Below are 138,071 nucleotides of genomic sequence, written 5' to 3'. Positions count from 1 at the left end.
GCAATTCCAGGTGATCCTAACAATTCTATGTGATCCCACCTGCTTCCCGGCCATTCCTCTGGGATTCCAGGTGATCCCGGCAATTCCAGGTGATCCCAGCAATTCCAGGTGATCCCAGCTGCCTCCCAGCCATTCCTCCGGCAATTCCAGGTGATCCCAGCTGCCTCCCAGCCATTCCTCTGGGAATTCCAGGTGATCCCGGGAATTCCAGGTGATCCCAGTTTTCCTGGCAGCATCCCGGCTGCTTCCCGGCCATTCCTCCGGGAATTCCAGGTGATCCCAGCAATTCCAGGTGATCCCAGCAATTCCAGGTGATCCCAGCTGCTTCCCTGCCATTCATCTGGATTTCCAGGTGATCCCAGCAATTCCAGGTGATCCCAGCTGCTTCCTGGCCATTCTTCCAGGAATTCCAAGTGATCCTGGCAATTCCAGGTGATCACGGCAATTCCAGGTTATCCCAGCAATTCCAGGTGATCCCAGCTGCCTCCCGGCCATTACTCCGGGAATTACAGGTGATCCCGACAATTCCAGGTGATCACAGGAATTCCAGTGATCCCGGGTGCTTCCCGACCATTCCTCTGGGAATTCCAGGTGATCCCGGGAATTCCAGGTGATCCCAGTTTTCCTGGCAGCATCCCGGCTGCTTCCCGGCCATTTCTCCGGGAATTCCAGGTGATCCCAGCAATTCCAGGTGATCCCAGCTGCTTCCCAGCCATTACTCCGGGAATTCCAGGTGATCCCAGCTACTTCCTGGCCATTCCTCCAGGAATTCCAGGTGGTCCCGACAATTCCAGGTGAACCTGGCAATTCTAGGTGATCCCAGTTTTCCTGGCAGCATCCTGGCTGCTTCCTGGCCATTTCTCTGGGATTTCCAGGTGATCCCAGCAATTCCCGGCCATTCCTCTGGCAATTCCAGGTGATCCCAGTTTTCCTGGAGGTCACCCTGGCTGCATCCCAACTGCTTTCCATTCCACCAGAATGGAATTTCAGACGACCCCTGGCTGCATCCCAGCTGCTTCCCTGCCATTGCTCCAGGAATTCCAGGTAATCCCAATTTTTGTGGATGTCACCCTGGCTGCTTCCCTGCTGCCCCACACATCCCAGGAATTCCAGGGATCCCAGTTTTTGTGGAGGTCAGGAGAGCGGGGCAATGTCCCAGGGCAGGGAGTGAGCACCAAACCCTTTCCCATTTCCCTCTTGTTCTCCCCTTCCTTCTGAAGAGATTTCATTTTTACCAAACTCAACATTGTCCACAGGGGCCTGAATTCCCTGGATTCCCTGTGCAGCCAGAGACTTTTCCAGGGGGAAATTCCAACACCCCCAACTGAGGCTGCTCATGGCATCACCCAGGAAGGAGGCTGTTAAAAAATGGGAATAAAAGGGAGAAAATGGAGAGTGGAAAAAAAAGGGAGAAAAACCCTCTCAGCTGTTTTTCCAGGAGTGAGGGCTGTGTGCTCCACAGGGAAGATCCTCAGGGAAAGATGCAGATGCAAGGAGGGATGATGGGGATGCTGAGGGGGCAGGAGAGGCTTGACCCTGCTATTTTTACTCTCCTTAAACAACCGTGTCAGCCTTGGAGGCGGCGTGGAAAACAGGGAAAAGCTCTGGAATGGCCCCTCCTGGATCCACCCCAGGCCCTGGGGGTGCTGCTGGCGCTGGCGTGTCCCTTTTTGGGCAGCACAAACTGGTGGGATGGCTGGAGAAGGGCAAATATTCCCAGCTGGAAAATGAGGTGGGTGGCTCCTGCCAAGCCCCAGGAGCAGATTTGCCGTGTCCAGCCCCGGCTTCCTGCTCGGGCCGGGTTTGTTGCTTCACTCGGTGACATTTAAACGCCGAAAATCGGGGTGGGAATCAGGGAAGTGCTCGCTGGTGGTGCTGAGGGGGCGGCTCTGAAGCTCCCCAGGCTGGGGGGACCAGGGGATGCTGAGCTCAGGCACAGGGGGAGAAGGGGCTGCAGAGCTGGGCTGGGGGTGGGTGATGACCTCAGAGCCTCCTGTTCCACACAAATCCACCAAAACACCAAAAAATGGCAAATGATAAATAACTCTGCAGTGAGCGAGCCCAGGACTCCGAGCTCTGATCCTCCAGAGCATCCTTCCCCCTCCCTGCGCCACGCCAGGAGTTCCAGCAAAGCTTTTGGTGGCTCCTGCAATTCCTGTCACCTCTTGGGGCTCCGGGATGACACAACCCGGAGCAGAATGGGGTAAAATCGGTGAATATCCAGCAAAAATACCAGAGGCAGGCTGTGCCCCCATTTCTGTGCAGCAGGAGCTGCAGGGACACAATTTTGGCTCTTTCAGCCCAAAGGAGATGTTGGATTTTTGGAAGGATTCCTCTGAGTGACAACACTTTGCCACCAGCGCTGAGCCCAGTTCCAGAGGCGGACAAAATCCAGAGGAGATCTGGTGTGTGGGAAATGGATTTGTAGAGAAAGGCTTGACAGAAGGCTCACATGGCCTTTGTACGCAAAATTTGAGATGAGAAACCCTCTCAGTTCCCCCATTCCTAAGTCAAAAAAAAAAAAAAATTCCAACATTGGTGGAAAGCAAACCCAGCTCAAGTTCCTCGTACACAGGGCTGGGCACAGTTCTGGGGTCAGGAACGGGGATGGAGGCCTGGGGACGTGGCCCTGCTGATCAGGGTTGTGCTTTTGCAGCTAAAATCAGGGGTTTCTGTTGTGGCCGTGACGTGCCCACCCCCCTGGGGGTCCCTGGATGTCATTCCCAGGGGAAATGCGGATTTTCTGGCCGTCATTTTGGCAACCCACGTGGTAGGATAAATGTGTATATATAGCAAAATACATATTTGGTATGATATAGAAAAAATATATAATAATAATAATAATATATAAGAAATAATAGATTTACAATAATAATGATATAGAGAGTAGATATAGAGATATAGAGAGATATAGAGAGAGATTCAGATATAGAGATATAGATAGAGATAGAGATAGAGATAGAGATAGAGATAGAAATATAGATAGAAATATAGATAGATATAGATATATAGATATAGATATAGATATAGATATAGATATAGATATATAGATATAGATAGATAGAGATATAGATAGATATATAGATAGATATATAGATAGAGATATAGATAGAAATAGATATAGATATAGATATAGATATAGATATAGATATAGAGATATAGAGAGTAAAATCCTCCAGGATTCCAGGTGATCCCGGCAATTCCAGGTGATCCCAGCTGTTTCCCGGCCATTCCTCCAGCAATTCCAGGTGATCCCAGCTGCTTCCCGGCCATTCATCTGGAATTTTATTGAGCAGCCTTTGTTTTATTGAGCAGCCTAACGAGTAGCTGAGGCTACAACTCCATTTCTCCTCTCGTTTCACTTTCCCCCCCCGTGCTCTTGACCTGCCCTAACCCCAAACACCAAAAATAACAAAAAAAAAAAAAAAAAAAAAAAAAATTCAGTTTCTCTGGGCAGCCCGGGGCTCCTGACCCTCCCAGGGAGGAATTTCTTCCCAATATTCATCTAACGCTGCCCTCAGGCACGTTACAGCTGCTGGCACGGGGAAGGAAGGGCTCGGGGATGCAATAAAAGCTGCGTTTGCAGCAGGCAGCGCTCCCTGCAGGAAGCCGAGCCGTGCGGGGATGGAGCTCGCGGCGCTGGGTGGGATCACGAAATCCCACCCTGCAAATCCCTCCAGAACCAAACAGTTCATTCATCCACTCCTTTTTTCATTCTCGGATCCTTTTCTATTCTGATGACATTATTTGTTATTTGTTTATTACGATTATTAATACATTTATTATTAATATGATTCATTTATTTAAACTACATTTCAAATAAAATTAATGGATAATAAAATACAATCAAATTTATTATTGCTGTTATATAATTATTATTGTTATTGTTTTGATGATGACATCTTATTTTTTATTCTTCAGACATTGCTTCCTTATTTGATATTATTATTTACCGTTATTATTGTTTATTATTAAACAACATTCAATAGAAACTTATTTATTATTTAATAAATTTATATTAAATAAATTATGTATTAATTACTATTTATATTAAATTTATTCATTTATTATTTAATAAAAACATATTATTTATTAATAATAAATTTATTATTACTATTTACTACTATTACTAAAATTACTATATAGTATTATTGCTATACTATTTAGTATTACTACTACCCTAGTTAATATTATTGCTATTTATTACTATTACTAAAATTATTATTTTAGTAATAGTAATAGTAATAGTAATAGTAATAGTAAATAGTAATATCCTAGTTAATATTATTGCTATTTATTACTATTACTAAAATTATTATTACTATTTATTATTATTAACATGATTAATTTATTTCAATTAGATTTCAAATAAAAGAAATAATTAATAATTTATTAAATTTATTATTATTTAATAATATAATTCAATAATAAATTTAATAATAAATTATATTATATTATTTAATAATATAATTTAATAATAAATGTATTATTTAATATAATAATAAAAACGACACATTGTTTTTTATTCTTCAAACATTACTTCCTTATTTGCTATTATTATTATTTCAAATAATAAACTTATTAATAATAGCAATCATATGATTAATTTATTCAAGCTATATTTCGTATAAAATTATAAATAATACATTATTAATGACGTGTATTATTATTGTTTTTTCCGACGAGGACACGCCATTATTATGAATGATCACAGCAGAGATAATTATTGCCATTATTATGGATAATTAGGGACCGAGATCTACGAGCCCGGGAGGAGCCGGGAGGAGCGCGGGGCTGGGCGCTGCTGCCATCTGCAGGCGAGGGATCCCCGGGAGGGATCCCCGGGAGGGATCGGCTGGGATGGATCAGCTGGGATGAATCCCTGGGAGGGATCCACCGGCAGGGATCCCTGGGATGGATCTGTTGGGATGGATCCGTTGGGATGGACCCCGGGATGGATCCGCCGGGAGGGATCCCTGGGATGGATCAGCTGGGATTAACCCCTGGGATGGATCTGCCGGGAGGGACCCCTGGGATGGATCCACTGGGATTAACCCCTGGGAGGGATCCGCCAGGAGGGATCAGCTGGGAGGGATCAGCCAGGAGGGACACCTGGGATGGATCCACTGGGATGGATCCCTGGGAGGGATCAGCCGGGATGGATCAGCTGGGAGGGATCCCTGGGATGGATCCATTGGGATGGACCCCAGGATGGATCAGCTGGGAGGGATCGGCTGGGATGGATCCGCCGGGATGGATCCGTATGATGGATCTGCCGGGAGGGATCCCTGGCATGGATCAGCTGGGATGGATCCACCGGGAGGGAACCCTGGGATGGATCCGTTGGGATGGATCCACCGGGATGGATCAGCTGGGATGGATTTGCTGGGATGCATTTGCTGGGATGGATCCATTGGTATGGATCCCTGGCATGGATTTGCTGGGATGGATCCATTGGGATGGATTTGCTGGGATGGATTTGCTGGGATGGATCAGCTGGGATTGATTTGCTGGGATGGATCCCTGTGGTGCTGCTGAGGGATGGATCAGCCGGGATGGATCAGCTGGGATGGATCCACTGGGACGGATCCGTTGGGATGGATCCGCGTGATGGATCCATGTGATGGATCCCTGGGATGGATCAGCTGGGATGGATCTGTTGGGATGGACCCTGGGATGGATCCACCAGGAGGGATCCGCCGGGAGGGACCCCTGGGATGGATCCATTGGGATGGATCGACCGGGATGGATCAGCTGGGATGGATCAGCTGGGATGGATTTGCTGGGATGGATCAGCTGGGATGGATCCCTGTGATGGATTTGCTGGGATGGATCCCTTGGTGCTGCTGAGGGAGATCTCCGGAACTGGTGGGACTGGGAAAGAGCGGCCGGGGCAGGGTTTGGGATCCGGGAGCACCCGGGAGAAAAAATCCCACTGTTCAAGGCCATTATCCCAAACCCAGCAGCCTCCCGGTCGTCCCAGTAACAGTGTTGTTTATTTTATATATTGTTATTATATATTGTTAATTAATTTATTTATTTAGCTATTAATTTTTGTGGGTTTTTATTTATTTAATTAATTTTATTAGTTTTATTTTTTCTAGATGTTGTTATTATGTATTGTTTATTTATTTCTTATTTTGAGGGTTTATTTATTTATTTTATTTATTTTATTTATTTATTTGTTCTACATATTGTTATTATGTGTTATTTATTTATGGGTTTGTGGAGTTTTTGTTTATTTATTAAATTTTAATTATTTTATTTATTCTGTATATTGTTATCATATATTGCTTATTTATATAATTATGGTTTTGAGTGTTTTGTTTGTTAATTTAATTCTATTAATTTTATTTATTCTATACATTGTTATTATATATTGCTTATTTATGATTTATCAATGCATTTATTTTACTTTGTTTATTTATTTTTATGCATTTTATTGTATATATTGCTGTAATGATATCTTATCTATTAAAATATTAAAATATTTGTGTTAGATACTATTATTAAATCATTTTAGAGCTATTTAATGTGTGTATGTAATATAAATATTCCAACAGGTAACACCCAGTGCCGCAGGTCAGTGATTGTCCCCCTGAGCTGAGGCTCCTCCAGCCCTGGGGCACTTTTGGGTTCCTCACAAGGACCTGGAGGGGCTGGAGCGTGGCCAGGGAAGGGAATGGGGTTGGGAACGGGGCTGGAGAATCCTGAGGGAGCTGGGAAGGGGCTGAGCCTGGAGAAAAGGGGGATCAGGGGGAACTTGTGGCTCTGCACAGCTCCTGCCAGGAGGGGACAGCCGGGGGGATTTGGGATCTTATCCCAGGGAACAGGGACAGGAGGAGAGGGAACGGCCTCGAGTTGCACCGGAGAAAGTTTAGGTTGGACATTGGGAAAATTCCTTCCTGGAAAGGGGTGTCCGGCCCCGGCAGGGGTGGAGCCCCCATCCCTGGAGGGGTTTAACTCCCTGGGGAGGTGGCACCTGGGGACACGGGGCAGGGGTGGCCTTGGCAGAGCTGGGAATGCTCGGACTGGATGCTCTTAAGAGGATTTTCCAACCGAAACCAGAGAGTGATTTTCCGATACTGTGATTAATGACTGATACAAACACTAATTTTCTGATACTGTGATTAACTCTGGGGTGAAACAGGAGCAGAAAATCCACCCTCGAGCTGCGTGCAAAGGGCTCTGCGTGAATCCTGGGATTCAGCTGGGGCTGGAATGAGAAATCTCCATTTCCTGACCAAAGCGTTCCAGTGCACAGCTGGGCAGACCATGCCAGCCCTCCCTGCCAGCCTGGCACAGGGAATTCCCCAGGGAATTGCCACAGGGGACCCTCAGGGCTTCCTGCACCACTCAGGCAATAGCTGCACTTTCAATGCATCCGCATTGAAATTCCTTTAAAAATGGGAATCCCTGGAAGAGCTGAACAACCCATCTGAGCCTGCAAACCTTCCTCGCCCTCGTGAGGAGGGAGAAATAGATGGGGCCAGGAAAGTGGGGGATTCCAGGAGTTTGCAGCAATTTTTTTTGGTGCCTCTTCCTTATTTTCTGTTTAGGGCTCTGGTAAATGCATTAATTGCTCAAATAGTACCCAAAAAGTGAATGGATAGCCTGCTAAAAGTAGTAATAATAACAATAAGAGTAAGAATAAGAGTAAGAGTAAGAATAAGAATAAGAATAAGAATAAGAATGAGAATAAGAATAAGAATAAGAATAAGAATAGAATAAGAATAAGAAAAGAATAAGAATGAGAATGAGAATAAGAATGAGAATGAGAATAAGAATAAGAATAAGAATAAGAATAAGAATAAGAATAAGAAAAGAATAAGAATGAGAATGAGAATGAGAATAAGAATGAGAATGAGAATGAGAATAAGAATAAGAATAAGAATAAGAATAAGAATAAGAATAAGAATAAGAATAAGAATAAGAATAAGAATAAGAATAAGAATAGAAGAAAGTGAAGAAGTTAACAGAAGAAGGAGAAGGAGGAGGAAAAGAAGAAGAGGAGGAAAAGAAGATTCAAAGAAAAAGTGGAAGGAGGAGGAAAAGAGGAAGAAGAAGAGGAAGGAAGAAGAAAAGGAAGAAAGAGAGAAAAGGAGGAAAAGAAAAGGGAGAAGAAGAAGTGTCATGAACTCCTGTGCCGAAAAACCTCTGGAAAACCCAGATCCGACCTGCCAGGGAAGAAAGAAGAGATGTCTCTTCTCAGCTCCTTGGGTACTCCTGCTACCCTCCACACACCTGATCAGGCTCTGGATTTCTATGGTTTACCCCCATTCTTCAAACTGGGATCAATGTGGGGCTCGGGGGATGGAGCTGCAAAACCAGAGGGGCTGCGGGAGGCTGACGCCGCTCTGGGTGCCTCCAGAGCCTGGTTTTTAGGTGACAAACGCCTGGCGCCCTGAGGCACCTCAGGCTCTGCATCCCAGCCCCTGCAGGGATGCTGGGCCGGGTCCCGGGGCTGGGAGCTCCCGGGGAGCAGCAGGAATTCCCCTGGAGCCTGCACCCAGCTTCCTTTTCCACACAAAGGCCTGGCTTGTGAAGTGCCAGCAAAGCTTAGAGCTGTCCCTGTCCTTGGAAAAAAAAACCGAACAAACAAACAAACAAAAAAAACAAAAAAAAACCCCCAAAAAACCAACAACAACAACAAAAAAAAGCTGATTAATGGTCTGAGAAACCTTCCCTCAGCACCACGAGACTCCGTTAAACTGGGAAGGGTTGTTGATGGAAACTGGGCGGGGTTTTGGCGGTTTTTTTTTTTTTTTTTTGGTGGATCAGAGCCCCTGGAAAACTCGGAATTGGGATTTCTCAGAGGAAAACTCGGAACTGGAGAGGTCTGGGCTGAGCTGTGGTGACTCCACAAACCCCGGGCTGTGAGAGTTCACGGGATCTTTCTGGCATCATCCTCGGCCTGGGGACGCCTGGAAAAGCTGGAAAATGGGGAACGCTTGGGAAGCCACATCGGGATGGAGCTGGGAAGAACAAAATCCCTGTGAGTCACCCCCGCCTTCCTTTCTCCCCTTCCTCCTGGTTTGTTTTCCTTCCCTTATTTAGTCTGTCCTGGGTGATCATTTATTTCCTGCAGTTTGTTCCAGGCTGGATTTGCGAGCTGTTTGCAAGGGATTTCCTTCCCTGACACTTCCACCTCTCCCCAAACCGACCCCTCGGGTCACTTTTCCAGGGTCTCCCGCTCCAAGCTGGTTCATTTTGTCGGGTTTTCCATCAGTTTCCAACGCGTTCCTGTGAGCTCTGCGCGCGGACTTTCCTGGGAAGATGGATTTCCCACAACTGTTTGGTGTCCTGGGGCTCCAGAGGGTGGGATTTGGGGCGAGGGGCAGAACTGAGGGGGCTCCCAATCCGGAATATTTCCAGGAGCTGGGAGCTGAGCGCCTGGAGCAGCATTCTGAGCCTGTGTTTGCTCAAGCACTTACATTTGTTTGCAGAGATTATTTTCATTTCTGCTCCGGGCCCTGGGCAGACACACAAAAGGGTCCCCCCAGAGCCCCCCCTGCACCCCAGAGCTGCTCTGGGGTCGGCACAGGGAGAGGGGATAATGCTGAGATATGGATTGGGGCTGGACCAGCTCCTGGAGTAAGAGAAATTCCCTAAAACCACACATCTGAGCCCCCCTCTTTCCAAGGGGCACAAACCGAGGCGACTTCGGGTGTTTCCAGCCTGGGAGGAGTCGGGGCTGGGGTGAGGGGTGTGAGGAGCTTTCCTTGTCCGCAGCTCCGGAATTCCCCTCTCCCAGGGACTGCAGGGACGCTGCAGGGGTGGGGGCAGGTGGGTGCCCCCCACTGCTGGGGCTCCGGGATTTATTGCACTGCTGAGACGCTCCAGGAGCGTCAAAACGCTTCTGGTTAAGAGGCTTTTATTCCCTTTTCATTCCCTTTTTTATTCCCTTTTTATTCCCCTTCCTTTTTTTTTTTTTTTTTTTTTTTTTTTTTTTTTTTTTTTTGTTAAAAAGATGAATAAAAATGTCTGACTATGCTGCAGGTTCGGGCTGGTTTTGTTTCTTCTTTTATTTTAACTTTTTCTTTTTCTTTCCCCTTCAGCAGCTCTGCCAGAGGCAGGCAGATCCTGACGTGTCCGAGGCCAGGTGGGACAGGGCTTGGAGCAACCTGATCCATGGAAATTGTCCCTGCCCGTGGCAGGGGGTGGTCCCTTCCCACCCGAACCATTCCGGGATTTTAGCATAACGCGTGTAATAACACAAACATCCTAACGGGTAACAGGAAAAGCGCCCGGAATATGAAAATTATCCCTGCATTTACGAATTACACCGCCTGCGTCCCTACCTGCCCCGAGGGAGGGCGCGATGTACGCGCAGCACCTGCCGAAGGGAACGGCGGGGGCGACCCGGGGCGTGTCCTGGGCGTGTCCCGGGCGTGTCCTGGGCGTGTCCTGGGCGTGTCCCGCCGCGCTCCGCCCCCCACGCGCGGAGGGCGCCGCCGTTCCCGCTCGGTGCGGCCGAGCGGAGCCGCCGCGATGTCCGGCCCGGCGCAGGAGCCCGACAGGTGAGCGGGGCCGGGCTCCCTGCGCCCCCCGTGTCCCCCCCGTGTCCCCCCCGTGTCCCCCCCGTGTCCCCCGCCATCCCCCCGCCATCCCCCCGCCGCACCCCGCGGGGGCCGCGCCGCGTCCCCCGCCACCCTCGCCGCTCCTGTCGCCTCCCGCTGTCCCCGTGCACCCCCCCGCTGTCCCCTCGATGTCCCCAAGCCCGTCCCGCTGTCCCCATGCCCCCCCCCAACCCCGCCCCTCGCATCCTCCCATCCCCCACCCCACCTGCATCTCCCGCATCCTCCCGCTCCTCCATCCCCCCCCCCCCCCCTATTCCCGGTCACCGGGCCCGGAGGGTCCCTGCCGTGCCCAAAACCCCTCCCGGCTCTCTCCGGGTTGTCCCGGCCCGGCCGCGCATCCGCCGCCGCGGACAAAGCGCCGCTGCCGCTCCGCCCCCGCGCTGCCCCCGCGCTGCCCCCGCCTCCCCCGGTGCTGCCGGAACCCCCGGCGAGGCTCGTGTTTATCTCGCCGTGCCTTTATCGCGCCCGGGGAGCCCCTCTGGCTCCGCCCGTTCGCTGGCCGCGCTCATGGTTACGGTTGTGAGCGGCACCGTGCCCGCCCGGTTGAATTTTTTTTTTTTGTTTTGTTTTGTTTTTTTTCTTTTCTTTCTTCTCCCTCCCCGCCCCTTTCCTGCGCCGTGTGCCAGCGCGGGAGGAGGGAAATGCAGCTGGAGGGGTTCGAGGGAAGCGCTCCCGATTTAGCAAGCCAGCACTTGGTGGAAGGGTTGAGGGGTTGCACAAACTCGGCTGCCGGCCCTGGAGAGCATCCAGGCTTCATCCAAATCCTCCAGATAAATAAATTTACTCTTTTTTTTTTTTTTTTTTTTTTTTTTTTTTTTTTTTCTCCAAGATACAGTTTGGAAGAGCAAACTGTTGTGTAATTTCTTGTGGGGGGAAAAGCTTTCCCACTTCTTCCTGCCCTTGACCCAGAAACTTCTGCAGCCCCTTTGCTGTGCTTTGCCAGGATCAGCCAGCTGGCATCGCTTCCCTGAGCTCCTCAGGAATCCTCACTCATAGATTTTCCTGCCTCTGCCATTCCCATCTCTTTATTTCTTTTCCAATTCTGTGGCTGAGTGCCCCAGTGTGGCGCCCCTGGTGATGCCCACTCCTTCCAGGTGTGCTCCAGGAGCTCCCAGGGTGGCCAAAATCAGCCCCCAGAGCTGAGCAGCTCCCACACCTCGGCTCCACCATCCCCAGCACCTCTGGGATTGATTGCACTGTGACCTTCACTCCTCCAAAAAAAAGGGCTGGATGCTGCTTCCCTGCCTGCTCCTCCAGCTGCCCTTGGCAAGGTGGAAGTTCTGGGATGTTTCCTGGTGCCACCCCAGTGCAGCAGAGCTGGATGTCACCTGCTGGATTATGGTGCCTGCACCCAGGGCCATTCCCTTCCTCAGGGCAGCTTTTCTTTGCTGGATCTGCCTGGCAGATGCCGCGGGGCTCCTGGAAAAGCTTCCCAAACAGGATTTTAACCTGTCAATGATACACACAGCAGGTTTCCCCTTTCCAGGGCCGGCTGGAGGTTGGTGTGGGCTTGCCACAGATGGGTCTGCTGGAGGGCAGAGCTTATCTGGGTCTCCTGCCTGCCTGCACATTGGTTGGACTGCTCCCAAATCCAACGGGCGCCTGGCACGGGCTCCTGGTGCTTGGCAGAAAGGGCTGGAAGCAGGAGCTGGTGCCAGTGGGAATTGTCCAGCAGAGCCAGGTGTCCCCAGAGGGACAGGAGGGAGCCAGGAGGGAGCCAAGGGCAGGGGGGATGCTGCAGGAGGTTGAATCCCCAGCCCCCATGCCAAGGCAGCTCCCAGGTTCCCGGGCCTGGGAGCGATGCCAGGGGAGGGAGTTGGGAATGCTGCCCCTGAGGAGGCGTGGGAAAGGGCTGGCAGAGTTCTCACATGTGCCTGCTTTTGTCTTCCAGTGGGGCAGAGTCGCTCTCCTCGGATGAAAAAGGTACAGGGAATTTTGGGAAAATTGGGGATGGGAATTTTGAAACTGGCTTTAAAAACCAGTACCAGAAAAAGTACGCTGATTTTGGCAAGTGCCCGTCCTTTGGAATGGGAATTCTAAAACTGGCTTTAAAAAGCAATTGAAAAGGTACAGGGATTTTGGGAAGTGCCCATCCTTTGAAATGGGAATTCTATAAAGGGCTTTAAAAACTAATTGAAAAGGTACAGGGATTTTGGGAAATGCCCGTGTTTGGGAATGGGAATGGGAATTCCAAAATTGGCTTTAAAACCTTGGTGTCAACCCTCTGTTTAGGGGTTACATTGGTTTTTATGCTGGGTTTTAAAATGCCTGTTCTTTTGTTCTTTATTCCCTTTCTCTGTGTACAAAATTGGCAAGAGAAGAGTTAAATCCTTCTCAGACTTTTGCTCCCTGCCTTTCTCTTGCAGAGGTGACACCCAATGGCATGGAGGGATCGGGATCGGGATCGGGATCGGGATCGGCCGAGGAGCGCCAGGAGGGTGAGCCCACCATGGCTCAGGGATTTCCTCACTCCTGGGGTGGTGGGCCTGGTCCTGCATCCCAAATTTCACCCCAGCCACATCCCGAAACACATCCCAGTGCTGGTTTCTCTTCAAGTGATGTTTGTAAGAATAATTAATTAGATTGGTGCCTCCACACGAGTCACATCTGGTGGGACACACGGCTCCCACCAAGGCTGCCCCCACCTGCCTTGGAAAACCATAATTTAACTGGGATGTGCCACGGGTGGAGCTCCAAAATTATCCCAGGTTGTATAAAACGTGAGAATTCAATATTCTGGGCACCCTTCTGGGTGACCCCAGAGTCTCCCCTGGTGTTGGATTTGATGCTCTGATGTTTTTCTCTGCCTCAGTATTTATTTTTTTTTTTCTGGTCCATTATCTAATCTGCTGCCTGGCCTGATGGGTCCAAACCTCTGGGTGGATCCTGGACTCACATTCCACCTGTGCCTGTTTTTAAGGAGAAGCCAGCTCCGAGGAGAGCTCCAGCAGCAGCTCAGAAGAGGAGTCAGGTGAGCAGGACATTGTGATTTATTTACCTGTAATCCCTTTTTTAAAACTGATGTTCAGTTTAAACCAGCTGCTTCTCCTGGGTATAACCTCACAGTTATTAGGGAATGCTAACTCTGATTGCTTTCCCAATAAAATTTTGGGAGCCAGTGATTTTCTGTCAAAGGGCAGCAGCTCGGAAGAGGAGTCAGGCGAGCAGAACATTATGATTTATTTATCTGTTTGCTTTTTTAAAACTGATGTTCAGTTTAAACCAGCTGCTTCTCCTGGGTAGAATCTCACAGTTATTGGGGAATGATAGCTCTGATTGCTTTCCCAGTAAATTTTTTGGGATCCAGTGATTTCCTGTCACTGATCAAAGGGCAGCAGCTCGTGCTGCTTCCACCCTGCAGGCGCAGCACCCCAGACACAATACCCACGGATATTTTTACACCACAGCAGTTGTCCAAACACCAGGAGGCCATAGATTTCCTCAAAAGTTGGCAACAGAACTGGCCAAACAGGATGGACAGGAAAATAATAAAAGGAAGTGTTTGCTGTTGGTGGGTTTGTGCTTCCATGGGATTTGCTGCCGGCGGTTATCCTGGGTTTATGGAACGCTGATAATTTAACAATCCCAGTGTTTTTCCTGGGCAGAGGCAGAGGATGGGGGGGAGGAAGGCTGGGTGAAGTGTGGTTTGCTGTCCCTGTTTTCCCCCTGCTCAGGAGGGGATGAACAATGCCCGAGGGGGGATGTGGGATGGCAGGGAGGGTGCCGGGCTGGCCCAGCCACCAGCTCCGTGTCTTTTGGGAAAAAGCAGCTGCTGGAGAGCATCCCTGGGAGATGAGGGGTGGAGTTGCCACGTGCAGGGAGTGCTCCTGGTGCTGCTCCAGCCCTGCCCAGCTGGGGGCTGGGACAGCAGGGCTGGGGCACACAGCCAGTGCTGGCTGCTGCCTTCCCTGCCTCTCCCAGCCCGCGGGGGCTCCAGGACAGCCTGGGACAGCCTCCAGGATCCCTTTTTCCTGGGAGAGGGCTGGGATGGGGAAAGCAGCTGATCCTGGCAGCTCTGCCACTCCCCTGCTCCCAAATCCACCCCTCAGGACACAGCCTTTGGCCTGAAGTGTCAGCTCTGCTGGAATTCCATCCTGTTGCATTCAGCCACGAGAATCCAGGCACTTTAAAATCATTTTAGGGACAAACAATGTGGTGTTTTTTTGGGAAAGCTGTTCCCAGTTTCCATGGCAGGGGCTGAACTCTGACCTTGGTACCATCCCAGGATAAATCTATTTTTTATCCCTGTGAAAATTCCCAGGAGTTTGGGCAATTTAGGAGCTTTTTGGCAAATTTGTATCCTGATGTTCAGCTTCACCCCCAGGCTGTGCAAAGCCTGCAGGGACTCTCAGGAATGTTCTCCTTAGGTGGATTTAGGCAAATAAAATTGTGGGGTTGTCCTGGGTGAATGTGGGAGCAGAAACCCCTGGACATTGAGATATTTCCTCCAAACTCCTTTTTCCTAGATGAAGAACAGGAGGAGAAGGAATCCCCACCTTACTGCAATGAGTCAGGTAGGAACAGATCTCCTGAGGGCTTTTTTTTTTTATTCCTGGCTGTTTAATTGCTTGGCTTTTCATGAGCTCATCTTCCTCTTTTCCCACTAGGAGGGAGCTGCTTGCCACCCTGTGAGCACTGCAGGAATGAAAATGTAGGTTTGTGGGGAAAAACAACACCCACTTATTTTGCATGAGATCATTTGCAAACTTGTAGTTCTACTCTCTCCTCACCTTTTTAAAGATAATTTTTTAAAAAATCTGTTTCCAGGACCAGAAGGAGCAGGTGACCCCCAGGAGACTTGCTGGAGGACAATTTATGTATGAATTTTTTTTAATGTCATGGGTTTGAGTTTACATTGTTCTCATCAGGGTGCTTCAGTCTTTGGTTGAAGTGGGCAAACGGCTCATTTGCTGCACAAATACATTTGGATTTATACTGGAAGGTGCACCCAAATCCTTAAAAATCACGGTTTAGAGCCTCTGCTGCCTCCAGATCGTGGTCCAAGACAACTCCTGGGAGGGTTTTTCAGGATGCTGCCTCGCCTTGCTGCAGTAATGACCAGCAGGCTCCTTTCGATGTGCTTGTTCCAGCCTGGAGGCACTCGAGGCATCCTGCCCCGCTTCTCCCTCCCCTTCAGCCCTGCATTTTCCCTGGGATGCAGCACTGTCCTCCCTCAGTCTGCCCTGGGATGGTCCCTGGGGGGTGTCCACGGGGGCCTGGCTGTTCTCTGCCGGGTGTTGATGTTATCCACGGGAAACGCTGGACACGACACCGAGCCCCTCATGCGACAGCAGCTCCTGGCACTGGAAGCTCCGTGCAAAACGCTCCTCTCCAGCTGTTTTGCACGGGCTGGGCGGGCCCTGGCTCATTTTTAACAGCCCAGTGACAGCTCCAAGGCAGCCGTGGGCCGGGCTGAGGCGGGAGGGAGCCCCTGGCTGACCCCTGCGGGCTTTGCCCGAGTGCCCGTGTCTCTTGCAGGGTGCAGCTGGATGCAGAGGGCTCCTACCAGTGCAGCGCCACGGGGCTGATCTTCGAGGTGACGGGGGCAGCCGGGATCACGTATTCCCTGCTCTCCTGGAGCAAGTACGCGCGGCTGGTGCAGAAGCCCTGGATCGTGGGCGGGCCCCTGTTCGACGTGCGCTGCTCGGCGCCCGCCGCGCTGCTCTCCATCCACTTCCCGCACTGCCTCTGCCTGGGCGGTGAGTGGGGCCCGGGGGGGGGCAGCTGCTTGGTCCTTGTCAAAGGACAAACTGTTATAATAATAATAATAATAATAATAATAATAATAATAATAATAATAATAATAATAATTATTATTATTATTATTATTATTATTATTAAAACACCCATAATAATTATTATTATAATATATATTATTATTATATATAATATATAATTATATTATATATAATAATATATATAATATATATATTATTATTATATAATTATATAATAATGATTATTATTTTGAAAGGACAAATTATTATTATTATTATTATTATTATTATTATTATTATTATTATTATTATTATTGAAACACCCATAATAATTATTATTATCAGTATTATATATTATTATATATATAATATATAATTATATTATATATAAAAATATATTATATATATATATATAATTATATAATTATATAATAATGATTATTATTTTGAAAGGACAAATTATTATTATTATTATTATTATTATTATTATTATTGAAACACCCATAATAATTATTATTATCATTATTATATATTATTATATATATATAATATATAATTATATTATATATAAAAATATATTATATATATATATATAATTATATAATTATATAATAATGATTATTATTTTGAAAGGACAAATTATTATTATTATTATTATTATTATTATTATTATTATTATTATTATTATTGTTGTTGAAACACCCATAATAATTATTATTATTATAATATATATTATTATATATATATAATATATATAATTATATTATATATAATAATATATATAATTATTATATAATTATTATATAATTATATAATAATAATTATTATTTTGAAAGGACAAATTATTATTATTATTATTATTATTATTATCATCATCATTCGTAGTAGGAGTAGTAGTAGTATGGTCATTGTCATTGTCATTATTATTAGATTTCTTAATTACTAATTATTATTTTTTAATTTTATTTCATAAATACATTATTTATCTATTTATCTATTTATTTTATATATATTTATTGTTATATATAACTATTTATATATTTTATATATTTATATATTTATTTATATATTTATATATTTACACATTTAAATATATTTTATAATTATTATAATATATTATATAATTATATTATATAATTATATATATTAATTTTTATTATTTATTAACAATTATTATTTATTATTAAATTTATTGCTATATAATAATTATATAGGAATAGTATTATAAATATCATTGCATAATAATTGTTTATTATAATTCTTATATAATATAATTATTATATAAGAATTTATTATAATATAATTATTATATAAGCATGTTATATAATAATATGTATAATTATATAATTGTTAGTATATATTATAACAATTATTATATTATCTAATATGATAAATATTCTATAATTATTATTTTGCAATTATTATAATATAATAATTATATATTACTATAATAGAATAATGTTAATAATAATTATTATTATTATATGTAATTATTATAGTTCCCCTCCCTCCGAATTATTGTTAAGGGGCTCTTAGGCAAAGATGTGGGAGTAGGAATAACAGTTCTTTATTAGGAAAATGATAATAAAAAATAAATAGACAGTCATTGTTGAGGGAGAAATGGAACTAAAAATAAGTTTCAAAAGGTGGCCTTACAAATAACACTGAATGCTTTGGAGAAATAGAACTGTGGAAGATACATTGTAGTCAAACCCACAAGAAGTAATTTTAAATTATTAGCCTTAAAACATTTACACTATAGTGCCACAAAAGCTAATAAACCAAAATGTCGGAACCCAAGGTGTCCCTCAGACACTCTTGGATGTTCTGGGCCCAGGGCAGAAGCCTCTGAGACCCTGGCAGGCGGCCAGGGACCCCTGTGGTCTTGAGCTTGACCCATGGAACAATTTACCAACCTTGCAGGAAGAACAAGAAATCACAAAAGTTTAGATATTATAATAGAAGTAGTCACAAGGTGAAAGGTAGGATTTTTGAGTGCTGTACAGGGGGGTTTTAGGCCTTGTACAGGGGGGTCTGAGGTTTGTACATGGGGGTCAGAGGTTTTAAGATGGAGGGATTTGGGCGTGCCCTGTCCTCCTTCTTTCTTCTTCCTATTCTCCATGTTCTTGGTGATGTTGGCACTCACAGATTGGTTTAGAGTAGAAAGTCACTGTTTAACATAGGTAGTAGGCATTGGGAAAAAACTATAAACACCTAATACGTAATGTGTGATATAAAAGATGGCACCCTCCCTTCGGGGAGGAGAGAGGGGGACAGCCAGAGACGGGGACAGACAGAGACAGGGACAGACAGAGTCAGGGACAATGTCAGGGAGTCTGTGTGCCTTGAGATAACGTGCAATAAACTGCCTTGAGACCGGACGACTGAAGACTACTGAGTCTTTCTTTGAAGGCACGGGTTGGAGGAGAGACTTTACCACCATCCGGAGTCACCCAAATCCGGGGAAGACTCCGGCACCAAAAAACACTTATTAAAAAATAATTAACTTCCAATCATAATAACGTAAATTATAACATCTATATTATCTCACCCTTCACATAAAACTAAAAATAAACGTTTTTAAAGCACCTCTCCATTACCCCATCTCTAAATCAAAAAATAACTTAATCCAACAGTAAAAAAAAAAAAAATAAACTTAATCCAACAGCAGCACTGGCAGAGTCAGAGCAGGCCCTGGCAGGCTGTGGGTCAGGGTGTGGCAGCAGTGCCATTCCATGGGGGCTCAGCCCTCCTGCAGTGCCAGCTGTGCTTCTGCTGGAGCAGGATCCTGGACAAGGCTGGAGTTTTCCTCTGGAGCTCCAGGGCTGCTGGAGATGGGCCTGGGCTCCCTCTGGGAATGCAGTGGGGCAGAAAGCTGCTCCTCTGGGAATGCAGTGGGGCAGAAAGCTGCTCCTCTGGGAATGCAGTGGGGCAGAAAGCTGCTCCTCTGGGAATGCAGTGGGGCAGAAAGCTGCTCCTCTGGGAATGCAGTGGGGCAGAAAGCTGCTCCTCTGGGAATGCAGTGGGGCAGAAAGCTGCTCCTCTGGGAATGCCCTGGGCAAAGGCTGCTGTGGTGTTCCCAAAGTCAGATTGGATCCAGGTAGGAATGCTTGGCTCCTCCCCTGGGCGCAGCATCTCCCCATGGGATGATGGAATTTTCTCAGCCATGCAGGGACACTCACTGGCCATGAGCAGAAGATAATTAATAATTAATAGCCCATTAACAGGATATATCTCCTGGAGGGAAGATTAAAAATGGGAGAGATAAAGAAAAGTGCCCCAAGAGCAGCAGAGAACTGCCCCAGCTCTGACAGAACACACAGCCCCACTGACATCTTTCTACCCAAGACAGGGTCTCTTGCAGAGTTATCTCAGTGTAAAACAGCTCCTGGGGAATTCCTGATTATTTGGGAGGAATTCAAACGAAACTGAGGCTCAAAATTCTGCCTCTGGGCTTGTACAGATGATGGTTTCTGGAGTTTGCTGCTTTTCGGTAGCCACTACTAATATTAATGCTTATATTCTAATTATAACCCCAAATTCTGAACCTCCTGGCTTCAGAAATACAATACATTGCATTATACACAGCAATTCCACTCCTTTTGATGAATTTAGGGTAACTGCAGTCTTTACAAGTTTGCCTTTGTGTCAAGGCATTGAAACTGAAAATTTGTCTCTGGCGGCAAAGATGGGGATAGAGCACAGACACCCGGGCACAGCTTGAGCCGGGGACGCGTGGGGACGTCCTGGCAGCGCTGAGCCCGGGCTGTCCCCACAGATCACGAGGCTGGCGTGGCCTTCAAGGTGCTGCACATCAAGGGCGGCGGCGCGGCCATCGAGCCCTCGGCCGAGTTCTCGGCGTCGCACGTCAAGTGGGTGGTGAGCTCCCTGTCCCCCGTGGGGCCCCTGATCCACAGCCACCAGCCCCTGCAGTACCACGGGGCTGTCATCCTCTACAAGGCCATCGACGAGCACCCCTCCCTGTCCTTCTGGGTCTACCTGGCCACCAACAACGACTCCTTCATCAAGGTACGGCTCGGGCTGGGAGCTGCCCGTGGGCTGGGTGGGTGAGGAATCCTGGTTCCGTGGTTTGGGCGGGAAGGGGACTTAAATTCCATCTCATCCCAGCCCTGGATGGGCAGGGACACCTCCCACTGCCCCAGGCTGCTCCAATTCCCAGTGTCCAACCTGGCCTTGGGCACTGCCAGGGATCCAGGGGCAGCCACAGCTGCTCTGGGAATTCCATCCCAACCCAGGGACAATTCCTAAATCCCAACATCCCATCTAAACCTCCAGTCTTTAAATTTTAAGTCATTCCCCCTTTCTTCTGTCACTGCTTCCCTTGTAAATTGTCTCTCTCGGAGCTTTTCTGCTTCCATTCTTTACCTGAGTCACTTCTCCCGGGTAACAGGAGGAAACAGCCTCAGGTTGTGCCAGAGAAGGTTTAGGTTGGCTATTAGGGAAGATTCCTTCAGGAGAAGGGTGGCCAAGCATTGGAACAGGCTGCCCAGGGCAGTGCTGGAGTCCCCAGTGAAAATCTGGGGATTTGGGAAAGCAGCTGACAATGGATTCATCCACCAACTCTCCTGCTGGCAAGGGTCACGTCAGAAATACCCTGTGGGGAGAGCAGAGCGTGTCTGCAGAGGAAAGAGAGGCCTTGGGACTAAGCCTGGGTTAAATTCCAGCTTTAGAAAATCCCTTGCCGTGCCCTGCAGTGGGTTGTAATTAGGAAATTGGGTTTGTGGGATCATTCAGGAGCTCTGGCAGGAGCAGGACTTTAATTCACCCTGTTACAGTGGGGACAGGGACAAAAACCTTCCTTTTATTCAGCTTGCAAACTCCCTTACGTCATTTCACCTCCGTGGCAGAACAGCTGGAGAGGTTTAGTGATGCTTTCTGAGTGTGGTGGTTATTCCTCAGCTTTCTGGGAAGTTTGTGGAACAGATCATGGCTGTTCTCTAAAGCTGGGGCCAGAGAACAGCCCAAGGAGCCACCTGAACACAGGTTTTAGATGTTAAATCCTTCACTGACACGAGTAACATTGAAATATTAAGCTTGAAATTGTATTTTTAAATTTTAGGATATCTCAAAGACTGTAAAACACTCGAAAAGGAAATTTGTTCAAATTGAAAAGCCCCCTGTGTGCCAAAAATTGCTGCAGGAAGGAAAGAAGTACAGGCTGATCTGTGAGCCAGAAGCTGAAATAACTCCTGAGGTGAGTCCCTCACACAGCCCTCACTTCCTGCACTGCAGCTTCTCCAGAGATGTGCCACAAAAAGGAACCATTTGCCTCTTAGAGCCCTAAAATTCTGGGATGAAATCCTGATGCTGAAGTCAACAGCAAAACTCTGAGGAAATTGGAGTTTGGTTCGGATCTCTGCCAACAGCCAGTTGCCTTCTCTTCCGTTTATTTCAGGTGAATATTTATGTTTGTTTTATACTTCTGTTGTGCAGGAGATTGAATTTGTTGACGGGTCACTGTTGAAGCTGAAGAGTTACTTTGAGGTGTATTTGGAGAAGCCTGATGACTTCACCTTGTCCCTGGTGGAGCAGGACTCGGATGAGACCGTCTGGAAAGCCAGGCTGAGAGAGAGTGAGTCCTGGGCCCTGAGGGAATGGCCTGGGGTGGGAGCACCTCAAAGCCCATCCACTTCCACCCCAGGGACACCTTCCACCATCCCAGGCTGCTCCAAGCCCCAGCTGGAGCCTCCAGCCTGGCTTTGGACACTTGGCCACAGCTGCTCTGGGAATCCCATCCCAGCCCCTCCCCACCCTCACAGGGAATTCCTTCCCAAAATCCCACCCATCCCTGCCCTCTGGCAGTGGGAGCCATTCCCTGTGTCCTGTCCCTCTGTGCCTTGTCCCCAGTCCCTCTCCAGCTCTCCTGCAGCTCCTTCAGGCCCTGGAAGGCCCCAGTGAGGTCACCCCAAAGCTTTTCCTCTCCAGGCTGAACAATCCCAGCTCTCCCAGCAGAGCTCCTCCATCCCTCTGCTCATGGGATGGTTTCATTTGGAACTTAAAGACCATTTAGTTCCAACCCTCCTGCACATTATCCCATGTTATAATATATTATTCCATATATTATCCAGAGAATTGTATAATATAATTTAAAAATTGCATGTTATTGCATTAAAGCTTGCAATCTCTCTTGCCTGTTTGGTTGTTTTTTACATTGTTTGTTTGGGCCTGCTGCAGCACATGGATTAAAAGGGGGGAAATCTCCTTCTGTCGAACCTGAGGGGTTGGAGTCCACTCCTTTGTGGGTTCCAGCTTTGTGCCTGGGAATTCTTGGAGCTGGGAATTCCTGGCTGACATTTCCCTGCTCTGCCCTTTCCCAGGGGATTGGATCCATTATGACCTGAACAAGAACGAGCAGAAGAGGAGCACAGGCAGTGAGTGACTCTGCAGGTGGCTGGGGTGGGACCCTCGTGCCCCTCTCTGGCCCTGGCCACAGGGGACAGCAGTGACAGCAGTGACAGCAGTGACAGCACCTCTGCTCCCTTCCCAGGTGTGAAGAAGAGGAAGCCAGCCCTCGACATCCTGGAGGAAGAGGGGCTCCACAGCAAAAAGCAAAAAACTGGCAGCGCTGCAGGTGGGGCCTGGCTGGGAAAGGACCCGGGTGGGATTTGGTGTCCCGGGATTGGAGCTGAGCTCGCTTTTCCAAAGGTTTTTCCCTGTGGAATGGTCTTGGGGAAGAGCAGCTGGAAAGGTTTCTGGGGGAAAAGGTGCTTGGCAGTGGCTGGACATGAGCCAGGGGTGGCCAAGGAGGTCCCAGGGCTGTGATTGTCCCCTGAGCTGGCACTGCTGAGGCTCCTCCAGCCCTGGGGCAATTTTAGGTTCCTCACAAGGACCTGGAGGGGCTGGAGCGTGTCCAGGGAAGGGAATGGGGTTGGGAACGGGGCTGGAGAATCCTGAGGGAGCTGGGAAGGGGCTGAGCCTGGAGAAAAGGGGGATCAGGGGGAACTTGTGGCTCTGCACAGCTCCTGCCAGGAGGGGACAGCCGGGGGGGATTTGGGATCTTATCCAGGGACAGGAGGAGAGGGAATGGCCTCAGGCTGGGCCAGGGCAGGCTCAGGGTGGGTTTTGGGGAAAATCCAATGTTTTTCAGATGGAATGGGAACAAAAAGCTTAACGGACCAACAGCTGCTGGTGATTGCCAAGCTCCTGGACCGGAGCTGGAGGGAAATGGCCATCGAGTGTCTCCAGATAGAGATGAAGGACATCGATGACATCCGGGCCATGGAGGAGGACGTGACCATGCAGAAGCTCCTGGTGCTGAGGAAGTGGAGAGAGAGGGAGCAGGGCCATGGCACTGCAGAGGCTTTGCAGAGGAGCCTGGGGGAAAAAGCCACCTACGAGATCCTGCAGGCGCTGCAAGGTATCAGCTCCCGGGGCCTGAGCCCGTCCTGACCCAGCTGGGGTTGGGAATTCCACCAGGGAATTCACCAAATCACCGCTGCAGCGTTTGTTAGGGAGGTCAGAGTTGTCTCCTTTCCACTGCCAGCAGTGACTTTCTTCTTTGTGGTGTTTTTATCCTTCAGGGATGGGTACAAAATGAATATTTTTGCCCCGAGTGTGGAGAGCTCTCCCAGCGTGACCTGGGTGTCCAAAGCAGTTCTTGGGGTTTCCTGGAAGTCCTAAGAGGAGCTGTTTGGGTCTCTCTTTCAGGAGTGGCTAATTAATGGTTAATTAACACCTTCCCTGGTGGAGGACTTGGTGGTTCCATCCCGTGTGGGGATGGATTTCCCAAGGGAGCTCCCTCTCCTTTCCGTGGAGTTCTTATGTTCAGTTCACCTTCTGCAAATCCAAGTCATTCAAGGAGCTGGGAATTATCCCTGCCCATGGCAGGGATAATTGGAATTAAATTACCTTTAAGGTCCTTTCCAACCCAGACCATTCCATAATTTTATAAGCTCAGCCAGCCAAGGGGAATTGTCCTCAAAAATTGATTTTTTTTTTTTTTTTCTGCAACGTGGAGTTCCTTATGTTCAGTTCACCTTCTGCAAATCCAAGTTATTCAAGGAGCTGGGAATTATTCAAGGGATACTTGGAATTATTCAAGGGATACTTGGAATTAAATGACCTTTAAGGGCCTTTCCAACCCAGACCATTCCATAATTTTATGAGCTCAGCCAGCCAAGGGGAATTGTCCTCAAAAATCGATTTTTTTTTTTTTTTTTTTGCAACAGCAAAACTTTGTTCTTTCTCAGTTCCTTAACTTGGAACAAAAGGAAGTGGCCTGGGGTGGTGCCAGGGGAGGTTTGGATTGGATACTGGGAACATTCCTTCATGGAAAGGCCTGGCACAGGCACCACCCTGGAGGGATTTATCAGAGGTGTGGATGTGGCACTGTGGAGCTGTGGTGGCCTTGGCAGTGCTGGGGAATGGTTGGACTGGATGATCTTGGAGGCCTTTTCCAACCTAATTCCATGATTAATTCTCCCTGGAAAAGAACCTGGCTGGAAAAGGTGGAGAGCTCTCCCTCACGGACCCTGTGCCACAGCCTCGTGCTGCCTCAGGGCTTCCATCCATTCATTTTTTTCAACTTGAAATATTTTAAAATCCAAATTCTCTCGGTTTGAGTCTTGCAGGAGCTTCCAGAGATCCCAGAGAGTCCAGGTGTGTTTTTCCTTTCCCTCAGGTTTCTTGGCTCAGAGCTGAGCCAGCTGGAAGGAGGAGGAGGAGGAGGAGGTGGGAGCTTCCCAGTCCAACCATTCTGCTCCCCTGGGATCCTGCTGGGACTCAGGAATGTTCCTGGAGGGAAGTTCAGGCAGGATCCTCCAGAGAAACGTGAATGGAATTTGGTGTGGACAGGAGCCACTTCCAAGACCTTCAGGAGAGGTGGATCCTGGAATTCAGGGAAAGCCACTCCAGGAGGACACAAACACTGGAAGAAACCACTTGATCTTTTTCATCTCCTGGAAAAGATTTTTATTTCCATCAGGGAAAAACCAGGGAGAAGAATTCCCCTGGAAACTTTCATCCCCTTCCAAAAAAAAACCACTGAACTGCCAGAATCGTGAGGTGCATTGGATTTCTCATGGATCAGGGAAGAATAATCCTAAACTTGTACCAAATTCCTTTGCTTAATCACTGTATACATGGAATTATTGTACAGATCCTCTACATCCAGTCCTTGTTAAGCTAAGGTTCTGCTTCCTGAAATTCCCAAAGATGGGAACACCACTATGAACTCCAGGCAGCTCCAGGAATTTCCCCATGGAATTTCTTCTCCCCTCTTTTCTGTGTAGCTTGTCTCCATTTTTTACGTTGTATAATTCTTTTTTTTTTTTTTTTGTATGAGAAACTTTTTATACTTCTTTTTATTTTTTTTACGTGATTTATTCAAATTTGGATAGAATTTAGGTGCTTAAAATGTGAGGAGCCGAAATCCTTGTGCTGCAGGATTGGGAAAAAACTGGGAAAAATGAAATTTGCAGAAGAGAGGAGTGACCAGATCCAGGACTGTCTTGTTTTCAAGACTGTGGGATACCTGGGATGATCTTCCTCTGTCGATGTTTGGGAAAGGAAAACATACTTTTGAAAAATAAGGATTAAACAGGAAAAATTTCCATGAGTTCCATCTGAATTTTGATTTTTTTGCTTTAGTTGGATGAAGTGTTGGGAAGTTGTTGATTTCCTGGGAAGAGGAGGAGGATGGAAGTTGTTCCTCAGCCTCTGGAAAAGCCACCAAAGGCATCGAAATCCCAAAATCTCCCATCCCATTCCAACCCCTGCCAGGGGCAGGGACACCTTCCCTATCCCAGGTTTTCCCAAGAGGGAAATTTGGATTTTGAAACCCACCAATTACAGGGAGGTGCCTTCCCATGCCAGCAACATCCAAAGTATTTCACAGGATTCACGGTGGATCCCAAGGGACAAAAAAAATCACCATGGTTTGGAAGGAAACCTTGATTTTATTAGGCAATAAATAGAATAAATAGGGAATATCATAAATAAATCAGGGAATATCATCGTAAATGAAGGAATAGCATCATAAATAAATCAGGGATTATAATTATAAATAAATCAAGGATTATAATCATAAATAATGAAATAGAATGGAATCTCAAATCAAGGAATATCATCATAAATCAGGGAATAGAATGGAATCTCAAATCAAGGAATGTCACCATAAATCAGGGAATAAAATGGAATATCATAAATAAATAATGAAATAGAATGGAATCTCAAATCAAGGAATATCATCATAAATCAGGGAATAGAATGGAATCTCAAATCAAGGAATGTCACCATAAATCAAGGACTAGAATGGATTATCATAAATAAACCATGGAATATCATCATAAATAAATCAAGGAATATCATCATCATAAATCAGGGAATAGAATGGAATTCCATAAATAAATAATGAAATAGAATGGAATCTCAAATAAATCAAGGAATGTCACCATAAATCAGGGAATAGAATGGAATTCCATAAATAAATAATGAAATAGAATGGAATCTCAAATAAATCAAGGAATATCATCATAAATCAGGGAATAGAATGGAATATCATAAATAAACCATGGAATAGAATGGAATCTCAAATCAAGGATTATCATCATAAATCAGGGAATAGAATGGAATATCATAAATAAACCATGGAACAGAATATCCTGAGTTGGAAGGGATGCCCAGGAAAAGGAATTGCCATAGACAGCTCTCAGTTCCTGAGAAATCAGCAGAATAAACGCGGATAAATCAGAGTTGGGAACGTTTTGGTGCTCAGATGTAGATAAATCCCAAAACCCCGGGAATTCACCAGGCTTTAAAAGGCACAGCTCCCTGAAAACAGCCCGTGGGGATCCCGTGGGGATCCCGGTGGGTGTTTTCCTCCGGGATCTCCCGGGGCTCGGGCGGATTCCCGGGGTTCAGGGGGAGCTGAGGAAGCTCAGCATCCTGCAGATGGTGACGCTGCGGATGCGCAGAGCGTGCAGGACCCCGCAGAGCCGCAGCCGCTCCGGGAATGGCGCCGATCCCAATGATCCCGATGGTCCCGATGGTCCCGATGGTCCCAATCCCGATGATCCCAATGGTCCCGATCCCGATGATCCCAATCCCGATGGTCCCGATGGTCCCGATCCCGATGATCCCAATCCCGATGATCCCGATGGTCCTGATCCCGATGGTCTCGATGGTCCCGATCCTGATGGTCCCAATCCCGATGATCCCAATCGCAATGATCCCAATCCCGATGATCCCAATGATCCCAATCCCGATGGTCCCGATCCCGATGATCCTGATGGTCCCGATCCCGATGGTCCCAATTGTCCCGATCCCGATGATCCCAATCCTGATGATCCCAATGATCCCAATCCCGATGGTCCTGATGGTCCCGATCCCAGCGGCGCCTCCGGATCCTGCCCGGCGCTGCTGCCCAGGGCCTGCACGGGGTTAGAAAACGGCTCAAGCCAAAAAATTCCGGGGATTTTCACCCCCTCAGGGATGAACGGCGAGACTGGGGAGTAAGGATGGGTCAAGGGGAAGATTTGGGGTGTTTATCATTAATAGGGGAAAATTTGGGATGTTTAATTTATCGTTAATAGGGGAAAATTTGGGGTGTTTAATTTATCATTAATAGGGGAAAATTTGGGATGTCTATCATTAATAGGGGAAAAATTGGAGGTGTTTAATTTATCGTTAATAGGAGAAAAAATTGGGATGTTTAGTTTATCATCAATAGGGGAAAAATTTGGGATGTTTATCATTAATAGGGGAAAATTTGGGGTGTTTAATTTATCATTAATAGGGGAAAATTTGGGGTATTTAGTTTATCATTAATAGGGGAAAAAATTGGGATGTTTATCATTAATATTTGGGGTGTTTAATTTATCATTAATAGGAGAAAATTTGGGATGCTTAATTTATCATTAATAGGGGGAAAAATTGGGATGTTTAGTTTATCATTAATAGGGGAAAAATTTGGGGTGTTTAATTTATCATTAATAGGGGAAATTTTTGGGGTGTTTAGTTTATCATTAATAGGGGAAAAATTTGGGATGTTTATCATTAAGAGGGAAAAAATTTGGGATATTTAAATTATCATTAATAGACTGAGGGAGAAAATTGGGATATTCAATTTGTCATAAATAGAGGGGAAAATTTGGGATATTTATCATGAATAGACTGAGGGAAGAATTTGGGATATTTAAATTATTGTGAATAGAGTGAGAGAAAAATTTGGGATATTTAATTGATCATCAATAGAGTGAGGGAAAAAATGGAAATATTGAATTTGTCATTAATAGGGTATATTTGGAAGTATTTAATTGTATCAAGAATAGACTGAGAAAGAAAATTGAAATATTTACCTTGAATAGGGAAATTTTGGAAATATTTAATGATTGCATTAAGAGACTGAGGATAAAGTATTTAATGTTATCATTAATAAGGTAAATTTGTAAATATTTCATTTATCATGAAATAAATGAAACATGAAATAAATTTTGAAATATTTAATTTATCGGGAATAGATTGAAGGTAAAATATGAAATATTTAATTTAATTCATAAGGTAAATTTATAAATATTTAATGACTGCATGAATAGACTGAGGGTAAAATTTGAAATCATTATGTCATTAAGAAGGTAAATTTATAAATATTTAATGGTTGCATGAATAGACTGAGGGTAAAATTTGAAATATTCAATGATAGCATGAATAGGGTACATTTTGAAATATTTCTTTTACCCTGAATCACGTGAGGGTAAAACTGGAAATATTGAATTGATCATTAATAAGGTAAATTTTGAAATATTTCACGCTTGCATTAATAGACCGCAGATAAAAATTTGAAATATTGAATCTTATCATTAATAAGCTAAAATTTCAAATATTTCCTGATTGCCTTTATAGACTGAGGCTAAAATTTGATTTATCGACCTTTAATCCATCCTGTGGCTCACCAGGTCTGTTGGATTTCAATGTTTGGGAGGAGAAATTGAGTTTTTTCCTGGCAGTTTGCTGAATTTTGGGGGCGGTGGGGGGCAGGAATCCTCACCTCCATCATCCCATCCAGAGCTGCCAGCAGCTGGGGGTCGGGCAGGCTCCTCAGCCCTGCCCTGTAGGCTCTCACATCCTCAGAGATGCCCTGCAGGCATTTCCCCTTTTGGGAAAAAAAAAAAAAAAAGAATTGTCAGGAAATGTGGGAATCTGCCGCTCCTTTAAACATACAACGAGAAAAAGAATTTTTTTTTTTTTTTTTGGGGCGGAAATTTCTATTTACCTCATCAAAAGTTGATTTTTCCAGGGCTGGGCAATTTCCAGGCTGCGAATTGAACAAGAAATAAGATTTGTGATTTGGTGGGAGTGTGGATGAAGCATTCCATGAAACCAGGAGGTAAAATTTAAATTTTAATCGGCGATTCCTCTGTGTTTTACCCCGGGATGCTCAGCTGTGCAGGCCCTGAGGGTGTTGGTCTGGTTCTCAGTGATGTCCTGCAGATCCACCTCCTCGAGGGTGCATTCGAACCCCAGGCTGTTGGATTCCTGCGGTGAAAAGGGAAGGAAAAAAGGGTCCTTGGCAGCTCCCTGGGGCAGTTTCTGTATTTTATATTCAATTTTATACATTTATCTGTAAATAGACACAACTGGATACAATTTCATGTATCGGTGCTCGGGTGAGCCCCAGGAGCGAGGCTCTGTGAGGAATGTGGTTAAATAGGAAATACAGGAAAGAGTTTGGGGGCCACCAATGACGTCCTGGGGCCACCACTGATGTCCTGGGGCCACCTGGGGCCACCACTGACATCCTGGGGCCACCATTGATGTCCTGGGGCCACCACTGACGTCCTGGGGCCACCATTGATGTCCTGGGGCCACCACTCATGTCCTGGGGCCACCACTGACGTCCTGGGGCCACCACTGATGTCCTGGGGCCACCTGGGGCCACCACTGACGTCCTGGGGCCACCACTGATGTGCTGAGGCCACCACTGACGTCCTGGGGACCATCACTGATATTTGGGGACCATCACTGATATTTGGGGACATCCCTGCCCTCCTGGGACCATCTCTGCCATCCGGGGGACCAAAACTGCTCCAGCATTTCCCGGTTTGGTGTCACCAAAGTCCCATCCCCGCCCTCCTGGGTGCCACCACTGGCTCCTCACTGGCCTTTGGGCACCTTTGCCACCTCTCTGGGTGCCGCCACTGCTCCATCCCTGCCTGGTTTGGGACCACCCCTGCTCCATCCCCGCTCTCCCGGGTGCCACCCCTGCTCCATCCCCGCTCTCCCGGGTGCCACCCCTGCCCCATCCCCGCTCTCCCGGGTGCCACCCCTGTTCCATCCCTGTTCTCCCGGGTGCCACCCCTGCCCCATCCCCGCCCCCCACATCCTCCCGGTCCCGTCCCGTTCCCCGCTCACCTTCAGCCGCTGCGGGGAGGCGTTGGCGGCCTCCAGCAGCTCCCGGGAGCGCCTGAGGCACTGGGCGGGGGGGGTGGCAGCGGCGGGGCGGAGAGGGCAGTGCCCGGACAGCTCTGGGCAGTGCCCGGACAGCGCTGGGCAGTGCCAGGACAGGGCTGGGCAGTGTCCGGACAGGGCTGGGCAGTGCCTGGACAGGGCTGGGCAGTGCCTGGACAGGAGTGGGCAGTGTCCGGACAGGGCTGGGCAGTGCCCGGACAGCGCTGGGCAGTGCCCGGACAGGGGTGGGCAGTGCCTGGACAGGAGTGGGCAGTGTCCGGACGGGGCTGGGCAGTGTCCGGACAGGGGTGGGCAGTGTCCGGACAGGAGTGGGCAGTGTCCGGACAGGGCTGGGCAGTGTCCGGACAGCGCTGGGCAGTGCCCGGGCCGGGGGCAGCAGCAGCAGCGCCAGCCACAGCAATGCTCGGCCGTGGCCGCCAGGCGGCGCTGCCCGCCCGCTCCCGGTGCCGTTCCCGGTGCTGTTCCCGAGGTTCCCGGTGCCGTTCCTGGTGCCGTTCCCGGTGCCATTCCCGAGGTTCCCGGTGCCGTTCCCTGTGCCGTTCCCGGTGCCATTCCCGAGGTTCCCGGTGCCGTTCCCGGTGCCGTTCCCGGCGCCGTTCCCGGCGCCGTTCCCGGTGCCGTTCCCGGTGCTGCCGCTCCGCTCCATCTCGCTGCCGTCGGTCCCCGCCGGGGCCAGCTCTTATAGAGCGGCCGCAGCAGCGGGACTTCCCCCCGCGCCGGTCGCGCTCATCCCGAGAGCGGCGGGGCCGGGAATCCCGCGGGGGCTGGGACGGGCCGGGGATGCCGCGGGCCGGGCGCAGCTGGAGCTCCTTCCTCGGGCTCTGCACAAAGCGCTTCCCGAAAGGCGGGACCGGTCGGGCTCAGCGCGAGGCGCGTGGATAAACTTCCCTGGAATCACAGCATCGTGGCACGCTCCGGGATGGAGGGACCTTGAAGAGCCTCTCATTCCAATGGCAGGGATTCATCTGTGCCAGCCTGGCCTCGGGCATTGCCAGGGATCCAGGGGCAGCCAGAGCTGCTCTGGGAATTCCATTCCAGGGCTTCCCCTTCCTCCCAGCCAGGAATTCCTGCCCGATATCCCACCCAAACCTCCTCCTGTCTCCGTCTGAAGCCCTTCCCTCTCTGTTCTGTCACTCCATCCCTTGGAAATCGTCCCTCTCCAGCTTTCCCATTTCTGTTCTTTATCCTGCTCTCCTCTCAAGGAAGGAGTGACAAAAGAGGAGGAAAGAGCCTCAGGTTTCACCAGAGGAGGTTCATGCTGGATATCAGGGAATGTTCCTTCATGGAAGGGTTGGAAGGGGCTGCCCAGGGCAGTCCCCATCCCTGGAGGGATTTAAAGCCCTGGGGAGGTGGCACTTGGGGACAGGGCTCAGGGCTGGCTTGGCAGTGCTGGGGATGGTTGGACTGAATGAACTTTGAGATATTTTCCAGCCCAAACCACTCCGTGATTCTCTGATTCCCTAATGACAAACTCTCACTGATGAATGTTTGTGAAAACCTGCCTGAATGTTTGACTTTGCTGAGATACTTGGAATAATCAACAAATATTTAAATATCAGCTCCTTTCTATCGTGGCCATTCTCAGCTGCCCCAAAAGGCTGCAGAAAACTTCTCTGTGCATTGGGACTGCCATGAAGTCACTGGGATTTTTGCTGTCAAACTGGAAGGGAGCAGGATGAATCAAGAGTTTTATATTGCATTTTCAGGTTCTTTGTATTTTCACTGTTTCCTATAAGAAGCCTGTGGCGTGTCCTGAGACTTCTTTTTGCCCCAACACCAGCAGTGCCTCATTTTCCAATTTCTCTCTGTGTTTTCCACTCCTGCCCCGTCACTTCACTGTGGGCTGTGGTTTCCAGCTCGTGGAGGAGCCGCCGCTTCCGAGAGCCAAAAGTGAAAGAGAATTTTGGGATGTGCAGCAGGGCTGTTCCTGAAAGGCACCACTTTGGCTTTCCAGGTTTCTCAGTCCCTGCTCCCAGCAGGACACGAGGTTTCCCAGCAGGATCAGAGCTGGGCTGGGATTTGGGTTTCATTTTTGGCTAAATTGGGATAGATCCTAATGCTATCCCATAGATCTCTCCCAGAATCCTTGCTGGGGCTGCCCCTGGACCCCTGGCAGTGTCCAAGGCCAGGCTGGATGGCTTTGGAACACCCTGGGACAGCGGGAGGTGTCCCTGCCCATGGCAGAATGGGATTTCAGGTCCTTTCCAACCCAAACCATTCCAGGATTCTGGGATTTTAATTCTGGTGAGGGGAGTTTTTTGTTTCCAATGAAAGAAGAAATCCATCTTCTCCTCCTTCACCTCAAAGCATCCTCAGGCTTAGCCTGAATGAAAAATCTTGATAATTAATATTTATAGTAATCGTATTAGAGCAAAATGATGTGTTTTCTACTTTATAATATATTTAAATAAGAATTACTCCTTGAGCAAGTGCAGTCCCAGAGGAATGGGAAGCAATGCTGAAATGGAATGGGAATAATTAAAGAGCTGTGATGTTCCTTTGTGTTTCTTGCATGGAATCATAAAATCGTGGCATTTTTTAGGTTGAAAGGGACATTAAAGCTCATCCAGTTCCACCTTCCACTGTCCCAGGTTGCTCCAAGCCCCAATGTCCAGCCTGGCCTTGGGCAATTCCAGGGATCCAGGAGCAGCCACAGCTTCTCTGGACACCTGTGCCAGGGCCTGCCCAATATAATAAATATAATAAATATAACAAATATAAATATTGTAGATATATAGATAATAAATATTTATATATATATATATAATTTACAACTGTTAAGTTAGCAGCTGTATGATTTTTCCACAAGAAAATATAATTCCACTGTATTTCAACCAGAAATCACTTTTGTTGGAATTATCCTCCAGAGAAAAGGATCCTTCTGGGTCTCTATAAAATTAGATTTGATCTAATGCAGTCAAAATTCGGGGAATCCCTGCTGCGGGCTCTGCCCCCGCCCAGATCAATACCCAAAAATCCTGCCTGAGAAAGAAAGGGAAAGCACAGATCAGAAAGAAACCCGGCGAGAAAAGCCCCAAAGCCCCAGCCCTGGGCTCAGTTTGGTTTTGAGGCCTGGAGAGTTGAGAGATGAGAAATGGGATCAGCTCCAGCCTCGCTCTTCTGGGAGGTTCCTGGAAATGTCCTGGCTTTTTGTTTCACCCGTGGCTTCTCTCCCCTCCAACAAACAGAAATTCAATTTTTGGCTTCATTTTGGCCAAGGGACCAAAGGTTTCCAGGTAAGAATCGTGGGCATCCCCCCTGTGCTTTGAGGGAAATGAGGTTTAGGGATGTTTCCTGCCAGCTGTGGGATGTTGTTTCCCCTGGAATTTCAAATGAGAAGGATTTTCCTCAGGAACAGGCTCCAAAGCCTTTGGGAAGGTCACGGAGTGACATCCCCAGGGGGAAGGATTTGTTCTTTGTGGGGCAGCCCTATTGCCAGCTGTTGGAATTAGCAATCGTTTCATATCTCTAATTAAGCAATAATTACAGAGATATAGAAATTAAAGCTGCAGGGTGATTAAATCCCACCCAGGCTGACGGTCAGCTGTAGACAGAGATCACTGCTCCATTAAAAATGGGAAAATAGCTCATGGAAGGGGATTTCTGGATGCAAAAAACAGAAGGGATTTGGTTCTATTTGCCACTCACAGAACTCGTGGAATATTGAATCATTTATTTGCCTCTGGATCATTTTTTTGGGAAGATCCAAGTTCAGATTTATCATTAGAAGAGCCTCAGTGACAGAAGCTGTTTCGAATTTGGGTCGGGAACTGATGGCTCCATAAAATAGGGGAAAAAAGGTTCAGAAACTTTCCTGGTGTTTTGGTGGCTGTTGGTTCTGATTCCTCATGGATTTCCCTGAAATTCCTAATCCCAAACCTCTGCTTTTTGCTGGTATTTCATCAGGGGGTGATTGAATGGCATTCCTGGAGCTTTCTTGGGGTGCTGGAACCTCTAAAATCCTGGCTCAGTCACCTGCATCTCTTGGATTTTTTTTTTTTTTTTTTCCCAGTTGCCACCAGAATTCCTGAGATTTCTCCTGCTGGATCCTGGCTCGTGGATTCCTGGCAGCTCTGGGAGCACCCAGCCTTGGGATCCCCAAATTCAGAGGCTGCTCTTTGCAGGCTCCAAAGCTCCAATCCCCTCTCCAGGGGAAGGGATTCATCCTGGGAAAGGGGTGAGGCCACTGGGAACCCCTGGGTCAGGGCTGGGATTCCCTAAAAAGCCCACACAGGGTGCATTTGGGGCAGGGAATTTCTCCCAGTGAGTTGGGAGGAGCAGATTTCAGGGAGAAATTCTGCCCTGGGAGGCCCCAGCCCCGAGAAACTGTGAATTCCCAGAGAAATTTTGGATTTCCCGTCCTTGGAAGTGTCCAAGGCCAGGCTGGATGGGGTTTGGAGCACCCTGGGATAGGGGAAGGTGGAACTGGGTGATCTTTGAGGTCCCTTCCAACCCCAACAACCCAAACCATTCCATGATTTCGTGGTTCTGTGAAGGAACCCCAGGCCAGCCCCCAGGTTCAGAATGATTCCTATTCCCTGCCCATGGAACTGGGATTTAAGGTCCCTTCCCAACCCAACCCATTCCAGGATTTTATGGCTCCGTGTGGCTCCACCAGCCCTGTGGGGTTTGTTTTAAATTCCCACTGAATTAAGAGGAATAAAAACCTCCAGGAAGCAGCGCCAGGGCTGGACGATCACATCGGCGTTGTCTCACCCTTCTCACGAGACTGCAAATGGAAGAACAGTCTGTAAAACACCTCTCAGCTACCCCATCTCCAGATAATAAAACAAAAATATTATGCAACAGCCCTGGAAATTTGGGAATCCTATGAGCTCATCCTCCCTGGCCCCAGAAGGCGTGGGTGATGCCAGCTGTGCCCGTGGTTTCGGGGCACTTTCGGGGAGCTCTTTCTCTCTCACTTTCAGTTTTCACCCTTGACAGAATTTCTCAGCTCTGGGTGATTTTTTTCTGCTCCTTATCCCTCCCTGTGGGTGCTGTGCTGGGCAGGCAGCAGGGAAGCAGGGATGGGGAAAAGCAGGAATTTTGTCCTTGCTGGCTCTGGGTTTGCCCCTTGGCCTCACTCTGGCTTTGCAGGTGGAGAAAAGAAAGAAATCTGGTCTTGGATGAGCAGGAGCTGATCAGGGAGATTTTTTTTTTTTTCCCAGCATTTCTTTGATGTACCATCACCTCCCAAATGCCATTAATGATGGAATTCTCCACGCTGAGCCAGGCCAGCAGCTGGGGAAGCTCAGGAGATGCAGAGCTCAGAGCCTGCAGAGCTTGGGGTCACCTGGGAGCTCTGGGGTGACCCAGGAGCACAGAATTCCCTGGGCTCCAGTCCCAGGCTGTGGCAGGAGTGACCCCCCCAGGGATGCTGTGCCCAGGATTTCACTGCTGCTCCCGCAGGCTGGGCACTCTCCTGGCAAGAATTCACCCTGCAGGGCCAAATGTTGTGGTTCTGCTGTGCCTTGGTGAGGAGAAAAAGGGAATTATTGCACTTAGGGAAGGGAGGAGCTGACCCAAAGCAGGTCAGAGCTGCCAGAGCTCTGTGGGGAGGGTGGGCAAGGGACCTTTAGTCCCAAAACAGGGAGTGGGGAAGCCACAGGGGGAATGGATTCCCACTGCCAGAGGGCAGGGACAGCTGGGAATTTGGGATGGGATTTCCCTGGGAGGGTGAGGAGGGGCTGGGATGGAATTCCCAGAGCAGCTCTGTCTGCCCCTGCATCCCTGGCAGTGCCCAAGGCCAGGCTGGGCACTGGGACAATGGGAGATGTCCCTGCCATGGGGATGAGGTGAGATTTCCCTTCCAACCCAAACCATTCCATGATTCTGGGGTGATCCCATGATTCTGGGGTGATCCCATGATTCTGGGGTGATCCCATGATTCTGGGGTGATTCCTGGAGCTGGGGAGGGGCAGCCCTGGGTGAGTGGCTCCCACAGAGGGCACAGGAGCACCCTGATTTCCCACATGCCAGGATGTGGGTGGCATCCAGGGCTCCCTCTCCTTCCAGGAGCTGCTGCTGCCCCCGGGGGAGCCGGCAGAGCCCTCGTGGCAAAACCAAACGCTGCCTTTTATGCAAATGCTGCAGAAAACGAAAAGGTTTCGCTCAAAATCCCGTGAGCACTGGGAGCTGCAGGGCTCGGGGGCGTTTCCCCAGCTGTGGACAGAAAGAAAGCAGAAATGACCCAAACTGAAACATTCAGCAGAAACAAACCCAGCCTGGAGGAGCAGGCCTGGCTTTGCCACGTCCAGAGGTGCCTCCCATCCAGCTGTGGGGCTTTGTGGGAAACCCAAACCATTCCCGGGGGGGGCTGAGCTGCTCGGAGCAGCCCAGGAATGATTGCCCAGCCCTGGGGCCAGCTCCCAGCCCCAGAATTCTCCCTGGCCATGTGTGGCAGGCACATTTCCTTCTCTCTCTCAGGATTTTTCATAGAGGAGCACAGAGAAAAGAAAGAGAGGACAGTTTCTATTTCTGCTCCTTGTTTTTCCCATGTGGAATGTGTTTGGAGAATTGTTTACCTGGGGTGATTGCTTGGTTGGATTCTGGATTGTTTAAACTTGATGGCCAATCCAACCCAACCCAATCCAATCCAACCCAATCCAACCCAACCCAATCCAATCCAATCCAATCCAATCCAACCCAATCCAATCCAACCCAACCCAATCCAACCCAACCCAATCCAATCCAATCCAATCCAATCCAATCCAATCCAATCCAACCCAATCCAATCCAATCCAATCCAGTCCAATCCAATCCAACCCAATCCAATCCAATCCAATCCAATCCAATCCAACCCAATCCAATCCAATCCAATCCAATCCAATCCAACCCAATCCAATCCAATCCAATCCAATCCAATCCAACCCAATCCAATCCAATCCAATCCAGTCCAATCCAATCCAACCCAACCCAATCCAATCCAATCCAATCCAATCCAATCCAATCCAATCCAACCCAATCCAATCCAATCCAATCCAATCCAATCCAATCCAATCCAACCCAATCCAATCCAACCCAATCCAATCCAATCCAATCCAATCCAATCCAATCCAACCCAATCCAATCCAATCCAATCCAATGTGGCTGGACTCTCAGAGAGGGCCACAAGTTGTGAGTTAGATTTGGGAGTTAGAAAAAGTAGGTTTGTGGTTTTAGTAGCTCCTTTAAATAATGTATTAATGTATCATAATTATAATAAAGAAATCATTCAGCCTTCTGAGCTGGAGTCACACATCAGCATTTCTTCCCACCAGGTTCACCTGCATTTACAATAGCCATGAACACAGGGGCTGCATCCCTTCCCTTCCCTTCCCTTCCCTTCCCTTCCCTTCCCTTCCCTTCCCTTCCCTTCCCTTCCCTTCCCTTCCCTTCCCTTCCCTTCCCTTCCCTTCCCTTCCCTTCCCTTCCCTTCCCTTCCCTTCCCTTCCCTTCCCTTCCCTTCCCTTCCCTTCCCTTCCCTTCCCTTCCCTTCCCTTCCCTTCCCTTCCCTTCCCTTCCCTTCCCTTCCCTTCCCTTCCCTTCCCTTCCCTTCCCTTCCCTTCCCTTCCCTTCCCTTCCCTTCCCTTCCCTTCCCTTCCCTTCCCTTCCCTTCCCACAAGCTGCAGGGGGAGGGTTTGGACACAGTGATGGATGGTTTGGTTTGGGTTTTTTTTCCTATCTTTAAGAATGAGAAAAAAAAATCAATCTTAATTTTCAATCAAAAATTTTTCTATGTTTAAAAATTTTCTATCTTTAAGATTTTTTTTTCTGTCATGAAGATTTGGGTTGGAGGTAGGTGATTGTGTTTAGATTTAGGTGTTTATTATTTTTATTTATGTTACAGTCTTCTAGCCAGTGAGTTCTGTAGTTCTTCACTAATGAGGTACAAATGGTTAACAACCTTTTGTTATAAGGATTTTTAAGGTTAAACTATCTAATTAAGAAATGATACTTAAACTATTTTTATTTTTAACTTAATAACTAATCACTTAAAGTCCACATTGCAGCTTTTCTGTTTTATTACAAAATACCACTCAAACTTCTGAAGAAGGAGAAGGTAAAGAAGAAGGACTAGTTTCTGGTTTAAAACTTTTATTTTGTTATATATATTATTATTATTATATTCTAATGCTTTAAACGTTAAGTTTTCTACTTTGTGATATTACACACTTCTAATTAACTACACAATTTTCGTGTTAGCATTCCATTTTGGGAGCTTCTCCACGGCCTCAGGTCAGTGCTGTGCTCTCCTGGATTGGGGTCAGAGTCTGTCAGCACAGAAAGCCTGGAATTCCCAGTGACCAGTGGGGATCCCTTCCCCACTCCCAGAAATCCTCTCCGTGTGCTTTGGGAGCTGCAGAGCCACGTTCCAGCCCTGACCCTTGCTCGTTCCAGCAGAATTCCCTCAGCATCCAGTGGGATTTTCCCAAATTGGTGTCTGGGGGTGTCCGTGGCGGAACACGGAGCCGAGGAGAGCCAGAGCAGGATTTTCTCCTGGAAAAACCCAAATCCCCCAGGAGAGGAGGGGAAAAGCAGTGCTGGGTGAAGGGGGGGACAACAAATTCTGTCCAGCAAGGGGATGGAATTCCAGCCTTTCCAGCTGCCTCATCCCACTGCTCCAGAGCTGGAGGGTGCCAGGGGGGGTTTTGGGATTCCCCAGCTCCACCTGGGAAAATTCCTTCTCCCACAGCCCTACCTGGAAGCAGAGGAGAGCTGAGCTGGGCTGAGCTGAGCTGCCTGGAGCAGCCCCAGAGATCCACGTGGAACTGCAATTCCCATTTTTCAGGTGGATGAGGATGCTTCACTCTCCACTTAAGGTGATTTTCTTCCCCAGAAATGCTTCCCTTGGGAGGCTGTGCCCAGCTGCACCCGGGCTCTGCTCCCAGCCCTCCAATTTCTCCATCAGCAGCCCCAGCCTGGCATCAAACACTGAAATCCACGGAGCAGGACGGGCTGGCATGGCTCAGAACCTGTGGCACCACCAAAAATCGGGATAAATCCTTCTCCATCCATCCATCCTTTCTTTTTTTTTTCTCCTCCGCAGCCAAAAAGAGACTTTAAACAACATTTCCCCACTGGGAAGGAGCTGATCTGAGGGAAGAGGGAAGGGCTGATCCCAGCAAGGGACAGGAAAAGCAGATTTTAGCCGGTTTGATACCATTTGAATTGGAAAATTCCCTGTGCTGTGGGCGCACAGATGTCCCTGCTCACCCCTGGAGCAGCAGAGGAGGAAGAGAACCCCGCACTCGAGGCTTTCCTTTGGTTTCTGGGAAGAGGGAAGAGAAACTGGCTGGGGAGAGGCGTGGGATGTGCGGGGAAGCGTCAGGGACGTCAGCTCCAGCCCAGGGACCCCCCCGCCCCCCGGCCTGGAGGGAGCCTTTGCTTTGGAAAGGGAAAATTTGGGAGCCGTGCAGCCTCCCTGGCAGGGTGTGAGGCAGCAGGGATGGCCTGGAGGGGCTTGGGAGCATCCCCCACCCCAGCGTCCCATCTGAGCCTGCCCTCGTTATCACAGGTTCGTTAGTGCTTCTCATTAATTAGTGCTTCTCGTTTGGAGGGTGAAAAGGAAGAGTGGGGCGCTGATGGGATCAGGGAATGGTTTGGGTTGGGTGGGAAATCCTCTCGTTCCACCCGTGCCGTGGCAGGGACACCTTCCTCTGTGCCAAGCCCTGTCCAGCCTGGCCTTGGGCACTTCCAGGGCTGGAACAGCCACCACTTCCCTTCTTTTCCGTGCTCCCACCCCACGGTGCTGCCTCAGCACACCCAGGAGCTGCTGGAGAGGAGGAGCCTAAAAAAAGGGCAGAAAATCCCCCCAAAAAAAGGGGGACCCAAACCACAGGGCTTCCCTGCCAGGAAGCAGCTGGCTCATAGCTCATCCCAGTTCCCAAGGGTGGTGGAATTCCCATCAGCAGCACCTTGGCTCGGGCAGGAGGAGGATTTGGGGGTTATTTTTTATTTAATGCAGCATTTCAGGCTCTTCAGGCACCGGTGAGACTTAAAAATATTAAGGGATGTTGTGGTTTGAGACCAGCTGGAGAACAATTCCCAGCCTGGCATCCTGGGGGAGAGGGTTTCTGCTTTTTTTGGGGATCCAAAACCCACCCAGGAGGGTACAGGAGGCTCCAAGTGGGACCAAGAGCCAGGAACAAAACCCAAAACCAAAACCTTGCTCAGAAACCACACCAGATCCTTGTCTTTCAAAAATATCCTTTAATCCATCAATTCCAGCACTGCCACCACCCACAGCACCGAGGAGCCGAGGAGAGCCAGAGCAGGATTTTCTCCTGGAAAAACCCAAATCCCCCAGGACAGGAGGGGAAAAGCAGCCCTGGGATAAATCCTTTTCCATCCATCCATCCTTTCTTTTTTTTTTCTCCTCCACAGCCAAAAAGAGACTTTAAACAACATTTCCCCACTGGGAAGGAGCTGATCTGAGGGAAGAGGGAAGGGCTGATCCCAGCAAGGGACAGGAAAAGCAGATTTTAGCCGGTTTGATCCCATTTGATCAATCCCAAAAAGCAGGGGGGGGACAACAAATTCTGTCCAGCAAGTCCAAGGCACTCAGCAGGGGATGGAATTCCAGCCTTTCCAGCTGCCTCATCCCAGTGCTCCAGAGCTGGAGGGTGCCAGGGTGGCTGTGGGATTCCCCAGGAGCACCCTGGGGCTTTCTTGATTTTTTTTTTTTAATTTATTTTTTGTAATTTTTTTTTTTTTTATTTTTATTTTTTTTTTTTGGTATTTTTTTCCCCTTAAAGCTGAGAGCAAACTTTGTGTATTTGGGGTTTTTCACGCTTTGAATGCAGCAGGAGGCAGCTCCTCCCTGAGAGCCAGAGCTGCTTCCCATGCAGGCAATGCATCCATGGAGAGCTTCTGGGCTCAGACACTGCAAATTTGGGGGTTTTGAGGGAAAATTCAACCTTTAGAGGGAGCATTTAAACCCAGCAGCTCTCCCCATGTGCAGGCAGCCACCCAAGAGCTGCAGGGAAACCAACACTCCAATATTTCTTTACATTTTCTGAATGGATTTAAAAATAAGGAAGAAAAGAGGTTTTGGTGTGGGTGGTTTTTTTTGTTGTTGGTTTTTTTTTTGTTTTGTTTTGTGTTTTTTTTTTCCCTGGGCTGCAGGTGAGGGCTCCTAATCCATCCACTTGCTAAATTATTATTAAATTAATCCATCCCTACTCCCTAAATTAAACCAACCCCCATCCCAGCCCCCAAACCCCTCCGAGGGCTTCTTCCAACCCTGCCCTTTCTGAAAAAAAAAAAAAAAAAAAAAAAAAAAGGTGGGGGGGAAAAAGTCATTTTCTACAAGAAAAAAAGTGCTTTAATAAAAGCCATTCCTGGCAGGGGATGAAATTTTAATGCAGCTGAGGCCTTTTGCAAACACCCTGAATAAGTCATCAGGCAGAGCCTTGCCTGGGATGGATTTGCCCCCAAGGAAATGAGAATTAAAAGGTAAAAAGCTGCTGGGAGCACCAGGCTGGGACTTAGGAAGGGCTGGCCGGGTCCTTCCAGCTTTAAATCCAATAAAAGAGGGATGGAGACAAATTTATTTTGTCCCAGTGCCCCCTCTCCTACAGTCAGCCTCTCCTACAGGCAGAGTGAGGAATTCCAGATTTAATCCATTTAATTTGCTGCCCGTTTTTAAGCACAGATTATTCTTTTTATTCCTAAAATTTCATTTAAGTGTTCGGCCCAGACAATAAAATATAAAAAAAACCCACCTGGGGTGTGTCTCTGCTGCTGCCAACCACCACAAATTCAGTGTTAACAGAAGAATCCATGTGAAACAGAATTAGGAATTTACAAATAAATAAATCTACAAAACCCCTCTCTTCTCTCAGTTTCATGTCATCAGCAAGGCAAAAAAAAAAAAAAAAAAAAAAAAAAAAGGGGTTTTAGACATTTAGTTGGAGGATCCACCAGCAAATCCACCCCCTTGGCAACAAACAGACGTGTCATAGGAAACAATGGTGGTAATTTTTATTTTACAGCTTTATACAGAAAACTTCCAACTCTCTGCACCCCACCGAGTGTTAACAGCACACCTAAAAATGAATGTCAGGTAGCCAACATTCCCCAAAATGCTGAGAACTGAGTAAAATGTACAGATTACTGAAAGCTACGACGTCACCACGAGGCAGGCATGGATTTTTTTGTTGGCTTGTATAGCACCGTCAAGAACAGGTTCTTTTATTTCAAAACTACAGTGAGGAATAAAAAAGTAGTCAATGGTAAAATATCTTCCAACCCCAAAAAAAAAAAAAATAAAATAAAAAAAAAAAATCTCTAAAACGACCAAAAATAAAGTTAAGCTACCCTCTCTTCTCGCCCATGATTTATAATGTTATAAGTACTGTACAATTCTCTTTGTTTCTGTAATAATAATATTATTATTATTATTATTATTATTAAAATGCCTGATATTTAGTGGCACGAGTAAAAAAATTAAAATAAATTAAGAAGCAGAGGCCAATCACCAGACAGAAAGCTTGGGACATGGTCAATGGAGCAACACTGGGAATTCCCTGGGCAGGACAGAGGCAGGAGGAGGGATTCACTTGGCTGGCATCTTCTCTGCCAGGTGCTTCTGCTGGCTCTCGGCGTGCCTGGGGACAGCAAGGGGCTGTTAATCCCTGGTTTCCAAGGAAAAGCTGGGAAAGCAGCCAGCTGGGAATGGTGTTTTCCCAGGGAAAACCACTGTGGCAAGCACATTTCTCTCTCTCTCTCTCTCAGGATTTTTTATTGGGGTGCACAGAGAGAAATGAAAGAGAAAACAATTTCTATTTCTGCTCCTTGTTTTTCTCTTGTGGAATGTGTTTGGAGAATTGTTTACCTGAAGTGATCACTTGGTTAGACCATGGTGGATTGTTTGAGCCTGAGAGCCAATCTGGGCTCTGGAGAACAGGGTCACGAGTTGTGAGTGAGTGAGATATGATAGTTAGAGAAAGTAGCATGTAGTATTTAGTATCCTCTTTTATATAGCATATTAATGTATTATAACATAATTATAATAAAGCAATCATTCAGCCTTCTGAAATAGAGTTAGACATCATCATTCTTCCCATTGGGTTCGCCAACATCTACAGCAAACCACTGCGAATTCCTGGATCTGCTGCTGGCAGGAGCGTGGGTGGAGGGAGGGGAGCCCCATGGGGTTTGGTTTGGGGCTCCTGGGATTTCCCCCTCCCTTGCCACAGGGATGGCCAGCACCTTCACCCCCAAACCACAGAGAGGGGTAACCTCAAAACCCGCCCAGGCAACACAAGGGCACAGCCAGTGGCCCCAGCATTCCCAGAACTGCCATTGCTGCGAGTGCCAGGGGCCGCAGGGGGAAGCAAAGGCCAGGACGTGCCGAGGCAGCCGGCCCGAACGCTGATCTGCATCCCCACCCTCCCCACCTGACCCCCATCTCCTCCCCAAGCTCCAGTGCTCCCGTCTGGAATCCCGCTCCTGCTGTGTGACACTAGCCAGGGCCTCTTCTTGCCCTGCCCTTCCATCCCCAGTCTTTGCACTGCTGAATGAAATATTCCGAATATTTGGGGGCATTTGATATTCCTGAAGCCCGTCCCCAATGATCCCAAACAGAAATGCCTGCTGAGCCTTGCCAGGGGATGGAGCCCTTGAGGGAACCTGCCCATATCCTGCAGGGCTTTTTGTTTTATCTTCTATTATTATTATTATTATTATTATTATTATTATTATTATTATTATTATTACCATCATTATTATTATAACTATTATTATTATTACTATTATTAGTTTATATTATATAACCTCTAATATATAATTATTATATTACATTATATCATATTATATTATATTACATTATATCATATTATATTATATTATATTACATTACATTATATTATACTATATTATATTACATTATATTATATTATATTATATTATATTATATTATATTATATTATATTATATTATATTATATTATATTATATTATATTACATTACATTATATTACATTATATTATATTACATTACATTACATTACATTATATTATATATAACATAATATAAAATACATTATATTATATATAATATAGTATATGTAATTATAGATATTATAATATAATGTATAAAATATATATCTATTATATATATTATTATACTATAAAATATCACTAATTATATATTCTATTATTACAATATGCAATGTTATAAAATATATATTTCTTAAACTTTTAATTATTTTATATATTATATGATGTTATAGATTATTATATTATAAATATTTCTAACGTTTACATTATTTTATATTCATATTAAAATTTGTATTATAAATATATAAAATATTAAATTATATATTAAATTAAAGTTTTAATTTAAAATTAAAATTAAAATTAAAATTAAATATTAATATTGAAGTGATTCCAAAGCTCTCCCCCTTGCCCAGCCCTCCTGATGGCAAACACAGATCCCTGTCCAGCCTGGCCTTGGGCACTTCCAGGGATCCAGGGGTCAGCCTGCAAAATCCACCGCGGGGAACAATTCCTTCCCAAAACCCTGCATGGGCAAAGCCTGAATCCCAAAACCCTGCTGGAGGAGAAGCCCCTGGAGGTGACGGGGGAGCTGCGAGGGGGAGCAATCCCTGCTGACCTGGTGAGGTCCTCGATGTCCACCAGCATGGCATCCTGCTCCGTGTGCAGCTCGTCCCGGATCAGCAGCAGCTGCACCAGCTCCTCGTTCAAGCCTGAGCCGGGGGAGAAACGGAGGAGTTTGGGGTGTCCTGGGGATTGTCCCCCAAAATCCACATTCTGGGAATCCCCGCGGCGATGGGCTGGACAGCCCTTCCCACGGGGAGCGTTTCTATGTATCCCAGAGAACTGTTCCTAGTGGAAGGAGGCAGAGCCCAGAATAATTAAGCAATTAGCACTTACTCTCGATCTGGGAGTGCAGGTCGTTGACTATCACCTGGAGCTGCCCGATGGTCATGTCCCTCAGGTCAGCGGGTTTCAAACTCCTCTTCATCAGGCATTCACTTATGTGAGGCATATGTGGCAGCTGGAGGGAAATGTTCAATATTTTACCGCTTTCTTCCAATTTTTTACCACTTCCTAACAACATTTTGCTGCTTTCTTCCCATTATTTCTAGTTCTGAGCAGTTTGTCCCCCCAGTTTTGTACGTCCCCCCTCACAAACAACGACTCCACCAAATGGAGTCCAGCCAGTCCACAAAACGGGGCCTAAGGCTCCCAGTGGGGCAGGAGCAGGAATATCTCATGGAATTGGCTCCCAGTGGGGCAGGAGCAGGAATATTTGATGGAATTGGCTCCCAGCAGAGCAGGAATATCTGATGGAATTGGCTCCCAGTGGAGCAGGAATATCTCATGGAAGTGGTTCCCAGTGGAGCAGGATCAGGAATATTTGATGGATTTGGCTCCCAGTGGAGCAGGAGCAGGAATACCTGATGGATTTGGCTCCCAGTGGAGCAGGAATATCTGATGGAATTGGGGCTGCGGGTGGTGGTGACAGCCCTGGGCCGGTGCAGGAGCGCTCCAGACGGGATGAGCAGGCTCCAGCTGGGAGCATGAGCAGCCTCAAGGCAGCACCAACCTCCAGCACCTCTTTCCCTGCTCCCACTTCTCCTTCCAGCCCCTTCTCCACCTCTCCCACCCCTGCGAGCCAGAGCTGTGGGTGTCCAGGGCTGGGCTCACCCCCGGCCCCGCTTACAAGATCTGCCACCGGCGACTTCTTCCTGTTCTGCTTCTCCACCTCCACCTGCATCTTGGCCATGGGCTTTGCCATCGCCAAGGCCATCTTGGCTTCAGCCTGGAGCTTCTTCTGCCTGCTGAGGAAATCCATGTCATCCAGGGACTCCGACTCCTCCTCCGTCGTGTCTCTGTCCGAGTAGGACGAGCTCTGCTTGCTCTGCAAAGAAGCAAAGAAGCCACAGCAAAGTTTGACCTATTTTTGTGCCTTTTTTTTTTTTTTTCCCTACAGAAGCTGTGAAAGGTGTGGATTTATTTTTTATCTTAAGCCACGGGATTATCTTTAAAAATCAGACTGATTCCCAGCTAGGCCTCCTTGGTTTGACGGGGAAAGAGGAGCCCAGCAGATCAGAAGGTGTGGAAAGGTTAAACCGGAGGGAAACACTCGGGGCTGTGGTGTTGTATCCAAAAAGGAATGGTGGATACATGCAGGAAAAGAGAGGGAGGAAAGGGAAAAGGAAAGGAAGGAAGGAGGAAAGGAAAGGAAAGGAAAGGAAAGGAAAGGAAAGGAAAGGAAAGGAAAGGAAAGGAAAGGAAAGGAAAGGAAAGGAAAGGAAAGGAAAGGAAAGGAAAGGAAAGGAAAGGAAAGGAAAGGAAAGGAAAGGAAAGGAAAGGAAAAGGGAAAAGGGAAAAGGGAAAAGGGAAAAGGGAAAAGGGAAAAGGGAAAAGGGAAAAGGGAAAAGGGAAAAGGGAAAAGGAAAAAGGCTTCACATGAAGGCATCAACCCCACAGCAGCAGGGGAGGTTTCTTATCTGTCCCTCAGCATCTGTGACTTTACTGGAGATGCTGCTCTGGGGTTGCTGTTGGAACAGGATCAGCCTCCTCAGGGGCTCCCTGTGGCTGTCCTGCTCCAGGCTGAGGTGCCAGACCCACCATGGGTGACAAGGGCGTGTCCAGGCTGGTCTCTGTCTTGCTGTCATCGCCGTCGCTGTCCTTGTCGCTGCCGCTGTCGTTGACGAAGCAGATCTGCAGGTTCATCCCGCTCTGTAGCCTGGGGGAGCACAGGCACAGGTGACACGGCCATCCCCGGGGGCTGCGAGTGCCACCAGCCCCCGCAGGGCCACCACTTCAGCAGCTCCGTGTCACACAGAGACAGGGCTTCTACCACCATCTGCTGAGAAAGTGCAGAACTGCCCCCACTGCCGGGGTTTGGTTTCGTTTTGTGTTTTTTTTTGTTTTGTTTTTTTTTTTTTAAATGGTCGTTATTTCGGAACGTCATTATTATTTTTGATCATTCAGCTCTGATTGCATTCAATAAAATCTATAAAACACAGTAAAAGATATGGAACGTGTCACCATAAAAAAATTATTTACAAATAAAGAAGGAAAAAAAATAAAGAGACATGTATAAAGATATAAATAGCATATATAATAATTTATATTATAAGATATTTTGTCAGTGGTGGAAATGATTTATTCACTGTTTGTCACTCCTGTAACACTGGAGTTCATTCTGGTGTTTTCCAGACCCTGCCCTGCCCCACTGCTGGATTGGGATTGATTAACCCCACCCACATTCCCCTCCCCAGGAATGATTTTCTCTGGAAGGAGGATCAGGGAATCCCGCAGGCTGAGAGAAGGGAAAAGCCCAGGTGAGAGATCCCAATCCATCCCCAGCTGCTGGAGATGGAGAACTCCCCAGATCCTGCTATTCCTCACTCCCAGTGTGCTGGGATTGCTCCTTAGGAGCACCAAACTCCTATTTCCCATTTATTTCTGTGGGGTTGCTAGTGACCATTACCACAAAATAAATAGGATTAATAATTGTTTGTTAATGAACAAGTGAAGGTGGTGAGATCCTGGCAAGGAAGCTGTGGCTGCCCCTGGATGCCTGGAATGTTCCAGGCCAGGCTGGACAGGGTTTGGGATAGTGGGAGCTGTCCCTGCCCATGGACAGGGAATGAGCTTTAAGGTCCCTTCCAAGCCCAGCATTCCATGATCCTACTCTGCAGTTCCACGCAAAAACATGGGAATAACGTCCTGCAAATGTTCCTGCAGCTCCCAAAACAGGGAATACTTTTCCTGGCTTATAAATATTAACAACCACCAAACCCTTCAGGCACAGCTGGCAGTTTCTGGGGGCACAGCTGCCAAACCCTGATGAGCTGCGTTAATTAGAGCCCTGCTTTAATTACCAGACAGCAGCTCCTGGTTCAGCTGTAACTACACACAGCAAAGCTGTTTTCCCTTTCAAATGATCGATTTAATTCCACAACTGCACCTCTCCCCTGGAACAGCAGGATTCCTCCTGCGTTTCTGCCTCCCTGAGCCTCCTTTCTTCTCCCATTCCATGGCAACAGGTAGAGCTTCACTCCCAGCATGGGAGGTGTTTGAGGCTTCCCCAGTGCTGTGGGTTCCAGCTGAACACAAAAAGGACTTTCTGGAGTGTATTTGATGCAAAAACCTTATAAATCCAAGGGAGGGGTCCATGTGCAGCTCCAGGGGATGGAGCCATGTCCGGAGCAGAGCTCATGGATGTGGAGGGGAGGCAGGAAGCCACATTAAAGCTTCTTTTGTCCATCCTCTGGTGCTTCCTGAGCATTAATCACTTTTCCAATCATTGATCACAATTCCAGAATCATGGGGGTTGGAATTCCCAAATGGCTTGGGCTGGAAGGGACCCTTAAATCCCACCCAGTGCCACCCCTGCCATGGCAGGGACACCTCCCACTGTCCCAGGTGCTCCAAGCCCTGTCCAGCCTGGCCTTGGGCACTGCCAGGGATCCAGGGGCAGCCACAGCTTCTCCAGGCCCCCTGTTCCAAATCCTAAATGAAAACCTGAAGGAAACCTAACTCAGAAAAACTTCACCTCATTCCTTTATGCCCTCAGCATCCAAACACCTTTCTGCCCAGCGCTAAATGAGAATTTCCCCCCTCATTTCCAAGTGCTCACATAACGCACAGGAATTGCATCTGGATGTTGTTCTGAGCATGGAGAATCCAGGAATTCGGTTAAAGGGCAGTGTGAGGGGTGATCCTGGGATGTCCCACTGCAGGGATCTCCCCCTTCCCAGGCTGCCCTGAGGATCTGGGCTCGGGCTTACCGGGAGGACAGGCTGGGCTTGCCGCTCTTGCTGCAGCTCGTGTAGAGCCCGGGGCCATCGTCGAAGAAACTGCCCAGAGCCAACTTCTGCCTGATGGACTCACGCTCATTCTTCTGGGCCTGCAGGGAGGGACACGGCGTGAGGCTCTGGGGAGGGACACGGGGATGGGGATCTGGGAGGGATACAGGGATTGGGATCTGGGGAGGGACACGGGGATGGGATCTGGGGAGGGACACGGCGTGAGGCTCTGGGGAGGGACACGGGGATGGGGATCGGGGGAGGGACACGGGGATCAGGATCGGGGAGGGATACAGGGATTGGGATCTGGGGAGGGACACGGCGTGAGGCTCTGGGAGGGACACGGGGATCAGGATCTGGGGAGGGACACAGGGATGGGGATCTGGGGAGGGACACGGCGTGAGGCTCTGGGGAGGGGACACGGGGATCAGGATCTGGGGAGGGACAGGGATGGGGATCTGGGGAGGGACACGGCGTGAGGCTCTGGGGAGGGACACAGGGATCAGGATCTGGGAGGGACATGGCGTGAGGCTCTGGGGAGGGACACGGGGATGGGGATCTGGGAGGGATACAGGGATTGGGATCTGGGGAGGGACACGGGGATGGGGATCTGGGGAGGGACACGGCGTGAGGCTCTGGGGAGGGACACGGGGATGGGGATCGGGGAGGGACACGGGATCAGGATCGGGGAGGGATACAGGGATTGGGATCTGGGGAGGGGACACGGCGTGAGGCTCTGGGGAGGGACACGGGGATCAGGATCTGGGGAGGGACACAGGGATGGGGATCTGGGGAGGGACACGGCGTGAGCTCTGGGGAGGGACACAGGATCAGGATCTGGGAGGGACATGGCGTGAGGCTCTGGGGAGGGACACAGGGATCGGGATCTGGGGAGGGACACGGGGATGGGGATCTGGGGAAGGAGATGGGGATCGGGATCGGGGAGGGACACGGGATGGGGATCTGGGGAGGGATACAGGGATTGGGATCTGGGGAGGGACACGGGGATGGGGATCTGGGGAGGGACACGGGGATTGGGATCTGGGGAGGGACAGGGAGGGATGAAGCTCTGGGAAGGGACACAGGGATCAGAATCTGGGCAGGGACACAGGGATCAGGCTCTGGAGAAGGACAGGGAGGATGAAGCTCTGGGAAGGGACAGGGAGGATGAAGCTCTGGGAAGGGACAGGGAGGGATGGAAGTTTGGGAAGGGACAGGGAGGGATGAGCTCTGGCCAGGCCAGGGCACAGGAAGGGGACTTGTCCCAGCAGCCCCACCACCAAGCTCAGCATGTCCAGCATCTCCCAGGCATTCCACACTTGGGTCAGCCACAGAGCACATCCCACTGGGAATCCCCAGCTGCATCTCTCTCCATATGGTCTGGGTTGGAAAGGACCTGAAAGGTCACCTGACTTCACCCCAAACCCACTGACAGCTATCTCCTGGTGTATTCCCCCATATCTGTACCTACATCCACACACAGCCTCCTCCATCAGCATCTTCCTCTTCCCTGAGCAACTTCCAACCCCACAAAAATCCCTCTCCTGCCAGCGGGCTCAGGGATGGAATCTGAACCATTGTCATCAAATTATCCCTGGGTTCTAAAATGTATTTATACTTTATATCTAAATATAAGCCCAAACACAACTAAAATATAAATATAAATGTAATTATAATTATAGCTATAAATATAAATATTTGTATCGCCGTTTTAAGATAGCAATCAACAAACGATTTGCAATGAATCCCTGATCAATGACTGTGCAATCAATGTGCAATAAATGCAAATCTCAGCTCCAGATTCAAAATCTCCCCCAGTGTCTGTCACTAATGGGTCACGTGCCAACACTGACAACAAATCCAGGAAGCTGCTGATGGAAGGAACACTTGGAAAGCCTCAAACGTTTAATTATAAAATAACACTTAATACCCAATCCAGAAAACACAACAAAAAGAAATAGAGCAGGCAAGGCTGGGCTGCTTCCATGGGGTTAATTTATGGAACTGTGCTTCCCATATCCCACCTCAGGAAAAATAAAGCACCTTTTTGTACAAGGAAGTGTGACAAAATGCAAATTATTCCCTAAAATAACAAATGATTTAATTCCAGCTCCAGTGCTGATTATACACATTATTACCCTGCCATTAAATTGTCAATCCCTCACCAAAATAACTCATTTATAACCTAACTCCTTTTATTTCAAATCCTTAAAATAATAAAAATAACCCCCACGGCGCCGAGTTTTTGGGCTGAGCCCCAGGTTCACCAAGTTTTACCCAGAGCATTGTGTTTTTAGGTTTCAATAATCAATACTTCAATCACATGCAGACAAATTAAAAATAGCCAGCCCCTAAAAATAGGGGAGGGCAGAACAGGGAAAAAAAAAAATAAGAGAGAAATGAGTGAAAATAAATTTTTAATGAACTGAAAGCAGAAGGAGGGAGGCTGGTGCCAGCTCCTCGTGCTGCCCATCTCAGGGTGCCCTTGGCTGTGCCACTGCACCAATGTTCCACCAAGTCCTGGAAAATTCCCCTTTCCCAGCTCAGAGGATCCTCTCCCACATCTTCCTGTCTGAATTTCATTTTCCTTGTGCTCCAACCAAAATCCAGCCCCCAGCACATCCCCACCTCAGAGCATCCCCACCTCCTCCGTGGGCACCAAAAGCTGCTCCTTTTCCAGTAAAATCCAGGCAGAATGGGACATTTTCCCTCCTTTCTGGTGATCTGTCTCTCCAGGTCTGTTTAATTTTGCTTTCCCACTGCTCCCAGGCTGACATCTGTACATTTAATCAACATGCAATTTGTTTTCCTCCACCAGTCATCCATGAGGGTTCTCAGTAACTCTGCTCCCAGACTGAGCTGGGAATATCCCATTTTCCCAAGCCAGGCCCAGGCTGACGACCATAAAGAAATCCAGATTCCTATTTGTTATTACAAAATGGGGAGCAGTTAGTAAGAAATAAAATATACCTGAGGGAACTGGACTTCAGGCTTTGGATAAATTACCTGACAGCTGCACTCAAAATCCAGAGCTGGGTATGAAAAAATATAAATGGAGAAGGGAAAGAGCAAGGTGGGGTTTGACTATCAAATATTCTGACTTGGTATAGAAGGAATAATGGGTCAAATCCTCAAAATGCAAAGGTAGTTCCAAGGAAAACACAACCCCATGGTACTTAAATGTGTATTTTGGCACTGCCCCAAAAAATAAAAGTATTTCTGCTCCGTGCAGAGCTGAGCACAGTTCAGTCCTCACAATGACTTTAAACAAAAAGCTGCTTTTGACTTTTAAGGGGAAAACAAAACACGCCGGGGCAGATGTTTTCCTTCTTCCCCTCGACCTTCCCTGTCGGAAGGGCAGCAGTGCCTGAGCTGGAGCCTGGATTGGGAGCACAGCTCAGGCCTGGCTGGGGCTGCTCCAGGGAAAAGGGCAACAGTCCTGGAATGGTTTGGGATGGAAGGGACCTCAGAGCTCATCCCATTCCCACGGCAGGGACACCTCCCACTGTCCCAGGTGCCCCAAGCCCCATCCAGCCTGGCCTTGGGCACTGCCAGGGATCCAGGGGCAGCCACAGCTGCTCTGGAATTCCCAGCCCAGCCAGGAATTCCCAATTCCCAATGTCCCACCCATCCCTGCCCTCTGGCAGTGGGAGCCATTCCCTGTGTCCTGTGTCCATCCCTTGTCCCCAGTCCCTCTCCAGCTCTCCTGGAGCCCCTTCAGGTCCTGGCAGGGCTCTGAGCTCTCCCTGGAGCTTCTCCTCTCCAGGTGAGCACCCCCAGCTCTGCCAGCCTGGCTCCAGAGGGAATCCAGCCCTTGGAGCAGCTCTGTGCTCCCCTCTGGCCTCTCTCCAGCAGCTCCACATCCTGCCCTGCCAGGATCCCATCCACATCCTGCCCTGCCAGGATCCCATCCACATCCTGCCCTGCCAGGATCCCATCCCCATCCTGCCCTGCCAGGATCCCATCCCCATCCTGCCCTGCCAGGATCCCATCCCATCCTGCCCTGCCAGGATCCCATCCCATCCTGCCCTGCCAGGATCCCATCCCCAGCCCTGGCACAGCCCCGCAGGAGAGGAGCAGGAGGGAATCCCTTCCCACCAAACACTTCGGGAACACTGGGACACAAAGAGGGACACTGGGACACCAGCAGGGACACTGGGACACCAGCAGGGACACTGGGACACAAACAGGGACACTGGGACACCAGCAGGAGCACTGGGACACCAGCAGGAACACTGGGACACAAAGAGGGACACTGGGACACAAACAGGAGCACTGGGACACAAACAGGGACACTGGGACACAAACAGGAGCACTGGGACACAAACAGGGACACTGGGACACAAACAGGAGCACTGGGACACAAACAGGGACACTGGGACACAAACAGGGACACTGGGACACCAGCAGGGACACTGGGACACTCGGCCAGGCCACCAGGGCTATTTTTGCCAGGCTCTGCCATTCCCAGCCCGGGCCAGGACTATATTTAAAGTCCCAGAGCCAGAGGCAGCCTCTCATTTCATCTCTGCACTGCACAAGGGCTATTCTGGGATTTACAAACAACGTAGGATCACAGAAAATGTGGGATTATCTCCTTTTTTTTTTCTTCCAGGGGTAAATGCCCACCCAAGTCAAACTTTTTGAGCCACGTCACAAAACACCTTCAAGCCCCGGGGGTTTTCCCGGTAGGAGAATGCCTTTGGAAACGTCTCCTGCTATTTTATCATCAGGAGATAGGGCAAGAAGGAAGGAGGAAGGCTTGCCCCGTGCCAGCACTTTACAAACCGTGGATTCTCCGTGCTCCAGCCCCCAAATCCCACCGGCCCGGGCGGGATCTGGGCAGCATTCCCGCAGCATTCCCGCCTGGCGGCACACAAAGGCTCCTTTCTGTCCCTTTTTTTTTTTTTGTCCCTTTACCTTTTTATAGCTGCCCTCCCCGGGCGGCGGGGCTGCTTTCCTGATGACATCACCCATTCCATCACCCCGCTCCCGGCTCATCTCCCCCGCTCCCGGCTCCCGCTGGGTCGGCCCCGGTCCCGGTCCCGGCGGGACATCTCAGTCCTGCCGCGGCTCCACCATGGCATCAAGGGCCGGGATGCTCCTCCAGCGCCTCTCCGCCGCCGTCCGGAGCGCCTCGGTGTTCCCAAATAAAGGCAGGGAGCCCCGGGGAGAGGAGGCTCAGCGGGGCTGGGGAGCCGCGTCCTCCTCCAGCCACTGCCAGCGCCGGATAAAAATAACCCCGAGCTCCAGCGGCTCCGCAAGGGCAGGAAAGATCCCGGTGTCTGATGTCAAAATCCCAGCCTGGCCGTGCTGCCGGGCCGGGAGCAAGGGGTTTCCTCCTTCCTTCCTGGGGCTTTTCTCCAGGGAAGTCATCCCAGTGAATTCCCAGGATCCATCACAGGGATTCACATCCCACAAATGGGAACCGCCAGCTGGAATTTTTACTCCACGCAAAACCCACCAGCAAGGACCCCACGGAGCTGCTCCCCGGCTAATTCGGCTCCTCCAGGTGCAAAAAATCCTAAATTTGTTGGAATTAAGCAACGGAGCACCCAGCCTAACCCTGCTCCCCATCCTGTGGGGATGGGACCCCCAAAAATTCCATCCCTGGCTCCTGGGGGACTCAGAGCCCGCAGACCTGGAGCTTCCAGCTCCTGCCTCCAGCGTTCCTGCCTGGAGATCTGGGCTTCCCAAGGGCACCACGGACCCCCTGGCACACAAATCCCGCTCTGTCCCTGCTGAGATCCCATCCCAGCCAGAAAGGTCTGCCCGGATCAGCTGCAGGGAGAGCAGAGCTCACGCTCAGGGCAGGAATTCCCAAAAGGAACCCTTTGGAAGGTGGAATTATGCCACAGTTGCTCCCCAAAACCTGGCAGAGCAGCAAGAAAATTCCTGATTTTTGGTGCAACACGACTGTAGATAAATAATCTTAATTGCCCTATGATGTTTAACGAGATATCCAAGCCATGCTGACATCATTCCAGCCCAAATGCAAATTCCAGGTAAATTCCCAGCTCTAACAACACCCAAGCAATGCACCCCAGTGAAACATAAACTTTAAGAGATTTAGAGATTTTAGAGGAGCTAAGATTTTAGTTAGAGATAAGCCTTACTAGAGTTAATTAAAATAAAAGGACTCTGTAAGTAAGCCTTGATGAAGTTAAGAGTTAGTAGTTAACTAATAATTGATTGCTTGTCAACACAATGTTTAGTTAGCTGGGTTTATAATGAGGAATATAGAAACTGACAAACAGCTTTTAGGAACATAAGACAATTGTGGGCCTCCTCTGCTCTGAAACCAATTGAAGACAAGGAATGGGAGTTCTACCAAGGTTCATTTGTCATATTTGCATTGAAAAGGTAGAAAGGTCAGAATGAGGAAGATTTCATTTACTTCCTCATTTTGGGACCCCTCCCCATGAAAGGGACCACCGACCCATTTCAAGGAACAAACTATGCATGATTAATGGCTTTTGAAATGATTAGCATAGGAAGCGAGGAATGGGATGTACTAAATGATGAATATGTATTTGTATTTTGGGTATTCAGTTCTGGTGTGGATAAAAGGACTCTGTAATCATTTGAAAGGTGCAGTGTGTATTTGGGAGCTGTCCCGCACGCTGCCCGGCGCCGCAATGAACATACACTTCCTAACTTTAAACTGTCAGAGAGATTTTGTCCGTCACAGTTGGATATCGGTGCTAGATCAATATCCAGATTTCTTTAATAAATCACCAGCATGAATCTACTCCGGATTTTCAGGGCAAAACAGCGACAATAAATGTTTGATTCCATTCTTGTCCCTGGGTGCTGCTTTGCAACTGTAATTCCCAAATGAAACAAAGTCGTTCTCTGGCCATTTCCTTATTTTCAGTTCCCATCCGCCGCCGACTCATTGTGTCCTTTCCTGCTGTTGCTAAATCCACTTCCTCTCCCAGCTGAGGACGGATCCTGACACAATAAATCCCAAATAAACAAATCACGGCACAGCCCCAGGGGGAGGATGTGGTGGCCAGGAGCAGGGGCTGGGGCTGAGCCTGGGATTTGTCACGGGTCCCCTCCTGGTGTGTGACAACCCTGTCCTCACCCATCGGGGATGTCCCCATGTCCCCCCCCGTGCTGTGCCCACCCCTGCAAAGTGACCCCAAAGCCACCCCGAAGGGGAGGAAGTGACACAACGCTAAAAATAGAAATAGAGATAAATATATTCCAGCCTTGTCAGCCGCAGTTTTTAGGATAATTTATCCCCCCCCCCCCCGTCGCAGCTTTCAGGGCGGCTCACCTCTGCCCTGCCCTCCAGGCATTCCCTGAGCTGATCCCACAGAGCTGACCCCAGTCTCCAGGGAAAACCCTGCATGCAGGAGCAGTTCCAGGCCAGGGGAGAAGCCCCAAACGTGGCCAAGCAGCACAGCTGGGAGCCCTGGAGCCACAGCTGGGGGCACATCTGGGGTCCTCCTCAGTGCCGGGACCTGCTCCCTTGGGATGGGCTGGAAAAGGCTGATTTAAAGCTGGGATATCAAAAGGGAAATGAATTCTGGGATTCTCTCGGCACAGGAACCAAACCTTTGGCGTTCAGCCCCTTCCCCACGGGCTGAACCCACAGCCACCATTGTCCCTCTGCTTGGAACATCCCAAAAGAAGGGCTCCATGTGCCCCAGGAATGCAGATCCCACTCCCTCTCTGAAGGGGGATTTCCCCCTGATTTCCCTTTTCCAGCAGGAAGGGAAAGCTCAGAGCAGCAAACTCTGGAGCAGGTCAGATTCTGGGGGGGTCCCTGGGATGGGAGCACACGGAGCCAGCACTGCCAGGAGCACCGGGATGGGCATGGAAGTGTGGAAATCACCCCAGAGCGAGGCCAGGAAATAGGGCACAGCCAGCGTGGGGTGCTTGGAACACGCCTCCATGGCTCCAGGACAAGAAGGCAGCAAAATTCCCCTTTCCTGAACATAAAAGCATTGCTGGAGTCAGTGAAATCCCCCTCGGGGCTGGGGTGTGCTCCGGAGGGGGCAGGAATTCCCCCTTCCTGCTGGATCCCGAGGGACCAGAGGAACCCCTGAGCTCCCAGCAGAGTTCAAGGAAAGCTCTCCAAGGTGCCAAAATCATGGGCATGGAGCACTCAGGGATTGGGGTAAATTCCAGGATCCTGGAATGTCAAGTTGCCAGAACTATCAGGGAGAGATTCTTTACAAGAGGACGGGACAGGACAAGGGGAAATGGTTTTAAACTGGAAGAAATCAGGGATGGGTGGGATATTGGGAAGGAATTCCATCCTGGGAGGGTGGGGAGGCCCTGGATGGACTTCCCAGAGCAGCTGTGGCTGCTCCTCGATCCCTGGAAGTGCCCAAGGCCAGCTTGGATGGGGCTTGGAGGAACCTGGGGTAGTGGGAGGTGTCCCTGCCCATCAGGACGGGTTTTAAGGCCCCTTCCAATCCAAATTATTCTCTCATTCTGTGATTCCATGCCACAAAAGCTCGATTTTGTTGTGAGTGTTGGAATAAACCTCTCCCACGTGTCCCTCCCCAGCACAAGGCTCTTGCAAGTATAAAATTTAGGGATGAGCTGACCCCAAGGCCTCCCCGTGGTGATGCTTCCCTGAGCTTCAGCACACTCCACGTGCTTTTCCAGCACTTGGCAGAGCCTTTTTTTGGGATCTCTGTCGGAACAAGGCCCCAGAGCTCCCTGACAAAGGCTCTGTTTTATTGTCACCGCTGTGGGACGTGGGGCAGTGGCACAGAGCCCCCTCAGCTGTGCCAGCCTGGAGAATTCTCCATGGGAATGGGCCAGGCCAGCAGCTCTCCAGCTTCTCCACACTGGATTTTTTATGGAATTCGAGGTTTTCCCCAAGGCCTGCCCCTTGGAGTTACATTTTGCCACCAGAATTTGCACTCACTTTAAAGAAAAAGTTGATTTCTGGAGCCTCCAAACCCCTCCTGAGATCAAACCGAAGAAACCTCATGAAGTCTCCAATTGTTTTATGAATTTTGTGGATTCATTCTGGGGTTCTCTGGGATCCTGGGAGGGGTGGGGGGCATCCAGCCCTGCCTGGTTCATCCCTGGTGCTTCCAGCCTGATCCAAAGTGGCACCAGCACCTCCCTGGCACAGGGCTTGCCAACAGATCCCTCTCAAAAACAGCCAAATAAAGTCAATCCCAACACCTGGACACATCCCACGTCCCTGAAAAACCCACCAGGTCCACGGCTGCACCACCTCAGAGATGATTTCTAAGCTAATAAAATCCCTTTTCTCCTCAGATCTCTTTTTCTCTTTAATTTTCCTCGCACGTGTGGAGCCTGGAACCATCTCCGGAGCGAGCCTGGTGCCAGCAGATAGCTCAGCCCCTGCCTGGTGCCAAAACATGGAGCCAAATCCTGTTCCCAGGGGCAACTGGGAGGCTCCTGCCTCAGGCACGGGCACTGGGTGCCCCTGAATTCTCTGCTTTCAATCAGAAATTCAAAATTCCGTGCTTCAGGTTATCACCCACTCGTACAGCGACGGTAAAAAACGCGGATTGAAGCAGGAGGAGGCTGAGGAGCCCAGTGCTGCTCCGTGGGTCTGTCAGGCCCTGCTGAAAATACAGATTTACAAAGCAACCTGGAGGCCTGGCTGGGGCTGAGGGCCAGCAAAGCCCAGCTGAACCAGCCAGCAGAACAAAACCTGGATTTCTGGGCCGAAGCCTGGATTTGCACGCTGGGTTTTTATTCCATGTGGGCTCGGGAGCTCACGAAACATCCCCCAGCCAAGGTTTTCCTGGGCAGACTGCAGCTGGAATTATGGAGCCCAAAATAAAATGTTTGATATAGGGGAATCAATTGGAATCAATAAGAAAATGAGCATAAGTAAGAGAGAAATCCATGGGGGAAGGGAAGGGAAGGGAAGGGAAGGGAAGGGAAGGGAAGGGAAGGGAAGGGAAGGGAAGGGAAGGGAAGGGAAGGGAAGGGAAGGGAAGGGAAGGGAAGGGAAGGGAAGGGAAGGGAAGGGAAGGGAAGGGAAGGGAAGGGAAGGGAAGGGAAGGGAAGGGAAGGGAAGGGAAGGGAAGGGAAGGGAAGGGAAGGGAAGGGAAGGGAAGGGAAGGGAAGGGAAGGGAAGGGAAGGGAAGGGAAGGGAAGGGAAGGGAAGGGAAGGGAAGGGAAGGGGCACAGAGAGTGGCAGCATCCAGCCTGATTCCAGGATGCATCCATGGAAAGGATGGCAGATGCTGGGGCCTCCAGACCATGGAAGATCCACCCTAAATTCCAGGAATTCACCTGACTCAGCCACATCCGAACCCCAGGAGAGCCCAGGGCCACCTGCACTTCCCAGCCCAACACTGACAGCTCATTTCTGGGGGAATCAGGGATTTGAGGAATATCCTCCTCTCCCTCAGCACCTGCCCCATCCCAGCTCCCTCCCTGCCATGGACTTGGTGGCCCAGGTCAGAGTTTTTCTGCTGGAATTCTCCAAAACAAACCCATTCTTAAGTTTTCCCAAGTGCTGACTTGTTCCTCTCTTTGATTTATTTTTAGTTTCTTTAACAGCTCCAAAAAAAAAAAAAAAGGGGTGTGGGGGAAGCAGCAGAGGAGATGAAACACTGCCACCCCCTCCCCCGGGCAGCCACCAAAATCCCATCACTGCTGGCTTCCAGCGTGATCCCAAAGCCCGGGATTGCCGGCCACAAAAGGATTAAAACTCGGCCTTTGGGTTAATGGGGTTGGGAGGGGGCTGGGGCTGCTCTTGATCTCTGCAGCACCCTAGGAAGGTTTGGAAACACACTTGAATTGAAAAGATGTTTCCCTGGATTTTTTTTTTTTTCCCCCCCTAGGATTTTCGTGGTTTCTGGCTGGTTTCCCTCTAATATTTCTGGGTTTGGAAGGAGAGGAAGCAATCCATAAATAAGCAGGGGATGGAAGCAGGGAAAGGCGGCAGCGCTGGCGCAGCAACACCCAGGGATTTCGGCCAGGCCTGTGCCGCAGCTCGGCATCATCATCACCATCATCATCACCACCATCATCATCATCACCATCATCATCCCACCCCCCGGAGCCTTTCCAGCCGGGAAACAATGCCCAACCTTTAACCCCTGCGTTCCTGAGTATGCTGGGAAAACATCCGCTGCTCCCAAACAATGGCACCATTTATCCCGGCTGTCCAGAGCAACAGGCTCGGAGCTGCAGGGAAATCAAAAGGCTGGGGAAAAAAAAAAAAAAAAAAAACAAAAAAAACAACCAAAAAAACCCCAAAAAACCCAGGATATTTTTTTCCGAAGAGGTTAAAAATGGAAATTCACTTCCAGAATTGCTAGACTGAAAATATTCCGTGAAAAATCATTTCAGCTCCTCTCTGTTTCGGATCTTTTCCCTTCGTGAGATATTTTGCATCTGAGATATTTTGTTGGAAAACACGGCCTGAAGTTGGAATGAAACACGGGAATGGAGGGAAAACAAGGAAGGGGCGCTGGCCTGGGCAAGGCCCTGCTTGCTGAGGGTCCAGCTCTGGGGATGTTTGGGAGTGGGGGTTTTCCAAAACACCCTCACTGCACCTAGGCAAAGGCATTTCTCAGCATCGCCGTGCCAGAGGGACAGGTGGTGCTGCATTTAACAATCCACCGGTGCCACCGAGCCCCTAAATGAGTCACTGAGCCCCTAAATGAGCCACCGAGCCCCTAAATGAGCCACCGAGCCCCTAATTGAGCCACCGAGCCCCTAAATGAGCCACCGAGCCCCTAAATGAGCCATCGAGCCCCAAACTGAGCCACCAAGCCCCTAACTGAGCCACCGAGCCCCTAACTGAGCCACCGAGCCCCTAAATGAGCCACCGAGCCCCTAACTGAGTCACCGAGCCCCTAAATGAGCCACCGAGCCCCTAACTGAGCCACCGAGCCCCTAAATGAGCCACCGAGCCCCTAAATGAGCCACCAAGCCCCTAAATGAGCCACTGAGCCTCTAAATGAGCCACCGAACCCCTAATTGAGCCACCGAGCCCGTAACTGAGCTGCTTCCCGAGCAGGTGCACCCACAGCACCCATCCTCTCGCCCATCCTCTCTCCGGAGGGAAATGAAGCCCCAAGCCCAGCGCAGCTCCCACCTTCCCCACTGAAATAACCCCGATGTTCCCCAGCACGGGGACCCCCAGGGACGGGGCCGGCTCACGAGCACCGCCCTCGCCGGTTCCTGCGGAGCCAGGAGCAGACCGCAGCCTGTGAATCACCACCCTGCACTCGCAGAAACGTGGGAAGCGCAGGAAATGCTCGAGAAAAAGACATCCCTGCGCTGCGGCAGCTCCGGGACCGCGATCCCGCGGCTCTCCCGCTTCCAGGGAGCGGTTGTATCCCGGCAGGAAGGCACTGGGATGCAGGCAGAGGGATGTGGGCATCCCCGGCCCCGCTGGGCCCCCGAACATCACACGGCGAGCACAAAAGCCCCGGGGCTGCTCTGCCTGCCGAGCCCCGGGGGTGCTCGGAGCGAACCCCGGGATGCTCGGTGCGAACCCCGGGATGCTCGGTGTGAACCCCAGGATGCTCGGTGCCACCCCCGGGATGCTCGGTGTGAACCCCAGGATGCTCGGTGCCACCCCCGGGATGCTCGGTGTGAACCCCAGGATGCTCGGTGCCACCCCCGGGATGCTCGGAGCGAACCCCGGGATGCTCGGAGGGAACCCCAGGGCGCTCGGAGCGAACCCCGCGGTGCTCGGTGCGACCCCCGGGATGCTCGGATAGAACCCCAGGATGCTCGGTGCGAACCCCGGGGTGCTCGGTGTGAACCCCGGGATGCTCGGATAGAACCCCGGGATGCTCGGAGCGAACCCCGGGATGCTCGGTGCGACCCCCGGGATGCTCGGATAGAACCCCGGGATGCTCGGAGCGAACCCCGGGATGCTCGGAGCGAACCCCGCGGTGCTCGGTCCCCGCGCTGCCGCAGCCCCAGGGTGGCACAGACCGGGGCTGGCTCCGGCCGGGGGTGGCCCGGGGCTGCCCGCAGCCGCCCGGGGCCGGGGGCCAGGCCTTGCTCGCCCCTTACCTGGTAGGAGCAGTTTTCCTGGTGAACCATCTCGGTGCATCATCCGCCGCTGCCGCCCCGCCGGCAGCGCCCGCAGCCGCCGCGGCCCCGGCGGGGGAGGAGGAGGAGGAGGATGGGGAGAAGGCAGCAGCAGGAGGAGGAGGAGGAGGAGGAGGAGGAGGAGGAGGCAGCCCGGGAAGATGGATGCGGCCGCGCTGCTCCGCCTGCGCAGCGGCGGCCCCGGGAGCGCGGGGGGGCCGGGCCGGGGCCGCCTCCGCCCGCTCCGCGCCGGGCACCGGGCGGGGCCGCTGCGGCCGCGCTCCTCTCCAGGAGGGGGGGAAAAAAAAAATCCCTCAAACCCCCGCTGGACACGGGGAGGCTCCCCCGGCCCCGGCGGGGCTGCGGCAGCCGCGGGTCCAACCCCGCCCGAGCCCCCCGGGACCGGCCCGGCGGGGATGGAGCGCGGCCCGAGGAGCCCCAAAGCAGCCGGCCCTGAAAGAAGAGCTCCAGACACCTTCCCTGTGCCTGCTGCCTCGGCAATCCCGCGCGGGAATTTCTGGGAGAGGCTGTGCCCTACATTCCCGGTTATTTTTACCTCCTGCAGCCGGCAGGGAAGGAGCGGAGCTCGGCCCCAGCGCCCACCTGGCCCCGGGCGGGTTTGGGGCAGGGAAAGCCAGGGGACACGGGGAAAAGGCCCGGGCTGGGCGCCAGGGAAAATTCCTGCACCGAAGGGGGGGTTAAGCAGGAAGAAAAAGTGGGTTAAGCACGGGAAGGGGCTGCCCAGGGCAGTGGTGGAGTCACACCCCTGGAAAGGTTCAAAAACGAGTGGATGGGAATGAACCTGAAGCGCTCAGTGAGCACTGGGTGATCTCGGGGGTCTTTTCCAAGCACAACACGAACCCCAGCAGCCTCATTTGCAAGAATCACTGGCCGCGGCTGGAGGGTGAGGACACGCCAAATGTCGTTTTCCATCCTTGTTTTGTCTGGGCACAGCTCATCCAAAGGGCACTCAAACACCCAGAGAGCGACGGTGGGGGTCACAGGCTGGGCTCACACCATGCCCTGGGCACTCCCAGCCAGGCAGGGAACAGCAGAAATTCCATCCTTCCCTCCTTTCCTTGGCAAACAGGGATTTATCCTGCTCCTAGGCCCAGCTGTTCAGCGATTCACATGACTAAACCCAGGAACACTTGCTCAGGGCAGCTCGGATTTGATTCCCCCACACCAGATGTGCCTCTAGGAAAAAAAAAAAAAAAAAAAAAAAGGCCTTTGTGGGATCATCACCCTGCCCCAGCTTTCCCAGCTTCCCACCAGCACAGACAGGCTGGAGCAGCTGTGGGAGGATGGATGGAGAATCCCTGGAGTCCCTGTGCAGCTGGGGCACGGATGGAGACAACCCCCAGGCCCTCCTCCCCAGTGCTCTCTCTCCTGCAGCAGTAGAGCTTAAAAAAAAAAAAAATAAAGACACTTCATTTAAAAAGAAAAATATTAATATATTCTGCATAAATTTTTAAGAGAGCATGAAGTCATCCTTGGTTTTTCCTGGATCTGCAGAGAATCCCATTCAAGCAGACATCAAAATAAAAATTCATCCAAATAAACCATCCCCACTCTGCAATTTGCTGCATAACCTTGGCTTTGTTTGGAGAAGGATCTGTGGCAAGCTAAAAGCGGCTCCACGCATTACATAAACTCAAATTCCATTTATTCCATGCATCACAAGGAAAACTCCCAGTCCCTCCCCTCGACGGTACCACACAGGCTCCATTTTCAGTGGGACAATTTCTAAAGCTGGAGCAGAAGTGCTTAAAAGGGAATTTTCCAGGAGCTCTGATGGTGAGCTCTGAGCCCAGCAAGGATTCACTGCTGGGAACGGAGCAGGTCCCGTGGTGACCCAAAGCCTGGTGCCAACCTCCCCATTCCCGGGGCTGGAGTGGATCCCCCAGGAATCCAAAGTTTCTCCTTTTGGAAAAATGATCCCAGAGAGAGCCACGTTCACCTGCTGCAGCAGAGCCACCTGCTCCAGGCAGGACTCCCCCCAGGACATGGAGGAGGTGCAAAAGGGCAGGAATTACCCCTGACCTCTGGATTTGCCCCTCTGCTCCAGCTCCGTTTGCATTCCCCGGCAGAAGGAAGGAGGTGGCCGGGCAGGTAATGATTAAAGCTGAGAGGATTAAAGTGAGGGAAAGGTTCCTGGCAGCTCTCCAGCTGGGTCAGCGGGAGCAGCGAAGCTCTTGGGTGAGGGATGAACACAGGCTGCTGCTTCCCAGGGAGCCACAATCCTGTGGGCAGCTCTGGGACCCCCCTTTTCACTGGGAAAAGAAACCCAGGGGGTGCCTGCCCTGCCTGCTTTGCCTTTCTTAACCTAATTTAAGGTGTCTGACGCCACTTCTGAGGGGATCCAGAGAAGTTTTCCCGAAGCTTTTCCCCAAACCAGCTTTGGGTTATGAACGTGTGGCTCGGAAATGCCTGGAGAACATCTCCAGAGGGGCTGGCACAGCGCTGGGGTGAACCCCCAAACCCCTCCAGGGCTGGGTTCCCAATCCAGAGGGGTTGGGAAGGTGCTGCTCCGGGCAGGGCGTGCCCTGGAGGTGAGGTGGGCACCAGGAACGAGCCAGGCCTGATTCCTGCATGCCCACAGGGCCTCAGGACACGGGAATTCAATCCACGGGAATTCAATCCACGGCACAGGACACGCGGGGAAAGAAACCTCAGCTTCACCAGACACTCAGATTCTTCCCGTGAGACAATGGAATTGCCTTAATTATTCCTCTACAGAAGGAGGAAACACCTGGTATCCCAAATTCTCGGGGGGAAAGAGAGAATTTCTGCTTCTGGGCTTGTATTTTTAGGATTTTTTTTCTTTTCCCACTCTTAAGCTCATAGGAGCCCCTGGCACACCCCAAGCCTTATCCCAGGGAATTCCCAGGTTTTCTGCTTTCCCTGGCTGGCCCAGCTGCAAGGAAATCATTAACAGGGCGGAGGGAGGAGCACAGGGAGGTGATCGGCTCTCCCATCCTCATTCCCGCTGGGAACAACGCTCCTTCAAAGGGATAAAGGGCCAGGGAAGCCGATCCCTCCCATTCCCAGCGCTGGGAGCCGTGGGAGGGAGGGAAGGATCCCGGGTTATTACTCATAGTAAAGCCAAATCCAGCCCTTTTCTCGCCGTTTTTGGCATTTCCCACATTTATTTTTGCACACTTGTGTTGTGCTCTGATCCCTCCCCCCCCCCCAGCTGAAAGGGCTTCATCCACAAACCTTCGGAATGGGAATGGGAAGGGAAAGAAGCAGGAGCAGCAGCAAGGCAGCCCAGACATGGAATTCCTGCTGGAAACGCCAGGAATGTTTTCCTGCCCACAGGCATTCCCAGAAGGGCCTTATCAGGTAGGAAGGTTTATTTTCCAGGCTGGTGTTGGCCTGATACAAAAGCCAGGCTCAATTAGTGATTTTTTTTTTTTTTTTCCCAAATCCCAAAATAAATACGCCGCTGGAGCGTGGAGCAGGTGAAAATCAGGGAGGAGTCCAAGGGCTGGGAATGTTTTGTCTCAGATCGGGGAATGGTTTGGTTTGGCAGGAATTTAAAGCCCATCCAGCCCCACCCCTGCCATGGGCAGGGACACCTTCCCCTATCCCGGATTGCTCCAAGCCCTGCCCAGCCTGGCCTTGGGCACTGCCAGGGGCATCCTTGGGAAAATCCATCCCAGCCCCTCCCCACCCTCCCAGCCAGGAATTCCTTCCCCATATCCCATCTAACCCTGGCAGTGGGAGCCATTCCCTGTGTCCTGTGTCCATCCCTTGTCCCCAGTCCCTCTCCAGCTCTCCTGGCAGGGCTCTGAGCTCTCCCTGGAGCTTCTCCTCTCCAGGTGAGCACCCCCAGCTCTGCCAGCCTAGCTCCAGAGGGGCTCCAGCCCTTGGAGCAGCTCCGTGGAACCCTCTGGGATGGTGATCCTCAGGGAAAACACCCATCAGAGGGAGAGAGAGGGAGCAAGCCCAGCCCAGCCCCCAGCCCTCCAGGATGCTCCTGCTGCGCTCCCAGAGGCTTCCCAAGCACAGCAAGCTTGTATGGAAGCAGGAATTCTATCCAGCATCCCGGGATTTCAGCTCTATTTGCTGATGATTTCCTGGGAGTGAGGGATTTAGCTCCTCTTTAAGCCCAGTTAAGCTTTCCCTGGGTTTAAATCCAGCAAGAAAAATAAAGAAAAAAGCGATTATTTTTAATCAGTTAATACTCGACATCTGGTGGAAAGGGGAGTATTTGTTTGGATTACATGCATGGATAATGCTCTGCACTATCCCTCTTTTACTGAAGGAAGATGATGCCCGGGGTTTTTCCCTCATTTTGGATCTGTTACTCTGCTCCAGGTGGGAATAAACCTCCAGCAGGTTAAGGACCCAATGTCCTTCCCTTTTCCAAGCCTTTTTTTACTTCCTTGTAATTTTCCAGAGTCCTTTACAAGCAGCACCTTTACAACCCCACCTGAAGCACCAGAGATGGATTTGGGATAAGAACACACAACCAAACCAGGGTTTTCCCTTCCCCAAAAACCCGGAGCAGAAGGATGCAGCAATTCCCCATCTTGATTCAAACACTTCTCAGGGAATTGCAGGGACTCGTTTAAGCCACCCAAGTATTTATAACTCTCCAGTGATATAAAAACCACCAAACATATGGAAAACAAACAGATTTTTCCATGGAAGCCATCCAGGAAGGCTCGATGGTACCACACAGGCTCCATTTTCAGTGGGACAATTTCTAAAGCTGGATCAGAAGTGCTTAAAAGGGAATTTTCCAGGAGCTCCGATGGTGAGCTCTGAGCCCAGCAAGGATTCACTGCTGGGAACGGAGCAGGGAAGGATCCAGGGAGAGCTCAGAGCCCTGCCAGGGCCTGAAGGGGCTCCAGGGGAGCTGGAGAGGGACTGGGGACAAGGGATGGACACAGGACACAGGGAATGGCTCCCACTGCCAGAGGTTAAATGGGATACTGGGAAGAAATTCTTCCCTGTGAGGCTCTGGAATGGATTTTCCCAAGGATTCATCATCCCTGGCAGTGTCCAAGGCCAGGCTGGACAGGGCTTGGAGCAGCCTGGGATAGCTGCAGGTGTCCCTATGGCAGGGACTGGGACTGGATCACCTTTAAATTCCTTCCCACACAAACCATTCCCTGTCTCCATCAATTTATCTCCAGCACTTCAGGAGTGTGGGGAGACAGCACAGAAAAGCTCCAGCTGCCTCCTTGCAGCTTGATTTATTTCTATTGTTAGGAATCAACAGTTCTCCTGGAAATGCAGCATTCCCAGTGTGCAGGATCTATGGAGAACACCAGCAGGAAAAATCAGGTTTTATCTGAGCGTCAATAAATTCACAAATTCCTCACTCTGCAGCACAATCTGGGAGAGGATTTGTAGCAAATCCCATCAGCTCCAAACGATTTTCCCCAGTTTTGGCTGGCACACACACACACACAGTGCAGACCTGGTGCTCCAGGGATTGGGCTGGGTGGGATCTGCCTGAGCTGAACCCCAGTGAAACCTCACCCAGCCCAGAGCAGGGACAGCTGTCCCCACGGAATTCCCAGTCCTCGAGGAGCACAGAGTGTCCCTGCCTGCAGCTGCTGTGCCCCAGCTCATCCCTGTGTCTCTGCCAGGAGCATCCTGGCACTGCCAGCCGGGACATCCGCACCCGGCACGCAATTCCAGGGAACCAACTCTGCCTCCAAATCCCATTTTCTGCTCCAGGCTGGGCTGGACTGATGGATGCTGGCAGCACCCATCCGCTCCCAAACCCATCTGGAAAAGGTTCCCAAAGTTTCAGCTGTATTAATCCAGAAGAAACCAAAACCATTAAAATGACCCATAAGTAACAGCCTCATCTGATCTCTGATAACAAATTCAGGATTTTTTTATCAGCCCTGATCAAATCCATGGGCAGCACATCCAGGTTTGTCCAGCCAAAATTTCCCTATCCCTCCTCTCCCATTCATTTGGTTCATTTTCATCTTTCCAATATAAATTTGCAATATTTGAAAAATACAAAATTGTCCCCTCCAGCCCCATTAAATCAGCAGCAGGGAGAGGAATTAATGGATTTTTCCAAGAGGGGAAGAATGGCCCAACAAGGGATTTTCCCTGAGGATGAAAGACAGGGTGGGAAAGCAGGAATTATTTGGAAACCTTGCTGGACTGGGAGCACAAATAGAAAATCCATGTCCCCTGCTCAGCACTTAAGTTACTGCTCTGGGGAATATTTCTGGATGGAATACAAAGCCCTTTGAATTGTGGCAAAATCCCTGGAATTGCAGGCTGAGGGAAGCCCAAGCTGATTTAAATCCAGGGGATTCATTAATTCATTAATTAATCCTGAGTGTGGAGTGTCCAGTGTGCTGCACCTGCATTCAGCCACCAACAAAAACCAGGTTATTAATTAGAAACAAAGCACTGAGCCAGAGGGCAAAATCTGGGAATGGGGATGGGATTATCCCACTGCTATCACTTCCAGCCCATCCATCCTTTTCTATTCCCTTTGTGCATCCTGGTGGGAGCAGCTGAGAGGCCTCATTTCTTTATGGCTTTATTTTGTAATTTTAATTGCAAAAGGGGTGGCAAAAGCCCAGGACTGGGACTTGCAGGCTGAAGAAATAAACACAGCACGCTACAAAGTGGATGTGGAATGAAAAGTTGTTTTTTTTAAACAGAGCCAAACGCCAAAAATAGGAATATCCTGAGCCAAACAGGTGACAGCAGCAGCCTTTAAATACTTCCTCAAAAAAGGAGTGACTTTGAGGGACAAATCTTCCTCTGAGTCATGGTCAGGACAAAAATAGAAGGGGATTTTTCCCTCAGCTCCGAAGGCTGATGCCCATAACTCCAAAGTTTTTGGCAGAAATCCACTCTTTTTGAGGAGCCTCCTTAAAATATGCACCCAAGTGTCCCCAAACCCCAGGGGTTCAAACCCTGCTGGGATCAGGGACTTTGGGAAGGATGGAGCAAACCCAGTGTGGTTTTTGTGGCTGGATAAATGCAGGTGCAGCCACACTGGACACTCCACACTCAGGATTAATTAATGAATTAATGAACCCCCTGGATTTAAATCAGCTCTGTTCCCTCTGCCTGCATGGCCAGCCTGCAATTCCAGGGATTTTGCCACAATTCAAAGGTTTCAGATCACATCCAGAAATGGCTTTTGGCCCCAGACCAGGAACTTAATGGTTGCTAAGGAGAGGATGTGGGATTTCTGTACCTGCTCCCATTTCCACAGAATCCCTGCTCTCCCAGGCTGATCAAAGCCCTGCTCCTGCTTCAGGATAATTTTCCATTTCCAGCCTTTAAAAAGTGGATGTAAAGACGATTTTTGGAGTTTGTCTCCCAACCCCAGGGTCACTGGGAGAAAGGAAAAAAAATGATTCCTCTTGTCTGGAGCTGCCTGGCTCCCAAAGGTGATTCCTCCTCAATGGGTGTCGCTGCCAGCTCCAAAAACAATTCCCTCAGGGATGAGAAATCCCATTCCTGCCTGCTCTGGACAAGCACCGAGGGTGCAGACTCAGTAATTCAAATGAGGCAGGGCAGGCACAGCGAGCAGGAGGCTGGAGAAAGCTAAAAATAACAGGATAAGCAAGGGTGGATCCCAGCTGAGCCTCATTAGTCATGGAGCGAGGGAGCTGCTGGTGGCACAGCAGCACCATATAAGAGCAAGAAAACAACTCTGGTCTCTTAAATCTCCTTTTTTTTTTTTTTTTCCCCCCTCTCTTGTTCTACCTCAGGCATTCTTTTCTTGCTCTGGCAGCCTGCAGCTTTTCCTGCTCCCTCAGTTTTCCTGGAGTCTTTCCACAGGGTGGAGATCCAGGCTGGTTCATTGGAAGGTGTCTGCTGGAATGGGGCCAGTTTTGTGAGGGGTCATTAGAGGTTGGATTTGGGATTTTTTTTTTTTTTTTTTTTTTGCCATTGACACCATCAGATTGAGCCTTTGAGCTGAGCCATGGAGTTCCTGGTGGCAGGAATTCCCGGGAAAGGCAGAGGGTTCACTGGGATGAGCACCAAGGTGTGAGCTGCAGTTTGATTTTGGGATGGAGCCACAGGACAGCAGAGGGATTGGGGAGGAGGGAGCACTGGCACAGCTGGATTTCCAGGAGAAAATGGAGAAAGGGAATGGGGGGCACCCAATCCCTGAGGCACGGGAAGGAAAGGAGATGGTGCTGCCTTGTGCAGGCTGGGCAGAGTCACAGAATAAAGCAGGGATTCATTCCAAGGATCTCCTCCATGGATCCACCCTGGGCAGCACCAGAGCCCAGCCAGGGCTGCACCCAAGAGGAACCAAAATGGTCCCAAAATGCACGAGCGCTCCCGGGGGCTCTCACTGGGATCAGCTCTGCTCCATTTGCACCTTGGAGCTGTCTAATTATAACTTCCCGTTATGAAGTCTCATCTCAGAATCTGAAATACAGAAAAGCCAAAACCTGAGGCATCAATGGCAGTGGGAAGACTGGGTGCTACAGCAGGGAATTCCAGCTCTGAGGGACAGCAGAAATCTCCCAGGAGTGCTCAGCTTCTCCCAGGAATTCTCATCTCCGTGCTGGGAACAGCAGCACAGGGATACTCCTGGTGCCTTTCCCCAGGGGAAGTTTATTTTCCAGGAAACTCTTGTTTCCCCACCAGTTACATGCTTGCAGATTTCCCTCCACATCCATTCCTGTAACAACCAAAATCCTCTTCTGCAGCTGCTGCCTCGCTGACACCTCATCCCTGGGATTCCCCAGGGATCAGGGCAGGGAGAGCGGCGAGGTTGGATCCAGGCCCCAAACTGCTCCCGTTTGTTTCTGGTTTGATTTGGTCCAGCCCCAACCCCAGCATCACTAAAAGCCATTCACAGGGGCTGGGGCAGCGCTGGCTCCGAGCTCCAGAGCTCCCAAAGGTTTCCAGGATTCCCAAAGGTTTCCAGAGCTCCCAAAGATTTCCAGAATTCCCAAAGGTTTCCAGGATTCCCAAAGGCCTCCAGAGCTCCCAAAGGTTTCCAGAATTCCCAAAGGTTTCCAGAGCTCCCAAAGGCTTCCAAAATTTCCAGTCTCCCAGAATTCCCAAAGGCCACCAGGATTCCCAAAGTCTCCCAGAGCTCCCAAAGGCCTCCAGAATTCCCAAAGGCCTCCCGAATTCCCAAAGGCTTCCAGAACTCCCAAAAGCTTCCAGAACTCCCAAAAGCCTCCAGAACTCCCAAAAGCCTCTAGAATTCCCAAAGGCCTCAGAATTCCCAAAGGCCTCCAGAATTCCCAAAGTCTCCCAGAGCTCCCAAAGGCCCCAGAATTCCCAAAGGCCTCCAGAGTTCCCAAAGTCCTCCAGAATTCCCAAAGTCTCCCAGAGCTCCCAAAGGCCCCAGAATTCCCAAAGGCCTCCAGAGTTCCCAAAATCCTCCAGAATTCCCAAAGTCTCCCAGAGCTCCCAACGCCCCCCAGAATTCCCAAAAGCCTCCAGGATTCCCAAAGGCCTCCAACGTTCCCAAAGGCTCCAGAGCTCCCAGAATTCCCAAAAGCCTCCAGAGCTCCCAAAGGCGCCCAGAACTCCCCGTGCCAGCTGTGGAAGCCCCTGGAATTCCTTCTGGAGCTCTCCAGCCCCTCTCCTGAGTAGCAGCACTTCCAGCTGTACATCCCAGGCGTTCCAGGAGTATCAAATGTAGGAATAACGAGGAAGGAGGGATTGGAAATGGAGAACTGGAGCTATCCCAAAGCAGCAGCACAGTTTCCTGGGAATAACACACATTTCTGCTCCACGCCAGAGGGGCAGGATGGGGAACAGCCCAGGAGCAGCACTGCAAAATTCATTTCTTTACATGGAGTATGGCACATGGGGACAGGTGTAAAAGGTGGGAAACCCTCATCCATGTGATTTATGGACAGCCTGGATGGGTATTTCCTGGGAATAGACACAATTCCTGCAGCCTCTGAGCAGGCAGAAGGGCTGGCTGAGCTCTGAGCACCTGTTTTGAGCCATTTAAATATAATTAACATATGGAAATATCAGCCAATTTGGCCACTTGAGGATGGATTCAAAGGAATTCCAGGAGAATGGGGGTCATGGCTGTAGCCAGGGTTTTCAGGAGCACGCCCTGGTTTTCACCTACTCTGCCCTTCCCAGAAGCAGAGCCTTGGGAAAGGTCCTGGAGGTGTTTTTCCAGCAGGATTGGTGCTGCTCCCAACAGCTCCCAGGCCAGCCTGGGGAAGTGCCAAGCTGGGAATGTTCCTCTCAGGAAAAGGCCTCTTGGATCTTTGCAGGGCCCAGCTGAAAGTTGCCTTTCTGCTTTTAAACTGAGAAATAATAGATGAGAAAGCAGCAGAAGAAAGGGAGGAGCAGCTGGAATGAGCCAGGAGAAATGCTAAGAGCTTGCATATTATGCATTCATGCAAATGCAGAACACAGAGAATTCCACATGGAAAAACAATTCCCACAATTATTTTTTTTTTTTTCCTGAACTCCTAAGAGCAGTTGATGATCAAACACCTGCCAGGCCAAGCAGCCAGAGAAGAGGATGACCCCAGTATAGAATGCTGCTATTTCCCCAAATCCCTCTTTAATAAATCCAATATAGGAATTACACGGAATAAAAAGTTTGGATTCAATTTTTAATAACTCACTAAAAGCATTTGGATTCCCCAGGGCCCACACACACCAGCAGCTTTTGTGTGCATAAAGAATCCAGCACTTTAATAGAGTTCTCTTTTCTTTTTCAACATTGCCTCTGCCATAAGAGGGGATTAAATCTCAGCCTGGCACTTCTCTCTCCTTGGAAATCCTATTTCCTCTCGGATTTCCAGAGGAACAGCAGGAATAAACGGCCCAGGGTGTGATTTTCTCATTAAAGGAGATCTATAGATCACTGAGCTGCACTCCCAGATGGGGGCTATAAATAAAATCTCCCACTCTGGTGACGCAAAGGGCTCCCCAGGGAAAGATGAGGTGCCCCAAAATGATCCGAGGGCTTGGAAAAGCTGGAAAACCTCCAGGGAGAGAGGGGTGAAAGGATAATTGGAAGTGGGAAAATCATTTTCCACTGAGTCTGTGGGTGCTCTGCTGGAGCAGGATTGACTTCAGAGCCAGAGCTGGAAGAGAGATTTTTAAATCTTTTTAGTTCTAACTGAAGAAATCCCTACACAAAAGCAGAATTATTTGGGATCGAGGAGCCTGAACACACCAAATTCTGGTTCTCCTCAGCCCCCTCAGCAGCGTTGCTGTGCCCAGAATCCCACAGGAATTCCTGGATCACAGTGGCCAGCCTTGGAAAACACTGAACTGAGCATGAGCAGATGATGGGATTATTTCAAACAGCATCATTTTTATTCAATTCAATTCAATTCAATTAATACCTACAGTGAGGCATTGGGAGAAGCTGGGAAATCGCATTTCCTCTCAGTGGGGATTACACCCAACTTTGGTGAATTACACTGGGGTTTTATATATCCTTTCTTCTCAAAAAAGTCCATTTTCCCCACTAAATCTGATGCTCCCTTAAAGCTCCTTTGGGCTGCAGCACATCCTGAGGATATGGGGACACAAATTTATGTCAGTGATATTAATTTTCGTGGTTTTTTTGTTTTTGTTTTTGTTTTTTTTGCTGTTAGGAGTGGGAGTAATGATGCTTTGAGCAATTTCTTAAGAGTTTCTACACAAACTTTATAAAACAATCAAGTGCTGCACCTGCTTTTCCAACCAGATAAACCCAAACCACCTTAAATCCAGGCAGAGAGGAAGAAGGAAATAAATCACAATTCCTGCAGTTCTTATCACTGCTGAGGCAATCCTGCTGCTCACAGAAACAAACTCTGTGAGGGTGTGGGGGAACATTTGGAGCATTATTTAGAATATTTAAACCAATCTTTAAATATTTAAATCATTTAGAATAATTAGAACATCCCTGAGGTCCCTGGCATTTTGGGGTCAGGACAACCCTGGTTTTCCAGTGCTCCTCAGCGTGGTTGAATAAACCTCTTTTCCTCTGGTTTTTAAATATCTTCTGCCTACAATTTCTCCCTCCACATGCACCTGGATTTTCCACAATTCTGGCATTCCAGACACCCCATCCCACACCCATCCTTCTCCATCCACAGGGAAAATAACAGGTTCTGCACAGCACAGGGCAGTTGTGAGAATTAAACCCCCCCTGCCTTGCATTTATCCCACTTAATAAGCAAGGAATATTTGCCTAAGTACATAATTATTATCCTGGGAAATCAAAATTCCTGCTGCCTGCTGCTATTCCAACCTGAGACACTTGGGTTCAAGTGGGAATTTGAAGAATTAGGGGAGGAGTGCAAGGCTCCAGAATCTCTATTTTTAAAAAAATAAAAAACACTGTTCTGAGATATTCCAAATTTTGCCTGGCATAAAGGCTCACTCCTCACCTTGGAAATCTTTTAGATTTCCTACTTGTGATTCCCAAACACCAAAAACACACATTTACCATAAATTTTCCTGGTTTTACACAGCCAGATCACAACAATGATCCCTTAGCATCACATTAAAGGGAGATTTACTGCTGCCTACACCACAATTAGTGCTGGAAAAATCCAACTTTTCCATCTTTTCCACATCCCACAGGAAACATTCACTCACCAACCGACTGGGCTCCATCACCTGGAGGAATTCACATTATGGCAGCACTGGGATAAAGGAGAATCATCCATCCAGGCAGAATCCACAGGCTGCTCCCTCCTGTGTTTGGCACTTCCTTTGAGGAAAGGCTCAGCAGCAGCGATGGGAATCGAGTTTTTCCTCAGGATTTTTGATCCTGGGAGTTTTGCCTGGCCCGCTTTGGGAAGCAGCAAAGGCCCATCCCTCCAATCTATGGAATTCCCACCAAGCAGCTCGAAAATACCTCTGGATGTTTTCCCAGGGAATGGCACCGCTCACTTGGGCAGGACCAGGAATCTCCCAGCCAACCTTTGAGCTGGGTGGGAAGTGGCCAAAGTCCAAGGCTCTCCTGAGCCACCAGCAGCAGGGATGGAGAATTCCTGCAGCTCATCCCACCCCAGCACGCTGGAACAACAGCTTTGTCCACTCTCAGAAGGTTTGTTTTCCATGTCAAAGCCTCACAACAAATTAACTGCCCCGGAGAAGCTCCCTGATCGTGGAGTTCCCTTTTCCAGGTGCCTGGGGAGGAGTTTGGTGCTCAGATCCAGCAGGGACAGGAGCTGCCAGGTGGACAGGGAAGGTCTGGCTGAGCAATGACAGAAATGCAATTTCCTGCAAGCGGAAGTTCCCACACTGACAGCTCCTGGCTGGAGAAATTCCTCCCAGGCATTAATCCCTGGCTGTTCCCTGCTCCCATACCAGACACCATCACATCCCTGGGGAGGAGGGAACTCACACTGCAGTCAAGCAGTGAAGGCTCATTTTAAGTGAGAACCAGCCCACTGCCAACCTCCAAGCCAATATTTGCTCCCTGAGTGTCTGGGCCAGCGCTCCAAGGTGGATCAAGGCTTTACACCAAAGGTCTGGGCTGGATCCCAGCCCACATTCCCAAAAATCCCGCTCCACCAATACTCCCAGCGTGGCTTGAACAAGCACCTGTTGGCTCCATTTCTCTCCTCCCTCTTGCCAAGCTGGTCCATACATTTCTCCTTCCACTCTGGCTGCTCTGATCCATGAAAATCAGATTTCTGCCCATGGTCAGTTATGAAATTATTTCAAGATTTTAGCCCATGCTTTGAATTAGTTTCACATTTTCAGAGAGACACAGGCAAGAAGGAGGTATTCACATTGTCCATGCTAAATTCCATCCTGCAGCTTCTGGAATATCCTGGGTTAACCCTGAAGTCTTTCCACGGAATCATTAAGATTGGAAAAGCCCTCTAAGACCATCAAATCCAAAAATGAATCCACCACCATCGTCTTCACTGTTAAACCACGTCCCGAAGTGCCACTTCCACACTTTTTGAACGCCTCCAGGAGGTTCCCAGCTGCTTTCAAACGCAGACCTGAGGCTTTTCCACCCTCCCCAGGGTGAGTTCAGGACTCTGGGTGCTCTTTGTGCCTTCCAGGGTCGCTCCGGGGGCAGCTCCGAGGGAAGCAGGAGCACCATGCCCACCTCCAGGGGCTCAGCACAGCCTGGAGGACCAAAGCAGCCAGAAGGACACAAATGTAACTTCCTGAAACTCTGGAAATGCAGGAGTCCAAGTGTCTGGAAGGATGTGTGATTCCTCGGATTCCCCGCCGCAGGGACGGGATAACCACCATCGATCAGTCTCAGCACAGGCAGGAATGTTCCGGGGGTGAAAAGATAAAATAGAGACTCCAGCACATCCTTCCCCAGCCAGAAAGCTCCTGCAGAAGTCCTGGAAGCTGCAGGGATGAGCTTTTAGCAGCACTGCCTGCACTAAGCCTTGTGGGCAGCAAAATTCCTTGGGCAATTCCATCCCTCCCTCCCTGCCCAGCCTGTCACGGCCGAGTCTGCCTGAGCCACTTCCCCTCCTGCCAGTGTTTCTCTAATTGACTCCAGAATTTGCAGATATTCTTCCCGGCCAATCCGTCCTATTGATTGCAATTATCCTCGGAGAGGCAATGGGAGGAATATTAAAGCCATTAAGGCTGATTTGGATTTGATTCGAGCCATTAGAGACACAGCAAGCGGAGCCTCGCCGCTTCCCCGGCACCTCCACAGCTCCTGAGGGCCATAAATCATCCCATGGCACTTTTGGTACCACTCTGGATGCAGCCAGGAGTTGAGGAAAGGAGGAAAAATGGAAAAAAAAAATGGGAGGGGGTGGATTCCTCCTGAGTGAGGAGATGGAGCCAAGCATCTCCATGGTGAATCCCGAGCCTTCAGGAAAGGGGTTTCTCCTCTTGGGCGGAGTCCAGAAAACTCAAGAGCCACCTGACAGAGCCCATCAGGCTCAGAGGGACCTCGTCCACTCCATCCAGCTCCAAACCCAGCCATTTCACCCTTTTTGGGGGAGAAAGACAGGAATGTTCTCCATTTCCAGACAGCATCTGCCCACCTGGCCCGCAGGGAGCATCGGGGGGGCTGGGGGCATTGCAGGCAGCCCCCACCCCGGGAACAGCCTGCCCTTGGATGTGGGATATCCAGGATGGAGCCACCAGGGCCATCCCACCCCGCTGGGCCTCTGTGGCAAGCACACTTCTCTCTCTCTCAGGATTTTTCATAGAGGAGCACAGAGAGAAATGAAAAAGAAAACAATTTCTATTTCTGCTCCTTGTTTTTCCCATGTGGAATGTGCCTGGAGAATTGTTTACCTGGGGTGATCACTTGGTTGGATCATGGATTGTTTAAACCTGATGGCCAACCCAATCCAACCCAATCCAACCCAATCCAATCCAATCCAATCCAATCCAATCCAATCCAATCCAACCCAACCCAATCCAATCCAATCCAATCCAATCCAACCCAACCCAATCCAATCCAACCCAATCCAATCCAATCCAACCCAATCCAATCCAATCCAACCCAATCCAATCCAATCCAATCCAACCCAATCCAACCCAATCCAATCCAATCCAATCCAATCCAATCCAATCCAATCCAACCCAACCCAATCCAACCCAATCCAATCCAATCCAACCCAATCCAATCCAATCCAACCCAATCCAATCCAATCCAATCCAACCCAATCCAATCCAATCCAATCCAACCCAACCCAATCCAACCCAACCCAACCCACTGTGGCTGGACTCTCAGAGAGGGCCACGAGTTGTGAGTTAGATTTGGTAGAGAAAGCAGCATGTAGTTTTAGTATCTCCTTTAAATAGTATATTAATGTATTACAGTATAATTATAATAAAGAAATCATTCAGCCTCCTGAACTAAGTCAGACATCAGCATTTCTCCCCATTGGGATCTCCAGCATCGACAACAGGCCCCTGCTCCTCGCAGCACAGGGGCTGCCAGTGCCACGCAGAGGTCGCCAAAATCCATCCCAAATGTCCTGGTAGGAGCTTTCGGGCACCCTCACCCTGTGTGCAGCCTGGGGGAGCAGCCTTGGCCTCACAGCCCACCCGGGAGCCGAACGCCAGCCCTGCCCGTGGCTTTAAAGCCACCAGGATTCCCTGTGCAGCCGTTCCAGCAGCGGGGACGCGAGGAAAGGTCCCTGAGGAAGGAAAGCGTTCGCCTCGGGCAGCTGCAGCATTCCCAGCGCTCCCCGCATCCCAGCCCGGCCCCTCCTGGCTGGGAACCTCCTCAGGGCACGGAGGGGCTTCCCTGGGAGTGGGAATTTCCTTCTCCCGGGAGCCCGGCATGCCCCTGCTCCCTCAGCACGCTCAGGGTGCCATGGCGTTGTTTGTTCGTAGATATTTATTCGGTTTTATTCATGTTTTACAAGCGGTGAGTGTTGCACACTCTATTTTGTGCGTGTTGCACATTCTATTTGAACCAGGTAAAAAACGGTGATGTGTTTCTTTTTATAAGGTTTTTTTAAGGATAAATTGTTTCATTAAGAAATGGTGTTTAAATGATTTTTAACTTATAGCTAATTATTCGTGGTTTGTAATTGGATTTTTTATTTAATTACATAATATTACTTAAACTTATGAAGAAGAAGGTGAAGAAGAAGAAGGTTAAGAAGGACTAGTTTCTGTTTTAAAATTTTTACCTTGCTTTATATATATATTATTATATTTTAAAACTTTAAACTTTAAGTTTTCTACTATGTGGTATGATATACTTTAATTTAAACTACACATTCATAATCTCAGTTTTATTATTTGTATATATTTATAGCGTTTTCTACTTATATCATTTTTATTTATCTAATTTTGGAAGTTATTATATTTATATATTTAATAAATATATATATTATTTAATTATATATTTAGGTATGGAAGTTATTATATTTATATGGTTAATAAATAAATATATATTATGTATTGATATATTTAGTTTTGGGAGTTATTATATTTATATACTTAATAAATAAATATATATTATTTATTTATATATTTCGTTTTGGAAGTTATTATATTTATATATTTAATAAATAAAATATATTATTTATTTTTATATATAGTTTTGGGAGTTATTATATTTATATATTGAATAAATATTTTTATCTTTTATTTATATATTTAGTTTTGGAAGTTATTATACTTATATATTTAATAAAAATATATATATTATTTAATTATATATTTCATTTTGGAAGTTATTATATTTGTATATTTAATAAATAAAAATATATTATTTATTTATATATATAGTTTTGGGAGTTATTATATTTATATATTTAATTAATATTTTTATCTTTTATTTATATATTTAGTTTTGGAAGTTATTATACTTATATATTTAATAAATATATATATATTATTTTTTTATATATTTAGTTTTGGAAGTTATTATATTTATATATTTAATTAATATTTATATATTTAGTTTTGGGAGTTATTATATTTATATATTTAATACATATATATATATAATTTATTTATATATTTAGTATTGGGAGTTATTATATTTATATATTTAATACATCTATGTTTATATATAAATAAATATATATATAATACATATATTTATCTTTATTAAATATAAAAAAGTATCTTATTTTTATATTTAATTTCATAAACCCTGGAGAGGAGCAGAGCCCCAGGGCGCAGCAGCTGCCCCTGAAGTGTCACCCCTGTCCCCTGGGGTGACCCTGCCCTGCCTTCACCTGGGGCACGGCGAACCCGAGAAAACCAGGCCCTGAGAGCAGGAAAAACCCGATTTTACTCATCTCAACAAACCATGCCAAAAGCCTCAGCTCAGTACAACATCTGCCTGGGAGCAGCCTTGGAGACACTTCCACTGCCAGCTGCTTCCGCAGGCGCCGCGATTCCCCGTCCCGGGCAGGCCCATCCCTGAAATGCCCCTTCCCTGGGGAAGCCATCCAGAGCCATTCCCTGCTTCTGCTCCCCCGGCTGCCTCCTCTCCACCATTCCCATGTTTACAAACACTTGGGCTTCCAGCAGGGCAGGGCAAGGCTTTGTTGTCAACACCGAACCGCAGGGAAATGTCAAGGGCAGGGAAAACAAAAATAAAACCCCGGGGGATTTTCACCTTCGGTCTGGTTCAGCCTTGAAGGTTTTGGGGACACGCAGCTGGGTGCTCACAGACACGGCCAGGGAGGGACAGGAGGTGACACGGGGACATCAAACAGCCCTTCCCAGCCAGCCAGGAGGGGAAATGTCCCTTCCCAGCAGCGCTTCCCTTTGATCCCGGTGGGAAGGAGCAGAGCTGGAACACCTCTTCCTCCTCCTCACCCCTGGGAGCCAAGGGAAGGGGAATCCTGGAGCAAAGGTGCCTCCAGGACAGCTGGGGAGATGAGGAAAATCTCTCCAGGGCCACAAACGCTTGGAAAGTCACATCTGCAGGGTGGCAAACTCCAGCTCCTGGGAGGGAAGAGTCCTGGAGCTCAGTCCCAGCCCTGGGGATGCTCTCCGTGCCCTGAGTGTCCATCTGGGTGTCCATCCAGGCTATTCCAGCCCTGGATCTGCACAGCAAAGCTCCAAGCCCAGCTCTGCACGGGACAAGTCAGGGCATGAGGCAGCCTGAATTCCTTCCAGGGCCTCTGTGCCTGCAGGAGGGAACGGGAGGATGGAGGAGGAAAACCCTGACAGGGGTAGAATTCCTTAGGTGACAGCTCACCTGGTTAAGCTCATGCCTGGAGGCAAAGAGTTTCCAGCAGTGCCAGCAGAGCTGATCAGATAATGCTGGAGAAATCAGCTCTCAAACCACAAAAATGAGGTGTGTGGGTTTTTTTTTTTTTTCTTTCTTTCTTTTTGGTGGTTTTTTTGTTGCTTGTTTTTTTTTTTTTTTTTTCCTTTTTTCCAGGCTGAGTTCCTGCACAAATGACTGTAATTAAAGCTGTTACCTGTCAGTTCCTCAAGGCACTGAGGCTCCAGTGTGCTCAGGCTTTGGAAAAAAGCATCCCTGCATGGCAGCAGTCCCACTCATCCCTCAGCTTACTCATCCTGCCCAGCACCCACCCAGATTTGTCACCAATTAGTTGTAATTCAAGGATTCAGGGGGAAATCCCCACCTCCCTGAGCGAGGTGACTTCACAGGAAGTTCGGGCATGGAGTGCCTTTTAAACAACAAAAAAATCATGGGAAAAAAATCATGTGCGCCAGAGGCAAGGCCACGGGGCACGGCTGGTGAGGCATCCAAAGGCTCCTGCAGAGCTTCCAGAGAGGTTTGGTGGATTCCTTTGGAATTCATCCCTGATGGAAGAGCCTCAGCCCTGCTGAGTGGTGACTGGGTGTGTGGTGAGCACCACATGGGTGCCACCAGTGGCTGCAGCGCTCGCTCCTCTCACATCACTGCAGCTCAGAAGTTCTGTGCAATTCCCAAACCACCCTAAATGACGGGATCAGGTCCCGATTTACAGGGGTTCCTGTAAAGCAGCACCGGGGGCTCCTTCTGGCTGACAGCAGGGCCTTTCCCTCAGGAAAAGGAGAGCACCCAGAGCCAGCCTGGCACTGCTCCCAGCCTGGGAAAAGCTGATGTCCCTTGGCCTCTCCAAGGGGAACCAGCTCTGAGACAGCCTGGCGGTGGCACCAGGCTCCTGCCGGGGACACCAGCCCCTGCCACACGCCTGGAGCTGCAGGAACCAGCCCCACCAGTGCCCAAGGATGCTCCGGGAAAGTTGGAGAATCATGGAATGGTCTGGGATGGGAGGGATCTTAAAACTCATCTCATTCCCTGCCATGGGCAGGGACACTTTCCACTGTCACAGGTTACTCCAAGCCCTGTCCAGCCTTGGGCACTGCCAGGGATCCAGGGGCAGCCAGAGCTGCTCTGGGCACCCTGTGCCAGGGCTGCCCACCCTCACAGGGAACAATTCCTTCCCAAAATCCAATCTAAATCCACCATCCTGCAGCTTAAAGCCATTCCCTGTGTCCTGTCCCTCCCTGCCTTGTCCCCAGTCCCTCTCCAGCTCTCCTGGAGCCCCTTCAGGCTCTGAGCTCTACCTGGAGCTTCTCCTCTCCAGGTGAGCACCCCCAGCTCTCCCAGCCTGGCTCCAGACAGAGGGACTCCAGCCCTGGAGCATCTCCGTGGCCTCCTCCGGCCTCTCTCCAGCAGCTCCACACCCTCCCGCTGGATCCGGCAGCCCCGGCAGCCCCGGCAGCATCCCTCCAGGAGGGATCCCAAACCAATCCCCCGCCCCAGCCTCCACCCGCGCCCCCCAAAGCGCTCCCCCACTCACCGAGGCGGGGCTGGCCCGCGCCTTGCGCTCCTGCTCCCGGCACTGCAGCCCGGCCAGGTGCCTCTCCAGGGCTGCCCAGTCCATGGCCGGGGGCTGCGGGTCCCGGGGGGGCCGCGCCCCTGCGCTCCGCCGCCCGCCGGGCCCCGCGGCCGCTCCGCGCCGCCGCTGCGCGGGGTCCGAGCGGGGCGGGGGCCGCGGGCGGGGGGCAGCGCCGGGCAGCGGCGGCCGCGGGGCCGCAGCGGCGCCCATGGGCGGCCGGGCAGCGCGGCGGGGACGGCGGGGACCCCCCGTCCTCCTCCTCTTCCTCCTCCTCCTCCGAGTCCTCCAGCGCCGCCAGGTCCAGGCTGCCGGGGGACGGCGAGGACTTGCCCTCCGAGCACGGCGTGGCTTTGCTGGAGTTGGATTCCGAGCTGGAGCGGCTGCTGCCGGCGTCGCTGCCTAAATCCATGCCATCCTCCCGGGAATCCTGCCGGAGAGAAGCGGAGGGCGGCCGTGTCAGGGATGCCCGGAGCGCTGCTGCCCGCCGGGCACGGGAAACGCCGGCCCGGGGCCGCCCCCCGCGCTCCGGAGCTGCCGCCGGCGCGGGGCGGCCCCGGGCGGAGCGGGCGGGGGCGGAGCGGGGCCGGGCTCCGGCTCCGCCGCTCGGGAGCTGCGGGAAACGCCGGCTGGCGGCAAGGAAACACCGCTCCGACGGGCAGAGAATCTCATGGTCTTGGTATTTTGTTCAATTATTCTTGGTTTGGCTTGCCTTTTTTTTTTTTTTTTTCTTTTTTTTTGTTCTTTTTGGGTTTTTTGGGTTTTTTGGGTTTTTTTTTTTGTTTTTGTTTTAGTTATAACTAGGATATTAGCTAATGTTCTTGTAGTAGATATTGTAAATATTTTTTTTTTTGTTACACGAAAAAAAATATTGTTACTCTTTATTCCCACAGTTGTTGGGTCGGGACGATCCCAAGCATAAATCCAGGCTGGTAAGAGAATGGATCAAAGCAGCCCGGGGGGAAGGCGTTTGGGGGTGGCGGTGGGAGAGAAGCTCAGCCTGAGCCCCAAACCCCCCTGTGCTGATCCCACAGCGTGCAGAGCACGGGACGGGGGACTCCGCCCCTCTGCCCCGCTCAGGGGGAGAGCTGCCCCCGGATCTGGGGTCTCCAGCAGGACGTGAAAGTGCTGGAGAGAGGCCTGAGGAGCCACGGAGCTGCTGCTCCAAGGGCTGGAGTCCCTCTGGAGCCAGGCTGGGAGAGCTGGGGGTGCTCACCTGGAGAGGAGAAGCTCCAGGGAGAGCTCAGAGCCCTGCCAGGAGAGCTGAAGAGGGACTGGGGACAAGGCATGGACACAGGACACAGGGAATGGCTCCCACTGCCAGAGGGCAGGGATGGATGGGAGATTGGGAATTGGGAATTCCTGTCTGGGATGGAATTCCCAGAGCAGCTGTGGCTGCCCCTGGATCCCCGGCAGTGCCCAAGGCCAGGCTGGACATTGGGGTTGGAGCAGCCTGGGACAGTGGGAGGTGTCCCTGCCATGGCAGGGCTGGGATGGGATGGGATTTAAGGTCCTTTCCAACCCAAACCATTCCATGATTTTATGGCTGGGTTTGGCAAGGGGGTGGCATCGTCTCTGTGTGGGGCTGTGGGTGACTGCAGGGAGTGACAGCGAGTGACATCGAGTGACATCGAGTGACATCCTCCCTCCCACGCCCCGAGGGACCACAGGGACCCGCCACAAATCCCTCCTGCCACCCTCTCCCTTTCTTTCCTTCTTTAAAAGTAATTTAAAGTAACTCGTTAAGAATCTCCTATAAATAACTCCGCTAAAAAAAACTAATCTAGTTTCTGCATTCTGGGTCACCGAAGCCAAGTTTAACACGCAAATGTTCCCAAATCCATGGCAGAGAGACCTTTTAAGGCGCTGTGGCTGAAATGGGGAGTGTCAATCTCACGGATCAGGAACTTCCACACGGGGTGTGGGAGATGTGGCAGCACCCAGCTGCCCTCTGGTCCCTGCAATCCCAACCCTCTGGGCATGGAGGGGGAGAGCTCAGGCCCAGGGGAGAACCAGCAGCTCTTAACTGGAATATTGAAGCACTGCATCGGGGTAGGAGCTGGTTTTGGGGCAGGATTTTGTGTGAGAAATATCCTTGAGGTCACCCACGAGAATCAAAACATCACTGTGTTATTCACTCTGTCTCCAGAACAAATCCAAAATAAGATTCCAGCCTGTCCCAGCACTGGGAGGGAATGAACTCTACCCCAAGAGCAGCACGGGAGGGGTTAAAAATTAAAGGTTGTGCAGGGTGGGGAGGTGATGCCAAGGCCCGAGGTGGGCATGGCAGAGACACCCGAGGAGTGGGCACAGCTCAGGGGCAATCCCCCCTCGTGGTTCCCCCCGGCCTGAATTGTCAGGAATTCCAGAGGGATGGGAGGGAGAAGGGAACATCTGCAGCAGTTAACTCTGGGACTGCTGAGCTGCTCATCCCGGGGGAGAGGAGGGGAGAGGAGGGGAGGAGGGGTGTCCTGTGCCAGGTCTGACTCCTCATCCCCCTCCGATGGAGCGTGGAGAGGCATCCTGGCAGCCCTGGGAATACCAAACCCCACCAACGTGAGACGGGACAAACATTGGGAATAGGGCACGGACTGGGGCTGAGGGATTTCAGTGTCCCGGAGCCATCCCCTCTTCTCCCTGTGGGGTGGGAATCACGGGCTCCTGGAAAGCTTTGGGCTGGAAAGGAACTTCAAACTCATCTTGTCCCTGTCCCAGGCTGCTCCAAGTCCTGTCCAGCCCGGCCTCGGGCACTGCCAGGGATCCAGGGGCAGCCACAGCTGCTCTGGGAATTCCATCCCAGCCCCTCCTCCGCCTCTGAGGGAGGAATTCCTTCCCAGGATCCCTGAGGCAGTGGGAAGCCATTCCCCCTTGCTCTGCCCTGCTTAAAAATCCCTCTCCAGCTTTTCTGTAGGAGACTTCGACCCCCAGGCAGGGCTTTGGAGGATAAAGGGGCCGGGATACACCGGGAATATCACAGGGTTTATTTGGGATTAACCTTTCCCTTGAGGTGTCTCCTCTGGGTGCTCAGCCCGGATTATCCCAATTTTCTCTCCTGACCCCCAGGAGCAGCTGAATCCCTCCCTGTTCCCAGCTGATCCCTGCTTCCCTCTCAGGCTGCCTGGTGGCTGAAACTCCAGAAAATCAGGAACTGCAAAGTGCAGTGTTAAAAATAATCCCAGCAAATGGCAGGAAGGAGCAAAATCCTGGAGATGAATTACATGGGGAAAAGGTTTCACCACAAGGTTGGGAGGGGGTGGCATTTGACACAGTTTGGGTGGTGCAATTCTTTATTTGGGGCTGGTTTAACGTCACCACCAGCCTCAAAAAGGGATTTTTTTTGCTGAGCCAAGGAGGAGCTGCCTCACTGCTCCCAGGCTGCACTCACTGAGCGGGGACAGTTTGATTTATAGGATCTTCCCTGGGGAAGTTTCTTCCCTTCATCACCACGAGTGCACTGATCAGGTTTTGTGGAGGACAAGAGCGCTTCCCTCTCCCTGAATTTCCCCGTGTGGAATGGCATGAAACGGGTGCCAGGCACTTCCCAATCCAAATTTTCCTGTTTTAATGGGATAAAGCTGCTTCAGCCTTCATTCAAGGCATGCTTTAAGGTGCCAGTCCTTGCAAATCCCTCCCTGCTGCCCTGTCCTCAGACAAATTTGTTGTATTACAAGGTTTAGCTCATCACACACGTGATTTTTCCAAGCTTCCCTTTCTTTCCCCCACTGCAGACTGAGTCAATAATTTGTAACCTCGTAGTAAACCCTCCTCACTTCTAATTATACACAGGGAACATATTTCTGCTCGACCTGCTCAGGAAGGAGCCAGCTCTTGCTGTTCCAAACACAAATGGCACTTCTCTCTTCCACAAGCCCTTTTCCAACACCATGGAAAACTTGGGGTTTGTAGGAACTTTTAAGGGTGTGAACACAAACCCTTGGAGAGGAAAGATTCTGTTTTACAGCCCTTTTATTCAGTGCAAAGGAAGTTTAATACAAACAAGGCTTGTGGGGTTGATCCTGAGGCAGAAATATATCACAAAAATCAGATTTTTATTCTTTTCCTGGTGTTGGTTTCAAAGGCAGTTTGCTGATTATCATAAGCTTTAAATTGACACGATTTTTCTATTTTGGCACTGCTGTAACCCCATTCTAAAATGGATTTCTTGTGTTCTCTCCTGCTAAATTGCAGAAGTTTTTGGGTCAGAGAAGGAGGAAATCAGGGACGTCACAACCACCCCTAAAACACCATAAATGCCTAAATATGGGAACATTTCTGCCAGCTGGGTCTTTATCCCAACAGCCCCACGTCCCCCCAGAGCTCCCAAATCGTGTTTTTACTTTAAAAACTGGGGTTTGGGGTTTTTGCCTTGAACTGACTCCCACTGGCCCTACCCAGGTGGGATTTGCCAGGGAAATGCTGCTGGGATGAGAACATCCCTGGGATAAAGCAGGGAAGGGAAGTTTCCTCTGAACACAGAGGATTTCCCTTTCCTGAAGGGAAAAGGACTGCACTGAGATCAGGGCACGGTTCCTTTTCCTGCTCCAAGCCCTCTGTGAGCATTCCTGGGTTTTGTTGATTCCATGGGCAGGAAAAAAGCTGTCAGAGTTCCCTTGGGATAGGGGAAGGTGCCCCTGCCCAGGGGATTGGAACTGGATGAGCTTTGAGGTCCTTTCCAACCCAAACCATTCCGGAATTCTCTGATCTGATGATTCTGGGATAAATGCTCTGGCAGAGTGGAATATTCTACAGTTTATCCATGCAGAAAAGTTGTCTCCTCTCCAGAAATCCCAATAACACCCTGCAGTCCCTGTGCACTCCCATTATCCCAGTCCCTGCCTTTGGGATCAGGAGCACTGGGATACCCAATCCTTTGGGGTCAGGAGCACTGGGATGCACAATCCTTTGGGATCAGGAGCACTGGGATGCACAATCCCTGCCTTTGGGATGAGGAGCACTGGGATTCCCAATCCTTTGGGATCAGGAGCACTGGGATGCACAATCCCTGCCTTTGGGATGAGGAGCACTGGGATGCCCAATCCTTTGGGGTCAGGAGCACTGGGATGCACAATCCTTTGGGGTCAGGAGCACTGGGATTCCCAATCCTTTGGGATCAGGAGCACTGGGATGCACAATCCCTGCCTTTGGGATGAGGAGCACTGGGATGCCCAATCCTTTGGGGTCAGGAGCACTGGGATGCCCAATCCTTTGGGGTCAGGAGCACTGGGATGCCCAATCCTTTGGGATGATGAGCACTGGGATGCCCAATCCTTTGGGATCAGGAGCACTGGGATGCCCAATCCCTGCCTTTGGGGTCAGGAGCACTGGGATGCACAATCCCTGCCTTTGGGGTGCTCCCCCACCCCAGGTTTTCCAGCCCTGTGCATCCCTGAGATTCCATCACCAAATCAAACCCCACCCCTGAAATGCCAAATTAAGGCTAATTAATTTAAAGCTAGGCACGGTGAGGACTCACCTGCAGCTCCCTTCAGGGCAGGGACAGCATCCATGGGGCTGCATTCCCCTCTGGAATGCTGCACCCTCCCTCGGGAAGCTGCAGGGCACAGGGGTGCCGTGGCACAGCATTCCTGGCCTTGTGGCATTGTTCTCCTACCGCTTGGATTTGCAGGTTTATCTCTTTAAATTTAGCAAATTAAATGTAGCCAATTAATCCTTTGCTTAATTTAGAGGGGGAGGGAAATCACAGCAGGACTCTGAGCGATGCCACTGCCACCAAAGCTCTTCTGGTGGCACAGGAGGGGACAGAGGTGCAGGAGGGGGACAAGGGCAGCATCCCAAAATAATCTGTTTTAAGCCAGGCTCAGCATTCTGGGCTCTGGCAGATCCCGTTCTCCAGACTGGGATTTGGTGTTTGCTGGGATGGCTCCACCCCTGCCAGGGCTTCCCTCACTCCCAGAAGTTTTCCCCACATCCTAAAACACCCCCAAAGTCCTCATTGTCTCCTGTCCTCTGGAAGAATTGGAGGATGAAAGAGCTGCTCCTGCCCAGACTGGTTTTCCTCTAAATTATTTGCTCTGGGATGAATCCTAAAATCATGGAATGGGTTGGAAAGGACCTTAAAGCTCATCCCGTTCCCTACCCATGGGCAGGGACACTTTCCCCTCTCCCAGACTGCTCCCAGCCCTGTCCAAGCTGTGCTGAAACAATTCCAGGGATGGAGCTGCTTCCCCTGCCCTGTCCCAGCCCAGAAGCTCAGGAGGGTCAGCAAAATCCTTGGAGTAAACAAAAGGAATCTCCTTATCTGTCCAACAGCCTCTGGAATTCCTTGTAATCATCAAGGCCAGGGGAAAAAAAAAAAATGCCCTTTAATAAAGTGCTTTGGAAGGCACGTGGGTAAGGAATGCGAGCAGGGAAATAGCTGGAATATTTCAGATGCATGAATCCACAGAGCCCTGCTGAATCTTAATATTTATGTTGCTTCCTCTAAATGCATTAACTCCCGAACCGCAGCGTGTGCACGGAAGCTTTTGCAGCATTTCTCCCCCAAAATTCCTCCCGATCCTTTGGGCAGAGAGGAATCAGCCCCTAAAGGAAGTCTCAGCTTAATTAAGGGGTGTGTTAATCACCTTGGGGGCCTCCGGTTGTCACTGGGAGGGGCCGGAGTCCAACAGAAGCGGGGAGGAGCGAGCTCAGCTCCAGCAGAATCCGGGAGGATTTATCCCACCTGCCTGAAGCTGGGAATGTTTGGAGCAAAAACCAAAATCCAGGAATTTCTCCCAAGTTTTTGCTGCATCCTGGACGGTCCAGCTCGCTGCCTGACTTAGGGCTGAGGATTGTACATTTTCTGGGACTGCAAATATTTTACAGCGAATCATTTTTTTGTCCAAGTCGGCTGAAGGAGAGGCACAGAAAACGGTTTGGAAAAATAAAGTTCGGCTATTCCTCCCACAATCCGCAAATTAAGGTCACCAGGATGCCCCTCCCTGGCAGCACCGTCTGACCCCGGCTCTGGGTTGACTCAGGTTACAGATAATTAATCCCAGCCTAAAGCAGCCAAAGCCTGGAGCGAACCAGGAGAGGGGAAGGTGCAAAAGGAATTCCTGCTTCAAAGGGAGGGATCAAACCCCGCAATCCGCTCCATTTCCAGGGAATTTTGAGCCAGCAGCTGCTGCCGATTGCCGGCTCCCATCAAGGACAATTCTCCTTCGCTGTTTCTGCCCCTCCAGATCCCGTTCCCGTTGCCATCGGGATGCGGTTCAGCTTTGCTTTTCCCGGGTGGTTCCCGAGATCCTCGATCAGCCCTTCCAAGGAGCCATCGGGCCAGCACAGCTCAGTACCCAGGCTCAGAGCAGACTGTTCTGGGTCTAACTCTTGGGGTTTATTCTAAATCTCAGGGCCAGGCCCAAACTCCCCGCGCTGCCTTCTCCTCCCCAGTTTTCCTCCCCTTTCTTTGCCAGAGGTGGTGCTGGGTGTGTGGGATGGTCCCTGGGATGCTCCCAGTGCTCCCTGGATGTGTGTGTGTGTTCCCTTGGCTCCCCTCCTGCTTTGGGGAATGAAAAGGTCGGATTTGATGGGCTGGGAGGGCTTTTCCAACCTCAGTGCTTCTGGGATTCCTTTTTGTTAATGATTCTGGGATTCCTTTTTGTTAATGATTCTGGGATTCTTTTTCCTTCATGATTCTGGGATTCTTTTTCCTTCATGATTCTGGGATTCTTTTTCCTTCATGATCCTGGGATTCTTTTTTGCTAACGATTCTGGGATTCCTTTTCCTCAATGATTCTGGGATTCCTTTTCCTCAATGATTCTGGGATTCCAAGAGCTGGTTTTGGGAAGGTATCACTGAGACCCCTGACCCATTTCTGGTGGTCTCCTCGAGCATCTCCCTGCAGTTTTCCCCCAAACCTGGGGTGCTGCATCCATGGGGCAGCCCCAAAGTCACAGAAGCATGGAATTATTTAGGTTGGAAAAGATCTCCAAGATCATCCAACCTGAGCCTGATCCCCACCTTGTCCCCAGCCCAGAGCACCGAGTGCCACATCCAGGAATTCCTTGGACACCTCCAGGGATGGGGACTCCAAACCTCCCTGGGCAGCCCCTGCCGGTGTTTAACAACCTTTCCACGAGGAAATTCCTGCTGATTCCACCCTGAGCCTGCCCTGGCCCAGCCTGGGGCCGTTCCCTCTCCTCCTGTCCCTGTTCCCTGGGAGCAGAGCCCGATCCCCCCGGCTGTCCTCTCCTGGCAGGAGTTGTGCAGAGCCAGAAGTTCCCCATCCCCCTTTTCTCCAGGCTGATTCCCTTTCCCAGCTGCTCCTCCCAGGATTTGCTCTCTGAGGAAGCCAGAGGAGCAGCACAGGAGCCAGAGAGGCAGCAAAGGGTGGCAGAAGTGCAGCTGCACAGGCACAGATTCCTTTCAGGCACTGCAGAGTGTGGAACAGCCACCTGGCAGGGGGGAATTGCTGCGGAAAGCTTTCCCTCCCCCCTCCCTTGGGATGCAGGCTGCGCACGGGGAAAGGCTGGGAAAGCCATCCCTGCTATCACCCCAAACACTCTGCACCATCCAAAGGCTCTTTCCTGGCTTTTCCGTGCTCGGTTTTCCCAAATACAAGGATGGCCAGAGATTCCTCGTGTGCCTCATCAGGAATGTGGCCACCCGGCCCAGGGAAGTATTTTTATACTCATTCATATTCAAAAAACAGAAATACAACTTCAAAAAAAAAAAAAAAACCAACCCCAACTCCTTTATGACACGCAAATCCAGGGAAAATAAAATCTGTGACTGCAGCAAATGGAGCAGCGAGGAACGAGCTCTGCTCCCTGATGAGGAATTGTGCTTCACCCACAACAGATGCAGCTCTTGATATTTGTTTTCTGCATAAATCTACATTTTAGGCTGAAAGCAACTGCTCAGGCTTTGTCTTGCTCTGTTCCATCCCTCACTGCTCTTTTCAGCTCAGTGCCTCACACAAACCGCTCTGGTTTGGGCTTTTCCAGCCCCAAATCCCAGCCAGGGAGACTCTGGCCACGGAATAACTTTGCTGCAGGTCTGGTGGAGTTCAGGTGTTCCTTTTTCCAGGGTTATCAGTTCCTTCCAGCAGGGATGGCCCATCCCAGCCCCAGGGATGGGCAGAGCCCTCAGGGCTTGCAGCACCCAGGGGAACAAGGAGGGAGCAGCTGGAGTGGGTGCAGGATTGGAGCTGGAGATGGGAATTGCTGCAGGACATGGGAATTGCTGCAGGACACGGGGCTTGTGCTGCAACTTCAGAGAATCCAGGAATGGTTTGGGTTGCAGGGACCTTAAATCCCATCCAGTGCCACCCCTACCATGGGCAGGGACGCCTTCCACTGTCCCAGGGTGCTGCAAACCCTGTCCAGCCTGGCCTGGGACACTTCTATTCCTGATCCAGGCGCTGCTGAAGTGGGAATTGCTGGGTGCTCTCCCCCCTGGGAGCTGCAGGCAGAGCAGTGTCACTGTCACTGCTCCCCAGTGTCACATGGAGAACACAGCGTCACCACAGGACACACAGTTTTGGGCTCTAGGACAACACAGGGACAAGGGTTACTCCTGGATTCGGGAGAGCTTCCAGGCCTTTAGGCTTTCCCTGGAGCTGTTGGTGCAACAGGCACTCCTTAAGCAGGAATTGTCGCTGTCACCTATCCCTGGTGCCATGCTGCAGGACACAACGGGATTGGCTCCGTTACTCCTGGAATATTGGTGCCCAGGGAGAGTTCCCAGGTCTTTAGGAATGAGGGGGGCTGTTAGTGCAACAGGCATTATTTAACCAGGAATTGCTGGGGGCAGTGTCACTGTCACAGTCCCTGATGTCACAGGGCACAGCAGGATTCCGGTGCCACACAGGGACAATGTGGCATGGATTATTCCTGGATTAGGGAGAGTTTCCAGGTCTTTGGCAGACTGGGAACTCTTAGTGCCAGCTCAGAGCTGGTAAAGCTCCTCTCCAGAGCTGGGGACAGGGAGCTGGAGCTGGGAAAGGCACCCAGAGGGCACTGCCAGAGCCCAGGGGACATTGGCAGGGCCACCATGTGCTGGGCACACCCAGCACGAGGCACAGGGACAAAAATCCACTCCTTTAACCCCATCCCAGCCCACGGGGCATGGACAGGTCCCTGATTCCAGCCACAAAGGGGATTAGCACCAACAAAGTCCCAGTGTTCCCTGGCGCTCTGTGATGCAGCCAGGAAAAGCATCAGGAGCATGGGGAGAGAGGTTTTTGCTGGAGGAATCTGTTCCCAGAGAGGTTTCCAGATGGGAATTGAAGGGAAATTTGGGGTTTTTAGGCTCAGCTGTACCTCCCAGGAGGGCCTGGCTCCCCAGCAGGGCAGACTCAGCTCCCTGCAGCAGTTCCAGGGCAGACTGGATCTGTTGTAACACCCAGCTCAGGAGAGGTGGATTGAATCCAGCCCTCAGGAGCTTTACCCGGTTATTTTCCAGGACCCTTGGAAGGCACAAACTCCACCTCAAGCTGCTGCTCAGCTGCAGAGAGGGTGGGTTGGGCATTTCTGATTATTCTTTGTAGGTCCAACATTCCCATTCCTCTGCCAGACAGCCCAGGCAGCAGGGATAAGGCCTGACAGCAGCTTTCCCAGGAATTCAACCTGATCCCACATTATATGGAAGGAAAAACCCAAAGCCAACTCCCCAAACCAACACAGACTACATTATAGATATATTATATATAAAGTCACTTCCAACCACATCCATTCCATGACTCTTCCCATCACTCCATGATTTACAGCTCATATTGCAGCCAGGGCTTTGGGAATGGCCTCGTGCTGCCAGATTTCCCCCTGGAATGGGAAGCTGGGGGAACAGAAAGTGGAAAATCCTCTTAGCAGGGCTGGTGCAGCTGTGCCAGGCTCCAATTAACAGCGGAGGGTTCATTATTAATTATGGGAATGAGGGAAAATTGAGGATGTTAGAGCTGGGAGAAGGGAGATGGCCCCAAATAACTGCCAGGGAGGGGAAAAGGAATGCCTGGAAAGCAGCACTGGATCAGGGATGGAGGAGGGAGCCCTCCGGCCACCCCGGTGTTGAAAACAAATTCCCAGAACCTCCCAGACCTGGGACACTCCTGAAACCCCAAAGCTGCTTTTCCCTGGAGCCAGAAGATCTGGGAATATCCAAGGTGTTGCTTTTCCCCTGAGAGGGTGCTGGAGTTTAACCTTGCTCTGCCCCCCACAGCAGTCCCTCCCCATCCAGAGTGTCCAACCCTCCACAAAACCCAGCCCAAGGATGAGTCTGGAACCCAGGGAATTGCAGGGAAAAGAGCCAAACACACCTTGTCCAAAGCTGAGAGGAACAGATCCCAAACATACCCAGGGGACTGGGGGGGTTCCTGGGGTGGACACCCCTTTCCCAGGCTCTGTGTCCCCAATTCCCATCCCTACGGATGGATTGTGGCCGTGAGGGGCAGCACATCCATGGAGCAGCTCCTTCCCTTCCCTCCCTCCCAGGGCTGGGAATCCACGGCTGGAGCAGCCCCCGGCACCAGGGATCATCCCAAGGGATCCAGGGGTGCTCCAGCAGATCCCAGAATTCCTGGACACAACTCCTGCCTGCCTCTCCCTCCCCCCAGCGCATCCATCCCTGAGCTGAAGATGCTGAGTCACAATCCCAGCCCAACATCCCAAATTCCCAGGAAATCCACAGCTCTGCTGGCAGGGTCTCACACAGTTTAAAAACCCTCCTGGAATAATTGCCCACAAAATCCCCAGCCCCACAAAATCCCTTTAGGTCACTCCAAGGAATTTGTCCCCTGCCCTTGATGCCCTTTTTGAGAAACAAAAAGGTAAAATTCATCCAATAAATCAAATTAAGGTTAAAAATAATTACTTAAGATCCATTAGGATCCCTCCCAGGGATCCAAGATTTGCTGGTGGAGATGTTGCTCCTGCAGAAGAATAAAATCCATGGATATTTTTGGCTGCTGAGCTCAGAATGGAGCCTGGGGTGCATTTTGGGGATGTGGAGAATGAGCCAAGACATTTTGTACTATTGTTATTATTATTATTATTATTATTATTATTATTATTATTATTATGTCATGAGTATCCCTTATTAAAAATAAATGTCTTAATAAATAAATATCTAAATTTCCAATTATATAAACAAACATTATTTTCTTTCAAATAAATAAGTGCATTAATAAATATCTTAATAAATAAAGAAATGTCTTTAAAAGCAAATAAATATCCAAATAAATAAATCTTTTAATGAGCAATATCTCTGTGAGCTGGTGAGGTGGGTCCAGGCTGAGCTGGGCTCCGGAATCAGAAACCCTGGAGTTCTTCCCTATCCTTCAGCTCCTTCCCCGGTGCCTATAAAATCCTCCTCGTTCCAACGAGGCCCAGGAGGGTTTTTTGGGAATTATTTAAAGGATCTGTCCCCCGACTGTGCCTCGCAGAGGGCACTGAGGTGCAGACGAGCAGCAGAGCAGAGCTCAGGCTGCAGGCAGCCCATTTCAGGTACTCACATTCATCTTCCACTCCCGGCTCCTTTCAGGGCATTTTGGGGGAAATCCCAGGGATTGGGATGTCGGGATCCCGAGCCCCGCTAGGGCTGCGCTCCCCTCTTCCCCTTCCCGCTGCCCATTCCTCTGGGATTCGCCCGTGGAGCTGAAAAATCCTCTTCGAATTCCTCTGGCATCCGCGATTCCAGCTGAACTCGGCGTCCCGCCGACGGAGCCGCTTCCAAAAGAATCTCCCAAAATCCAGACGGCTCCTGGAGTCGCCTTGACCCTCGGGATGGAGCGAGATCTCGTCCCGAGGAAAGCGGGATGCTGCTCTCTCCAAAAAATCCTCCCCTTCACAAGCCTCGACCTTGCCAGGGAAATCCTGTCTGTCTTGAATTATTCATCCTCTTCCCGTGCTGCTCCAGCAGACAATTCCGAGCATTAATATGCCATGACTTTTTATCCTTTTGGGGTTATTTTCCTGCCCGCTTCCAAACTCACGCCATCCGTGAGGTGTTCAGCAGCATTCCCGGGATTTCCCAGATCAAATCGGCGTCTCCAGCCCCTCGCACGCCCTTCCCGGTGGGAATGAGCACGGGAACAGCTCGGGGAACAGGGAGAGCAGGGCTCCTGCTCCTGGCAGCACTTCCCAGCCTGCCTGGCCATGGAATGCAGGGGAGGCGTCCAGCTCCGCAAGGAAAAACCCGGAGCAAGGAAAATCCGTGCTGGGAATTCCAGGAAAAACCGTGGGATTATCCTTTTTAAGGAATGCTGGTGGTGTTGAGGGTGGTGGCCAGGCCGGGCTCTGCTCCCCATGGTGCCAGCTGGGTGCATCCCACAGGGATTTGTCCCTGGAATTTCGCCCTTTGCGGCAATCCCAGACCTGCTCCAAGGTCTGGAAATGGATTAAAGTGTCCAGAGGATCCCTTTTCCTTCCTCATGGAGACCAGTCAGAATCTGGGGTGCCTGAAGCAGCTCCACCGTGGCCAAACCCCAAAATCCGCTCTTCTCCATGGAAAAACCCTTTCCGTTGGAAGTGAGCTCATCACTAACGCTTCCCTCTGCTCAAATCAGCGCTGGAAAAGTTGGAATTCCTGCCCTGTTAGCTGAATAAATGACATTCCAGCAGCAAGGAACTCCAGCCAATGAATTCCCAGCCTCGACTCCTTGTATTTGTTATCCCTCGGATTATTTTCCATATTTAAAGTGGGCTTGTTGCTACCCTGGGATGTGTCTGAGAGGAGAAGGGTGAAGGGTATCCCGAGCCATCCCAACACGGAATTCCCAAGCTCCTGCAGCTCCAGTTTTTCCAAAATAGGAACAGACCGATTCCAACAAAATCCCCCTTTTCACGGATTTTGGAAAGAAGAGAATATAGGAAATATTTTCCCTATGGGAAAAGAGAACATGAAGCTACACTTTGGGATGGGCTGTCCTTGGCTGGAGCAGGAGCCAGCTCTGGGATTGGGAACTCTCAGAATTTAGTGGGATTCGAAAATCCCTGATTCCACCTGGGGGAAAAAAAAAATCCCTAAATCCAGCATTGCTGGGAGCTGCATTCTGATCCACCTGGAGGGTGCCGCGTTCCACTGCGGGGAACTGCGAGGAGCTCTTTTAAAAACGGGAAATTAACCCAAACGAGGCAAACATCGCGTCTGAGAACCCTTTATTGGTAACGAAATAAAACCAAAATAAAAAGGATTTTCCCTACTAAAGAGAGTTAGAAAAGACAGAGCAAGGGGGAGAAAGATAGGAGGGAGAGAGAGAGAGGAGACAGAGGGAAAAGAGGGCATTAAAAAAATAAATAAAAAGGAGTTACCCTACTAAAGAGGGATAGAAAAGATAGAGCAAGGGGGAAGAAGATAGGAGGGAGAGAGAGAGAGAGGAGGCAGAGGGAAAAGAGGGCATTAAAAATAAATAAAAAGGAGTTACCCTACTAAAGAGGGTTAGAAAAGATAGAGCAAGGAGGAAGAAGATGAGAGGGAGAGAGAGAGGAGGCAGAGGGAAAAGAGGGCGATACCAGCGGCGGTCGGGGAACGCCGGCCGTGTCCCTGGGCCGGGGCTGTGCTCGCTGCCTGCCGGGGATGGCTCCTGAGGCGATGGACACTCGGTGGGGGGACACTCGAGGGGACACAGGAGGGCCAGCAGTGTGGGCAGAGTGTGGGCAGTGCCCTGGCTCGGAGGCGGGCAGGGTTGGACACTAAGGGCGCGGGCAGGGAGCAGGGACGAAGCAGGAGGGAGGACAGCCGTGAGGGAGAGCTGGGACAGCCGTGAGGGAGAGCCGGGACAGCCGTGAGGGAGAGACGGGACAACCGTGAGGGAGAGCCGGGACAGCCGTGAGGGAGAGCTGGGACAAACAGCCGTGAGGGAGAGCTGGGACAGCCGTGAGGGAGAGCCGGGACAGACAGCCGTGAGGGAGAGCTGGGACAGCCGTGAGGGAGAGCCGGGACAGCCGTGAGGGAGAGCTGGGACAAACAGCCGTGAGGGAGAGACGGGACAGCCGTGAGGGAGAGCTGGGACAGCCGTGAGGGAGAGCTGGGACAAACAGCCGTGAGGGACAGCCGGGACAGCCGTGAGGGAGAGCCGGGACAACCGTGAGGGAGAGCCGGGACAGCTGTGAGGGAGAGTCGGGACAGACAGCCGTGAGGGAGAGCCGGGACAGCCGTGAGGGAGAGCTGGGACAAACAGCCGTGAGGGAGAGCTGGGACAGACAGCCGTGAGGGAGAGCTGGGACAGCCGTGAGGGAGAGCCGGGACAGCCGTGAGGGTGAGCTGGGACAAACAGCCGTGAGGGAGAGCCGGGACAGCCGTGAGGGAGAGCTGGGACAGCCGTGAGGGAGAGCCGGGACAGACAGCCGTGAGGGAGAGACGGGACAGCCGTGAGGGAGAGACGGGACAGCCGTGAGGGAGAGCTGGGACAAACAGCCGTGAGGGAGAGACGGGACAGCCATGAGGGAAAGTCGGGACGGCCGTGAAGGGTAGAAGAGCCCAAAGGCAGGCCGGACAAAACACGGGCTGGGGCCAGGGTAAAAGGGACAAAATATGGGCTGGGGCAAAAGGGATAAAACACGGGCTGGGCCCGGGGTAAAAGGGACTAAACACGGGCTGGGGCCAGGGCAAAAAGCGTAACACTCAAACACCCCCAGAAAGACAAAAGCATACGCTCCGAAAGCCCCAGAGTCGAAAAGTAAAAGGCACAAGACCCCAAAAGCCCACCCTCAAAAAGCCAGTTGGAAAAGCCCCCGCGGTTTGTGACGCAGTTACTTTTCTGCCCCAGGCTCCTCCCAAAGCCGGCAGCAGAGCTTTGGTAGGGACATTTCCCATCTGGGGACAATGTCCCTGCAGGTGACAGTGTCCCTGCTGTCCCCTGCTGCTGTCCCTGCAGGTGACAGTGTCCCTGCTGTCCCCTGCTGCTGCCCGGCCCTGTGGGACATGAGCAGGCTGCCAGGCACAGTGTCCCCACAGACACGGCCTTCCTCCAGCTCCTCCTCACCTCTGCAGCCCCTTCCCCACAGGCCTCTGACAGCCAGGGCTGGAAAAATCCAAAATAAAAGTAAATTGGCCCCTCACGAGGGGATTAAAGGGGGCTGTGGGAGCGGGACCTTGTGTTCTGTCCATGCAAATCTGCTTCTCTTCTCTCAGATATTCCCCCTCTTTAGCCAGGACCAGTTTGTCACTGACTCCCTCAGAATTAATTAATTAATGAACTGTTCATTATGTGCTACAACTCCAGGCACGGACAATTCCTTGGGTCCCTTAATCCTCCCTTTCCAATAGGGGATTAGGGTTTTCCCTAATGGGTTTCTGCTAATTCCTTATGAGATTGGAGCACAAACAAACACATCCCTGATTCCACCTTCCTCTTGCCATTCCCACCCTGTGAACACATCCTTGGAAAAGGACAGGAAAAGGGGCAATGGCTTCACAGTGCCAGAGGGATGGATGGGACATTGGGAAGGAATTTCTCCCTGTGGGGCTGGAATGGATTTTCCCAAGGATGCCCCAATGCCTGGAAGTGTCCAAGGCCAGGTTGAAGCACCCTGGGATAGTGGGAGGTGTCACAGAAATGTAGAGATCATCCAAGAAAAAACGGGAATGTTTCTAGCAGCAACAAAATTGCAGGAAGCTCAAAAATGGGGATTCATTGCCAAGCACCAACCCTTGAAATCTGTCCATGAACTTCTCCTTTCCACAGGCTCTACGGATGGTGGGGAAAAGGCAGGAAAAATTCCCCCTTTCTCCAAGTCAAACCACAAATAAAACAATCCCAACCAATATTCCAACCCTTTCAACCCTTAGTTCCATTCTGCCTTTTAAATTCCAACTTGCCATAATTCACTTTTCCATAGTAAAGCTGGGAAACCTCACCCCCATGGGAGGGACAGAGAGGTAATTCCCTTAAAGGTTATTCCCTTAAATAACCTGTCCTGACTTTTAAAATTCCCTTTCTAAACAGATTAATCTGTTTCTTAACAGATTAAAAGGAGCTGTGAAGGTTCCAGCAGCAGCTGTTGGGATGTTCTGCATCCTGACAGGAAATCCAGGCTGACACTTGGAGCAGGAGAATCCCAGGAGAGATGTCCTCAGTGCCCTCCTTTAGGTAAATTTTAATTTTTTCATGGATCAGCACAGCTGGAAAACAGGCACAAAGTACTCCCTGCAAGTCTCCCCCAGAAAAAAAAATATTAAAATAAAAACATATTCATTTTCCATCGTTTTCTCCCATTGCAGCTCCTCAGGGATGTGTTAACCCTCAGGGGATTCCTCCCAGGAAGAGCCACAAAGCAAAAAATTCCTTCAAGGCTTAAAGAAAAAAAACAGGTGAGGAATGTTCAAGAGAGAATTTTTCATTTTCAAGGATTAAATTATGCCCAGCTCAAACAAAAACAAGGAAAATAAATCCCAGAAAAAAGGGAATAAATTCCAGGATTTGGCATTCTAGGTCCATCTGCTGTTAGAAATATGGAAAGATCATCAAGATATTTTGGCTGTAAAATACCTCCAGCAGGGGCAGATGGGGGAAAACCTCCTGAGCAAAGCTGGAGTGAAAAACACACAGAGAGAACGGAGGAAAGTGCAAAAAATGGGGTGAAAATCATTAAAAGGGGAGGGAAACGCAAAAAATAGTGGCGGTGATGGCACAGAAGGCAAAAATTGGAGGGAAAAGCGCCCAAAAAATGAGATTAAAGGGAAGAAATTGAGCAGACAGGAAAAAAAGGCCTGGGAAAGGTGGAGCACAGTGACAGGAAAAATACAGCAAAAAGGGGACAAAAATGCACCAAAAAGTTGGGAAAATAGTGCAAAAAGTAGAAAAAATACAACAAAAAGGGGAAGAAATACACGAAGAAGTTAAAAAAAATACAACTTTACGTTAAAAACTGAATTTATTTTGCACCTGGTTAGTGGTGGAGCCTGTGCAGGGCAGGATCAGCCTCGTTCCCTTTCCCTGAATCCCTACTTGGAAAAAAGAGATTCCAGAGCAAGTGAGGCCATTAATTATTAATTAGCAGGGGAGAATTCAAATTGGAATGAAACCTTGGATGATTTAAAATAAACCTAAAGCAGAGCTGAGCTGCAGAGGGGGAGGGATGGCTCTGGAAAAGCTGGGAAGAGCCGCTCCAGAGGGATAAATAATTCACAGGGCTTTTCATTTATTCAGCTTTCTTTACTTTCCTAATGTTCCAGAGAGGGAGGGAGGGAGGGAAGGATGGGGATGAGGGGCTCAGGCAGGAGAGGAGGGAATGTGCAGAGCCCAGCAATCCCTGTCTGCAATTCCAGCGTTTCAGCACACATTTCAATCCCTATTTTACATTAAAAATGGGATTTTATATCCACTGATATCCACGAGGTGGCTGAAATCAGCCCTCAGTAAATAATTTACTCCTGGAGCCACGGGGATGTTCCTCTCCTGGTGTCTCTGGAATGAGCACTGGGTATTCCCAACCTCCTGCTCCAGGTTCCTGAGCCTGGAATACCATGGAGTGATGGGATAGCTCCAAGTTCCTGAGCCTGGAATACCATGGAGTGATGGGATAGCTCCAGGTTCCTGAGCCTGGAATATCATGGAGTGATGGGATAGCTCCAAGTTCCTGAGCCTGGAATACCATGGAGTGATGGGATAGCTCCAGGTTCCTGAGCCTGGAATATCATGGAGTGATGGGATAGCTCCAGGTTCCTGAGCCTGGAATATCATGGAGTGATGGGTTAGGAAGAGCTCCAGGCTCTCCCTGTTTTGGAGAGGATGTGGGAGCACAGGAGCAGAAGGAATGTGGAGAGCCCAGCAGAGCTGCTCCTTTCCCTCTGCTGCAATCCCAACCTCTCAGCACACGTTTCAATCCCTATTTGACACCAAAAGTGGGATTTTATCTTCATTTATGAGGTGGTTGAAATCAGCCCTCAGTAATTAATTTATTCCTGGAGCCACAGGGCTGTGTTTTCCTGGTGCCTCTGGAATGAAGGTGGGATATTCCCAACCTCCTGCTCCTAATTTATTCCCCATCCCGTATTTATTTCTCAGGCTCCCCGATCGGGAGGAAACAAGTGATTAGCGCTGATGGGAGGCTAATCAAGAGATTATCAGTGAGGACAATAAAATCAGCGCTGGGAGACAAAAGAAATCCCTCCTGGAAATGCAAATTCCGGCTGGGACAACAATCGGATTTTGGACTCCGGCAAAGGGATAAATTTGGATTGGGGAGGGGGGCTCAGGTGAGCTCAGAAAAGCAGAGTCAGCTTTAATTCCAGGAGTTAATTTGCATTTCTGCGGTGACATCACTCGGCAGCGGTGACACAGCACAATTAGAGATTTATTCATGGATTTGGGAGAACTCTTCACTTCCCGGAGTGTGGTTTTATGGACGAGTGGGATGGGAATGATGGAGCTGAACCCCGGAGCAAAGGGAAGGTTTGGAATTCACCCCGGCTGGGATTTTCCCAGGGGCAGGAGGAAAACCAGCACCGGGCACTGCTCAGGGACCACAGGTGCCATGGAGCCATTCCCAAAGCAGGAATTGCTCGTGGAAAATAAACCACCCCTCAGAAACCATCCCCAAAGCACATTCCCTGCAGGATTTCCTGAAGGGCCTCACGGCAGCACCCCAAATTCCCTTTGCTCTGGGCCACCGGGGCAGCTCTGGTCCCAAATCCCACTCCCTAAGGACAAATCCAGCTGGGAAGAAGCAATTCCTGGCTTTGAAAATGAGGATTTTTAGCACCAATAATCCCTTTGTGTCATTTTCTGCATTTCAGGTCAGGGAATTGAAGGGCTGAGTGAAATTGGTGGAGACCAGAACCAAAAAGACACCCCCAGCTTTGATCCGAGGCCAACCCTCAGCATTAAAACTGCAAATTGATCCCAAAAGTTCTTAACTGGGGTGACACATTTTAAAGTCTTAAATTATTTTTAATTTAAAATTTTAAGATTTTTAAAGATTTATTTAGATTTTTAAAAAATTAATTGTTTTGAAATTTCTTTTTGATTTTTAACTTTTTTAAAAACTCTGTTTTATTTTCCACCACATAAACATTGCTAACCTCTGTTACAAGAACAAATCCATGGACACCTCGAGGCTGCTCCAATCCCACACCTGGACACAGCTGGGTTGGGATAAATAAAAATCAAGGATTTCAAGGCTCCTCTCATCCCATTACTCCCAGCCCAGGAATAACAGCACCAGGATTAATTCCCCTCCCAGGAAACAGAGTAAGAAATCCAATGGCAGCACAAACTGGATCCCAAAATATGAGGTGGCAGTAGCAGAGAATTTAATGAAGAATGAAGAACTTTTCAGAACAGCATTGCTGAATGACTTTTTTATCACTGGAGAGGGGAAAAATCCCAATTTTCTTTGCTGGTTTCCATTTCTCCAACTCCTGTCAGTCAAAATAGTGAGGGGCACAGAAACTTTTCAAATGAGATCTGGCAGATTGGTGGGAAAATACATTTATTTGAGTTCCACACTTTTTCCTTGATACTGTTCCTGGGAAGAGGATTTGCAGCTGGATTTGCAGCTTCCCAGTGTCAATCTTTTCTAGGAATTGTTAATAAAAGTCAGATCTCCTGGGGCCAGAGGGTGGGGTTGTTGTCTAATGTTTCAAATCTAGAATATTGTAATAATCCCTCATTAATTCCATCAGCTCCCTGACAGACAACTGCTGGATAATTGAAGGGGAAAGGATTTAAAGGAGGATCCTGATTTAACACCCAACTTCCATCCCAGTGAAATCACAACCCCGGGAAGAAAATTCATCTGAAAATTAAAGGTAAATGCCAATGCAAATGTCTTAACCCTCCATATAAATATATTCACTCTTCCTCCCCCTTTTTTTTTATTTTTTGGTAGGTTTATAAAAAATAGGTTAAAATAGGTTTATCAACCTATATTTGTTTTTTTTTTTTAATGTTGATCCAGGTATTCATATTTTTAGGCTATTTTAAATATTCCATCTACAATTCTCTCATTCATTTAGAAGTGAAGCAGAGCTGAGTATTGCAGGCATTCATTAAGATTTCTATTTTAGCTTTTATTATTCATTGTGGACAAAAGCCACTGCAGGGGATTGTTGTGTCCCCACCTCTGGTTTTTAACTGTCTCTTTGGGATTCCTGTTGGTTTGGAAGGAGCAGGGAATGGATGAATTGAGAAGGAATGCAGGAATCTGGATCCATGCAGGGCCTGATCAGGTTGTTATAGGCTCATTTGTTGAATAAATCTGTGATAAGAGATAAGAGCATCACAGCAAATAAACATCTGCCCACAAAGGTTAAACTTCAGGCTGCCTCGTTTGGAGAAAATCATTGTTTTCCTAAAATAAACAACCCATTAAAGTGGGAGATAGCAGGAATAATTCCTGGAGGAGCCTCCATAGCTCTCCTGAGGCTGATCTGCATTGGCAGCCAGGGGAGCATGGCCCCTTAATGGACAATTTAAATGCATAACAGCTCCAATAAACTCCTTAAAGGGTGTCCCCACATTCCTTATGTTGACTGCCCAGAAAATCCTGCATAACTCACAGGCCTTTAAAGCAGGAGGAAATATTGTCCTGGCTGTCTCAGGCTGGGCCATCACCAGCTCTGCCCTGAAAGACAGGGTGGATTGTGTGGAAGGCAAAACTCAAATTCCCCTTTCCTTCCACAGGGCCTTGTTTCAAACAAACCTAAAAAAAAAACTTATTTAAAAAACCCAAAACTATTTCTGTGACCATGTCAGCTCCACCAGAATAAAGCAACAGCAACCTGCAGTGATAGGGAAAAATGCAAAGTTTGGGACAGCATCTATGAGAGGAAAATTTTCATATTTGGGGAGAAAATGCCTTGGGAGCAGCTCCTATTTGTCTGATTGTGTGAAGGCCACCCAAAATTGAACAATTTGGGTGTCCAAGCTCTCCTGAACACCAGGACATTTAAATTTCAGATTGTCCACAACCAATTCAGTTTTTCCTGATCAAATTGCCCAAATTTGAGGGTGTAAATCAATCTGTCAGGTTAATTAGGTTCTAGATTAATTTATTTAATTTCTCCACAGTTCTTGTGTTGAGGTAACAATTATTTGAGATTTAGCAGCACCTTCAAGTATTTGATCTCTCCCAGTCTTTCCCCACTGGGATTTTGCTCCGCACAAATTTGGGCTCTCAGAAAGTTGTGGCTGAAATGCCCAATTTTCTCCTGGAAAATTAAAAAGTAGGCCCTGGCTTTGCTCAGGAGCAAGACTTGAGGTGAATTAACTTTCACTTCATGTTTTGATGGATGCTTAATGAACCCAGCATTGTTCAGCTGGAAATCTTGGAGCTATTTTTCATCCCAAACCTCTCCTGAGCAGAGCCTTTTGACAGGTTATTAAGATTTTAGTGTCACTGTGGAAACATTTTCCCAGGCATCTCAGCTGTGATCAGGAGAGGTTCTCTGCTCCTTCTCCATCTGCTGATCTCCCAAACCAGCTACATTTAAAAACCCAGGTGGGTTGTTTTTTCTTTTTTGTTTTTTTGGTTTTTTTTTTTTTGTTTTGTTTTGTTTTGTTTTTTTGTTTTGTTTTGTTTTTTGTTGTTTTTTTTTTTTTTTTTTTTGTTTTTTTTTGTTTTTTTTAATATTTAATAAGCAACAATTTCCAATCCTGGATTCTTCATCCTAATGACCACGCAAAGCTTTCCCACCATTTAACAGAGGTGCTGAAGGGGAGGAGGTTGAGTTATCAGTCAGTGCGAAAAGTCAGGCTGCTCTGATAAATCCCCAAATCATGGAGGCAGGGAGAGACTCATTTAGGGACTGATGCCACAGCATCCCTGTGCCAAGGGATCCAGGAGGTGGGATGCAGATGGATACCAGATGGATACTGGATATTTGTGTTGTGCACAGGTCCATCCAGCTTTTATGGAACAGGAAAACATCTGGATCATGCAATTATAAATTACTTCATATATGGAAATATTTATATTAGGATACAGCTACGTTTACCATTTACATCAAGGTGAATTCCCAAAACCTCAGGTAATTTCTGTGTTTTAAGTGAAATTTCACAGGAATTCAATTGATCTCCAGCACTGATTTAACCAAGGAAATAAATTATTGGGACACCTTTCCCATCCCTGGGAGTGTCCAAGGCCAGCCTGGAGAGGGTTTGGAGCACCCTGGGAGAGTGGAAGGTGTCCCTGCCCATGGCATGGGGTGGGATGGGATTTAAGGTCCCTCCCCACCCAAATCATCCTGGAATTCTAGGAAAACACAGGAGGAGCAAAAAAGTCAAGGCATTGGGAGTTCACTTTTAGACATCCAAGTTTCTGACATGGATCAATCCAGAATGTCCAGCCCTGCAGCCAAACCAGTGCTGGAGTTACAAACACAGCTCATTCCCACTGGTTTGGCTGCTCCATGACTGGAGAAGACACTAAAATAAACTGTTGAAAGGAAAACACTCCATCAGCCTAGCTCATGCTCAAGTTCCTGTTCAGCCCTAATTAAGTGGGAAAACCCCAACATCAGGTTATGCTAAAAATGACTTTTAATTCAACTTTTTCAAAAAATTTATTTAATTAAAACTACTTACACATAAAAAAAAAATCCCTCTTGGAAGTGCCCCAGTTTGGGAGTAAACCCAGATTTACCTGAATTAAACCTGGCCCAACCTTATTTGTTCTGTCACACTCTAAGCAAGACTCTTCTCCAACCTTCCCTCTCTTTATGCTCCTACTGCTGCAATAAAACATTTACTGAGGCTCATGTATCCCAAAAGAAATTCCATGAGTTTTTAGGACCTTTTCCACCATTGGCATCAACCCTTCCAGCAGACAAAGCTCCACTGTGTGGCAAAGGCTGGGAACAAAGGACAGTGGTGCTGTAAAAAGCCAAATAAAGCCCTTCAGTGCTGCTGGAAAATGCATCCATTGACAGCCAGGAGCTCTGCAATTCCTTTTTCATGGAGAGAGGAGTCAGTGACAGCCTCTCATTTCTTTGCCATGATTATCTCATGGTGGGCACAGCCTTTAATAAATGAAATAATTCTCTTCTTGTGTCAAAGAGCAGGGTTTAAAATGAAAGCATGGAGAAGATAAATCCCCAAAACAAGGACAGCTGAAAGGACATTGCCACGGAAGGTCTGAGTTTATGCTCTGAGGGAAATTGAGTGGGAACATTTGGAATTAAAATATCTCCCCGCTGGAAAAAAATGAGAATATTCTTAATTTTCTGGATCATTAAACTCCTCCTGGAAAAAGAGTTAAGGAACTCTGGGATATTTTTACAGCATCAAGGGTTTGGGGATTTCTGATGATGTGAGAGTCAGGCTCAGATTTGCAGGGAATCAGTGCCCTCCCAAAGATTTCTCCAAGAGGGAGCAGGAATCCTTAGGGAAAGATCACAATCCAGGCACAAAGTTGTCCAATTCCCTTTCTTTTGGGACAAGGAGCAGCAGAGGATCTGTTCCATCCAAAGGGAATAAAGGAGTTCCTGCAGATGGATTTAACAAAGTGTATCAAGATTAAAGGCATGGAATGGGAATTGGGACATGGAAAAGCCAGACTGGGATTTGTGGTTGCAAGTTCCAAGCTCCTCTGAGCCTCAGTGTTGTCCTAGAGGAGACTGAGGGCTCAATCAATGGTCTGGGTTTTTTTTTTTTCCGAGAAATGGGAAGGGACAGACAAAGGTCCAGCCCTGCCCTACAGCCACCCATGGAATTCCAGCCCACAAAGCAAATTTAGAATGATTTTGGAAGAAAATCCAGGAAATATTTGGCTGTCAGGAAGAGAAACATCAAAGTGGGCCCCAAATGGGCAAGAAGCCACAGCAGGATTCCCAGTCTTGGGAGGGACACCAAGGCCAGAATTTCATGGAATCACAGAGTCCTTAAGGTCTGAAAAGACTCCCAAGATCAAGTCCAACCATCAACCCACGTTCACCACTAAATAACATCCTCAAGTGCCACATCCACACATTTTTGGAACACTTCCAGGGATGGTGACTCCATGAATCCACCTCGTGCCTGGGCAGCCTCTTTTCATTTCTCTGCATCCCAAAAAACACAGCTCTAGATTAAAAATACTGAATTCTCCACGGCACTTCCATATTCCCTTTCCATTTCCTTCAAGGTAGAAAATCTGCTCCTGAAATTTGGCTTCAAGATTTCATATTTAAGTTTGCATCCCAATTTTGCAAAATTAAACACAGGAGACAAGATAAATCCCTGGCATTCTGGGAAGCACAGCAGGTTTTTACAAGAGAGGGGGAAACAGGCACTGCAGTGTTCATAAATAGCATGAATTCAGCACGGGAAATATTATGACATCTTCATCTAATTTACATAATTTACATAAAAATAAAATTACAGGGGAATATTAAATTCCTGCATGCAAAACCTTCTCTTCCTTTCCCTCCCTGAATGAGATTCTCCTTTTGCTTCTCAGCGGATTTTATCCAATAGCTGGGATTTCTGGACACTGACATAATCAAATCTAACAATAATTTGATTTTCTTCTGAGCTCCTCAGAGCACCAAAGCAATTTTGTTATTCTGAAGATGTTTGAAAGCATCTTTATTGATGCTTATAAATGTCTTTAAAGCTATCTTGGTGCCAATGGATCAAGAATACTCCTGAAATTCCTTGTTATGCCTTGTACCTGAAAAATCCATTTGGAACAGCTTCTCCTGTATTGAATTCCTGTCTGGAGCAGCTGATTTAAGCAGCTGATAGAGGATGGCAAGTGGCCCATTCATTGTGTTATCATTTTATACACTCTGTCCATAAAACCCCCAGGAGAAGGATGGGCTGTCTGTCCATGAGAAATAATCCACTGGCTGAGGTTTATTGGAACAGCGACGGAATTTTAAATACCTTGGAAAAGCCAAAGCCTGGCCGCTGACGTGATTGGAGCAGCGTTTTCCACGCTCGGAATGAGAGGAATTAATGCAATTAAAGCAGCGCCTTAATTAGCAACTGGAAACAAGGGTTTAGTTGGAAAAAACAAGAGCTCCTAAATGTTCAAATAATGAAGGGTTGGTGTACACAGGGTGTGGGGGATGCGTTATCAGAGCAGCAGGAAAATGTCCAATGTAATAAACCACAGGAATATTCCACAGTTCACCTCTGGCCCTGGTGTTCCCAGGTGGGAACTGCTCAACTCCCAGCATTTTCCTGCCCTGGCCAACAGCAGGAAAAATATTTAATTCAATGTCAGCAAACAAGGGCAAAATAAGGTCAAAATTTCAGAAGTCACCAGTGAAGGAAAGTTCAAAGCACAGTCCAAGGGATAAGGACACAAGTGGGGTCTGAGGTGATCCTGGCACTGCTAAACAAAATCTTACTGGAGAGAAGAGCCTGGGAAATGGGAAATCCTCCAAAATTCACTGTTACATGCGTATGACAGGGGAACTTTGGGGAGTTTTGGGGTTCATAAAGGCTGACACTTTAAAGGAAAGGGAGAAAGAGCAGCAGAAGTTAAAAAAGGGAGAACCAAGTGATGCAATCAAACAAATAATGGAAGTAATGAATAATCCAGAGTAAACTCCAAAGTCCACTGCTGGGCTTTGATCTCTTAAAAACCTTTGCTGAAGGGTGGCTTTGCCAAAAATTATTGGTATGAGATGGGGTTGGGAGAAAATCTGGAGACCTGAATAACTCCAGCATGGGACTCTCCATTAACACAGGATTTAACCAGGTTTTGTTGAAATCCTGAATAACTCCCATGTGGGAATGTCTATTAAAACTGAGTTTAGGGAGGTGTTTAAGGAGCAAAGCTGCCCAGCCTTTCTCCCAAAAGCATCATCTGTGGTTGGGCTCAGCTCCAGGATGGGCAGAGCAGGTGAGACACGAATCACCACCACCAGGACACCTCCCTGCTGCTCACTTTGGGTTCTTTGTTAAAATTAAAATGGCTTTTTTTACCTCCAGTGTGAAATTTTAACTCCCTTGAAAACATTCCCAAAGAAAATACGATTTTTTCCTTAAATTCTTCCCTAAAATGTCATTTATGTCTTCCTAAAGGCCTTTAGCTGACCCTAAGAAGGTGGAAAATTGCCTCAAAAAATGGAGCTATTGAAACAGAGTTAGAATCTCCCCAAAACCAGAGTAATGATTATTACTTGCCTAAATTCCAAGCAGTAAAATAGCTCAAGTCATAATTATTCCCACAAAAACATACTTTTCCGGTGTATTTACTCTGAAAATTCATTTTACAAGCAGAAATCAATACTCTGCCCTTTGGAAGGAGATAATCTGGATATATTTGGGAAGATCCACTGTTCTGTAACAGACCCTATTAAAGTGCTGCTGCCACATTTCAGTGATGATAGAGCCACTAAAATAATTTAATGGCTCAGGCTGGGGCAATTTCCATCGGATTTTCCCTCCATCCCAGTAAGTTTCTATTAAATATATTTTATACATCTAATTCCTCCTGGTCTAATCATGACTTTATTGTCCATTACTTAAATTTCTTACATTTTCCCCTCTTTTTTGGTCCCATGAAAATAGAATTCATTCCAGCCAGTGAAGATAATTCCTTGTGTGAAACGTGTGGTTGGAAATCTCCCAGTCTCAAATAATTCCGTGTTGGAGACACGCCACCATTCCCGCCCTTTCCTTCCCACTCCAAATCCATTCCCTTTTCCTGCACTGCTCCAGTGTCTGGCTGTGGATTGAGCTCTTTGACGGGCAGGGCTTGGGAAGGGTGACAACAAAAGGCCTCGTAATTTTGGATTTGCCAGATAATAATTCCTAGGAGTTAGGAATTAATTGTGTCCTCATCCGTGCCCAGCTCTCAAGCCACCAGCACCCAAAGCTGTGATCCCAGAGGGTCTCATTGGAAGCTCTGTGTGTTTTGGGATATTTTAGCTGGGCATCCCAAAGAGCAGGAAAAGATGGGATCTTTTCCAGCCTAAAGAAATCAGGCCACTGTCAACATTCCCAAAGATTGCAAATGCCATCAGCAAAGCTCACTGGTCACAGAGGAGAGAGTCATGGAATTGTGTGGGTTGGAAGGGACCTCGAAGGTCACCCAGTCCCACACCTCCCACTGTCCCAGGTGCTCCACGCCCTGCCCAAGCTGGCCTTGGACACTTCCAGGATTCCAGGGGCAGCCACAGCTGCTCTGGGAATTCCATCCCAGCCCCTCCCCACCCTCACAGGGAACAATTCCTTCCCAATATCCCATCCATCCCTGCCCTCTGGAAGTTGCTCAGATAAAGGAAATTCTGGATTGTCAGTGTGCTGTCACAGGGCTGGAGAGAAACTCCCCAAGAACTTTCTGTGATGGTGCAAATCTGCTCTGCACCCCCCTGCTTAATTAAGCATGAAAGTCTTCATTATTTTACAAAGTCTCTGGCTTTGTAAAAGGCAGGCAGTGGAAATTCCCTGCTGTGGGAATAAATGAGATATTGTAGATAGAATTAGCTTAGAAAGGATTTATAAAGGATTCAGCCAATTTTCCTGAAGTGGGACATAAATAAAACTATTTTTGAGACCTCCCATCGATACCCACCAGAGCCATCTCACTGTGAAACCTCCCAGAGCTGAACCCACTCCAGAACTCAAAGAACTGTCCTCAGGTGTCTTGAGCAGCTGAATATTCCCCCAGGAACATCATCAGGAATGTCTTATCAGTGGTTTTATCATCAACCAAGAGCTTTTCTGGATTGATTTTGCTGCTGCTAAACCACAAGGACTCAAATTGGCATCAATAATCACATCAATACCCAACCTTCAATGCACACAAAAAAGAAGAAATTATTGGTGTTCTCCTCCCACCAGCAGAAAGGATCAAGAGGGTCCTTTTGTATCCCAGCAGTTCAAATCCTATGGGATAATATTTGTGAGGGATTTAAACTTGGATAATCACTGGGGATGATTATGTACACAAATAAACACAAACTCAACAACTATTTTTCCATTAAAAAAGCAATTAAAAGACAAATTCCATGTTAGGCCACAGCACTTTGAATTCTCTGCTCACATTTAGAACTGAGATTATCCAAAGCCAGTGGGAGGGATTGAAAACAACATTTTTTTCCATGTTCCCTTCATTCCAAGTGTTATCTGACAGCCACATCAGTGTTAATGTTTCTCCCCAACCCATCAAGTATTTGATTTCTAATTAAGGCCTTTTCATCTCAGTCGGATTTGTCTCCCTCATCTTTAATTATGTTTCCATCCACGCTGCTCAAGAGCAAGGATTTGCATTTTTACATTATATAGAAATCACATTGTAAATATTTATCAGATGGTTCCCTCTCTGCTGCTGACAGATTTGGGAATTCAGGCTCACAGGAAAGAGGGCATGTTCCCCATATTAACACCCCACTGCTTGTTAGGATTTCACTGCCTCCCACACATTGATTTTCCCTCTCCCTCAACTTCCCATCGCTCCTGCAGGTGCAAAACACACCTGGGAATGTCACAGACACCAGTGGAAAAATGGGATTCTCCTGGGAGACATAGGAACACACAAAGGGTGCAGAAAGATGTTGTTCTATTTTAGAACCAAGCCTTAATAAATCACCGGGGAAAGTCCCAGCTTTGAAGGTACCAGCCAGGGCAGGGAGGACAAACAAAGTGGGGTTTGGGGCAGAGGAGTTCCAGCCTGGCTCTTTTCCCCACGGGATATTTCTGTGGCATCAACCGATGAGAAAGGGTGGGGAAATAACCATTCCTGTTTGGAAAAGCAGGTTTTGTGTGGTTACACCTCTAAAGAAAAGCATTTCTTGGCAGAAAGTTGCCTCTTGGAGCGCTTGGCTAAAGAAAAAAACCGGGAATTTTACGGAATCAGTTCCTGCCATTCTCGTGAGCATCCCAGTGATTTTTAGGAGAGGAAAAGAGGTGCTCTGCCAGGATGGGAGGTGAGGAGTGTCAGGGGTGGGGTAAGATCCGCCTTGAAGGACAGCGGGCCGCGAGTCCCGGGCGAGGAGCGAGAGAGCCTGGCCGCTGTCCGCGGTGCTGAGCGGGCCCGGCCCCGCCGCTGCCCGCGGTGCTGAACGCCCGAGCGCCGCCGCCGCATCCCGGGGCTCCCGCTGCTCCCCGGGCAGCCCGGCAGGGTGGGAGCTGGGCTGACACATCCCCCTGGGCATGGAATGCTTCCTGAGACCCCCGCCCGGAATGCTGCACCCCCACCTGGTGTCCCCACAGTAAGAAGGATGTGGAACCGCTGGAGCAAGCCCAGAACTGGCCGGGAAGTTGATAAGGGACTGGAGATCTTCCCCTGTGGAGACGGGCTGGGAAAGTTGGAGTTTGTCAGCCTGGAGAAGAGGAGGTTGTGTGCAGAGCTCAGAGCTCCTCCCAGAATCTGAATGGGGACACAAGGAACACGTAGAGACACTTCACTGGGACTGGAGTGACAGAACAAGGGAATGGCTTCAAGCTGAAGGAGTGGAAATTTGGATGGGATACTGGGGAGGAATTCCTCCCTGGGAGGGTGGGCAGGCCCTGGCACAGGGTGCCCAGAGCAGCTGTGGCTGCCCCTGGATCCCTCCTGGAAGTGCCCAAGGCCAGGTTGGAGCAACCTGGGACAGTGGGAGGTGTCCCTGCCATGGCAGGGGTGGGATGGGATGAGCTGGAAGGTTCCTTTCAACTCAAACCATTCAGTGATTTTGGAGGAAAAAAAGCAGAAACCCATCTAGGAAGAAAAATTTTGGCACTTTTCTACACGGTAGCAAAAAATAAAACATTTACAAGGAAGAGCATTATTTCAAATCTGTTATACATCTGTCTTCTAATTTCTTTTTACCAAAAATTAACATGCAAAAGGAAAACAAATCAAGTGAAGACAACACAGCTCCAGCCTGTGTGCTTCTCATACCATAAGCTGATCAGTGATCAATAACAGATCTTTTCCAGCAGTTAAATAACTGTTTGTACTACACACACACAAACCTTTCTTTGCTACAAAGCAGCAGCCAAGCAAGAATTCTCCGTTTCCCATCTGATCCCTCAAGCTCGGACATTGCACCCGTTCCATCAGTTCTCTCCACGGGGAAGGCCCGGGGGAACCCCGTGTTGTACCCCACAAAAACTCAGAGATGGAGCCATCGCTTTCTCCCCACAAACACAGAACTCCCAGCTGCCCTTACTGAACTCCCAAACATCCCAAAGTGTCATTTTCCAAACGAGATCAGTGCTGGGGAAACTCTGGAGCAGCCGGGAGCGTCCCTGCGCAGGGTACGAGGGACCTCTGGTGGAAGCAGATTCCAGTGGCGGATGAACATTTATATCCTCATTTATTCCTCTAATTAAAGGAACCAAACCCCTTTAATCCATGAAATGTCAGTGTCTAACCCAGTATTCCAACCCACTTCATCCTCCTGCTCTCCAGTTCCCAACTAAAAATAAAGCAGTGCCCTCAGGAATATTTTATTAAATTATGTCAAGAACCACGTCCCAAAATAAACCTGCTGGAAACAGCTTCACTTTGGGCCTGGATCAACACTTGGATCAACACTGGAAAGAGTCAAATTATCCCCAGAATTCCAAGATCAGGGTTTTCAGTGTGGAAAAGTTCTGTTTAATCAGTGCCTTGGGCTTCACGAGATTAAAATCTCTCCAACTTTGCAACTCAAGGCAGAATTGAATTCATTCACCTTGAAGAACACCACTAACAATGATTCCCAGATTTCTGTAGGGATTCAGAAGCCACCAAATGCTGTCCTGGGAGTGGCATCAGCCGCTGGCAGTGAGGATCCAACCACCCCGTTCCCTCCTCAGAGGCAGGGAGACACTTCCTGCACCACACAGCAGGGCAACCCTGCAATTCCTGAATTATTCCATGTGCTCCAGTCTGCAATTCCCTCAAATCTTGTCTTCCGTCGCAAAGCTGAAGGCAATATCTCCAGACTCTGTTTATTGACCTAAAAATCCCAATTCAGAGCCAGTCACAGAGCTGTTTGTATTCCAGAAATGGGATCTGTATTTGGGGTTTATTTAGGGTCACCTTAAAAAGAGAAATGCAGCCTCCAGCCACTGATCGAGGTGGAATATTTATTCCAAAATCAAATCTAATTTTGGTCCCCTAAATCAACTTCTCAAAGTCTCTTTTAGCCTCTTTTAGTCTCTTCTAGTCTCTTTTTTGATAAAAATCAACCAACAAAACAAATCAAAAATCAACCAAGAAACCACATTTCTCTGCATGAAAAGCACCACAGTTTGAGGTTTTTTTTGGGAACACAATATCCTAAACACAGGAGACACAAGACCACTTGGAAGCACCTTTTTACCAGCAAGAACGCCTCCAAAATCTGCTGAATTCCAGGTCAGATACCCACAGTCACACATCCTAATGAGCCTGCAAGAGGAATCTCTGCCTGGAGGTCATTTGAGACACCTAAAAATCCCTTTTTAACCCATTACCAACCCCGTGAAGCCACAGCTGAGCTTTCACTTATCCCAAACCCCAGAAAGGAAGCCAGCAAAGGGAGAAGGAGGAATTCCAGCCGGACTCACGGGGGTGCTGCTGTCGGAGAAGGTGTTCATGCTGACAGACCTGCTCATCTTGCCCGAGGCCGGCGATGCTGGGGACCCTGGGGACCTTGGGGACGTTGGGGACATTGAGGACAGGCTGTCCTTGTCCCGTAGCTCCGGGGATGGGGACAGGTCCTGGCGCTGCAGGTGCTCACGCCATGCTCGCTGGATGCTGAGGGAACAAAGGATTTCAGTCCAGATCCCTGGCTCAAAACATTGGGGTTGGGGGGTTCCTGTATTTTGTTTTCCTATCTGGATAAGGATCACGTGGAACTGTCTCTGCAGGGTTTGTATAAAGCACCGCTGGGATAATTTAGGATATTTATTAAGGAGAATCAGGGAATTCTCCTTAATGTGGTTTGGGTGGTTTAGGAGTGGTTTAGGTTGGAAAGGACCTTAAAGATGATCTGGTTCCAAACTCTTACCTTGCTACTCAGACTCCAACCCAATCCCAAAACCCATGGAAGTGATTTCCAGAACTCAGAATTTCTCCTATATTCCACAATCAAAATAAAAATATCCATTTGACCATTTAAAGGAATTAACAACCTTCTGCATCTTATTTTTATACCACATTTCAGATTAGAATCCTAATACGACTGGAATTTGAGAGCCAGAGCAGCATCATGGAATTATGGAATCCCGGAATGGTTTAGGGTGGAAAATGTCATCTCATTCCATCCTCTGCTATGGGCAGGGATAATTTCCACTATCCCAAGTTGCTCCAAACCCCATCCAACCTGGCCTGGAACAATTCCAGCATCCACAACTTCTCTGCAGGATTAGCTCCTTGTAGGATTTTTAAGCAATTGAGGGTTTATTCACTGGGATGAGCAGTATTTATATATTTATATCTACATATTTATATTTACATGTATTCCTATTTTAAAGCTGGAGAATAGACTGAGCTTAAGTCATAATTACTCTCCTAGAAAGCTCCCTGAAAATGGATTCTTTTATCTGGCTTTTATCAGCATGACTAAAAGCTTAGAAGACACTGGGTTTTAATTTGAAACTTCATGTCTTTTTAATATTTTAATATGCATTAATATTTGAATGGCCTGTAAGTGAGGCAGTGCTTTCTGGATGGAGGCAATTCCTGCACCAAGGCTGGAGGATCCATGCTGGGAGAGGCTCCAAAAGGAATCCTGGACTCTGATAAATATGTGGGGAAGTTTAATTAGTCAAAATCAAGACTTTTAGAATAACTGACACCAGGGGAAACTCTGTATAATGTAACGTACAGCAAAATTTTAAATTATCCTATAATTCGAAGAGAGGATTGATTTAGGACATGAGGAAGGATTTTTTTTTTCCCCATGAAGGTGGCAGGGGGGAGATTCCCCATCACTAAAAACACCCCAAATCAGGCTGACACCCTGTCCTAATTGAAGCCACCCTGCTCAGGACTGGACTAAAAGGTCTTTAAAGGTCCCTTCCAACCCGGACCATTCCATGATTCCAGGATTCGGTGGCGTTTGGAATTTCGGAGCTCATTCCCGGAGTCCCGGGGCGCCCATCCCTCCCTTCCCGGCGGGGCGCTAGGTGTCAGCGCGTGCCTTGGCTGAGCCCACTTCCCCAGGAAATCCCGTTCTCCCGAGCCGCAGGGCTCTGCTTGCACCCCCAGAGCGGGAATTCTGCACTTCCAGGGCTGCTCCTTCCAGGGAATCCCTGGGGAACTGATGCTGGATGGGAAAATCGGCACAGAAAAGGCTCCGTGCTGCCCTTCCCTCCTCTGGCTTCTCTGCGTGGGAAAATCCAGCAGATTTAGTTACACAGAGGAAATGGCAAAATGAGTGCAACACTGATGTTTAACATTTGAAACTCGGTTCAGAGGGAATCCGTGTGATTCTGTGATCCAGCCCAGGGTGGTTCGGGTGGGAAGGGAATGGAAATCCCACCCTATCCCACCCCTGCCATGGCAGGGACACGTCCCACTGTCCCAGGTGCTCCAAGCCCCATCCAGCCTGGCCTTGGGCACTGCCAGGGATCCAGAGGCAGCCACAGCTGCTCTGGGAATCCCATCCCAGCCAGGAATTCCCAATTCCCAATCTCCCACCCATCCCTGCCCTCTGGCAGTGGGAGCCATTCCCTGTGTCCTGTGTCCATCCCTTGTCCCCAGTCCCTCTCCAGCTCTCCTGGAGCCCCTTCAGGCACTGGAAGGTGCCAAGGTGACAATTTGGAGCCTTCTCTTTTTTCCAGGCTGAACAACCCAAATTTTCCCAGCTCCACATTCTTAAGCATAGAGAATTGAATAAATTGCTAATTGGGAGTTCTTTTATCCAGTTACACAGAAATCCAGTGTGGATCCTGCAGCTCAGGAATTGGACACCCCCAGCTGCGTTCCAAGGCAGACCCAACATTTTTCCTTACTCACATTTTCACTTTGGATTCCAAGGGCTGGATGTTGATAGGATATTCCTGGATATTATTTTCTTCATCCATGGCGAGCTGATGGCTACGGGAAAGAAAAGAAAATGAGTTTAACTTGTTCCAGCCTGACATTCCTGCAGCCCTGTGAATGAATTCCCTAATCTGGACAAGAACAAACAAGAGCTGCTGATCAGAAGGTGTTGCTGTCTTTGGAAGAAGTTATCTGGACCTCTGTGCCCACTCTTAATAAAAAATGGGAATTTGGATCCAGTTTTCCAGTGGGAACCTGCCTGAATCCCTGTTTTAAATCTCACAGCTGCCACAGCTCCAGGGACAGGCACAGCCAGCAAAAGAGCTGCTGTAGATAAATAAAAAAAAACAAACCCTGGCAGATCTAACAGATATTCCTGCTAAATTACCTTCCCATCCCCACGCTGGAAAGGCTGGAGAGGGAAATGGAAAGGAACAATGGGAATGCTGGCAGCAAATGAGCCACGTGGGGGGTGAGGAATAAATCCTTTGTAATAAATGATGGCCGAGGAGTTGCTGCTGGGAACTGATGGCTCGAAGGAAGCAATTTGAAAACGCTGGAATATCCAAATCCAGTGTCTGGGAACACTGCCCTAGGTGGGAGCAGCAGCATGGATTGGATGGAGCTCTTGGCAGGGAAATTTGGGAGATCAGACCCCAACCTGTGGAGTTAATTTGAGACTTAACTGGGCAATGATATCGTTGTCAGAAATTGCCCTCTTGTAACTAAAAATAGGGATTGTTAATGGGAGAAAGGCAAAATTTGGGATATTGTCTGTGACGCAGAGGATCCCTCAGGAAAGGTTTCACACCTTGGAAAATCCATTTCACTTTCTCATGGGTGAGATATTTTGGAAAAGGCACATTTACCTTTGGAGTGAGTCTTTGCCATCATTGACGTGTTCCAGAGTGTGCTGGAGCCTCCTGAGTTCTTCCTGCAAGGAGAAAGAGAAAAAAATTCATTCTTTTTATGGGAATCTCCCTTGGAGATTTCCTCTCAGCCTCAAGACAAACCAAATTTTGAGTCAATCCCGAAACAAAACAATCCCTCAAGTGCCACCTATGAGATTTTAAACTTAGAAATCCATAACAATGACAAAGAAACCAATATTTTATTGGTAATCCAGCACAAGTTTGACAGGAAATATCAGAGCTATAAAAATAATACACAGAGTGAAAGAGGGAAATTTTCTTTCTCTTCTTGGGTATCTTCAATTCCAGAGATGCTCCTGGGAATCTTTGTTCTGCAATCAAAACCTATTCAGGCTCTTGATGAAGAGATTTCCAGCCTGCATCAGTTCCTGTTCCAGCAGTTTAGTGTGGCAGATGTGGAGCTGGGAATCCCCACATCCATGGTAATTCCCAGGAAAAATCCATCCCTGGCATTCAGCACAGAGGTTTGGCTTAAAAAATGGAATTCTTCTGAGGCACAGCTCAGATAAGCACACAACCTTTCCTTCTCCCACTTTTTCCCTCTGGCAGTTTTCCCAGCCTCCTCCAGAGCTGGGTACAGTAATTTAGAATGTGAAAACAATTTGCAGTTGACTTTATCCATAGCTCAGGGTGCCAAAAGCTGCCTGACTTCCATAAATCACTCCTGGTGTTTGACATCATTTTCCATTAACCCCGGGGTGAAGCCTGAACAGAGAACGAAAAAGCAAAAGCCAGAATTGGTTGTGATGTTTTTGACTATTCCGAATGAAACATCACGGGGCGGTGCCTCTAAAAGCTGGGATAAAAGGCAGCTCTGGAAGGGGCACAGCCAAGTTTGCATAACTGGGAAGAGGAGGAGACAGGAAATCGATCCTAATTTCAGCTGGCCGTCATTAACCGGGGAATATCGATCGGCGCTCCTCGCAGGGGGATTGATGGGATTTATGGAGCTGCCCGTGGTGCTGAGCCCATGGAAAAGGGCTGGGATGCTGCGGGGGCACTGGGGGGGACAGGGACAGCCAGGATGGTGCCACCCCCAGCTCCGCCTCCTGCCCAGAGTGACACAACTCCAGGGAATTCCACTGGAAGGGATCCGCGCTCCTGTTGGAACCCAGGATGAGTTACGGTGCCTCTCTGAGCCCGGATAAAGCAAATACATTGTGAAACTTCCTGGGCTTTTCTTTTCCCTCCTTCAGCTGGATACAGACGTGGGATTGGGCAGCCCCAGACACGGAGACACTGAGGGGAAAAATCCAGGAAAGCTTGAGGAGCACATTCAGAGCAACCTGGAGTGTCTTTTCCTAGTCCTTAACGTGCTTGTTCCATTTATCCATTAATTATTTTTCAGCTTGACCATACCCAGCATCCTGGGGTTTGTTAATTTAATATTTTTTCATTTTTTTATTGATTTAATTGCATGACACATTTGAGTCTGGATTACTTTGGAGAGGAAATACGAGGAGATTGGAATGCAGGCAGGGTGAATTCCAGCACAGCAGGGAGGGGAAGGCAGGGGAAATCTCACATGACAGATCCATTTCTGAATTCCCAGGGGAGGGGTTTTCCCCAGAAAAAGCAGGGAGCTGTTTTTATAGCTCCTGAGCCTGTTAATTTTAGTGACAACAACAGAGGAGTGTTTGAAAACTGAAAGGAAGTCTGTAAATCCAATTTTCAGCCTTTCAGCATGGGGGAATGTCTGTAATCCTCACAAAAGAGGGATGAACTAGTTTGGGAATCAGAAGGTTCCTGTAAAAAGCAACAATCCCATCTATGAAAAAAACATTATTTCTGCAATATTTTCTTCCTGGGGTTTTAGGAGGAAACCTGAGGGGTCTGGGGGGTGGAGGAGGCTCAGGGGGGACCTTGTGGCTCTGCACAACTCCCTGGAGGGAGGGGACAGCCAGGTTGGGATTGGGATCTGCCACCAGGGAACGGGGACAGGAGGAGAGGAACGGCCTCGGGCCGGGCCAGGGCAGGCTCAGGGTGGGATCAGCAGGAATTTCCCCATGGAAAGGGTGCTCAGGCCTTGGAAGTGCCCAGGGAGGGTTGGAGTGCCCATCCCTGGAGGTGTCCAAGGAATTCCTGGCTGTGGCACTCAGTGACCAGGTGGGGATCGGGCACTGGTTGGATCCTGGAGGCTTTTCCAGCCTCGGTGATCCCAGGATTTTGAGATGCGCACGGCACTGGAGAGAAGAAAAGCCCTGCCAAGCTTTCCAGGTGAGCGAGCCCGGATGGGAAGGAGGAGGCTCCGGAGCTGCTGCGCAGCGACAGCTCCGCTCCCAGACCGCCGATGGCTCCCAGGAGGTTTTTAATGCGGGCGGTTCCTCGGCAACTGCATCCCTGTGCGGCAGCCACTCTTCACCTGGAGCAGGGAAACACCAATGGCTCCTCAGGGACACCGGGATGGCTCCTCAGGAACATGGGGATGGCTCTGCACAAACACTGGGATTCTCCTCAGAAACATCACGATGGCTCCTCAGGACCATTGGGATGGCTCCTCAGGAACACTGGGATGACTCCTCTCAAACATCAGGATGGCTCTTCAGGAACACTGGGATGGCTCCTCAGGAACATTGGGATTGCTCCTTAGGACCATTGGGATGGCTCCTCAGGAACACGATGATGGCTCCTCAGGAACATTGGGATGGCTCCTCAGGAACACTGGGATGGCTCCTCAGGAACACTGGGATGACTCCTCTCAAACATCAGGATGGCTCTTCAGGAACACTGGGATGGCTCCTCAGGAACATTGGGATTGCTCCTTAGGACCATTGGGATGGCTCCTCAGGAACACGATGATGGCTCCTCAGGAACACTGGGATGGCTCCTCAGGAACATTGGGATGGCTCCTCAGGAACACGAAGATGGCTCCTCAGGAACATTGGGATGGCTCCTCAGGAACACCGGGATGGCTCCTCAGGAACATTGGGATGGCTCCTCAGGAACATGAGGATGGCTCCTCAGGAACACCAGGATGGCTCCTCAGGAACACTGGGATGGCTCCTCAGGAACACGAGGATGGCTCCTCAGGAACACTGGGATGGCTCTTCAGGAACACGAGGATGGCTCCTCAGGAACACTGGGATGGCTCTTCAGGAACACTGGGATGGCTCCTTAGGACCATTGGGATGGCTCCTCAGGAACACTGGGATGGCTCCTCAGGAACACTGGGATGGCTCCTCAGGAACACTGGGAGGGCTCCTCTCAAACATTGGGATGGCTCTGCACAAACAGTGGGATTCTCGTCGGGAACACTGAGATGGCTCCTCAGGAACATTGTGATTGCTCCTCGAGAACATTTGGATTGCTCCTCAGGAACATTGGGGTGGCTCCTTTAGGAACACTGGGATGGTTCTGCACCAGCATCAGGGATGGTTCCTCAGGAACAAACATTGGGATGGCTCCTCAGGAACAAACATTGGGATGGCTCCTCAGGAACAAATATTGGGATGGCTCCTCAGGAACAAACAAACACCGGGATGGCTCATCAGAAACATCGGGGATGGCTCCACACCAACATCGGGGATGGCTCCTCCCAAACCTGAGCAGGGCCAGGAAACAGCAACGAGCCACAAGTGCTCCTCCTGAAGTTGTGCCTCTGGTGCCCAGCAGCAGGAAAAGCCAAGGAAACTCAGCTGCAGGTGGAACTCACCTCTCCTTCTCCTCCTTCCCACCAAACCAGTCTGGAATTCCATGGCTTGAGGCTGCCTCCAGTGTCCATGGGATGTGGAGATGCTGCTCATGTTGGAGGCTGGCGGGGCATGGAACTCCAAGGAAGCCTTGGAGCACACACTGAAATTCATCCCAGTCCTGGATCTGATTTCCCAGTCCTGGATCTGTTTTCCCAACCTGGATTTGATTTCCCAGTCCTGGATCTGTTTTCCCAACCTGGATCTGTTTTCCCAACCTGGATCTGTTTTCCCAACCTGGATCTGTTTTCCCAGCCCTATCTAACACACCTAAACCTAACCTGGCAGCTGAAACAGAAGGGTTTGAACTGGGGTCTTAAACCCCATCTCATTCCATCACCTGCCATGAGCAGGGACACTTCCACAGCCTGGGATGCTCCTGCTAATCTGACACAGGGATTGGGATGCACAGGACCCTCAAAATCAACCCAGAGCTAAAATAACAAACACTTTTTCCTTGGAGGTCCCACTCCAAAGCCAAAGCAGAGCCAGGGCATCATTCCCAAGGTTTCTCAGCTCCTCAGTTATCCCATTCCCTTTCCCACAGCTGCCTCGTGCTCTGGGAAGCGCTGGGCATTGAGCACAGAGCAGGTTCTGGATGTTTGACTGACAGAGTCCCCCAGCATCCAGCAGGGCCTCAGGATAAGGGGCGTCCTAGGAAAACCTGAAATGCAAACAAAAAAAAGCAGCACGGGAAGCCCTGAGATGGAAACTGGTCACATTCAAGCTGGGAAAGCAAAGAGCTCCACTGGGTATGAATAATTCACAAACAGCCTCAGACAAATGATCTCAGGTCTTGAAGGAAATGGGAAAACCTCTGGAGGCTGCAGCTCTTTTTATTCCTGCCTGGTTCCTGCTGAATGCTGTTTTCTCTGGGGTTATTTTTTAGTCTTTAGAAAAAAAAATATATATGGATATCTAAACAGTTTGGCTGGATGTTCAGAGAACACAGCAGACCCCAGAGAAATCCTTTCATTTTATTTTCATCGCTGGCTGGTAAATTATTCATTAACAGGGATCGTGCAATGGGGGGAAAATTAAAAATTGGCAATTTAGTTTTCATTTGTTGACGTTAATTATTTAGTGTTCTTCCCTTTTATTAGTGGAAACACAGAGGGGGATTAGTCTTGTTCTGGCACTCCGAGTTTGCTCCCCAGACAACTCCCAAATTAGCATTGCTGTGGCTACTTCTGTGGAAAATCCATGGGAATGTGACTCCAGGGCTGAGGTGCTGGGGCAGAGCTGGATTTCTGAATTCCAGAGAAACTTTCGGATATTTTTCCACAGCACTTTGTAAAAAAAAAAAAAAAATAGGCTTTATTTCCAGATATCACCCCAGTCATGGCATTAATGGGGATCTCATTAATTAATCTCCCTGAGCTCAGCCACAAGCACCCAACATTCCCATCAACCTCATTCTAATAAGGAAATATCCTGATATTTAACAGGCAGTGGAAATGGAATTGTCTCCAGAGCAATTTGGTTTGGATTTTGCAGCCTCGCTGCCCTGAAGAGCAAGAGGCAGGAGAAGTTAATCACAAATGCTGGAGGCAGACTAAAACTGAGCTTTGCCTCCCAAATCTCCAGCTCTCCCTAATCCTGCTCCTCAGCTCACAGGAGAACTCGTTCAACACCTCAGCCAATTTTTCTTCTTTCTAATTTCAGTGCCTGCTCCATCCTGAAAAGCTGGAAAAGCTTTAATTCCTCCGAGCTTTTCTACCCAGGCAGCCACACCAGTCCCAGGCTCAACTCTGATTTTTCTGAAGTACTCTCCAAATGAAACCTGCCACTCATTTATATAAATATATATAAAATAATAATTAAATCATGATTAAAACCCCACCTGGCCTTGTGGGAGTCCCCATTGCAACCAAGCAACACCTATCTCAAGTTTTTTAACAAGTTCCTGAGAGATAAAACTGCTCCTGGTGCTGCTCAGCTGAGAGCCTGAGAGCAAATAATCCCAGCTGAGCCTTTCCAGGGAAGTTCAATTCTTCAATCACAGAGCCAAAATCCCGGTTTTCTGCAGCAGCTGATCCTGCTCCACTGCATTTCTGTGCTGGAAAATGTGAAGGTGACCCCAGGACCTGCAGCATCCTCAGTTAATTCGGGTGGGGTCAGCTTATAATGAACTGAATTAAAGAATATTGGCTTGATTGGGTTGTTCATCCTGCCCTCCCTGGCTGAGGTTTTTGGTGCATCCTTACAGAGGGAAGGGGCCTTTTCCCAGTCCCAGTTTCCTGCACACACACATCCCTAGGAGGGTTTCAGAGACAGATCCACCAGGACAGGAAATTAAAGGTCTCAGCTCCCAGACATCACAAGATCAGATCAAAAACCAAATCAAATCCCAGCGTCCACAAACAAAACCTGGGATAATGAAAGGAGGCCCTGGCCACGGGAAGGGGGTGGAATTACATCAGCTTTGTTGCCCTTCCAGGACCTTCCTCCAAACTAAACCAAAATGCTGCATAATTGTTCAGAGTAAAAGAACCCCCAGAAGTGACACAACCCCCCTTCCCTCACTGCCTGCTCTCCCTGCAGTCTCTGCCAGGAAGGAGCCTCTGCTTTGGGTTTCCAAGCCCAAAACTGAATTCAAATGTCAGAAAGGGTAATGACAGAGCCTTCCTTTGAAATGCCTCCCTCCTGCCTCCATCCAAGGGACAGAAAGGACACAAACTCAATTCCCCAGAGCTTTGAACTCCTCTGCCATCCAAAAGCAAAGCAGAGCCCTTGGGCTCCCCCATGGCAGCATCTCACTGATTAAATCTCTTCTTTTCCAGCTGCTTTTAGAACACCTTTCATTCTCAAAGTTCACAGGGACACCAAAGACCTTTCACAGCCGAGCCTGAGAGTGAAACATCCCATTTTTTGTCAGGTTTAATGCTACAAGAATGTCAGGAACACCACGGAAACAACACACAACCACTGCCAAGCTGCACCGGGGTCACAGGAGTGAACTTTATCAACTGGAAAGCAGCAGAAAAGGTCAAACAGGCACAAGGAGTCCATCCCTGTGGGTCCTGTGTGTGTGGAGGGGTGAGGGGGAAGCTGGAAGGAAATGTTTTGGAAATGCTACGTTGGAGCTGCTGCTTTAATGCTCTGCTTGGACCTCTGGCAGCTGCAGCATTCACAGGAGGGATCTGTCACAATCTGGCTTTAAAAAATACAAATGTTGGTGCTGGGTGTTCTCCTGCTGCCTTTGTCAGGGATTGCTGGAGCTGGTAAAGGTCAGATCACAGGAAAGGCTTTCCAGGGAGATCAGCTCTGGCTGTGGGAGGAAAGGGCAGCTGGGTGATGCTTTGTGATCTGTGTGAGCCAGGCAAAGCTCAGTGCTGGAAATGCTGCAGAGATGCTTTGGCTGCTGGGGTGTTTGGGGTATTCCTGTCACGGGAAGGAATTCCACCCCTTCCATCCCTGTGCCGGGCTCTGCGGTGGGACACGGAGCTGGGATGGGGGAATTTGAGGCACAGGGCACACCATGCCATGTAAAGCACTAAAACCACCATAAAACATGAGCCCTACATTTAGGGATTAAGCCCAGGAGTATCAACTGGGTCCCTGATTCAGTGACCCCTTCCTTGTTGGAAAATACATTTTTATAGGCAGAAGAACCAACACAAAACACCAAAGTGCCAGGACTGCAGAGCTGTGCCATCCCAGTCTGAGGAACTCCTGAGAGCCAAACTCTCCTGCTGGAGAATCCCAGGGTGGTTTGGGTTGGAAGGGACCTTAAAGCACATTCAGTTCCACCTGGGACAACTTCCACTGCCCCAGGCTGCTCCAAGCGCTGTCCAGCCTGGCCTTGGACACCTCCAGGGATCCAGGGGCAGCCACAGCTGCTCTGGGAATTCCATCCCAGCTCTCCCCACTCTCCCAGCCAGGAATTCCTTCCCAAAATCCCATCTACCAGAACAGCTGCATGGAAAGAGGAAAAGCACTCCCAGCTTAGTTATGAGGATGGTGAGCAAAAACAAACCAGCAGTGAAGTGTTTCTTCCTTCATCACACAAATAATTAGGAATACACAGGGCTGTGTGACGCTTTTTAAATAGGATCTCGTGCTGCTTGTAGGAATACAATTCCACAGCAATAGTTTATCCTGGGAAGTCAGCTCAGTGGGGTTACAGCGTGCCAAGTTGAAATGGGAACCATTTGTTTTCTGTCTGCATTGCAGCAGGAGCTGGCAGGGTTTTTATGGAGCATCCCTGACAGCCTCCAACTGTTATTTTTCCAAATTAACGCCGTGCCTATGGAGTTAATGGGAGTGCAGGCAGCGAGGGGTCTCTCCACAGCCTGGCCTCGTGCTCAGGATCCTTTGCAGGAGCAGAGAATGAAATCTGACAAAGCTTTCTGTAATTACTGCTCTGCTTCACGGGATGTCCCCCCAGGCACCCCGTGCTGCTCTCTGACAAAGGACACGGCGCCACTGCTGCTCCCCAAACCGAGGGCACAAAGAGTGGACACGTGGAGGGGGCTCGGAAAACCCAGGGGTTTTAGATTTGTGAGGATGTGGAGAAACCACCTCTGCCTTTCCAGAGGGTTCCACAAGTCCTTGACCCACCAACATTAATTTCTGGAGAGGGCTCGGAGAGTTTTACCTGAGGACATCCTGGGGGAACAAGGAAAGGCAATTCCTGCTCATAAAGGGGTGGATTGCCCCAAAAATTCAGCCCAGAGGTGATGTAACTCCAAGGTGCACATTCCTCCTGCCACGGGAGCTCTGGCTTTGGGAGAGAACGAGTCACACAAGTCTGCTCTGATGGAAAATAAAGAATCCTGGAATATCCTCAGCTGGAAGGGACCACGAGCATCATCCAGCCCAGCCCCTGGCCCTGCACAGGCACCCCAACAATCAATCCCACCCTCGGCATCCCTGGGAGTGCTGTCCCAACACTCCTGGAGCTCGGGCAGCTTTGGCAGTGTGCCCATTCCCTGGGCACCCTCTGGGGGAAGAACCTTTCCCTGATTTCCAACACTAGACAGGTAGCAAATCCTGCATCCCTTAACCTCTCCAATTCCTGTTTATTACAGAAATATTCCGTGTTGGATGGCTCCAGGACTTATCCTGTGTCCCAGAATTTCCAGGCCACATCTCCTCTCTCAGCCTCACCCTTTCCCTGCTGATCCCTGCCCACCTCCAGCTCTGGAGGTGCCACCCTTCTCTTGTGCTCCTCCTTTCCCTCCTAACCTGCATTTTATCCCTCCTGGATAACAAGGAATTCTTCCAGCTCCAGAGCAGCTTTAAACAAGTATTTTACCCCTCCTAATATTAATCTGGCTCCTACAGAACAGCAGCTTTGCCACTGGACTGGAGCAGGGGAATCCATTTTCCAGGAGCAGCTTGTTTTTATTCCATCAGCTCTCCCTTCCCAATGATGCCTTGTCCCTTGCCTTGCCCCGACAGATTTTTGCATGCAGAACTTTTTCCAGATGGCAGATTCGGTGCAGACAGCAATTTGCATAATTTAAATCTGCTTCCTGGCATAAATTATAGCACAACGCAGCGCAGGCTTTGATTTCCAGCTCCTCACAGCCAGGGCTGGGCAGTGCCCAGGAATTGCAGGTGACTCTGGAAAACCCTGGCTCAGCCATGGCACGGGGAAGAGTTGAAACCAGAAATATTTCCTCATGGAAATGATAATTCCCAGGGGAATGTGCTCCAAAGAGCAGCATTCCAGTGAACTCCAGGAGCTCGGTGGCTGCTCTGGAGTGAGAAGGTCAAGGAGAGCTGCTGGTGATGAAACTGGATTTTCCCACAAGGACAAACACAACTCTGGGGGTGTTCCAGGAAGGCTGAGACAAATCCATGGTCAGTGAATCTCTTTCCTGACTTTCCAGTCCCCAGAAGCCGGGCTGAGAGCCGGAGTCCCCTCTTTGGGATTCACAGCACACACCCTGATCCCAAACGTGTGGGGTCACTTGGGATGCAACCCCTCCCAACAGGGGCCTCCTGCCAAAAATGAATTATTCACCTTCCAGAGGCTCCAGTTTACACCAACCACAAGTTTCTGTCTGAAAATACACCCAGGAACAACTGAGGGATGGAAGCACTCGGAGCAGAAATGTGCTGGCAAACACGGAATGCAAACAGATCCCTCTTCCAGAGAGCCCCACAAGAGAAGCCTGAATCCCAAAATAATCCCACTGAAACAGACCCTGCCTTGCTCCCATCACTTTGGTGGCACAGTGGAGCCATTCCCAGCCTTGGCACGTGCTCTGCACTGAGGTTGGCCAGGACTGAGCATTCCTTTTTCCATTTGGCACCGGGACAGACACAGTGGGCCCAAACCCTACAGTCTGCAGCCATCTGGGATGCTGGAAACAGCAATAAACTCAAAAAGGGCTGTTTTGATCTGTTAGCACCCTGAGCAAGCCAATGTCTTCAAACATTTGTGTGACATGTCTCAATTAATGCATTTTCATTTCTGCCCCAAGTGTTTGCGGCCTTCTCTCCCCGTTAGAGGAGCATTAATTCTGCCACTCCCTGAGTCCTGAGTTTGGGCTCCCTGAGCCCCATTTCCACTGTCAGAACTCGTGCTTAGAAATGTCAGATGCTAAATTCCTTAATTCCTTAATTCCGTTATTTGTGGGGTTATGACAGGCCCCACAAGGCTGAGGCTCCTTCATCCCCAGGCAGGGAGCACCTCCATCCCCTCATGAAGTCACCATGAAATGCCACACAATCAAGGCCATATTTTCAATTAAAATTTGCCTTGGAATATTCACAGGCTGCTCCCAGTGCAATTCCTTCCCCTCAGCCCTGTGTGGATATGTTTGCTCTGTCCTGATGGTGAATTCCCATCAACTTTCTGCCAGGGAAAAATCCCAGAGGCTCCTCAGTGGGGATCGCATCCATCACCCTCAGGCCTCTGCTTCACTTTTAATTACAACACTCAGGATCCTTCCTTCAAATCCTAAACCCGAAGAGAAAGGAGCTTTTCTTTTGCACAACATCCATGAAATTCCCTGCTCCAGTGGCACCCATGTGCTGCTGTTTCCAGAACTAAGGGAGAGATTCCCTCTCTTTCCCCTTTTCCATGGAAGATGAGTTTGCCCCAAGTCACAATCACTTTAAAATCAGTTGTGCCTTGTGCCCACACTGCATTGTAAGGATCGTTTTCCATCAGCAACTGTGCTTGTAAATGGAAAATTCAGGTTTGTTTTGCCTGGGATATGTTGCAGTTTGAACACTGGCTTAGTTTAATTATACCCAATTTGGGTCTTTAGGTGTAGTCAAATCCCATTTCCAGCAGAACTTTGGGATGAGGAGTTTGACACAAATCAGCTGAAGTCTGGCCTAAAACAATCCTGAGAGGGGCTTACACAGACACCTTCCCCCATTTAGGCTGAGCCTAAACCCCACCAGCATTCCCAGACTCCTTTGGCATCTCTCCCTTTGCGAGTGGACATTTTCCATCAGGATTCCAATCAATGACCACACAGCCACGTCACTCTCGATGGAAAATTCCCTTCAGGCACTGCTGCCCCCATCGGATTCCTCAGGGAGACAAGGAAAGGATGGGATAAAAGCTTGGGATGTTTTGTGGATTGGGAAAACAAGACAGGAGATGAGCTAAAATCACCCTGAATTTCAGGCACCTGCTCCACACTTCTCATTCAGTTATCAGCACGTAAAAACCACTTTAAATACCTGATAATTGAAGGAATTTAAAGGATTATCAGGAAATTAATTAATAAAGGACCCTCTCTGTGTCTTGCTGAAAGCAGCTGCTCCACATTGTTTTAAAAGGCACCAAGTTGAACATTCTCCAACTGCTTTTTTAATAAATGTAAATAATATTCCAAAGCAGGGACGAAATGCCAGCAGTTGAGGGGTGGCTGAGCCATCCATGGCATGCAAATGAATTCCCTGCCTGGATATCAGGATGTGGATGTGCAGCCTTCAGGAATTAAATGAGCCCAACTTGCACAGCTTGTAAAGAGCTTCCCAGAGCTCCCAAAAATCCCTTTTATTATTTATGTGGGAAAAGCAGAGGAGCAGCAAGGGGGAAGAGTTGCAGGTGACACCAGGAGTCAGTGAAACCTGACAGAAAATGCTGAATTTTGGTGAAATGGAGGGCAAATAAATTAATCATGAACAAGGGAAATGCAAAAAAAAAAAAACAAAAAAACACTGGAGGATGTAATTGGATTTACACACAAAAGGAATGGCAGCATTCCTGCAGCTGGGAGAGCAGATCCAGCTTCCTTCAGCAGGAATCATGGAATTATGAAAGCTGGGAAAGGCCTCAAGGGTATTCCTAAATCCAACAGAACTGCCTGGAAATCATCTCCCATTCCTAAGGGATGGGAGCTCCTCTCTGCCTTGTTCCCAGCAGCTCAGCCTGGATCATCCAGGGGGTTCACTGGCCCAGTTCAGTGTCAGATGGGTTCTCAAATTCCCACTTTTCCACAGTTTCCCTGTTTCCACTCTGGGCCCAGCTCTGCTTCCCCTCCCTTGACATCCCTTTAGATGAGGGATTGTCCCAGTTCAATCTCCAGGTCTCCCAGAGAAAGGGGAGAGCTGAGATTTCCTTTTCCTCGTGGATATTTTCCCAGCTCTGTTCTTTCCTCAAAACCACTCTCCAGACCCTTCAAAGGCTCTGACCTTGCTAAATGGGAATGTCCCCACAGCAAGGTCCTGCTTAAAACCTGGGATGGGCAGAACTGCCCAAACTCCAGCTGAACCCTGGATTAAGATCCTTATTTCAGGACACATTTCCGTGTTTTCTCAGGGTGGTTTTACTCTCTGTAGTTACTCTCTGTATTTACACTCTGTATTTACACCCTGTAGTTACTCATCCATCCTGTTGTAGAGGAGTGAGTTGGAACTCAGGTCCCAGTCCCTGTTCTCAGGGGACAGCACGGAAATTTGGGACAACACCTGGAAATCTGGGACAACACCTGGAAATCTGGGACCACACCTGCAGGTGTCTCTCCCCTCCTGCCCGCCTGAACCCAGGATGATGCAATCAGGATTTCCAGCTGTAAAAAAAATGGAATATTGGCTTTGCTGTGTTTTCCCAGCTGCAATCAGGGCACTGAGAGCCACAGGGGCCCTGAAACAGGAAAATTTCCCCTTCAGAGAGCTCATCCAACCAGTTTGTCATTCATCCCTGTGTTTTCTTTGGCTTCCAGGGAAATTGCTGGAAGGACAAACATTCCCTGGCATTTGATCTCTTCCCTGTATTTCAGGTCTGCAGGAGCTTTTGCACACAAAGCCAGGCTTTGGCCCCTGGGCACACAAAGAGTCTCCCTGGTTTCATTGGGATTCCAGGAATCCCCAAACTGCCACAGCAGGAACCTGCAGGAGCCTTGTGACAGAAAACCTGAGTTTTAAGAGATGTAAAGCAGGGAAAGGACTCCAATTCTGTCTGTGCCTTGGAATACTCAGGGAAAGAAGGGAACAAAAATATTGGAGACTATTCCAGAGGTTAGACAGTGCTGCACTGGGAACATGAAGTAAATCCCAGCACCTACAGCTCAGGGAAATTCTTATGGATTTATTTTATTTATAAGACCCCTTCAGAGCTTCCCCAGCCTTTTGGGAAGCTGAAAAACTTGAACCAGCAAAGGGAATCCAAATAAATTCAGCTCCAGGTGAGTGAGATATTCCTAATGCGGCCTTTTTGTCCCTGTGCAATTTAAGAAATGAGTTTCCAGTGTCTGACAAGTTGTCTGGGAAAACAGAGAAGCTTGGATTAATTCCAGTTTGGGAGAAATGAGAATTCAATATTTGCTGATTTCCAGCCACCCACTCTGGAGCTCGGAGCTGTGGAGGATCCATCAATCCCAACGTGTTCAGCCTCCTCCTCCTCCCATGAGGAATGGGATGTGCAGGATGGATCCTCACCTGAGGGTCGGCTCCCTGCCCTTGGAATTCCTGAGGAACCATCCCCAGCTCCCTGCCTTGCCTCTCAGTGTCTCTCCCTGCTTTATTTCCACCCTCTGGTGTTTATATCACTCCCATCCATCACATCCCGATGGACAGCCTTGGAATGAGGTTTGGGAAAGCCTCGTGGGATGTCTGAGCCCTGGGAATGAGGTTTGGGAAAGCCTCGTGGGATGTCTGAGCCCTGGGAATGAGGTTTGGAGTTTGGGCTGGCAGGAACCACCCTGTGGAAGCTGCTCCTGATGGAATCTCTGCTCCAACGTGCTGGGAAGATCCTGGATGCCCAGCCCAGCCAGCCCTGCTACAACTACTCCGGCAAAACCCCACAATCAATCCGGCTCCGGGGAATGATCCCAGTGCTCTGCCCGCCGCCCGGATTGGTCCCGCAGCATTCCCGGGATGACCTCATCGGGATCCAGCCCCGAGCCGGCAGCGCCGGGAGCTTTTCCGTGTTGACAAACAGCGGAACTCTTGGCTCCAGGAGCCCTGCATGGATCCGCCGGCTGCTCCAGCGCTCGGAGCTGAAATCCCTGCGGAATGCCGAGGCTCAGAGCCGCGGGCTGCTCCCCCCGGGAAGCACAGCCGCGTTTTTTCCCCCCAGTAATTGCACAGGCAAAAGAAAAAAGGCGGTGAAATCCAGGGAAATTCTGCCACAGCAGCCCTGGGAATCCCTGAGAATCCTCAGGCATCTTTTCCAAGCGCTGTTTGGGATTGTTACCACCCGGAGACGATTCCCTCCTTCCCGAGCACGGAACCCAGCCTTAAATTCCCGTAATAAACTTACAGCTCGTCAGGAATCGCATCGCGTTCGCTCCAGCCGCCTTCTCCAGAGGCAAAAGTGCCGCCGGATCCCAGCTTCCTTAAGGAAATGTGCCTGCGCATCCCTGGCGGTGTCACATCCATGTCCCGCTGGGCACCCCGCACCCCGCCATCCCTTCCCTGAATATTCCCGAGGGAGCTGCTCCATCCCGGAGCTGCCCGAGCTGCACCGCAGGGAGCTCGGGCCGCTTCTTGGGGAATTCCGTCCCTTACCAGCCGCATGGTGAAGTTTCCCAGGAAAAGGAGGCAGGAACGCGGCTCCTCGCGGCGCTGCCTCCCGCGGAATAGCAGGAGACGGGAGCTCACCCTAAAGGCACCAGGAAAACCTCAAAGAGAGGGAGGGAAAAAAATGGGAAGAGCCGGAGCGGGAGCGAGCAGCCCGCAGGCAGCGAGATGAGAAACTTCTGGCACGGCTCCAGCGCAGGGATGGATCCGCTGTCATTCCCAGCCGCAGCCATGGGAATGGGGGGAAACTTGGATTTACGGGCGGCTTCGGAGCCGCTCCGATCGCTGCGAGGAGCGTTTGATAGCGAATCAGCGAGGCTGGGTCCGAACGGGAGTGGCGGGGTGGGTGTGTGCAGCACACAGAATTACATCAATCCGAGATTCTGCTTTATCTATTGATTCCATACATTCTATTTTCTATTTTCTATAATTTTCTATAATATATAATATACAATATACTATATATAATATACAATACATAATATATAACATATAACATATAACATATAATATATAATATATAATATATAATATATAATATATAATATATAATATATAATATATAATATATAATATATAATATATAATATATAATATATAATATATAATGTACAATATATAATATATAATGTATAATAATAGACAATAGGTAATATATTATTCTATATTCTATATTCTATATCTTCTATTTTATATTTTATACTTTATATTTCATAGATTCCATTTTATATATTTTATTTTATAGATTCTGTGTTCTATTTTCTGTTTTCTACTTTATATAAATAAACCCAGCTGCCAGCACAAACTCCAAACAGCTCGTTCCAGCAGCTCCTCGATGGGAATTTTATTATACACAATTCCAGCCCTAAATCTGCATCCAGGTGGCTTCACTGGGGTTTATGATGCTCTTCAGGCACAAATTCCTTAAGGGGTCTTTCCTTAACATTGCCAAAAATCCATTTTCCAGAGGTAATTCCGAGGATTTCAAGCACGTGGTGCATTGTCAGTGCTCTGAGCCTAAACTTGTGCAAAGATTTCTGCTTTGGCAGTGCCCCTCCAATAAAAGGGAAATAAATAATAATCCAAAACAGTAATAATTGCTGATTTTTCTTAGGAAGACTCTGTGAGGCTCAGACAAAGAACCCTTGGTGCTCCTCACACCTCCAAACTCCACTTGTCCATAGAATTATTCAGTCTCCTGAGCTCCAGCCCCTCTCCCTCACCTCTCCATGCAGGAAAACCCTCCCTGCCCTTCCCAGGAGCCGGGCTTGTCCTTCCCGGTGCTCCCAGGAGCTGATCCCATGGATCCCAAGGATCTGATGGATGGCCTTGGCCAGCAGATGGAAAGGGAGAGGAGCTGCTCCTGCTCCTCAGGAGAGCAGGAAGGACACAGAGAGCCCTGGCTGGGAAAGCAGGATCCGGGCAGGTTCCTTGTATCCGAGCTGCTCCATTCCCACTGGACTCTGGAATAATGAGCACTCCCTGCCCAACCAACAGATGTAAAATCTGCCAAAATCCAGGAGCTCCTGCATCCCCAGAACTGCCTGGGAACCCTCTTGACAACAGCCTTAAACCCAGGAATTGAGTCAGGAATTAAGTCCTGATTAAAGCTAAGGGATAATTTCCTCACCCTACTAATCAGTGGGATCTGAGGCTGCGCCGTGATCCCGGAGCTGCAGCCAGCCCCACACATCCAAACACGGGATTGCAGCAGCCCGGGATGCCTGAACCACATTTTCCCAGAGGAGCAATTCCCATCTGCTGGATTTAACCCTGGATTTGCTGTGTTTTAGGAGCTGTGGGGGTTTGGCCCTCGGCGTCTGGTCAGGGGTGTGGTGGAGCGATCCAGACAAAGCAGGGAGGTCCCTCTGGAGCAGGATGGGCCATTGTGGGAGCCCAGCACACCCCTCTGGCTGCCCTGGTGGCTCCAGACCCTGGCACAAAGTCAAAACCACCTGTGGCTTCCATTTTAGCCCATGGAAAAAGCTGCCAGCTCTGTGTGAGGAATTACAAACCACAAGGGTTTGAGCGGTGTGGTAGCTGAATTAACACAGGGTGGAAAAGTGGAATTTTGGGGTTTTTAGAATGGGGTTCAAGGGGACAAGATGGAGGGATTTGGGCGTGTCCTGACCTTCTTCTCCTTCTCCTTGCCCTCCATGTCTCGCTGTGCTGGTGACACTTTTCTGTTGGTTTCAGGCACAGACACACTGTCCAACATCAATGACAGATATTGGCACGTTATTGTAACCACGGCACACGGAGTTTTTGGTATAAAATGTGAACACTGCCCTGAGGGCAGACAGAATGCCATGGCCGAGCTGCTGGACAGAGCTCAGCAGGGCAGAGAGAGAATGTTCTAGAGAAGGGGAAATAAACACCCTTGAGAGGCTGATCCTGCACATTTCAGACTCCTCCTTTGGCTGCTCGGGATGGGGAACGAGGACTTTTACAATCTTGGGGTCATCTTGACCACCAGACCCTGAGGGTCCCTCTGGAGCAGGATGATCCATCTGGAGCAGGATGGTCCCTCTGGAGCAGGATGATCCCTCTGGAGCAGGATGATCCACCTGGAGCAGGATGGTCCCTCTGGAGCAGGATGATCCCTCTGGAGCAGGATGATCCATCTGGAGCAGGATGGTCCATCTGGAGTAGGATGATCCACCTGGAGTAGGATGATCCATCTGGAGCAGGATGGTCCATCTGGAGTAGGATGATCCATCTGGAGCAGGATGATCCATCTGGAGCAGGATGGTCCCTCTGGAGCAGGATGGCCCCTCTGGAGCAAGGTGCTCCATCTAGAACGGGGTGCTCCATCTGCCCATGATACTCCTCAACATTCCCAGCTCCCGGTCACATCCCAGCCCTGTTCTCCAGGGCACACCTGCAGCTCCTCCTCAGCCACACCCAGGCCACATCTGTCCCCTATCAAAGCAAAGAGGGTTTAAGCCAGTCCTTGTGTGTCCTTAGGCCAGGCCTAATCTCCTCATGCTCCAGCAGGAGGACGTGCTGTGGGTGCTGTGCCATGACACCCTCACCTAACCAAGCCCAAGTGTTCAGTTGTTCGAGGCTTTTTGACTAAAACTGGGCCTACCAAGGGGTCTGGCACTAAAATCTGATTTTCTGACTAAACCCACGGAAGAACCGGCCCCCGTAAACAGCAGATTAATCATTTATGGAGATCAGCTCCAGGATTTGCAGCTCTACACTCCCGGAATGCCAATGGAGAGGAAGAGCTGAGCTGGCTCCCTCTGTTCAATCTGCCCTCCCCGGGGAGCTCGTTAGTGTGGAAACACTTGCTGGAGATTTCCATCAATCCCTCAGTGCTGCCTCTGTTTGGAATTCCCACTCCTGGATGCTCCAGCTGAACAGAAGCTCCTGGATGCCTCCCACAGGCTCCCCCAAATCCCAAGGAACACATTCCCAGATATTTAAGAATGAAATTATTGAATTGCCTCGGTCAAATATTGGACTAAGCTGGAGTTGTCTCATCCCGCCCACGCTCGGGTCGCTTCCAGATGGATTTCTCCAAGAGAAAATGAAATCCTGGGTGTGGCTCCTTGCAGGGTGCCTGTAGGAACCTCAAATCCCTTGCAAAACGAAGCCTAAAAAGCAGCTTTCCAGCAGCCATGAAGATGGGAAAATATCATTCCTGCTTTCGGAAGGGGAAGAAAGGAAAATCCCGGGAACTGCAGACCAGGGAGCCTCAGCTGCGTGTGGAGGTGGGATTTACCTGGGATTTGGGAAGGAATTCCTGGCTGGGAGGGTGGGCAGGCCCTGGCACAGATTCCCAGAGCAGCTGGGGCTGCTCCTGGATCCCTGGCAGTGCCCAAGGCTGGACAGGGCTGGGAGCACCTGGGACAGTGGAAGTTCCCGATGGCAGGGCTGGAATGGGATGGGATTTAAGGTTCCTTCCAAGCCAAACCATTCCATGGCTCTGTGCTAAGATGGGGATCCCATCTCCAATTTTTCCATGGGACTGGGGGGTCAGGGGATCCATACAAACCCCACCTTGTAGGATAGGGCATGATGATCCCGGGCAGCAGAGACCCCACCCCAACTTCCCCAGCACATCCAGGCCTTGGATTCCCAGTCTGGATGAAAATGGAGAATTCCACCAGAAAAAAAAACACTTGTGCATTGGAACAAAATTCTTATTCATTTTTATTTTAATAACTTAAAATCACCAATTCACTTTCAAATGATGCCATTTCAAGAATTCTAGATGATTGAATTGTTTTAAAGTAAAACCACATGGAAACACTTGGAAAACACTGGATTTATCCCTGGAAGCACCCGGAGATGGCTTTGGATGCATCCTGAGAACTCCATTTTGGTGCTGGGAAATTCCCCCTCCTGCCCTACCTGGTTAATGAATAAAACCCAATGTCCCAAAAAAGAACTTTCTTGGCTATAAATTCCCTGGAATTCACAGGAAATGCCTCTGGTTTGCTCCACGTGGGAGCTGGGCCTGAGGGATGAGCAGGGAAAGATTTCCAATGCCAAGTAAGGAATAACTGAGTCGAGTGGGATCTGCAGCGTTTGGGGCCCTTAAGGAGTTGTGGAGAAAATTAATTTCCATGTGTAATATACATGGAGACTACAAGGAAATCTGGGAATTTAATTAATCACAGCATAAAAAGAAAGGGACTGGATGTAATTGTAAGTAAATATTTCTTAATTATTCTTCTAATTCCATGGCTAATTTAGAGGCATTTCCCTGGACACTGTTCCTGCTTCAGGCTGTGAAATATTTGTTGGTCCAACCATAAATCCCTCATTTTTTTGAAGTCATGATGGATTTTCAACGCCTCTGTTCTAAACCCCAAAAGTTCAAGGCACAAACCCCCCTCCCAATCCCGAGCAGAGCTGTGGGATGCAAAGCACATCTTTCCTAGGAAAAGCAGCAGGGATTATGCAGATTCCCATTAATTCCTCCTTAAATTGGATGCTGTCATTCCCCCCCCCCCACCCCTTAATTATCCCTAATTAATTGCCCTGCCCGACACCTCTTGTGTCTGTTCCTCCCCTCCCTAGATTTAATGTGGGTTTTGCTCCATTTAAAGCTTCCCA

General features: G+C 49.2%; 4 protein-coding genes and 2 long non-coding RNA genes across 10 annotated transcripts; 3 read left to right on the top strand and 3 right to left on the bottom strand.

The window, feature by feature from the left end:
• Positions 1 to 10,450: 10,450 nt before the first annotated feature.
• On the top strand, positions 10,451 to 25,874 carry CARD8 (caspase recruitment domain family member 8). Of its 2 annotated transcripts, XM_053986602.1 has the most exons (15): positions 10,451 to 10,520; positions 12,472 to 12,503; positions 12,947 to 13,018; positions 13,501 to 13,551; positions 15,047 to 15,094; positions 15,188 to 15,231; positions 15,348 to 15,397; positions 16,059 to 16,279; positions 20,076 to 20,326; positions 21,378 to 21,512; positions 21,752 to 21,890; positions 22,636 to 22,689; positions 22,806 to 22,889; positions 23,406 to 23,675; positions 24,939 to 25,874. In XM_053986602.1, exons 1-15 carry the CDS (start codon positions 10,492 to 10,494, stop codon positions 24,956 to 24,958), a joined length of 1,500 nt encoding a protein of 499 aa, XP_053842577.1. In that variant the 5' UTR covers positions 10,451 to 10,491; the 3' UTR covers positions 24,959 to 25,874. The 2 variants fall into 2 exon arrangements, with proteins under 2 accessions (XP_053842577.1, XP_053842578.1); XM_053986603.1 differs by lacking the exon at positions 21,378 to 21,512.
• A 1,300-nt stretch (positions 25,875 to 27,174) lies between these two features.
• On the bottom strand, positions 27,175 to 31,370 carry LOC128812220 (uncharacterized protein DDB_G0284671-like). Its single transcript, XM_053986474.1, has 7 exons — positions 31,307 to 31,370; positions 30,976 to 31,183; positions 30,668 to 30,719; positions 29,684 to 29,791; positions 29,529 to 29,570; positions 29,304 to 29,408; positions 27,175 to 27,687 (listed from the first exon to the last, which is right to left on the bottom strand). Exons 1-7 carry the CDS (start codon positions 31,368 to 31,370, stop codon positions 27,175 to 27,177), a joined length of 1,092 nt encoding a protein of 363 aa, XP_053842449.1.
• Positions 31,371 to 42,666: 11,296 nt separating this feature from the next.
• SCHIP1 (schwannomin interacting protein 1) lies at positions 42,667 to 82,823 on the bottom strand. 4 transcript variants are annotated; one of them, XM_053986071.1, is made up of 7 exons: positions 82,649 to 82,823; positions 49,479 to 49,597; positions 47,308 to 47,425; positions 46,397 to 46,594; positions 45,604 to 45,727; positions 45,323 to 45,416; positions 42,667 to 43,788 (listed from the first exon to the last, which is right to left on the bottom strand). In XM_053986071.1, exons 1-7 carry the CDS (start codon positions 82,730 to 82,732, stop codon positions 43,761 to 43,763), a joined length of 765 nt encoding a protein of 254 aa, XP_053842046.1. In that variant the 5' UTR covers positions 82,733 to 82,823; the 3' UTR covers positions 42,667 to 43,760. The 4 variants fall into 4 exon arrangements, with proteins under 4 accessions (XP_053842046.1, XP_053842044.1, XP_053842047.1 ...); XM_053986069.1 differs by having other exon boundaries at positions 42,667 to 43,314; XM_053986072.1 differs by lacking the exon at positions 82,649 to 82,823 and adding an exon at positions 62,493 to 62,712 and having other exon boundaries at positions 42,667 to 43,314.
• Positions 82,776 to 133,287, bottom strand: IQCJ (IQ motif containing J; the record flags this gene model as incomplete). The annotated part of the gene is made up of 5 exons (XM_053986473.1): positions 132,990 to 133,287; positions 118,312 to 118,376; positions 117,416 to 117,496; positions 115,021 to 115,210; positions 82,776 to 83,114 (listed from the first exon to the last, which is right to left on the bottom strand). Coding segments are annotated over exons 1-5 (684 nt in total), but the record flags the coding sequence as incomplete, so codon positions are not given.
• Positions 97,269 to 99,930, top strand: LOC128811995 (uncharacterized). The gene is made up of 3 exons (XR_008438565.1): positions 97,269 to 98,137; positions 99,588 to 99,711; positions 99,843 to 99,930. It is a non-coding gene; the product is annotated as an uncharacterized LOC128811995 (long non-coding RNA).
• Positions 101,743 to 106,135, top strand: LOC128811996 (uncharacterized). The gene is made up of 3 exons (XR_008438566.1): positions 101,743 to 101,819; positions 103,248 to 103,373; positions 105,462 to 106,135. It is a non-coding gene; the product is annotated as an uncharacterized LOC128811996 (long non-coding RNA).
• Positions 133,288 to 138,071: the final 4,784 nt, after the last annotated feature.

The sequence above is a fragment of the Vidua macroura genome, chromosome 10, assembly GCF_024509145.1.
Source record: "Vidua macroura isolate BioBank_ID:100142 chromosome 10, ASM2450914v1, whole genome shotgun sequence".
Taxonomy (NCBI): Eukaryota; Metazoa; Chordata; class Aves; order Passeriformes; family Viduidae; genus Vidua; species Vidua macroura.
This window is presented reverse-complemented; position numbering and strand designations above follow the sequence as displayed.

Bases quoted from the DNA above. Each gene is read 5' to 3' on its own strand.
- CARD8 (XM_053986602.1), top strand. From the start codon at position 10,492: ATGTCCGGCCCGGCGCAGGAGCCCGACAG. The intron at 22,690-22,805 runs GTGAGTGACTCT...CTCCCTTCCCAG, and splicing joins GCAGAAGAGGAGCACAGGCA to GTGTGAAGAAGAGGAAGCCA. The intron at 22,890-23,405 runs GTGGGGCCTGGC...AATGTTTTTCAG, and splicing joins AAAAACTGGCAGCGCTGCAG to ATGGAATGGGAACAAAAAGC.
- LOC128812220 (XM_053986474.1), bottom strand. From the start codon at position 31,370: ATGGAGCGGAGCGGCAGCACCGGGAACGGCACCGGGAACGGCGCCGGG. The intron at 30,720-30,975 runs GCCCACTCCTGT...CCAGTGCCTCAG, and splicing joins CCCAGCCCCGTCCGGACACT to GCGCTCCCGGGAGCTGCTGG. The intron at 29,792-30,667 runs GTGAGCGGGGAA...TTTTCACCGCAG, and splicing joins CCTCCCCGCAGCGGCTGAAG to GAATCCAACAGCCTGGGGTT.
- SCHIP1 (XM_053986069.1), bottom strand. From the start codon at position 82,732: ATGGACTGGGCAGCCCTGGAGAGGCACCTGGCCGGGCTGCAGTGCCGG. The intron at 49,598-82,648 runs GTGAGTGGGGGA...CCCTCCCTGCAG, and splicing joins CGCGGGCCAGCCCCGCCTCG to GCCCAGAAGAATGAGCGTGA. The intron at 45,417-45,603 runs GTAAGTGCTAAT...CCCCCGGCTCAG, and splicing joins CCTGCACTCCCAGATCGAGA to GCTTGAACGAGGAGCTGGTG.